General features: G+C 38.3%; 4 protein-coding genes and 1 long non-coding RNA gene across 6 annotated transcripts in view; 2 read left to right on the top strand and 3 right to left on the bottom strand.

Moving 5' to 3' along the window:
* The window catches only part of LOC105445063, a 1963-nt gene extending 1523 nt beyond the window's left edge, over positions 1-440 (bottom strand). The window contains exon 1 of the mRNA XM_011680089.2: positions 1-440. This exon is cut by the window's left edge and continues 294 nt beyond it. Within this exon, the coding sequence (XP_011678391.2) occupies positions 1-329 (329 nt within the window). The 5' untranslated portion in view covers positions 330-440.
* An 18159-nt stretch (positions 441-18599) lies between these two features.
* LOC115923643 lies at positions 18600-25276 on the bottom strand. Its single transcript, XM_030984754.1, has 4 exons — positions 22345-25276; positions 21533-21847; positions 20296-20385; positions 18600-19251 (listed from the first exon to the last, which is right to left on the bottom strand). Exons 1-4 carry the CDS (start codon positions 25214-25216, stop codon positions 19115-19117), a joined length of 3414 nt encoding a protein of 1137 aa, XP_030840614.1. The 5' UTR covers positions 25217-25276; the 3' UTR covers positions 18600-19114.
* Positions 25277-45853: 20577 nt separating this feature from the next.
* LOC593529 lies at positions 45854-58759 on the top strand. Its single transcript, XM_030984753.1, has 11 exons — positions 45854-46186; positions 46868-46959; positions 47859-47968; positions 48519-48641; positions 50053-50222; positions 51339-51499; positions 52164-52341; positions 53415-53602; positions 54491-54688; positions 55642-55720; positions 56183-58759. Exons 1-11 carry the CDS (start codon positions 46099-46101, stop codon positions 56338-56340), a joined length of 1545 nt encoding a protein of 514 aa, XP_030840613.1. The 5' UTR covers positions 45854-46098; the 3' UTR covers positions 56341-58759.
* Positions 58760-59747: 988 nt separating this feature from the next.
* Positions 59748-131234, bottom strand: LOC762517 (deleted in malignant brain tumors 1 protein-like). Of its 2 annotated transcripts, XM_030984751.1 has the most exons (36): positions 130848-131234; positions 115504-115647; positions 114474-114665; positions 112695-112835; positions 108025-108333; positions 106543-106863; positions 105267-105388; positions 103892-104093; positions 102917-103225; positions 101631-101933; positions 100366-100472; positions 98920-99124; positions 97507-97830; positions 96766-97140; positions 95984-96132; positions 89543-89756; positions 88708-89043; positions 85787-86131; positions 84859-85179; positions 83795-84142; positions 82155-82472; positions 80521-80838; positions 79875-80011; positions 77826-78027; positions 76667-76996; positions 76043-76167; positions 73870-74071; positions 72954-73277; positions 71905-72228; positions 68990-69286; positions 67623-67949; positions 66636-66935; positions 65599-65787; positions 64809-65000; positions 62243-62354; positions 59748-61619 (listed from the first exon to the last, which is right to left on the bottom strand). In XM_030984751.1, exons 2-36 carry the CDS (start codon positions 115625-115627, stop codon positions 61406-61408), a joined length of 8658 nt encoding a protein of 2885 aa, XP_030840611.1. In that variant the 5' UTR covers positions 115628-115647; positions 130848-131234; the 3' UTR covers positions 59748-61405. The 2 variants fall into 2 exon arrangements, with proteins under 2 accessions (XP_030840611.1, XP_030840612.1); XM_030984752.1 differs by lacking the exon at positions 85787-86131.
* Positions 90321-92974, top strand: LOC115923642. Its single transcript, XR_004064030.1, has 2 exons — positions 90321-90912; positions 92387-92974. It is a non-coding gene; the product is annotated as an uncharacterized LOC115923642 (long non-coding RNA).
* Positions 131235-132500: the final 1266 nt, after the last annotated feature.

The raw sequence follows: 132500 nt of genomic DNA, 5'->3' as shown, positions 1-132500 counted from the left end.
CTCAAAATGGTGGCGAGCCCCGCGACAAGCACGAATATTTTGCCGATGATGGCCCCCATGGTCAGAAGGATCACGCCGATGAGGACGATGGGCGGACTGAGAATGAGCAGGGTTACGACGACCGTGCTCCCGGTGACGTCGTACACTGAGTCTCGGTCAGCTTCGCTGACACATCGATGGACACTAGGATGCCGAGCGGTAGCTTTCGAGTTGCTCATCGAGCTAGATTGACGTGTTAACGTCCTTGTTGTGTTGAGGATTCCCCGCACTGAACCCTCGCGTTGGGCCAAAGCTTTGCTTTGATCTATGTGACGTGGCTCAGTCGACATCGTAGCAGATAGTAATACTATAATATTGCCATATAAATTGTGTTTGGTTGAAATTCACGTTCGAGTAGTACAACAAACTACCATGGTCGATTATTATTCTCTTATTTACATGATATGATGATAAATTATTGAAAGGGGAAAGGCACGAAGATATTAAATGTGCATTCTTTGGAAGGTGAATATCCGGTTTTCACTCTGTTAAATGTCTTGCCCCTCTAAGAGACGCTGGATTTTAATATAATTATTGATTGTCCCACTGCAGGTCCTGAGCTCGTTATGAATTGCAATTACGGATCCAAATCACTAGGCATGATAAGCGTGTCCCTCAAAAGGCGACATCATTACTGACGAGTTCATGAGCTGGATGCTAGCTTCTGGTAAAGACATGGCACCTGCATCCTGAATATAATTCAGACGTAATTGTTGGCCTTGTCGCCGTATGCTAAAACTCTCATCCTAAAATAACTCAAAGTTTCGCTGGGTGTCCATGTGATTATAGTTTTTCCTTCTGGCTAGTATGAGGCACGGCCATTGGTCAGATTGTTGTCACGTGATGATATCGGTAAGTCTTTAGTGGCACACTATGCCATCATTACAGCGATGACAGACGTCGATGTAACTGTAAGATATCAAAAGAAAGAAGATCAGACTGACATTAAAATACGAGATCCAAAAAGGACCTCTAAATAAAACAGTCTTTCAATATAGGGAATGAGCTTCGTTACATGAAGGTTTCAATAACTAAACGTAAGTTACTTCGCTTCCGTAAGCAGTATGATAGTGAATGAGAAATACTGTATGGATACTAAAGCTACCTTATTCGCTCATGGCAAAAGAGTTTCGATGGATAATTGAACACAATTGAAACGCAATTAATTTTCCAATTCGACCATAAGCTTTTTCATGTGAACATCATAACAACAATCTCAAAATTTCAGACATGCTGCTTGTACCATAATGGGGGAGTATTCAAAATAAGTTTCAAAAGATATGTTACCCCTTTTTGTGTTAATATTTCGTCCTGAATTAATGATTTACGGCTTTTGATTGTACCCTTCTAAAGTTTTATCATAATCCCCGTAATGTATAATGAAAGCTTATCATAATCTACTAAATGAATACTGAAAGTTTTACATACTCTACTAAATTTTCACTGAAAGTTTATCATAATCTACTAAATGTATATTAAAGTTTTATCATAATATTGAGGTATATTTTTAAACAAATTAATTCATTGATTGGTGGATTGCTTATATTCATATTTCATGCACAACATAAAAAAGCATATTTAATTTTACAAAACATTAACTTGTCTTTAAGTAATATGGAAAAAATATTCCTGAATCATTGTAATTAAACACGAAAGAATGTCCTATAAATCCTTAAATGAGGAAATGAAAAGTGAATCTACTTTAAAGCTTATTGAATTAATTTGCTTTTTTTTGGTTGGAATTTGAATAAAAGAAACCATCAAATCAATCAATCAAATTATTAAAAAGTGACGTAAGATAGATTAATTCAGTGAACCGACATGCAACAAGCCTAGCTTTTAAGTAGGTTCACTTTTCATTTTCGTATTAATGATTTACAAAACATCCTTTCATGTTATTGATGATTATGGATCATGATTACATGTGTCTAAATGTCCCGCAAGCATGTCAGGCGGGGGGGGGGGGGATGAGATTCAGTAATTTAGTCCGATAGTCTTCCTCGAATGTACACTGCGTTTATATATACATGTATGTATAATAGTATCCTCCTCCGTGTCAAGTTGGAAAATTACTTGGGATTCTGGTCTAAAACCCAACTGCCATTCGTTATTCGTGACTTCCCATGATCATAATCTGATGATAGAATAAACGCCGAAAAAAACACTTTACCTACAATATTGTATCATTAATTATATCCACAGATGGGCTGTGTATATGATTAACAGAATCGTGTCAATCAGTAATCATACATATTCGGTTGGAGATGCTATATCCATTATTTCATAGGAAAGGTTACTTCGTACTGTTTGATGTCAAGCTTCTCTATCCATCTACTCATGCTAACATAACTAAGAAAAAATAGCTTTAAAACGTTATTATGAAATGGAAAAATATATATATATACCAAACAAAACTCAGAGAGAATAAATTGAAAAAGAAATGGTTGCACTTTAGAAAATATTTTGAGAGTGTTGGAAATGTGCTAACATAAACATAACTTTTTTTTTATGTTTGGTATTTTTTTAATTATATATTTAAAGTACTAATTTTGTCATAAATGTTTGTTTTTATCTGCCCTTTTCGGCCGTGGTGATTATTATCTGTGTTAAGCCATTATGTATGGACATTATTTCTTTAATTATTTGTATATAATATATGGATACACTGTATATGATGGAATTTGTTTTGAAAATAAAGAACCCTGTGGAAGGGTAAAAAAATAACTAAGAAAACCTCATACAATAGTCTGGCTCGTAAGAATCGAAACACATTTATCACAGGACATGAACATGACCACAATGTCTTCACACTTGAAAATAACCTCTATTTCAGCTACTTTAGAAATTAATCTTTTTTATTTTGCGTTTACAAAATTCATCTTTTTGTTCATAAAACAGTTTCTCTTCTATGTTTGCATGTTTCATTTGTTTGTCAAAGCCTCTGGGTTATTAAGTAATAATAAGTCTTAGGGACAGGCACTATAAAAACATCGCTATTTGTCATACCCCTCCATTTGGAAAATTTTGAAAACAAATCAAATCAATTAAAAATCAAACGAAATCATTTGAAATCAAATTAAATCATTAAATCAAACTACAAGGGATTGATAAATGATTGATATATAGATGAGCATCAGTTATGGACATGCTCAGTAGGGGCAATACACTGACTTCGAGGTAGATTACAAATTCAAAATAAACATCAAGAATCTCTTGGAGTATCTGAGGGAATGAACTTTCTGAGGGAAAGAGTTGGTGTTGATCATTCGCGCTCTATTATAATGTAATACAAGGCCAATCAAATTGACTGGCAAAACCAGCACTCTCGAGCGCGCACCTGTGTGTGTGTAGGGGGGGGGGGGTACACATTCTCCGACAACCAAAACAAAGGCGATTATGGGTTCTCCGATCCTACGAAACCGACCGAAGTGCATTTGAGACTCGCTATTTTGCTCTTTTCCAACGCAAAATGAGACGACATTGTGCTGAATTACTATTTTTTACAGAGAAAGTGTCATTTTTTTGTTAATATTATACTTTTTGAAAGGTTACCCAAGGTACTCCCGGGCATCCCAATGCTGGAAAGAAACGCACTTTTGAGAAAAATGTCACTTTTTCATGCAAAACTGCTCAGTCAATGCACGTCAGATTGAGCGGATGATACAACGTTTCCATTATGATTTAAGACGCTCTTTAAGCACGTCTCTCTCCCTCTCTCTCTCTCCCTCTCTCCTCTTTTAAAATTGTCTCCGTTCGTCTATCTCTCCACCTTGCTCTTTCTTACACTTCTCTCTCTCTCTCTCTCTCTCTCTCTCTCTTTCTCTCTTTCTTTGCCTCACTCTCCATCTTTTATGCTTACCCCTCTCAAGAAGTTACTTGCCCCTCTCTTCTTTCTTTTCTCCTTCTTTTCATGCCGCGCAATAAATCATCGCTCATCTTTTCCCTTCTCACACTCTTCACGCACGTTTTCATTTCCCTCTGTGTCGCTGATTTATTGATGTCATGGTACAATTACAAACAATTATTTTAGTTAAATCCGCTGAACCGCAGGCATTGATCAATACAACGGCGAGGACACGAGAGGCGGTTTATATCTATGTTTTTTCTATAAATTCAAGTGTTGCACAATATCAGTGGCTCACGAGGTTGAGAATGTTTTTTTTTTTACTTTATTTGTAAATGCCCATTTGAACGGAAGAGAGTTTTTCTATGTATATTACGAACTGATGATAAAGTATAAATGTTTATATATAGTTAAGGCCTACGTGTGCGTCTTTAAAAGAAATGGGTCAGAATTTTTCCATAAATCATTCCATTATATGACGGTTTTAACTGGTTCAAGTCCAAATTCTATTTCGTTCAGTGTTACGTTTCATTTTTTCAGCATTTTCGGAGTATGCAGTAAATTAGATCTCATTGTTTAAGCAGGGCTCCCACTTAGCCGAGTTGGAGCCTCGAGTTGTGGCGAGCTGGCGCGTGCTTATGGCAAGCCGTTTTCTTCATTAAAACATATCAAGAATTCAATTCTTGATATCACGAAATCGAATTCTTGATATCACGAATTCAATTCTTGATATCACGAAATCGAATTCTTGATATCACGAATTCAATTCTTGATATCAAGAAGTACCATCGCTTTACAACATAAAATTATTTCTTGATATCAAGAATTGAATTCTTGATATCAATAAATATGTGTCAATGATAAAACGGCTTGCCATAAGCTCGCGCCAGCTCACCGCAACTCGGCTAAGTGGGAGCCGAGTTGAATTAGCGAGTTATGGCGAGTTGTGGCGAGTTGCTACGAGTATATTACGAGTGTTAAAGGGATCCGGTAACTTTGTCTCAGATTCTGAAATAAAATTCTGGATTTAGCTCATGATGTAATTATAATTATAAACCTTTAGGTCAGTCAGGAACCCCATGACTTTTACAAGCCGATCGCCTGTCTGATTATCAACATATTTATGATTGAAATTACAAATTTGAAAACCGTTCGCCTGACGGTTTTCATAACACTACAGTCTATTGGGAAAAACGAGTATGGTAAAACTGGTCACTCAAAGATTTTTACTTTTTTGAGGCACTTCTTGATCATTTTGAAACGCAATTTTTTAGGGCTTCAATATTACACCATAATTATCACAGACACTGATAACACGTAGGGCCGTGTATCTCAGATTTAACATTGTTAAACGATCCCTTTATGCAAGTTCACCTCGAGCTACAACGAATCAGCGACAATTTTGAACAAGTTCTAAATTTTCACTGATTCGTTGTTATTCGAGGTGAGCTCCCTTACACTCGTAATATACTCGTATTACTCGTAACAAGCTCGCGCTGCACTCTTCATAAGGTGGCTAGTTGCTACGAGTTATGAATAGTGCAGCGCGAGCTTGTTACGGGTAATGCGAGAATATTACGAGTGTTCACCTCGAATTACAACGAGTCGGGAAAATTTTTTGAACAAGTTCAAAATTTTGGAACTGCTCGCGACTTCGAGTAGAGTCTTGGAATGTTATAAAGAGTTACGCTAAGCCATACCGAATTGTTCGCGAGTTATTGCGAGTGCCTCTTTGAGGCAACTCATCACAACTCGCCATATTCATTAACATAAATAGTGTGCACCATCTCCTCTTCCTGGAGAGTATTTCTACCATAAGGTCAATGAGCATATGGCAATTTCTATCACAAAGGCTTTCGTAAACCTACCAGGTCCACATTTCCCTCCTTTGTATACAGTATTGTATTGTATTGTATTGTATTTATTCAGACAAGCATGTCTAGGGATGCAGAAAAGGGTTTGAAAAACCCGTACAAGTCTGCATCCCTGATAAAAAGCAAAGTTCACAAATATTATTATTGCATAACATAGTTACAACAAAAAAATGATATCAAACACGATAATACATCAAATAATTATATACACAATGTAGTTTAGAGCGAAAATAAATACATAAAATATTATTGATTGCAAAACAGCATTATTGAATATACAAATGATTGGGTATTTCAGGGATCAAAATGCTATATAAAAAAAATTTGCAGCATGATCTAAGGTAAAAATTAAAATATAGTTGATATTGCGCGAATTTGGATGTAATTGTATAAAAATGTAAAGACAAATTGTTATTGCGGAGTTTAAAAAGTTAAATATGTAAGCAACTTTTTAATGATATTTTGAAAGTTGAAAGAGATGGACTATTAATAACATTACTTGGGAGCATGTTCCACTCATTGGCAGTTCTTATATAAAAAGAGTTTTTGAAATAATCTGTTTTTGCAAATGGTACGTACATTTTCATATTATGATCATTACGCCCAATTCTGTGAGCACGTATAATTTTTTCAATCGGACCAACATTTACCATATTATTTATTATTTTATAAAACATGACTAATCTGTGGTACTTGCGTCTTTCTTCTAATTTTGCAAAACTTGATTTTTCTAATAGTTCATGGTAACTTGTTTCCCAGTCTCTAAACATCATTCTTAAATATCGTTTTTGGACACGTTCAATAATATTTATATGTGAAACTCTATAGGGGTCCCATGCAATACAACAATATTCTAGACATGGACGTATAAGAGAGTCATATAAGGTTTTAAACACAGAACGTGGGCAATTAATAAAATTTCTTTTGATTATAGCTACAATCTTACTACACTTTGCGTATGTTTCGTTACAATGAGAATTAAAATTAAGGGTATCATTTATAGTAATGCCCAAATACTTTTCTGACTTAGTGTTAATTAATTTATGTCCACCCAATTTATATTCATACTGTGGTTTAGAGGACTTTCTTGACATTTGCATTATCTTACATTTGTTTACATTGAAATCAAGTAGCCATGAATTTGCCCACTTATCTAAATTTTCTAAATCCTTTTGTAAAAGTTTGCAATCTTCAATAGAGTGGATAGGCCTATATAAAATACAATCATCTGCGTAAAGTCTTATAGTTGAATCAATATTATAGGAAATGTCGTTTATGAAACATAAAAATATGATTGGACCTAAAATTGTCCCTTGTGGTACACCTGATTTTACGTCTACCCAATTAGAGTATTCACCATTGAGGACGACTCGTTGTGAACGATTTTTCAAAAAATTCATGATCCATTTTAAATTTGAATTTTGAATACCATACATTTTTAACTTTCGTTCTAATAAATTGTGCGACACGCTATCGAACGCTTTAGCGAAGTCTAAATATGCTATGTCAACACTATAGCCGGAGTTCATCCAACTACTCCAGTCGTGAATAACTTCAATCAATTGAGTCTCGCATGACCGCTTTTCGCGAAAACCATGCTGGTTATCACATAAGACATTGTGTAGATTAAAATGATCAACAAGATGTTTACAAACAAGTTTTTCGAGTAGTTTACAAGTAATTGAAGTAAGTGATATTGGGCGATAATTACCCGGGTCTTCTTTGTTACCTTTCTTAAGAAGGGGAGACACGTTTGCTCTTCGCCAGTCAATTGGTAACTCTCCTTTAGAAAGTGACATATTGAACAATTGACAAAGCGAGGGTGCAAGCTGCTCCGCCCCTTCTTTCAATACACGGGGAGATAATCCATCAGGACCTTGAGCCTTATTAACGTCAATGCTTTTGAGCAACTTACATACGTCAGCGACACAACAATGAATATCACTCATGGCAGGAACATCATTTCTTTCTTCACATGGTGGAAAAGGACCATCATTAGTGTCTTTAAATACAGACTCAAATTGTTTGTTTAGAGTATCTACTTTTTCTTTATCGTCAGTAAAAGTAATTCCATTTACCTTCAGGCACGGAATCGGGTTTTGCACTTTTTTCTTTGATTTAACAAAATTCCAAAATCTTTTGGGGTTACTTTTGATGTCCTCACAGAGGTTGTTTTGCAAATAATCTTTATATTTTAGCTTAATAAGTCTTTTGGTGTCTCGTCTTATTTTACGAAATTTATTCCAGTCGGATTGTAAATTCGATTTTTTAGCTTTTTCGAAAAATTTCCTTCGTTTCCGAAACAGTCTCTTAACGTCTTTATCTCTTACAGTAGAGTGGCAATAGAGTGGCAAATGCAAATAAATGGCTTGCAAATAGACACTAGGACCATGTAAGGGTTCGAACCCACGACCTTTACAATTCAAGGCAAGTCCTTAAACCTCTCGACTACAACATTTCTACAAACCAAAAAGCAGGCCTCAAATGACGTATTATTGACAATAGGCGATTTTTGTAATCTAACCCACATTTAATACAAACGTCTTTGTCAAGCGCCTTGATACGAATTATTTCATTCGTTGGTTACAAATAATTGTTATGTAGGGCAAGTAATTTTGTTTGCCCTACAACTAATGTATGCAATTCGCATTCTGACTATTGAAATACAATTATTTTATAACAGGTGAATGAAATAACTTGCATCAAGACACTTCATAGAGACATATGCATCAAATTTGGTTACATTCTGAAAATAGAATATTGCATAAATATCAAATTATCTCAGAAGTGATGTAAGGCTATGGATACAACAAAATAAACATTGGACATTGCACCGCATTTTACAACTCTGGAAATTGAATTGAGAACTGCAACGAAATAATGCAATAGACGAAATGAACAGAATGCCGCATTATTTATCTCACGAACGATGACTTCGCAAATTTCAAATTGAGAGTGCGTCGCACTTAAATGCGCCGATAGATAATTATTCTGGTCAGGAAATTTAAGTGACGATGCACATCTGAATTTTAGTTAAGAAAATAAACAAAATTATAGAAACTAAACTGTAACGAAACATTTGTAATGGCGTTTTTTTTAAAAGAAATAGACGATACAGATTTGTATTTTTGCTTTTATATTGCAACATAGTTTGCTTACAAAACGTTTGTTCTCCAACGACACTCACACTTGCTATTACCAGCTTAACGAAACGACAACTTTTGACTTAATGTTCAATGAAAATAACGACGAAAGTCCGTGAAACCCTTACAAACAACAGGAACCAGTAAATATGTGGCATGTATCTGTTAGCACTAGTAGATCAGAGAAATGTCATGAACACGTTCCTGGTGGTTAGGTAATGATTATGATCATGATAATAATGGTGGCTTCTTATATAGTCCATATGTCATGTTTGTCACGCCATGACGCTCCTGGCGCTCCAACATTATTACCCAGTCACAACTCTGGCATATCATCTACTCATATACACCTGGGTGTAGAGTGGCAAATGTGGATTAACGTCTCGCCAAAGGACGTTAGTTCCATGGTGGGATTTTAATAAGTGTCAAGTTAATGAAACACTATACCTTTATCTTGTTTTTTCCTTCTCGTTAAGCTTGTTTTCTCTTTAAATGTATATATACCATTTGGGTTTTATTTCTTTTGCAATTTAATTCAAAATCGTGTTTACCTAAAATGGAAGGGCCTCACTTATGAGCACAGGTTGCTTTTAGAGGACCTAGCCTATTATGAATTCTGTATTTATGATTTGTAATTTTGTTATGATGCCAAATTGAATTGATTTGAATATCCCTGTACTACAATAAAGAAAGAACGAACAACTGGAAAATTATTGTAAAATCATGATATCGAAATGAAGTGCCAAGTCACTAAAAATAAACTGCTAAAAGTTAAATGTAGATCGGTAAAAAGTATTCACTGAATGCTTATGCGCTTTCATTAGGGCAGTTAGGCGGGTGATAATGGTTGGTTAATAATCATAAGCTGCCTGGAAACGTATTTAGATGATATTATCATATGTGATTTGTGCTATGCGAGAACTGTTTTGCGAACTTTATTACTAACCAATGTTCGTATTACTATGCATGGTCAGATAGTGCTGACTGTGGATATTCTCGTTACATTAGGTACAATCTGCCGAGCATAGTATGTTCGGAGGAACTCTGATATTTTCCCTCATCTCGCAAACAACCCAAGGATATTTATTCAGATTTCGAGACTCCGACTGGGACTAACGAGGCAAGATATCTTCCAAGGTATTTCCAATTGTGCAACACAAATTTCAAAGTGAAGGAGATCATCTTCAAACCCCACGAGCGATGGATCCACCTTTGATATTAAATAGAGTCTCTTGAGAAATTGCCTTTCCCACCACGAGAAAGGCATTTATCCTCTCTTTTTTTTTATAAATTGGATGAGACACGTATACTTAAAACACCTTTCCTTTAGGTTTATTCCGCTTGTCACATTTTCACTTTAGATGGGAATAGGATGAGACGAAGATGATCAAAGGTGAATTACGAGAATGTCGTTATCGCTTTCCTATTTATATTTCCTGACGGATTTACCATCATGACGTCTTAGCCTGGTACTCAAGAAGCTGGCCTCGTGAAACCATAAGTGCAAGATCTCCAAAAACCCATTAAAACGAGCCTACTAATTCTAACACGCGTTTCAAAGGGATGTCGGTGAACTTGTATGCTTACTTTCTTTAGTGAAATGCTGCCCTGTATTTTTGTAAATTCCATACCCCCTAGATTTAATCAATTTCTCTTTCTGTCTCCGGTTCTTTCTTTCCCTCTCTTTCCCTTTCTCTCTCTCTCTCTCTCTCTCTCTCGCTCTGCAAGTGAGTAGGGCGTGTCCAATAAACAGAAAAACTAATGATTTTTGTTAGTTGACCTCTTTATCGTAAATTTTTATTGCTATGAAAATATTTGTTATTTGAATATTCCTTTTTATCAAAATTGGCTCAATCACTTTTGCTTTGTCTTTCTCTTACCTCCGTTTGCTTTTCTCGCTCTCCGCCGTATCAGCATCTCTCTCTCTCTCTCTCTCCTCCCTTTTGATTATGATATATTTCTATATCACTAGCTCCCTCTTTCTTTTTCTCCCTTTCTTACTCTCTGTCTCGTTCTCTCTGTGTATATCCTTTCCTCCCACAATCTCCCTTCACTCTTCTTCCCATTCTCACTTCCCTGCCTCTCATTTTCCTTCTATTTGTCATACGACTTATTCAATCATGAACTGACGGGAAATATTTTCGTAGCAATCAGAAAGATGATTAATACTTATTGAAGCCGTTTCAATTTCACATATGCCGATCTGCTGGCAAGCCCTCCTGGGCTTTCCGGTACCACGTGATCAAATTCTAGGTATTTTTAGACACTGCTCCGAGTACTTTTAGAAGAGTGATAGAGAGGAGGGGACCGAGGAAGCAAGGGAGAGAGATAGAGAGAGGGAGAGAGGGGAAGAGAGAGAGAGAGGGGATAGAAAGAAAGGAAGGAAGAAAGAGAGAGTGGAGAGAGAGAGGGAATAGAAAGAAAGGAAGGAAGAGAAAGAGAGAGGAATGGGTTAGCCGAAGAAATGAAGTGCACGAGTGTGTGTGTGTGGAGAGTGTGGTGTGTTTTTGTTTGTATTCGTGTGCGTTGTGTATAACTATATTTGAGAGGGACAGAGAGAAGGAGGACCGGGAGTAAGAGAGGGAGTGAAATAGAGAGAGAGAGAGAGAGAGAGAGGGGAAATGTTGAGAGAGATGGAGAGACAGATAGGGAGAGAGGAGGATACGAAGAGAAAAAGGAAACTCTAGGCATGATCACAAACGGAATTATTTATTTCATCATTTAATGAGAAAGCCCACGGGGAAAATAAGACGTTTAGATCTACACAAGATATTAGCAGAAGCGGACATGTGCAGGCACTTGTGCGTAAATAATTCCATTAGGCAAAAACATAATCATGTTGTGCGCCAGAACTAAGTTTCCACTATTTCATTTAGTAATATCACTTGTGCGCTTTCGAGAGCTTGCCTGGGGTACCTTCAGTTTATCTTGCTCTGTATTTCTTTTTCTCTTTTCATCGACATGCAGTTGGCTTTCAAAATGTTACACTGTGTTAGATAAGAACTTAGCATAGAACAAAAAAAGGATCGAAATGTTGTTGTATTACGTTACTGAAATAAAAACGTACATATTGACATGGAAAACTCAATATTACTGAGTTCTTGCAAATAACAAAGGTAAAATCTTAGAACTTTTCTATATTTCTTATTCTTGCTTTGAACTACATTTTTCTTTCTTTTTTTTCTTCCATATTTTTCCCTCCACAGGGATTTTATTGACTTTCATTTAAAACGCATACAAAAAATATATATTCAAGGTAATTTACATTTATAACATAAATAAAATTGGCTTTTCAAGATACAAATATTGTTGAACTGTTGAGTTAACAGAAGACTAACAAATCAATAATTCATTTCTGACACTCATGGAAAGAAAAACAAGTACAGACAAAATATTATTTTAAGTAAACAAATTCCTGAATTGAAACCATTTTCTTGTGAATTTATTATTTCTACAATTCGAATTTGCATTTTTCATTTTTTATACTACATTTTACATACTATAATCATTTAGAGTTGTGCAGTTGTTTAGTTCCATACTCAGGCAAACATTGACTTTAATTTACTAAGGGCGTTTCGGATTCACTTTGGGTGGAAAGTGATGTCCATATATTGTCCATATATTGTACAGACTGAACTGCAGTTGAAAGAGCTGAAGTTGAAGTATATTATTGTATGCAAAGCACTAGTTAATACTCCATTCTTGCACAGTCAGTGCACGTCACCTTCTGATACAAGTACCAGAATGCGCTATCGCAGAGCTGTATAAATTAATGTTATTACCCCGATTTTAGCTCTGGCAACTCTTCCTAGTGCAATTCAACGCATAACCCTACAATCTATAATACTTGACTCTAAACCTGTGTACATCATGGCAAATGTAAATTAATACCCAGCAAATAGACATTAGTGAAATGACAGGGTCTAGAACCGTGGACCATGTGAACGATATCATGACTTCTTATCGACTAGACCACCACACTTCTGCATACACACACGTACACACGCACACTCTTACACGCACACACGCTTAATAATGAAAATAATAACGTTCATTTACATAGCGCACAGAGCTTTACATGGTATGAAGGTGGAAAAGTCAGTTAAATAACTACGTCTTCAAGTGCTTCTTAAAGGTGTCTATTGTGGGTGATGTACAGCTGATGTGCTCCGGACAGTTGGTTCCACATACACACATAAACACACCCACATACACACACAAACACACTCACACGAACGCACGCACAAAAAATCGTGCTAGACGTTCCACATGATATGAAATGAAAGCTGAAGTAAAAAGGCCCTAGGTTTTGTATCAATCTACCTTTAAAAACAGTCAAACCTGAACATTATATTTAAAGAAATATTTAATCACCCTTGTATACCTTCATTCAAAAAATTGCTCAACGCTATGGATATTATAAAACTAATATATTTCCTCTAGTTTATCTGAAATCGAGCGTAAATTCTGGCCCTAATATATTGCATTGACCTCAATTCCTATCGCTGCATAACGCTAAGACAGATACCTGATCAGACTTTGAATATTCATGACTATCTTCGGCTTCGATTTTTGTTTTAAACTTGATGCGATTTGCCAGCAGACCATGAAAATCAAAATCGATGAATCACACGTTTGAAGTGAACACTCTGTCCCCGTGTTATTTTAAGTATGACATAGTGCTCGTCTAAACGTATTTGTTCGCGTTATTTCGTTTGCATAGTCTTTGAATTTAAAAGATTAATGCCCACCGCACACTATACGTCGAAAGTTTGGCCATAATCAGCTTCAAATCATAGACAATCCTGCTACTGGTAAGATTCGATGGTCATTTGGCTCTTAATAATTTGTTTCTACTCCATTGAGGAAGCTTTCAATACCCCGAAACTCAGTTTTAATTCCATTATATATGACTTTTCAGAAAGCTAAGTTTTAACACGTTCCATGTCTAAAAATTACATTAAATGTGATAGCAAGTTCTTTCATTACCAGAAATCAAGCTTATCTTTTTGGATGTGGCTTTTATTCTTATAAACTGTTTTTTCTATTAACTAAATATCATTCATAACAAATCTTTTGAGAGTCAGATACATACACCATCGTGCATAAAACTGCACAAAAAATGAAATGCTATGTTATTTGTTACTTAATGAGAAGTTGGATAGAAAGGTTTTAACATATTTTAGACAAACCCACGTTTTCAGAAAAAATCCGAAAAAGTCTTCGAAAAACTGGTACTACCTCCATTAGTGATATATGAGAAGGAAATCATGAGCATGCTTTCAAAGAATTCCCTCAAGGCAACATCGAGATTTTAAAAAGGTTTATGAAATAAATAAGCCCGATGGATTATGAAAGAGGCTTAAAGGTACTATGTCCCATTTGCAGGCCAAAAAAATGAAAAAGTTAAATTCCAACTGCATTTGAAAGAAAATACTTATTTAGAACTTCCCTAAAAAAGGTGGAGCTTGAAAATGTCTTCAAGTGGGAAAATAATGACTATTAGTTGTCAAATGGACTTTAGGGCTATAGAGCCCAAAAGTAATAGTCTTGATTTTCAGACAATTGTACCGAATGGTCATACGTTTTATGGTGCGCAAAGATTCAATCAGTTTAATCTTGGCCATCACAAGAAGTGGGTTATTGATGTAGACAAATGCTCATGTACCCTTTACAACTCTTTTCATGTATGTTATTACCGAAGAAAAAAAAAGCCAGTCTGTCACTCAATAGTGTCTGACAGTGAAGTCTAGCAAGTAAAAGGGTTTTCTTGCATAATTTTAATATGAGGACACTGCTAACGTTTAAATTTCACAAATAGGACATACATGACATATTCATAATTCCTGCAAAGTTCTACAGAATTTGAGGTTGGCTGCAAAAGGGACATAGTACCTTTAAGGGATGGGTATCAATCTCCCTACCCATAACAACAAAAGAAATCGTAGAAACTGGATAACACTGTGACAGCTTTTCGGATGAATATGAAAGAAATGAAAGCCTGGTATATTGAACGTGAGACGTAGCTATACTTTACAATTGTATTACGAGCTTTCGGCTTGTGAGGCCTTCTTCAGGTTCTGAAGTGCAAACACACACAGAAACGAATACATTGTTTGAACAAATATACATGGCATACAAACTTAATATCACTCATTCATAGTCAAGCATCATGAATATAGCAAATATTAGTACGAGAAATACTTCGGAATAAACTTAGAAATGATTATGCAATTTCAAAGTGTTTTACCTTGCTTGTGTGTATAATATATATATATATATATATATATATATATATATATATATATACATATATATATAACTATGGATTGCACATACGGAAGACATGTGATAAAAATCAATATTTTGGAGACAGTAGCAAAATGGTACCATAAAGTTAAAACAAGCATACAAACTTTCGTTTTTATTTCGCAGAAAAGATCTTCAAACCAGAGTCTTTCAATTACTTAATTACTTTTTACCCTCAAAGACACACTTTTTCGGTAAAAGATATACCGTCGTAATTTATGTCTCCTTTACGTTTCATTACTATCTGAGCAACAAAAGGGAGACATTTTGTCTTTCTCATACTATTGGGAGACATGTCTCCTAATGATAGTGATACTGAGCATGCACACATATATGTATATATATATATAAATGTAACATAATTAAATGTTTTGCTTTATAGATTTTTGAACATACTATTAGTCTTCATACAAGCCTAAAGGGTTATAAGGATTGCACATAGGCTTAGTCTATATTAAATTACTATTATCGTTATAATTATAATAACTATTATCATTATTATCATTTCTATTAACATTGTTATAAATTCTTGTTTATTAACACGAAAATGTCTCCTTCATGTGGGTGTCTCCTATAAGTAGGTATAATAACACCAAAATGTCTCCCAAATGTCAGATCTATAGAAATATTATCATCATCATTATTATTATTGTTATTTGATTTAATTCCACAAACTGGAAACTTCCTGGGTCTTTGAAGACATGCATTACTTCTAGGAAACACCCACTCAATGGAGACATATTTGTGTCTCCTTGAAGTACAAGTTTATCGATTATTTTGTCTATGTTATTATTAATGTTTTTTTTATCATTTTTTTCTTGTGTGGAGGTATATTCGCACATGTCCTTTGTTTTTGTTAATACTCGATATGACATGCAGTGGCGGATCCAGGGCGCAACAGGTGCACAACAGTTTTTACCATCTTCATCCCATTATCATAATTATAACTATCCTCTTTATAAATCATAATATCATTATCAATGTCATATGAATGGATTTGTATACTATAAGAAAAATATGAAAAGGAAAAAGAATCTTGCATGTGAAGACACCATATGCTAACTTTCAAAAAGGAACCCGAACGCGACCCGACCGTTTAGCACAAGCCAAACAAAACGAACCAGACACAACGAATCTCACAGACATGTGTATATGGACACAAACTCAATCAAAATATGCATTCACATCTTCAACTGGTCATCCACAAAAGGTCACATTCAAAAGCAAAAACAAAACGCGGGAACTATTTAGTTATTTTATTAGCAAGGAATTTATTACAAAGGTAAACCATGGATTAATTGAGCAAGTCTAAAATCAAGCAATAAAAATTGGGCACATGCTCAAAATTATAAATAAGCATGAAGTAGAATACATATATTATATAAATGGGAGAGATCTCAATGCAAAATATTAAATTAATAGTCACATTGAATATTAAAGAAACAATTTAAATTGCACAGACAATACAAGAAAATATTTCAGTGTATCACATCATCAGGCAAGAAAATAAAGAAATGGCAAGAAAGAGACAGAAAATTGGAAATAGGGAAAGGGAGGGAGGAAGGGGAGAGAGACAGAACAAAGTAGTGTGGTGGTGGTTTTGGTAGTAAACCTCCTTGGTAGTGGTAGTAGTAGTAGTAGTAGTAGTAGTAGTAGTAGTGGTAGTAGTAGTAGCAGTAGTAGCAGTAGTAGTAGTAGTACAGTGGAACCTCGTTATAACGATATCGGATATAACAAAATCCTCTTATAACGAGGTAATTTTGCTGGTCCCAGCTCTTTATATTTCTTTGGTTTTTTACACTGATATAATGAGAAACCTGATATAACATTAGGTAATTTTCATGGTCCCAAGGACCTCGTTATAAAGAGGTTCCAATGTAGTAGTAGTAGTAGTAGTAGTAGTAGTAGTAGTAGTAGCAGTAGTAGCAGCAGTGGCAGCAGCAGTAGTAGTACTGTAGTACTACTAGTAGTAGTTGTAGTAATACAAGACTAGTAGTAGTAGTAGTAGTAGTAGTAGTAGTAGTAGTAGTAGTAGTAGAAGTAGTAGTAGTAGTAGCAGTAGTAGTTTTATATTTCTAAAATATTTATAAAACTAATAATGCTTAACCTTGAAATTCTACATATAATTGGAACATACATACTCTACCCAACCATGACTAACTTGACATGAACCAATGAATAACCACTCGTGCATGAACGAAAACAGAGCTTCTCAAAAAAGGTGTAAAATTAAGATGTGGTCAAAACTTTGCCTGTATCTTTTGAATCTAGTAAAGGAAGTCATCTCATTTTTGGTCTGGGTCCTCACAAATGAAAGCAAAAGAAAGAACATACATGTGGAGATCTTCGGTTCTGAAATTAATCCCGATGTAGTCATTTTCATATTTCGATGTCTATTCTGGGATGAATAGGGACAGTGCCCAATGTTATGCAACACTACAACCTAGTGGGTCAGAATGTAATCGTTATACTTTTCCTACATTTCTCATGAATAAAAACATTAACACATGTAATTATTATAGCACTAAATGAGCAAATTAGCATTATTTACTCTTGTCACAAAGAACACTGATGTAGCCAAATATGTACACCATATAAAAGGCAATGCTGTAAAATATTCCAATAACAGGAATAACAATAACAAAAGTTCAACTAGATGCAAACGTGCAATCCATATATATGCAAGATTAGATAGTAAAATGACATCTAAGTGTCTTTGTAATATCTGTGCTTGTGGAATCAAGTTGATGCTCTTCAAAAACACTTCGAAAAGGGATTGTGCTCAAACTGACATCATTATCAAGTACTATAAATACCCTTTGTCTAATAATATGTAGTTCACTCTAATAAACTTGAATTGAACTTGAAGTTTGACTGCATAACTACACTTCACTGTACAGTGTGCAACCAATCATTTCTAATGTCCAAACCTTCATCATGCACTGAAAGCAGTATTCATCATTACATCATTAATTAGATACATGTCATCTTCATTTGATCCTGAATTAAATTTAAAGGTAATACAAAGTTTTGGTATGGGGTCATGAATTTTGTTCAAATGTACATATTGGAAGCATATATACGATCCAACAAAACACAATGATCGTTGTCGCTGTTGTAATCGAGTCTAAAGTGATGAAATTGTAGATAATAAACTCTTTATGTTGTATAGCGCCCTCTCCGGATTGATATTACTTTAGCTTTAAAGCAATGTTTCTTGACTATTCTTTTGGAAACCTAATATCAGAACTGCATATTCCGAGATTTTCATGGTCGCAGCTACCGTTATATGACCGTAGGCGCTATTTGAAATTTATCGGGAGCACCGATAAATTTCATATTAGAATATCTCGAAATCCAAAGCGTTTTAGAGCCCAATTTATTCAGAGGCGGTTTTTCGTACACAAGGTTTTACAATGATAATGAAAATTTAAACGTTATTCTCCGACCCTAGTGAAATATTCCCAAAACTTTGTATTACCTTTAATATTCATTTAACTTGCATACATCCAGGTTACAAAATGTCCACTATATAACCATTTAGCACTTTCTTTAATACATACACTAAGTCAATGGCAGGGAAAACCGAAATAAACTAACTTCATTCAGGCTCATTAATCATCATTACACCAATGTTTCAACTGACCTCTTTGCCCACCATATTAGACTTTCATCAATTCAGCTCTATCACAAATTAGAGCAAGTTACAGGTTGCGCATGTGCAGATAAAGGACCAGGCTTGACACTGAAACAAAACGAGGATGAGTCCTTGTGCAAGCTCTTTCATGAATATTCATTTAGAAGCCACATACCTACTGAATATACAGGTGAAGGTACATGTATTGTGCCAAAAAAGGCAACAAAAGATGTTAATCAGACCATATGATCTGACCCAACTAATATTATTAGTTTAGGAAGCTCCTCTCTCTGTCATCAAAGTTTTTCTTTGCTTTATTCCTTTCGTTCATCACCTTATTTCTTACCGCCTGCCATTCCATGGTGATTTGATGTCTTTGCAGGAAAGTGGTGCAGGCCTTCCTCCCTGGGTATGAAATAAGAACAATACATTCTAAATCCTTTGTCATCATCGATACTATCTTAGGTTATTAAATAGGAACTAGTCGACTGGTATGCCTCTGCCCTCTCACGCACTGCATTATATTGAACAAATTTGCATATTTGCACTATCAACTCATATGAAATTTCAATACTTATTATTAATTTGACTAAGCTATCTTTCAGAGTACATGAAAAGCCAATTAATGTCAATTAAGTGCACTTTCTCCATAAATGCTGGAAACTGAAGAAAAAAAGTAGAACTCCTGGAAAAAAAGTTGCATATGTGCATAATCAAATAGGAATAACAATAAATTTGACTATGCATTTTTGTAAAACAAATAATCCATGTATACACACATGCCACACATTGATATATGGCCGAGGTCCGAGATGGGGGTGGGGAAATCAAATGAGTCCTGAGTTACTTGTCATGTCCTACATGACCGTCTCACCAAGTTTAATGACATCAATCAAGTCATACTCAAATTATCGCGTAAACGAAGAACATCTGATGGATGGGGGAATAACCCCCTCCCCCCCCCCCCCCCCCCAGCTATTGCAGTGTCACTCAAAATCAAATTTATTAATTGCCAAGTCCTACTCAAAGTTTGATGATATTCCATCAAGTCATACTTGAGTTATCACGTAATTGTTCAAAACTGAAGGAGTAGTTCGCGACGCAAGATCCCCCCCTTTGTTTGTCATAATATGCCATTACCATGGCAATGCACTTTCTGCCACTGTCATCAACTTCTGCCAACACGCTGATTCCTATATACTTCGTTTGGCAGGGGTATAATAATGACTAGACCTTGAAACTAGTAAATGGAAGCTACCAAAACTGAAAGCTGGGGATCCCTGGAACTTAGTTTCTTGGAACACAATATTCTGATTTTTATATAAATTATATGCACACTTCTAATACATGCTATACCAGTTTCCTGCCCTTTAAAATGACAACAAAATTACAACTTTTCTCAACCCTTTGCCTAAAGATGCACTTAAACATAAACACAAAGAAGCTTACCTGGTAATGGTTCCCCTTGTTTGATTGCTGCAGAGAAATACTGCTTGCACTGCTTGCTTCCCTGCTTTGACCAGCGGTTGTACCTTCGGGCTGTAATGACATAACATATAAGCCTTATATACTTCTACGCTTCAGACATGTTTCACAGTTTGTCACATGTTGTGCCTACATCTATGAAAGATGTTTGAAAAGAAGAAAAATACTTTAAAACGCACAACACTCCGGTTGCAGCTTGCATGACTACCCTCCCCTGAATTTGCTTTATCTCATGAAACATAACCACAGCATCGGGACACCTACATGTACCAATTTATTTATGGGCAAAAGATACTGTAATTTAAACAGGGTGATTAATGTTTTGCAAACCTCAAATCCCCATCTCATATGATGTGGCAAAAATAAAATAAAAAATACTCAAAAAGAGCCCAGTAGACTAGATGCTCACCTGAATTTCGCAACCTCCCCATAGTGCCCCAAGGGGGAAAAAAAAGTTTATAAATTTGCTCAGGGGCCTATAGTGTGTCTGCTCATCAACACCCCAAGGCAAACATTTGTGCCAAATTTCACTAGAATTGTTCAAAAACTGAGGAAGTAGTTCACGACACAAGATTCGACTGACCGCGCGACCGCCCAACCGACTGCACGCTGATTCCAGTATACCCCCTTCAAACAAAACGGATGGCAAAATCTCACTTGAGCATTCTGCTCACATGGGCTAAAAAATATGGAATAAATCAATCAACAAGCTGTATGCATGCGCACAGGTAGTTAGAGCCCATGTGTCCCTCCAACTTTTAAATGTCTAGGCCAAATACACCTTTACCATTACTCTCGCAGTTGCTAGATTCAAATTGTATCCATATCACACAATCTTTCAGTATTTACAATGGTTGCTGGGAAAACTTCTCATTATGGTCAGCTATAAACTTTTCCCATACAGTGTTGCGTTCCTGAGCAGATCCAATTAGTTTTACACCAATATTTGTCATATAAATGCATGAATCTACTACTTTTTTTTTTCTTCATGAATCTCCATTGTATCATATGCTGAAACCTTTATGAACTGATTCATTCTACAAGAACCAAGTTTTGAACTCATGCCTATGATTCTCAACAATACAATACAACTATGAATTCAGCACATGTGATAGTTGAACTGCAGAGTTAATGGGAACAACTCCCTGTTTAATATCAAAGCAACAATGTGCAAAAAAAAAACACTTCGCTTTCATATTACCTGAAGACCTATCCCCAGAGGTCAATGTTGCAGTAGAGCAGCCATCCTTTGAGGTCGCTGGTGTAGTTGAGCTGCCATCCTCAGAGGTCACTGTTAGAGTTGAGTTGCCATGCTCAGAGTTCACCCGTGCTGTAGAGCAGCCATCCTTTGAGGTCGCTGGTGTAGTTGAGCTGCCATCCTCAGAGGTCACCGTTAGAGTTGAGTCGTCATGTTTAGAGTTCACCCGTGCTGTAGAGCAGCCATCCTTTGAGGTCGCTGGTGCACTTGAGCAGCCATCGTCATCAGACGCTTCAGATTCTTTGCGTGCCCTCATTCCTATGGGAAGGGAAAGACATATAAAATGCGAACATCAATAATTTGCATACACGATATAACAACAGTCAATATAAGAGAGAGAGAGCATAAACAAATTAACAAATTTGTAATAGTGCAATCAAACAAATACAAAATAAATATATACCAAACACAAAGAGTTTATGAAATAAATAAATAGTAAATATCACTTGATGAACATTTTTGTTTTCTGCGTTAGGTTTGCTTCAGATTTGGGAATATGAAATGGTGCAAGTTTTTTCCATCAATATTTTGCAATTGTTTTCATATAAATGTACAATTGGGTGTATCATTTACTGGTTGTTTTGTTGCTCGATGTTATTATCCTATATGCTATCCCAATTCAAAATTATATCAGCTCTTATTTCTATTACTACTGCCTCGCTGTTATAAATCTGAACTCGAGATAATCATAAATTTGCTGTACATATAATATGGTACATTGAACCAATGCAAAATTTGTATAAATGTTTACCTACCTCCTATATCTATATGATGGAGATGACTCCCTACTCGGGTGATTTCTTGGATGGCAAGTGGGGTCTGGTAGATTGTTTGATTGATTGTAGAGGAGTGTCCCATATGCCGGTAAAATAGTTCCAAGTCAGCATCAGGCAAGTCGAGGGATGCGTAAATTGTAGACACTCTGTGCCTGTTCTTGGTGGCATTCACCGTAACGTTGGACGAAAGGCTGATGTTGTCTGAGACATTCTTTAGAGCATGCCACCCTCCAACATGGTCATGAGACATTTGAGTACAAGCGAATATGTACTTATTATCAGGTCTTATTCCTGCTGTATGCCGGATTTCCTGATCACATAGAAGTTGCACAGGTTTCACAGTGTCTCTTGGGAACAGGACTGGAACCAAGCGATTAGTGCCCTTCCCAGTCTGGTAGCATATCTTGAGCTGAGATAAAAGTTCCTGATGGGCTGGATTTTTAACTTCATGAATCTTGTCTTTCTGCATCCATACACCCTCTTCTGCATCTCTCCATTCTTCGGTTGTAAGCCTGCTGGGTTCTCCACCACGCCTTGCATTCCACAATGTCAATCGCGAGCAAGTCAGATCTCGTAACTCTACAAATGTGTGAGAATCCCAAACCAGGAACTCATCAGAGATGATTTCTGTGACTTTCTTTTGAGTGTATGTCTTCAATGCTTCAATGTCAGCCTCAAGCGGGAGCTCTGCAGGCTTCCTCAAACGCACTTGGCGATTCTTTTGGATTTCGTAGTGTGCATCCCCAAAAATCAAATTCTGGTTCAAGTCAAGAATCTCTACGAACTTGTCAATCTCAGATGCATCTTCATCTAGCCTGGATACAAGAAAACTAGCTTTAGTGATTTTGCTAGCTTTTTTCAGCACAAAGTACAAGCAGAGTTTCAGTCCTGGCTTTAGTTTGCCTTCAGTTTCATCATAAGTGAGCGTCTGGATTGCCTCTGTCAAAGATTCGAAGTGCTCTCTACTGAACATGTCTCCAGCATGTCCCATTGTGAGATCTGCAGTCCCATGAACCTCGTGTTTCTTCTTAAACTCAGTGTATAAGGTGGCAAGTCTTCTCATATCAGCCATAACTGATTTTCTTACTTCAAGTTTCTTGTCTTTTTTGGATCTGTGTTTAGTCCACAGTCGATGTCCAACATTAACTATCACTTTGTCCGTTCTACACGTATTCCCAACGTCATCATTCTGGAATCTACTAAGTATGTCAGTGACAAAGTCTGGGTGTTTTTGATACACTGGATCTTTCCCTTCCATGAGGTTTACTGGTACTCCTTCAGATGGAGTGCATATATCACCTTGGCAAACTTTCCTGTGATGCCAGAAGAAATGTGAGCTGTAAAAGCCCTTGCAGTTACTGCACATTTTAAGGTTGTCATCATTCCCTGATTTTGGTAACTTTTCTCTTTCATAAATGGGGTTGTCATCTTTCATACGTTCTCTATTTACTTGGTATATGCCTTCCTTCCTGAACTTTGAGAACACCTTGTCTCTCTCCCGCTTTGGCAGCTGCATGGCAGATTTCACCTGCTCCTTATCCTTATGTACCAAACAAATGTGTCTCGAGAGCTTTTCACCACAAGCTTTGTTGCAGAAAGGGCATGGCCTTGATGGCTTCTTGTACCTTGTTTTCTTGTCCTCGTGTTTGTGTGTCGTTTCCATATTATCATTGGTTTTCTGATGTGGCAATTCTGGCCCTGAAAATGATCCTGGAAGGCACTGTTTATAAATCTTTGTAGGTTTTTCATCTGGTGTAGATATAACAGAAGATGGTCTCTTGCGCACTTGAACATTTCTTGGATGAATCTCAAGAGTTGCCTCATCATCACTGCTGTATTCCTCGTTGCTACCCTCCTCTGGTCGATATGTTGGATCAAGGTCAGATTCATCACTGTCAAAATGATTTTGGAGTTCACTTGATGATTTAGATAGGTTAGGGTAGATGAACCTTCTTGGGCGTGTGTACTGCTCTTCCTCATCTGAGGAACAACTTGATGGAGATACACAGTTTTGTGGATGCTCAGATTGTTCTAATCCTTTGAACTCTCCTTCGACTGGTTGGTGTCCTTGTGTCTCTCCTTGTTGGAGTCCTGGAGTCCCTCTTTCTTGTTGGTGGACCTGTGTCTCTCCTTCTTGTTGGTGGAAATGTATGTCTCCTCCTTGTTGGTGTCCTATAGTCCCTCTTTCTTGTTCGTGTCCTTGTGTCTGTCCTTCTTGCTGATTAATCTGCATCTCTCCTTCTTGTTGGTGTCCTAGAGTCCCTCTTTCTTGTTGTGTCTCCCTGTGCTGGTGGATTTGTGTTCCTCTTTCTTGTTGATGCCCTAGAGTCCCTATCTCTTGTTGGTTGACTTGTGTCTCTCTTTCATGTTGGTGGCCCTCTGTCTCTCCTTCTTGCTGGTGGACATGTGTATCTCCTCCTTGTTGGTGGACATGTGTCTCTCCTTGTTGGTGGACATGTGTATCTCCTCCTTGTTGGTGTCCTAGAGTCTCTCTTTCTTGTTGATGGACTTGTGTCTCCCCTTGTTGGTGGATTTGTGTTCCTCTTTCTTGTTGGTGGTCCTCTGTCACTCCTTTTTGGTGGACTTGTGTCTCTCCTTGTTGATGGATTTGTGTTCCTCTTTCTTGTTGGTGGTCCTCTGTCACTCCTTTTTGGTGGACATGTGTATCTCCTCCTTGTTGGTGTCCTAGAGTCTCTCCTTCTTGTTGCTGGACCTGTGTCTTTCCTCGTTGGTATATATGTATGTCTTCTCCTTGTTGGTGTCCTAGAGTCCTTCTTTCTTGTTCATGTCCTTGTGTCTGTCCTTCTTGCTGGTGGCCCTCTGTCTCTCCTTCTTGTTGGTGGACCTCCATCTCTCCTTCTTGTTGGTGTCCTAGAATCTCTCTTTCATGTAGGTGGCCCTCTGTCTCTCCTTCTTGTTGGTGGACCTCCATCTCTCCTTCTTGTTGGTGTCCTAGAGTCTCTCTTTCATGTAGGTGGCCCTCTGTCTCTCCTTCTTGTTGGTGGACCTCCATCTCTCCTTCTTGTTGGTGTCCTAGAGTTTCTCTTTCATGTAGGTGGCCCTCTGTCTCTCCTTCTTGTTGGTGGACCTCCATCTCTCCTCCTTGTTGGTGTCCTAGAGTCTCTCTTTCATGTAGGTGGCCCTCTGTCTCTCCTTCTTGTTGGTGGACCTCCATCTCTCCTCCTTGTTGGTGTCCTAGAGTCTCTCTTTCATGTAGGTGGCCCTCTGTCTCTCCTTCTTGTTGGTGGACCTCCATCTCTCCTCCTTGTTGGTGTCCTAGAGTCTCTCTTTCATGTAGGTGGCCCTCTGTCTCTCCTTCTTGTTGGTGGACCTCCATCTCTCCTTCTTGTTGGTGTCCTAGAGTCTCTCTTTCATGTAGGTGGCCCTCTGTCTCTCCTTCTTGTTGGTGGACCTCCATCTCTCCTCCTTGTTGGTGTCCTAGAGTCTCTCTTTCATGTAGGTGGCCCTCTGTCTCTCCTTCTTGTTGGTGGACCTCCATCTCTCCTCCTTGTTGGTGTCCTAGAGTCTCTCTTTCATGTAGGTGGCCCTCTGTCTCTCCTTCTTGTTGGTGGACCTCCATCTCTCCTCCTTGTTGGTGTCCTAGAGTCTCTCTTTCATGTAGGTGGCCCTCTGTCTCTCCTTCTTGTTGGTGGACATGTGTATCTCCTCCTTGTTGGTGGATTTGTGTTCCTCGTTCTTGTTGGTGGTCCTCTGTCTCTCCTTGTTGGTGGACCTGTGTCTCTCCTTGTTGGTGGACATGTATGTCTTCTCCTTGTTGGTGCCCTAGAGTCCCTCTTTCTTGTTCATGTCCTTGTGTCTGTCCTTCTTGCTGGTGAACCTGCATCTCTCCTTCTTGTTGTTGTCCTAGAGTCCCTCTTTCCTGTTGGTGGACTTGTGTCTCTCCTTCTTCTTCTTCCCTTTGAACTTGTCCTCTGAAATGCTGAGGGGAAAAATAATTAGAAATTAGATGAATAAAGCCAAATAATGAGTAGAAACTTGTCCAAAATGTAATCAGTTTAGCTATATCACATGGGGCAATTTTTAGTATTATGGGTAATGTACAGAGGTAAAGAATTGAATCTCACATACATGACTTGTATTGCTTTGTCTATCATGGGTTACAAGCAAAAACATGAAAAGGTAAAATTTGACTTTTATCACATCTGATAATAATCTTGTAATTTCCATCATACTCTAAATTTATCAAAATTAATTTTACCTTTTTCTTCCACGGCAGTTCTCGAACTCCATAATTGTACAGAACTTCGGTCCCTTTAGATATGTTCTTTGTAGCAATTATCCACATGTGTGGATGTGACTTCATATCTAGTATCTTCATTCGGGCGTTCTCCTCCCTCCCTTGTCCATGATTCACGAGGCGGCCGAGTCTATCCCCAAAAGCACACTCATCAGTTGCATCAAGACTGTATTCCAAAGAAAAGTGTACAATATTGTATGTCATTCAACTAGATGGATGTTCGACTGCGCGCAGTCGAAAATGATGCCTCCACTATTGCGCGATTTACATATTAAGCCCAATTACATAACGTGATCACAAGCTCTTATTGCATATATAATGAGCCCTGTGACCTTTGACCTCATAACCCAAAAATCGAATTAGTTCATCATTGGCCCCTTAAGGTACATACATGGGCCAAGTTTGGTGAGAATCCGTCAATCGGTTCTTGAGATAACACGACCACAAGCTATTTATTGCCCTATGACCTTTGACCGCATGACCCCCAAATCCAGCTTTAGTGAGGATGGGATGAACCATCCAAAAGTAATATGTAGATTTAACATCTTATGTACAAATTTAACATTTTGTACACAAAGTCTGAGTGACCTTTGACCACACTAAAATGTATAGGCCTCCCTAGCTAATGCATCTACCATTCAAATTTGGTAATGATAGGACGAACCATCCAAAAGTAATAGGTAGTACACATACGGATGGACAGTGCCCGTTTCATAATCTCCTAATAGGAATAAAACGTGCAAACTTACCAGTAGCTTTGTCCTTGATGCTTAAAAAAAAAACGAAAACCAGATGATTCCTCCTCCTCACGTTGGTTGCCTTCTTGGGCAGATATAAGTTGGCCTGGGTACTCCAACAAAAACTCCCCTTTTGAGATGTCTCTTTGTGCCACTATCCCTCTTCCTGTAAGAAAAATTACAGTAAGACATCATTACACCAACATTATGGTACCTCTAAACAACGATAGTTGATTGTTGACGTCACAGCTGAAAGTCATCTTCAACAAAATATTGATTTGCAATTTATTTCGTGCAATTTACTTTCAGGCGCACATCTAGACATTGTCCCTATATACTCTATATGTAGTAAATAAGGATGTCCAGCTCAACTCAATTTGTTTTGTTTCTCACTGTTTTCATTTTGGACACCCTCCAAGAGTTGGGTTTGCAGGTTCTGTACATTGTAGAGTTTGAGGAAGTAAGGATTACAAAAAGTATCCAGGAAGTGTGTCTGATTTTCTTATGCCAGATTCACCATTCTATTTCTTTTATGTTGAGATGGAAATGGCAGGAATTTATATGTTTCCAAAAATCACAGTGCCAATTTGATCAGTACAATTAATTTTGTCAGAATATCTTGACAATGTGTACTCGGACAGACGGTGTGAGTTGCCATTGACACCAATATATGTTATTCGATCATACCGGTGTTTACACAATGCCATGTTCCAAACAGTAAAAAAATGATGTATGTAAATATGCCTGGTCAATCTTCGGGATAAAATTGGCGGCGCACAACATGCCATCGAACAGCGCCTTCTAGAACACCAGGTATACATGTACATCCCTTTATGTTATCGTGGTAAGAAGAAATATGGACGGACAGACGGATAACCTAAAAACAGAATGCCTCCGGCACCACTTCATGTCGGAGGCATAAAACAAAAGAACTTGAGTTGAAATGAATGTGCAAAATATGCAAATTATGTTGTTAAGTTATGTTTCTGCTGTGACATCAATCAAATATTGTTGGACAGTATACGACCTAAACTTGTAGCAGCCCCATGAAACTTAATTATGAATTAAAAAATGATGTTGCTTACCTTTGTTCTCAAACAGCTTGACAATGAAGTGAGGAGGGTCCTTTTCTTTCTCTGTGTATTGTGCTGCTACCTCAAGGGGGTTGGGTTTTCCAACACCACAATGTCTTCTTCTGGTCAGCATGTCTAAAAGGGTTAGAGAAAAATAGAAAATGAAGACAAGGCCTATATAAACCAAGAATTATAACAGCATTTAATAGGAAAAACTACAGATGGTATTCATCAAATTTAGTAGGGTTACACCGCTATGGAAGAAGGGATTACATTCCAGTAAGGGAAGTATCAAGTTCCAAAAGGGGTCCATTATCTATTTTAGTGTATGTCACCATCACCACAAGTGGCCTAATTGGGAATGATGAAATTGGGGGATTGACAATAACTATTTGGCCGCTAGAGGGCGTTAAATTAAATGAATTAAATGCTTGTTTCTGATTGGTTGACGTGCGCTGTTGGCTCAGCGGGTCCAGCTTCAGGTTGTGCTACCTACTTCCGGTCTTTTACGCCGAAATCCTACAGAATTCAATTTTTGCCGGCTAATTTGATCATTTCATCCGCAACGGAACCCCATACTCACAAAAACACTTATTTAAACTGATTTAAATCAATGTTTAAATCACTTTTCGATAGCGTTTTAGAACCGTTCGTTATAATGACGCATCATGATTTTGGCTGATTTCAATAGGAAAGCTATTCACTCGTGCCTGTCCTGGAAGTAGGCAGCACAACCAAAGTAATATAGCGCCGCTATCGGAGAATATCTTACAGCTCTTGTCGATCTCTCGAATTGGTCTTGGATACAAAATTTTGAATACCCAGTGAAACTTACCAGTGACTCTTTCCTTGATCTTGATGCTTGAAAAAAAAAGCCCTAGCCCTGCAACCGCGACTCCTCACATCGCTCGTCTTCTTGGGCAAGTAGTTGCTGCAGGAAAATAAAAACATGTACATATTTTTCATATTGTGTCAGAAAAATTGTGTTAAAAAAGACTGTTTGACCCTACAATGTAGATACACGCACCCGCTATCTCTTGCGATAGCGGTGCACCTACAAAGCTTCCTCTAGAACTTAATTTCCCTGTCTTATTTTTGTTTCTCAATGGAATTGTCATAGATCCAGTCTTGCATGGTCTACAATCCAATGAAAAAATCAGGAAAATTATTTTGACAACCCAAAAAGCATGCAAAGTTTCTGCAGATACTGCATGTTCATCGTTGGGTGTTTCGCGAGCAGTTCAACGCAGAACCCTATGCCAACAACACAAATAAACAGAAATTTGTTTTGTTATAGAGGTCTAGGGTAAATCGTTGTAATCAGCATTTTTTGACATATGGTTCTATATTCGCTGTCGAAGTTGGAATGCGCAGTGCGTGGCCACGCACGCGCACAGTACACATTCGCATATAATCCAACAGCACTTGATTGCCCTGCGTTAAGCATTTGTTTGAGCGGTTGCTATCGAAATGTACAAGCCGGGACCGGGGTCGTTACATAGGCTTCGACAGTGAATAGGAATTAAGCTTCATGCTTTGTACATGTAGGTGCAAGCAATAGCGGGTGCGTGTATCTAGGTTGACCCACAACAATGCAAAACAAAAAAGTTTGACCTTGCAATGATTCCAATGTCAAAATTACCGCTAAGACCAGAAAGATGCACAAGATATTATATTAAATATCGAAGCAAGACTGATCATATCAATCATCCACTTTGACTATTCTATTTTGACACACAGTGACAATTAATAATTTTGACATGGATTTTTACATTTCATTCAAATTGGCAACAATTTTTTTTTTTACCGCGCCTGGCATATTGGCATTCAAAATCCATGAATGTCACCCATTACTATATGATACAAAATCCCCCAAAATGAACAAATGATAATTTATATGGGTTTGAACTCAATTATTACCTTTATGTAATACCTAATTTCAAATTCTTTGACGTCAATTGAAAGTTTTCCACCTCCAAAATACATGATTCGATTGATAAATCCCAATGTACTCGCATATATTGGTGACACGGGTATGTGCCGCTACAAAGACCCCCTTTTTCAGAGCCAATTTTTTAATGAGGGCCGCTCGGCCAGGCCGGGCCGGTTGCCGCTCTCAAGGGTTACAAAATTATTTCCCCCTTCTCTCTTGCCGCTATGCGGCAAACTCCCAGTTCCCAAACCATATGGCATCCGAACAGTGCGGGCCGGATTTTTGCCCAGAACAGCCAATGCATGAGCGCTGTACATAGCCGCTGAGCGGCGCTCATAGACACATACATGTACACACGCAACAAGCGCGGTCAATTCATGACATGATGGTCGAATTCTGACCCAGACAAGAGTTCCATATTTATACCCCCTACTAAAACATGAGAAAAGAACTTGATAATAATTTATTTGATTTTTTTGGATGTTGAACTTGAAGAATAACACAATGTGTTATGTAATATTTAATGTTGTATCCATTAATGTTAAAGCTATTTCGTCCAGTATTTCTGTCCTAGCGTTAGGGTTAGGGCAACGCGGACTCAGGTGGACTTCCAGTAATTTAAAATTCTATCATAGTCTAGACATAGGTCTAGTCTAACTAAGTAGATTCTATCAGTCGTTAATTTTTTTCAGCGGGGGGGGGGGGGGGGGGGGGGGGGGGGGGGTGGGAGATCTAGATCTAGGAGTAGGCCTACTAGGACTAGACTCTATATGGAACTCTTGCCATGACCCGTTCTCAAGACCCTATTTTTCACTCAACTTGTTGCCCCCTAGGCTATAGCAAGGCTAAGCCCTATCCTTTACTCAGGGGAGGGCCAATTAGCCCTAGACTCTACTAAACTAGCTGAGTAGACCCTACTAGCTTAATTTGAGCTGACTGCGGCCAGGGGCGTCGCCAAAGGGGGGGGGGGTGGGTGTGGGGGGTGCGAAATTGCGCTGCCGTCGGGAAAACAAAGAAAAGGGGGAGGGGAAAAAAGAGAGGGAAAGGGAAAGAAAAGAAAGAAAGAAAAGGAAAAGAAAGGAAAGAAAGGAAAAGAAAGGAAAAAAGGAGAGGAAAGGAAAGAGAAGAGAAAAAAGAAAAAGAGGGAAGAGAGGAAAGAAAAGAAAAGAGAAAAGAAAGAAAGGAGAAAAGGAAGAAAAAAAGAGAAAAAGGAAAAAAGGGGGAGGTAAGAGCCTGAGAGAGGGGGAGGGGGGTTGTTGGGTGGAGTCGTCTCGTCGAGGGAGCAAGAAAGACACGCATAAATAAATTGCTGTGTCGGGTCAGCCGTGTCGGTATTCTTGCTCGATCCTCGGGTACTATATAAATGCAGGAATTTGAAGTCGGCGAGATGTATAATGTCGGTTGGCCGACAATTTTTTTTCCCCCTACTAACTGTGACGACATCGAGAGAGACTACAACTATAATACTTGTACTTTCTAGAAGTTTGACTTTCCTATAATATCAGCTAAAGAAATCAGAGGTTTAAAAGTTTCGGGTAAACTAAATTCAAACAAGGATTAGAGTCAAGAACGGTACAACGAATCGTCCTTTTTCTCTAAAATGTTAATGAAACGTCAAAGCTTTCGCGCTTCGCGCGGAACATTATTTAGATAAGAATTAAGAGTCGAGAACGGTACGACGAATCGTCTACTTTCTCTATATTGTGATGAAACGCCAAAAAGAAAACGTCAAAACTTCCGCAAGCGCGGGCGGGGGAAAAACTGAATTCAGACAAGGATTAGGAGTCAAGAACGGTACAACGAATCGTCCTTTTTTTCTAATATGTTAATGAAACGCTAAAGCTTTCGCGCTACGCGCGGGAGGGGGAAACTTCATTCAGACAAGGATTAAGAGTCGAGAACGTTACGACGAATCGTCTTCTATCTCTAATAGTTTAATAAAACGTCAAAGCTTCCGCGCTTTGCGCGATTGGGGGAAACTGAATTCAGACAATTAAGGATTAAGAGTCAAGAATACTACACTGAATCGTCTGCTTTCTATAATAATTTAATGAAACGTGAAATTTTCCACGCTTTGCGTGGAAGGGTGGAATCTTCATTCAGACAAGGATTAAGAGTCGAGAACGTTACGACGAATCGTCTTCTATCTCTAATAGTTTAATAAAACGTCAAAACTTCCGCGCGGGAGGGGGTAAACTGAATTCAGAAAAGATTAGGAGTCAAGAACGGTACAACGAATCGTCCTTTTTCTCTAATATGTTAATGAAACTCCAAAGCTTTCGCGCGAAGCGCGATAGAGGAAATCTGGATGCGGACAATTAGGGCTGATTAAGAATCGAAAACGGTACAACGAATTGTCTTCATTGTCTAATAATAAATACTACAAATTTAATGAAACGTCTAAGCTTCCGCGCTTCGCGGGAGGGGGGAAACTTCATTCAGACAAGGATTAAGAGTCGAGAACAGTAGAACAGATCGTCTGCTTTTTCTAATAATTTAAGGAAACGTCAAAGCTTCCGCGTTTCGCGCGATTGGGGGAAACTGAATTCAGACAATTAAGGATTAAGAGTCAAGAATACTACACTGAATCGTCTGCTTTCTATAATAATTTAATGAAACATGAAATTTTCCGCGCTTCGCGTGGAAGGGTGGAATCTTCATTCAGATAAGGATTAAGAGACGAGAACAGTACCAAGAATCGCTTTCTCTCATAATTTAATGAAACGTCAGAGCTTCCGCGCTTCGCGCGATTGGGGGAAACTGAATTCATACAAGGGTTTAGAGTCGAGAGCAGTACAACGAATCGTCTTCTTTCTCTCATAATTTAATAAAACGTCAAAGCTTCCACGCTTCGCGCGATTGGGGGAAACCGATTTCAGACAATTAAGGATTAAGATTCGAGAATACTACACAGAAGCGTCTGCTTTCTATAATAATTCAATGAAACGTCAAAGCTTCCGCGCTTCGCGCGGAAGGGTGGAATCTATAAAGTCAGATAAGGATTAAGAGTCGAGAACACTACAACTAATCGTCTGCTTCTCTCATAATTCAATGAAACGTCAAAGCTTCGCGCGGGAGGGCCCTTTGCGCGCTCTTTAATTGATTCGCTTCTCACTACCCCCTCCCCCTAAAATAGGATCCAAACTAGATCTACGCGCCTGCATTTAAATATATAGTCTAGATCTAGCTATGATACTGACTAAGTTAACGAAATAATTCTTATATTTATGTCAAGGAAAATGACAATTTGCGCATACGCAAGTAGATCTAGATCTACTATAGATCTAGATTCTAGATAGACTAGATCTAGATCTAGATCTAGATCTAGTTCATAGAAAAAATAATTTAGCCTTCGGCCCCGGGTTGATAGTCTACTAGTATTGATAGGGTTAAATTTGTAGACACAGGGACATTATTACATTTTGTCGGTAATTGGTGGCTAGTTTTGTCGGTAATCGGTGGTCTCTAACTTACAACCCCCCCCCCCCCCCCCCACTGAAAAAGGTCTAGCGACGCCCCTGACTGCGGCACACCCCCAACAACAAATAATTTGAGTAGACTCTACCCACCCCCGCCCCGGATAGATCTAGGCGGTACTACTACTAGCCTAGATCTAGTAGTAGATCTAACTTAGATCTAGACCTAGGTCTAGATGATACTTGATAGATCTATCTAGGTGATCTAGACTAGATCTAGAGGTAGTAGGGTTTATAGTAGAGTCTAGATCAGCTAGATCTAGATATTATAGAGTCTAGACCCCTACTAGATCTAGATTTTACTAGTACTAGACTCTTCTACTTCTAGATTCTAACTGTTAGACCTCTAAATTGGAGAATTTTTTTTTGCCAAGCCAAGGCCCAAGACGTACTAGATCTAGTATGAGAATCACACAGGGTCGACTCTCGCTTTGCTGGAGTGGATCTAGTCTAGACTTTTCTACTCTAAAGTCAATTGGCTACCACTCTCATGAGTGTCTCAGCCCCATATATGCAGGACTAGTAGTACGGTAATAGAAGTAGTCTATGAATATGATTAACAGAAAAGAATAAAATATCCACATATAGACCCTATAGGCCTACCTGAAGTTCAGACAACCGTCCCGACTTGCATGCTGCTATAGCCTGCATACCGTACCGTACCGGCGCGGGAAGCTTGGGCGGCAACGCCTGGGCTACATTCGTGGAGGTCCTAGTAGTAGTAACATCTTGATCTGCTGTGTAGCGGTGTAGTTAGGAGACACCTTTTGCTATATATTACGGTGCAAGGGAGACAATTTTATCGGCAAATATATTACTGCGCATGTGCGAAGATCGCGATATCGCATTGGAATAAACTACCTTAAAAAGAGGGTGCTTTTCACACCATAACGGATATATATTTTTCTTTAAAAAAATAATGAGCAAGATGCACATTATTACGTTGTTAGAATCACATCTGATCTTAGAAATGAATATCCCACACATATACGATTGAGAAAGCGAGATATATCCCATAAACTTTGTGTCTCTCAAATGCACTGTTATATCAACGCCGAGTATACACCCCCATATTTGAAAGGGTTTCTATTTTAAGTTGATGTACCCTTGTATCAAATGGACGGTGCGAACATTGAGCTACAATGTTAACATGAATATTCATGAAGCATTTTGGACACCGTTCCTTGTAAAACTGCATGTATGGGGTGTTGAAACGTAAAGGAGACACGAAAATGTCTCCCTAATCTGGGTGTCTCCTATAAGTAGGTATAATAACACCGGAATGTCTCCCAAATGTCAGATCTTTATATATATATATATATATATATATATATATATATATATTATGTATGTACATTACAGACATGCAGAAATGACTGAAATATGAGGAACTAATTTTGAAATCGAGTGGAGCAAATACTGCAAAATGTAAAAATTCTAGAAAAGGAAACAAGAATTTAACGACCGGTAAAAAGCACTATATAAAGAAATAAGTAAGTAAAAAAAAATGAAATGAGTCTTTACCGGAAAGAATGATGAAGATCTGTGTAGATTTCACTGTAATGAGATTTGTTTGATGATCTGTGAAATCCTTTATTTCATAAGATGGTGATATTCATCTATCAGGCGATAATATAATATAATAATATTTAATTTTTATATAGCGCTTAATACAAATGTCTCTAAGCACTTTACAAATATACTATTACCCCGATCATTGGATTCAGTGCTTGCCCGCACACACTGTGAGCACAATCTCCACTCCCTGGGGAGCATTCCAGCCGGGCGTTACTTGACGCTCACAAGCTGTTTGACCAACAATGACGGCTGCATCCTACCGGGTACCCATTTGACACCTGGGTGGAGAGTAGCAAGTGCAGGTTAATATCTTGCCGAAGGATATAGTGCTGTGTCGGGATTCGAACCCATGGCTGTTCGTTGGTTAAAGCAGAACATCAACATAACGATTTTGAAGGAAAAGGGAGAAAAAGAAATAAGGTTTCGGGGAAAAGGGGGACAAAACACGGATACCATGATTGCATGTGATGAATAGGCATGTGGCCTCCGAATGACCGGTGAAAAGTTTTCACGTATCTGCTCCATCTGAGATCGAATCGGGAAAAGGAGCATAAAACTAGATGATAGAAAAGGTCACATTTATTCCCTCGATTTTCTTCTTTATTGATTTCCACTTGCTTTTCTCTAGTCGAGACATCGACCGATGTTTAATTCTCTGTAAAAACGAAGATTCCACTCCTAACCGAGATGCGTGTCTTCGACAGATGGGGCCTCTGTAAATTGATAAATTAACAGGGTAATTGTCCTTTCCTTTCATAGAAAGTGTTAGTAAAAATATATCCTTCCAATGACGTATGCTCATATATATACAGCAGACATCGTATTTAAATGATGTCGCCTGCACACTTTTTACAATATTTGGAGTTGTATGCCAGCAGGCTCAATTTTGCCGTACGTTATGTTGAGGATTGTACGACGTAAGGCCTAAACTATTTTCACAATTGCACATCTGGGTTTTACCAATATTTGGGACAATCAAGCAGAAAATCATATAACAAGGTCCAATTTCAAGGAAATAATGAAGCAGAGTTTGTTGGATATGAGTAGTCAAGATTGCTACAACGGGGTGAATTCTAACTCACAGTGCATAGTTTACTATATCTAAATATAAACTGAACTTTCGAGCAGTATACTTGATTAACTTAAGTCCTACTGAAAGAAGATTCTTTTGTTGATTTAGGTGCTTGAAAAGCAAAGTACCTGTAGTCACAGGATAGTACTGTAACGTGCCCAGAGCTAGATAAAAAGGATCTGTGAATATTGCTCTTTAGCTCGGGTGGGTGTGGGATGAGTTCTATTACTCATTTTATTGTCCGCTCTTTGAGGATTTTTGTAAACATGCAATTAAAAAGTATTTTTGGAGATACCCAAAGGGTTCAAAATGGGTTTACTCTTTAACTAGATTACTTTAGCGAAATTTGTAAGGTTGTTAAAATTATGCAAAGTCATTAATTGTTTTATATTTCGATAAATAGCACAAATCAATCTTGCCTTGGTATACTCTACAGGGATAAACAAGGACGAATTTCATTATATATTATTCATCTTTGTATATCTGATTTGAACTTATTGTATATGTTACTCCAACTTTAATATTGTATCAATATCTATAGTTATTTATGAAATACTACACAAACTCAATGCAGTCGGTGCCTGTTACCTATCTGCACGTTTATATTTTACCTATATTATTACAGCACAAGATCATATTTTTCATGTATAAATGTTTGTCTTTTTTAAAGAATTGTTTTTGTTTTACGTTTATATGTCAGTTAATTTTTCATTGCTTTTTTGTTCTTTGTAGATAATATTTTTAATAATTTTTTAATATGAACTCACATACCCCAATGGGGTGATTACTTTAATAATTAACTAGACTCACCTAAACATGATTTATATGTTTTCAATCAAATTATGTGAGCCATTGTTTGAGCGATAGAATTCAAAATTCTCTCAATTGGATTTTGATCCTATGTGTGCAGGGTGTGTTTTTCCTTTCTTAAAATTAAGACTGGCAAAGACTTCGAAGAAATCAACTAAAGCAGGACGATTTCATTACCCGATTATCATTTATTATATTGACTATAGCAATCATGCTCATGGATTATCCAATGTTGATGTCATAAGTGCTGCACGGGGCTATTAAAACTACCACAACCCAGTAGTTTTCCGTGTATTATTGGTCACGGGTATAGAACTCCTTCACATTTTGTGTTTTTACTTTGAAAAATACCCTTTCCGTCCCCCATCCTCCTGAAGCAATTTGAGTAGTGGTCCGAAAGAAGAGCTTGATCCAGCGGTGTTGAGTTAACCGCGGATTTACACTTTCTCATAAGGAAGACTAGTGTCAAATTCAGTAAACAGTGACAGAGGGTACAATTTGGTTCATTACCCAATGTCACTTTTATTTTAAAACAAAAGGTCAATTCCAAGAGTTAAGGAATGACATGTCCAGACAATTTTCCTTTTTGAATCAGGAAAATCTTAAATTTTAAATTAAAAAATCTATAAATTAGTGATATTATAATTTATTTGAGGTACTTTCATAACTTTGGGTTTCCTACGAATCATTTATAACATGATTTATGAAGTACTGAATTTGAAATAGTTTTGTTACGGAACAACATAGATAATGATGATCTGGTGCATTCCGTAATTATTTAAAATTCAATAATCATCCAATTTAACAAATGGTTGAAAAGAAACTCAAATGTTGTGAAAGTACCTATATTTTTTATCTATCATTAATTGCTAGATTATATTGAAATGTTAGTGATATTTCTTTCTTTTTTCAAAATATAAAAATTCCCTGAAAATGTCATTCCGTAAAAAAACGCTTGAATTTGATTGAGAGAAAGAAACAAAAAAGAAAACAAATATTATTGATTGATAGCTCTGTTATGCGAAGGGCACACTTATTCTTATACTCTTTCCCTTGAGAATAAACATCAATCAAGCGATCGGTCAGTCACATTGTTTCGTTTTTTAAAAAGAGAGAGAAACCATTATGTGTGCGAGGGGAGGCCTGGGAGCTTCACCCCCTAAAATTTAAAAATACCAATATTCGGGCAGTGACATGTCACCATACACATAATCAGGACAGCGAGGTACCCAAAAATCTAGCGTATAAATTATCATTACATTTTACCATAGGACGGTTTACCTTTTCTTCATTCGTTTTGCTCATTATCAAAATTTAGAAACTATAAGGTTTACATTTTGCACGAGATGGAGTGGGCATTCTGTCTAAAATGTGCTCATACGCTTTATGTGCTTCATACGTCTCGTAAGAGACTCTTACGATATGTAAGAAAGAAAACAGTAATGGTTAATGTTATCATGGGTATACATTCGAGCATGGATAACGCGTTAAGCCATTATTTGAGTATGTGCAAAGAATTTCTCAGAATTGGAGAAAAAATTCCAGCCATGAATGACGTCATGCATAATGCAGCTTTTGGCTCGTTCAAGGCAGAAAGTTTTAAAGGGCTACATAGATTCGCTTTTCCTCTTCGAAGTAATATAGCAACGCGCTTTACCTCTTCGAAATGATAACACCGGTATGTGAACATTTGTCCTGAACAATATGACAATATCAAATAAGGCAACGATTGTGAATAAGAGACGAAATATTGAGGGACGGAATATAGCAAAGAGGGATACATGACAATGATTCAACTTTTTTCATTCCCATTTTTAAATAAAGGCGTTTGAAATATGAATTTATTTTATTTCGTTATGTTTTGTTTCTCATTTATTGTTAAATGTTTATTTTTGTGTAAAGCAGATGGAGCCATTGGATTTGGCGCCATGTAGGATATATTGTACGTCTGTCTGCAAATGAACGTATAAAGGTATGTACACACATACAGGGTGTGCGTGTGTGTACTTATAAGTTTAATACGATGTCCTAACGTTTAAATTATAGGACATACGTGACATATTCACAATTCCTGCAAAGTTCTACAGAATTTGATGTTGGCTGCAAATAGGATATACATATATGTAGTACCTTTAATATAAACCTCTGTCTATAGCTCTCCGCCCCCCCCCCCCCCCCATCCCACACCCCTCCCCTCCCGCTCCCTTTTTCTCTCTCTCTCTCTCTCTGTCCTTCTCTCTCTCTCTCTCTCTCTCTCTCTATTATTTTCTTATTTACGTGGATGTTATGATCAATTTAAAGTGATTTAGTCTGCATGTTTGGCATATGAAAAGATACAGTACATTCTCCTTAATGTATATTATGCCACATTGGTGAATCCAGTGTACATAGGGAGCACGTGCCCCCCCCCCCCCCAACAAATATAGGGTGGGAAAGGTGACGAAAAGAAGAATCATGAGCTAATGAACTTTATAGTTCTATTCATCTAATTATTTATGTTGTTGTTTGTCACTTATTTACACCCTTTTATTTAATTTTTAATTTCATTTATCAATTTTTTTTTTATTCATTTACGTGTTCATTTGTTTTTACTTTCCATCTATTTGCTTGTCCAAGAAGTTGTTGTGCCACCCGCACCCCTGCTATAGAATCCTAGATCCGACAATGTGATATATCAACTCATCCTGCTAGGCCTACCTAGTTTTTGTGTGACCTCATTACAGTAAGAAGGTTGCGTTTATCTAGCAAATTTTTGGCTAGAATCAGGTTTCTCAAACGTCTTTCAGGCAAATTTAGAAGGACGAGTGCATATCCTCGCTTCCTGTACTATCATGACTATTTGTGTTAATTCAAGGACGGGTTCATGCTATTGCGGAGGAGACTGAGGTTGAGGGAGGGAATAGAGGTAAACGAACAGGAGAGATACAGATAGGGAGTGATGTGAATTATTAGCGAGAGAAACAGGGAAGAATGAAGGAGATATTAAGATGTGAGAGAGGAGAGAGAAGAGAACTATCGAGAGGGGTAGAGGGAAAGAGGAGCAAAAGAGAGAAAGGGGGAGAGAAGGAGAGAGATGGAGAGATTATTTGTGCTATAGTACGTAGAAGTAGTAGAAGTAGAAGTAGTAGAAGTAGTAGTAGTAGTAAAATATTAGTAGTAGTAGTAGTAGTAGTAGTAGTAGTAGTAGTAGTAGTAGTAATAGTAGTAGTAGTAGTAGTAGTAGTAGTAGTAGTAGTAGTAGTAGTAGTAGTAGTAGTAGTAGTAGTAGTAGTAGTAGAAGTAGTAGTAGTAGTAGTAGTAGTAGTAGTAGTAGTGGTAGTAGTAATATTAACATCATTATAATCATCATTATCATATTTAATTCTAATCATATAATTATCACCATCATCCTTACGAAATACCGTTTATTGATTTATAAAAACAGTACAATAATTATGTTAGGGCTAGTGTTCTTTTCAAAAAGAGTATACTGGCAACTTTGAAATAATTATAAGCAACTCATCTAAAGCGATCATGGAAATAAAATAGAGCAAGGGTGTGTTTTCCAGAAAGTTATAAACACATGATCAGTTGGTGTTGATTCATGGACTAAGGTGAGTGACCTTTAAGAAAGAATCCAGGCCGAGGTCACGGTAGAGTAGGCCGAGGTGTATCAGAAATATTAGGCATGTTTGGTGGAATTGAAAGTACAAGATTCTAAGACCAGGCAAAAAAGAAAGAGAAACCGATCAATAAAACAGAAAACATAACGTCCTTGAAAACAAGGATATTACGGGATGCACTGCGTGAAATGTTTAACTTTGGAAGGTCAAAGTATTAGTGAAAAATAAAAGGTATTCTTTTGATTGTTTATTAGAAGACAGCAAAAATGTTCATCATCTGGTGATGCGTGCGAAAAATAATCTATATCACGTTCGTTACCATCATAACTATTTCAGAAAAATAAACATTTCTTCAGGTGCTATATTACTCGCCTACCCCTTTTTTGAAGTATTTAGTTTTGTCACAAAGCTACACCTACTGACTAATAAAAATATCTTCATCAGACATGCAACAAAGAGTTGGTGATTATACGATGTCAGTGAATTTCGCCATTGCTAAGGAAATGTTGACCTGTTCAAAATCTAGCAGCGCATGTAATGAGTTGTCAATTCCAGCCTTTGGTTTAGACGGTTCAGGAAACTATCACGAGAGAACGAGCTAGCTCAGGGTTATATAAAAAAAAATGTCTTAAACTTCAGACATACGACAGTTTACGGACCGAGGGTACCATGATTTCATTAAATCTCCACGAGCGCATTTTGTGTGTTAATTGTTGTGGGTTTGCTTTGGGAAGGGGAAGAGGAAGAGCACCTTAATAATACATGGCCCTGTCAAACCATTGTAGGCCTATACAAGCAATCGTATGGTGAAATGAAAATTCACCTCACTGGGGAAATCTAAAAGATGAGGACTGGTCAAAATCCAAACGAAGAAAGCAATCAATTATTAATAATCTGCGGGCAAAACCGCGAAAGTAATTCTAATTTGGGAACTTTATCCTGAGCATTGCCAACACACTGTGCTTCGACTCATGAAGCTTTTTAAAGCAGTTTTTCGCTAGGGGTTAATGGGGTGAGGTGAGGGATTGGTGTGACCCTCACGCAGTGGCAGATCTAGAGGGGCCTGGAGGTCCTGGCCCCCTCCCCTGTCCAAATAAAAAGAGGTCAATTTAAACCTTTTTTTAATAAAAAAAAAAGAAGACGGGCCCCCTCCCCTTGGCGCTAAGGGGAGGGGGAGGGGTGGTGGGCGTGATTCGCCGTTAAACATTTTCTCACGAATGGGGCCCCCTATTTGGCCACCTCCCTTGCCGCCGGCTGGATCCGCCCCTGTCCTCACCTTACATGTTACCCCCCCCCCCCCTTCCCCATACAACAACATATTATTTGGGGAAATGCAGTAGATGTATTGCGCTGGTATAAACCAGTCCTCTTTATACAAAGTACCACGCCCATTGGTTATTGACCCTCTCCCCCCCCCCCCCCACCCCCAGCAAGATGTGCAAACCTATCCGACGTAAAGGGGTATCCAGGAGCTCAAATTATCATGAGTGCTTTGAATGAACCCACCTGTAATTCAAATATAGAACAATCTTCAACGGTACCACAGAATCACAAGTTTTTTATTTGCAGTTGATAGCGAGGTACGTGGTATGTTGGCTATAATACTATTTATAACAAATCGATAACATTAAAGATTTGCATTCCCAAAATTGATCATATTTCAATGATTTGAGATAACATGAGCACTATTTCTTCTGTTCATGATAACATTTTCATCTAAGGAGGAATGATATGCAACTGAATTCTGTATTGTTTTTATATTGTATATGAAAAGAGAAAATCATTGAGGAGTGTATACTTGCGCCTTATGTATAATTTTCACTTAATTTTCATGAATAATGTTAATCCGACATTCACTTTTTAAATTTAATTAATGCATTGATCTCGAGGAGCTTGAAATGTAATTCAAATGTATCAATTCAAGCTCAAACAAGGTAAATATATGTGTATAAGTATAATCATGGTTATGCTACGTAATTTCAACAAAGGCATATTTATTTGACTTTGTTAATCTTCATGTATATCTTATTTTGTAGTGAAATCATTTACGCGGTTATAAGTGCTTTCGACGTGATTATGACAAGTTTAACCCTCATCATAACATCATGCTGCAGTAATGTTGACTACATCATGACGCTGTAAATATGCCTTTGTTTCCTTTGTTTGTTTTTCTGCTTAACTATGTTATTACGTTTATGATTAGATAGTAATGAAAATAATAATAATGATAATAATAATAACGGTGGTTTATAAAGCGTTTCAGCAAATACAGTGTAACCGACCAAAAGCGCTTACAATATGATCCCGGTCACTGGATTCTTTTACGATCTTGCACTTTACAGCGCACATTCTCCACTCCCCATCCACCTCTACAACACATTATTACAACGATGATATTGGGTTGACTGTCCTGACGAATATTCAAGAATATAGGATCAAAGAACAATAGATAATAGTGTCCTTACCCGTATGGTTGTGGTCCGACACATCAGAAAGTTCTTCAAATCTCGTATTTTCCCGTCGCATCCCGTTCTTTAAAGCCCGCCGATGCGCTGCGGTGCAATGATATACTGGATGCAGGCAGCTAAGTGCTCAATCACATCTCGGATGCAAGTAAATGAATGAGCATTTCCTGCTGAACGCAGACGTATGTCGTGGAGGAGGAGGAGAGGGGTGGAGGGAGGAGGAGATGGAAGAGGAGAGCACGAAGAATGAAGTGATGGTGAAGCGGATTTTCGCGATGATGCGGCTATACGTGCTCGATGCGCAAGACGCAGCACGACCCACAAGTGTTTTTCTTCTCACGGATTCGTCTACAAAATTTGGGTGCACTTTTACCCCCTCCCCCCCTCCCCCCCCCCCCCCTCCGTTTTTCTGTCTGCCTAAATACAATTTGCAATTTAAAGGGGGATTCAATATTTTCCATGGATAGGGAGGGGGGCTCAGCACGATTTTTGAGTGGTTTATTCACAAGGATGCATTTACAAATTTTGGCGCGCTCCTTGATCCCCCAAATCTGTCTTCAGATATTTGTTTCCGTTTAGCTGAAATCCTATCTACATCAGGCGAACCAGGATTTTTCGAAAGTGGAGAGGAGTAATGGCATTACTCTTTTTCAGCGTAATTTGATTCACGATAATTTTGGAGGGGTATATGTGTCCTTTCTCATATTTTTATCCATTTACAGGTTTGTTTTCATGTTTTGTTTTTTCAGCTTGGGTTCCGGTCATTTTTACCAGTCCCCCCCCCCTTCCACTCCCCATCTGCCTTTGAATATCATTGAAATTGTCATTTTCTAGTTTTTCAAAATAATTTCTTCTTGAGCTTTTCCTCGTGATAAACAACCGAGTAAAAGTTAAAACAATATCGATCATTACAAGGGGTAATTCTACCTGTGATTTTTACTGTCCGTATATAAATAAAAAGACCCGAATTAACTTTTCTGACGGTTCCTTTGGTCAGTACCATATTACTCTACGGCTTCAGTCATCCGCTTTCAAAAGTGTCATACTGCACATGCATGTATTTGATAATAATGTTTCTGTTCTGATTTTACCTCTCTCTGCAAATTTTAAGTTTGTGACGCGAGCGACATGACTACGAATTTGGAAAATATAATTAAACATCCTCAGTTGCGATAAATAATTGTACAGTACGTGTAGGGGAAAATAAAAATGAGAGAGAGAGAGAAAGAGAGAGGGGGGAGGGAGAGACAAAGACAGAGACAGACATAAACAGAGAGACAGACATATATAAATACAGAAACAAAGACGGACAGACATTGACAGGTATAGAGAGGCAGATAGAGAGACAGACCGGTTTTCTTTTTTTAGAAATCATTTATTTACATCTCGATCAGCGCCATTCAACCTCTCATGGATTAGGAGGCTATATACCTGAAAATATAGGCTTTGAGCGGGATCTGGTATCATTAGGGTGACTATGGTGATTGAATTTACAGCTGATTTATTTGTATTTCAGTTATTATGAATCGTTAACTATACTCAATGACGTCATACAGTAACCCTATAGGTCCGAACTATATAAGTCCGAACTAGGATGAAGCCGGGCTTCAGTACCTCCCCATTGAAATTTAACGAAAATTTGACGGAGAGAGAGAGAGAGAGAGAGAGAGAGAGAATGAAAGAGGGAGAAAATGAGAGAGAGAGAGGGAGAGAGAGAGAATGAAAGAGAGAGAAAATGAGAGAGACAGAGAGAGAGAGAGAGAGAGAGAGAGAGAGAGAGAGGCGGTGAAAGATGATAGGACCGGCTATCATCCTTTCCCTATAATCAATGACCATTTATTCGAATTTCAATCTACAGTGTATTCTACCCGCCCCACCCCCTCCCCCAGACTAAAAAGGAGAAAATAACAAATAATTTAACAAAATTTATAAAATTGATAAATAAAATAAGTAAATAAATAAGTAAATGAAAAGGTGAATTAATGAATAAATAGTTGTATAGATCTAAATAAATTAAATCTAACAAAATTGGCCTACTTAAACCTATGATTGTTATAAGTTCGCCTCTCCGGCTCATGCAGCATCAAGCCTATGATTCGTTGAATTAAGTATACATTATCTTCTAGCTCCATGCATCTTCTTCTTCGTCTTCTTCTTTTTATTATTTTTCTTAATCTTCTTCTTAATCTTCTTCTTCCTTATTATTCTCTTCTTTATTTTAATTTACATTCCCCCTTTCCCACTTTCTCCCTCTTCTTTACTTTTCCCTCCCCATCCTCCTCCCCCCCCCCCCCCCCCCCCCTCCCCCCTAGTCCTCCTCCTCAGGAGGTTGGCGCTATTTAAAAGCAATCATTTGTGATGCAATCAAAATGATGCGGCACATTTTGAACGGGAATGGTAGCTGAGTCTCGAACTCTCCAAATTAAATACATGTGTTTATGCAAAATTTACAAACATAAACACAAATGCCGCGTAAGTCTGCATGAAAAGATTCATTTTCTCCCGAATCTGAAATCCGTGCGTGAAAAGTGCTCTGCCGTCGTACACGAAATGCCAAATTGCAGTGACCTGAGCGGTTGTTGAAAGTGAGTCGACAATTTTCCCCCTTTTTGGGCATAGTCTCGCACGTCATACTTCGGAATGTGAGTGACAGTGATTCATTCTTCACTGAGGCGTCGACAGAACTAAACTTATTTTCCCATTGCTTTCGTTTGTCAATTTCTGGAAAAATGGATCAACCAGAGCCAAAAGACGTACATCTTTACATTTATGATTTAACGAAAGGCCTTGCTCGTCAGCTATCCCTAGCATTACTGAGTAAGTTTCATCTTTCTTTTGCGATTTTTCTCAGACTCGGTCCCATACGCTCATAATTTTGTTAGTAAAATGTGTACTTTGCAATTATATTGTTGACATCATGTTGTCACTAGAAATGTCATGTTGTAGGTATAATTTAGCATGAATAGATGTTTCCAGTGTTGAGTAAATCAAGGCTAGACGGCGTTGTTGTACTTTCGCAATTCCGTTCATTCATTCAGTAAATATGGAAAGCCAAAGCAAAGGCTAAGCAGTAGACTCTAAGTGTAAGCAAAGAAAAGACCACTCGATATGCGCTCTTATCATGCTTAAAGTCACTCCAGCAAAGCATAGAGAGTCTTACATCTACAGTTACAATGCATGAAGTCTCTGCTTTGCATGATTCTTATTTCCTCCAAAATCAGGATTTGGGTATCGAAATAGATCTTTCCTTTGCATTTTATTTAATTTAATGAAATCATCATTTTTTTTAATGAAATCATCATGCTAAGTACATTAGCACAAGCCTAGCAATACAGGCCTCGGTATAGCCTAGGTGTTGATTTTTATAGTACTGCTGGCCTTTGAGCTTTGGTCTTGGCCTCAAGCGAAGCCTGGGCTGAGTTAGACAGAAAGAAATGTCTCTTTCTTCCATTACAACTTTTGCTATCATATCTTCTCTTTGTGTGATATCCTTTTCAGATAAACAAATTGATGGAATATGGCATACAGGGATTGTGGTCTACGGCAGAGAGTATTTCTTTGGCGGTGGAGGAATAGAAAGTTGCAGGCCGGTAAGTAGTTCAGGAGTTTAAAGAAAGATGTTGGAATATTACCCCAGTCAGTCCAGCAAGTACTGACATAGACCAAACAAGAAGTGGAGGTGTTGTGGTATAGTGATTCATTCACTTCACTCTCAATCTGAGGGTTGAGTGTTTGAATCTCAGACTAGCACACATGCCTTTTGGCAAGACATTAATCCACATTTGTCACTCTCCACCCAGGTGTTAACTGGGTACAGTGTACCTTGCAGGAGTCATCCCTTGAAATGCACTGTGTGTTGATTATGGCTGCCAGAGCAAAACTAGGGTAATAATATCCATCCTCTTTGGAAGCACATAAGGATATTATATAATAAAGTAATATGCGCTATACAAAAATGTGGTTTTATCATTATTATTATTATTATTAAGAAATTGGATTTGCTCAAATATTTAAGAATCTTCTAATATCATATAAAGTGAAACCTGTATATAAAGACTGCTCAAGGGATGCAAGAAAAGTAGTCTTTATAGGCAGGTGGTCTTTGTGTACATGTACAGGTTCCTGTGATACAGATTTCAATGATCAAATATCAAGGGTTATATTCATATACCCACTAAGTCTAGTTGTCAACTATAAACAAGTACTATAGACTATGTCATTAGTTAACATCTAGCCTAGTATTAAGTTTTATGAATAGGGGCCCTTGGACCCGTTTCACAAAGCCTCTTTGCAATGACAAATGGCAAAAATCAGCGACAAATCTGTCGATAACCAATCAGAAGCAAGGATTGATTTCAGTAGCTTATAACAAAAACTGTCATTTGTCACTGAAGACAAGTTTTGTGAAATGGGGCTCTGGGCTTTTTAGATAGGTAGTCGCCAATGCACATTTTGACTGTAATTATCTTTCTTGCTGTCAATGTTTTAGTGTGGAACCATCCTAGGACAGCCGACACAGGTGCACAAGATTGGATCCACACAAGTCTCCTACTCGCTCTTCTTGGAATATCTCGGAGAGATGGGCATGTCTGCATTCAGGTATACCAACAAATCAATTACAGATTTATGATGATGATGATAATGAAAGCAGTTACAGTGATAACAACGACAAAAATAGATAAATACTCTACTAATACTACTACATCTACTACTTTTACTAGTTACTACCATGACTACTAATTGTAGTTATGATTGATAATGATACTGATAGAAATAATATTACTACAAATAATTACAAAAAAATTTACAATATTAGTTATGATTTATTATGATAGAAATAATGTTTTATCGGTATTAATAATACTACTACTGATAATAATGAATATATTAGTTATGATTGATGACAGTGATAATGAATAATTATGATAATAGAAGAAAAAGACGATGGTGACAACGACGATGGTGATGATGGCAAGTTCAATTGCTTTATAAATATTGTTTGTCACACTCTTGCCCATTATAGGGGTTTGATTGTTGATGCTATGCCAGGGCAATTTTTTTCATGCTACGCTATCTCTCTCTTCAAAATCTTTCAAAAACATTTCTTTTTTTAAAATTTTGTTTTCTGCCATATTTCACCTACTTTTAGTGGAGATACATACAACCTGATTAACCACAATTGCAATAACTTCAGCAACGAGGTGGCCCAGTTCCTAACAGGCAACTCTATCCCAGCACACATCACCGATTTACCACAGGAAGTACTCAACACGTAAGTCTGCATACCGGTTTATATACCTCACTTAAGAAATCCAGCCATCTGATTGGTCGAATTGCATTCATAAACTTCAACTGTTCCTGTAAAATTCCCGGTAACCATGCATAAAACATTTCAATATTTTTAATAACCATGGTTATTAAAAAAAATAGGTCAGTCTCCATGGTTACCCCATAGGTTTACATGTTAAAAAATGGTTTGAGCGATGGAGGATACCATACGTGTGCGAAAAATTGGTCGGCAATTTCAATACAATTGAATCTCGATCGATCTTACCGACAATTTTATCTTGCATTGTTGACATGAAGACGAAAATTAACTCTCAAAAACAAAAAAACAACATCTGCCGATAGATCTTGATCTAAGTTCGTGCCAATATGCATTGCAAAAGTAAAAGAAGGGTCCATTTCATGGAGCTTTTGCGAAGCATTCATCACACGCGAAGCCGGTTTCAATCCATTTTAATGTATATATCGTACAAAACTGCCAAGCATGTTAATAACGCGCGATGGCCGAGAGGTCTAAGGCGCTGACTTTAGATATATCACCTTTTGTACGCAAGAGTTCGAATCTCATCTTCGACCAAAAAAAAATATTTTTTATTTTTTATTTTTTAGTCTATTTTTTTCGGCATATAAAAGTATTAATGACTGCTTTAATATTCGAGAAATAGTTGTTTTCATACGCTCTCGGGAAGGTTACAATTGGGCTATTCCCCTCGGCAAGCCTCGGGGAATAGCACAATTCTAACCTTCCCTTGAGCGTAATAAAACAACTATTTCTCTCAAAGCAGTCATTAATACTATAATATATGTAGTGTGAATCATTTCAAGTATTTCTCTCCGATTTAAAATGTACCAATTACCTAAAATTACAAATTTGTGTGCTGCTAGAAATATATCAAATTAACTTTAAATACTTTACCCGACATTATATCAGTTAACGGTAAAGGAGTATTTATGAAATAAAGAATTTCATAAAACAGTACACACAGATTCCATTTCGGACTATTTTGTGTGAGCGCATCAGGGTACATCAAGCAGTCTATTCACAGGCAGCCTTCCTGTTAATTGTGTACCGGTATTTAGACTTGCAGTTTATCTTAACAGAAAGAGAAATATGCCCCCTTGCCCTTGCTTTCAATGTCTGTCTCTCCCCTCTCTCTCTCTCTCTCTCTCTCTTTCTCCCTCTATCTCTCTCTCTCTCTCTCTCCCTTTCTCCCCCTATCTCTCCCTTTCTCCCTATCTCTCTCTCTCTCTCTTTCTCCCTCTATCTTCCTCTCTCTCTCTCCATCTCTCTCTTTCTCTCTCTTTCTCCCTCTTTCTCTCTACCCCCCCCCCCCTCTCTCTCTCTCTCTCTCTCTACCTCTGTATGATTCTCCCAACTCTCCCTTTACCTCCTACAGACCCATAGGTCAAGCGATGAAGCCTCTCATCGATGCTCTCGCCTACAATCCTACGGGCAACCGCCCTGACTCAGAGGGGGGTCCATCTGTCTACGATGCCCAAGCCAGCGGGGCAGGTGGCAAACCGCTGCCGGCCACTCAAACTGCTTCAACTTCTACTAGCACTAAAGGTATAGATTTGTTGTATGGATATTGCCTTTATGCTATGTTCCGATGGCATCAGCAGAGCTATGGAAACAAAATATCAGAATATACATGTATATTTAAAAATTGTGATACTGTTGACAGCTTTAAAATGTGTCTTAAAACGTTTCTATTTAGAAACAATTTCCATTGTTAACAATTGACTTAAGGAAGTATTCTGTTTGTATATCACCCTTCTCTATTATTTCATTTTTCTTTCCTTCTGTCCATTACAGCGCATTAGTTTGTGTGCTTCACTATGCTGTTGTTCTTCAAAGAATAAGGAATTTCATGAAGCTTGTAAAGCTATCTAGGGTGCCACTATAGTGTAACTGGGTTCTTAATTTGAACATCATGTATCAAAGCTATCTATAGAATTTACAGAACTTTCTAAACACTAAAAACTAAAAAGCAATGATTTGAGTGCAAGGTTTCTTTACCTTTTAAGGATAATTGGAGATCTTTGAGGGGGTAATGAATGTGTCATTAGTAAAAGAATGCCATTTGAAACTATGCACAATTAAATTTCAGAGAATAACTATCATTATTATCATCAACATCATCATCGTTGTTATCTGGAAACGAGGAGAGGTAGATCCTGTAATCCTTGGTCACTTCTTCAAGTATCTGAGGCATTGAACTACATATAGCTGGGGAGGGACAGTAAAAGCACAGACCAGTTTCATCAGGAAGGGTCGCAAGGCCAAAGCATCACTGATCGTGGTACAAAGACACTTCAATGGAATATTATTCAACATATGTTTGAGGAATAACCGAAAAAGAAAGATTTTCAAGATATTTTTAAATGCTTCAGTTCATTATTTTGGTAGCTTTACCAGGGGGCTGTTTCTTGAAACCGTCATAAGTTTAACTTTGTAGACATCCCATGAAACGTGTGTTATATAATTATAGAATTAACATGCATTTCTATGGGATATCCACAAACTTAGACTTATGACGGTTTCAAAAAACTGGCCCAAAGATGCCAGGATGGCATTGATATTCAGTGATATGTTAATAGTGAAATATCATAATTGATAATTAATTTCAAAACTACCCAATCCCTTTAATAGTGAAATATCATTGTTGATACTGAATTTCAGAATCGACAGAAAAGTCTGAAGAAGCCAGTAAACCCAAAAAAGCACCTGAAGCGACCTATAACGAGGAAGAGGAAGAAGACAACGACCTCTTCCTAAAGAAGTTGAGGGAGCGAAGGCAATCAAGATCAATCACAAGGCTTTGCCTCTTCAGAGATGGTGATGTAAGTTGTTTCATCATATATTCATCATACAGAAAATCAGAAATAGGTAGCATGTACATGCAGTAGCACAGACAGCAATTAGGTGTGTCTTTGTGCAGTGGTGCATTCACCTTACTTTTAGAAGTTTCAGAGATTTGGGGTTCAGTTCCAGCCTAGCACTAGTGCCAGTCGACAAGAATAAATATAATCCCTTGCTGGGTGCATTTTAAATGGTTGCCTGGCAAGAAGTTATTACTTCAGAGAGATTTATTAGCCTGTTCGAAAACTAAGTTAGTAATACTAGAGCACCTCTTCCTTTTTCTTCCACATTTTACTCCACTGCCACTTCTTCTTCTTCTTCTCCTTCTTCTTCTTCTTCTTCTTCTTCTTCTTCTTCTTCTTCTTCTTCTTCTTCTTCTTCTTCTTCTTCTTCTCCTTCTCCTCCTCCTCCTCCTTCTTCTTCCTCTTTTTTTTCTTTGTCTTCATATTCCCCATCCTCATCTTCTCCCACTCAATTTTCTTATACTTATGCACAAGTGAAGAGAATTTCCTTTTTGTATGTTTCATCTTCTCTTCTTCTCTTCTTCTCTTCTTCTTTTCTTCTTTTTCTTCTTTTTGTAGGAGTAAAGGAGCAGTGCTATTGATATTATTTTTACAATTTTTCATATTTCTGTCCATTTTGCAGCCAGCAGCATTCACAGACAGCATCAAACAGCACCTTCCTCAGAGCCTCCTTACTGCGGATGAGATGATGATCTTAGACCAGATGAAAGATGCCTTCCAAGCGCCTAGCGACAGTCTCCTAGACGATGACTGGGATAAAACTCTACCTCCTGTCAAACCAGACTACTTCCTGGTCATAGGTCAGTGATTTAACCCAGGGTGTCCAACAGTGCTTTGACGGGCATGTGCATATTCTTGATCCCCTCCTCCTTCTTCCTTCTTTCCCCTCCCCCCCCCCCCCCCCCTCCCTCCTCCACAAAACAAAAAAAGGTCAATGTATGATGTCTCTTATAAACACTTTTAAACAATGACTAAAACTTGCTATTTCCATCTCAGATTTCCCTACTCTCCATAACATAATATGGTAATGCACTGGTTCTTAATCTGGGGGGGGGGGTATAACATCCCAAGGGGGTCATTTTGCTTTTTGGGGTTTTCAACGAAGAAATAAATGGGTCATAAATGGAGCATCCTTCTGAATATACACCTGTATCTGACCATGGAGTTAATTAAGGTGGGGGGGGGGGGGGTACAGCAATAACAGCATGTGTCAGATGGGGATTTAGGTGAAGGATGAGTGAAAAGGTTAAGAACCACTGCTGTAATCCATACATAAAGAGTTTGGCTCCAAAGTTCTTGATAGAATTACAAGGATTTTTCTCTCATTTGGTATTATTGATTTGGAATCAACTTGGTCGGCTGTACTATTTTTTTTAATTTTTGAAATTTATAAATGGGACTATAAAATCACTCTTTAAAAAATTCCAAGGGGGTGTTTCACAAAGATTCAAAGTCAAACTTAACTCTTAAGTTGGACTTAAATATTATGGAGAGCCATATGTAGCCTTATTTTGAAATATATTCAAAAGCAAAAATTATTCTAGACTTTTCATAAATTTCACATCAAGAACATTCCCATGATTTCCCATGATTTCCCATGATAATATGAATGATTTGAATTAACATTTTATGCCTTTTAAAATAACTTTTACAAAAATATTTTCAAGGATTCCAAATGGCTTTCCATTATTGTTAAGTCCAACTTAGAGATAAGTTCAACTTGTGAAACACCCCCCTGGTGCCATAACTTTTTGGAAATGTATACCGGTAAGTTATTCTTAAAATCTGTGAAGGTAGCATTATAACCATCTTACCAAGTGCACCATCATGGAACAACATCCAAGATCTCCTACCATATCCTCTTATTCTCCAGGAAAGCTACTTGGTAGGACGGACCTACCCCCTGTGGTGCTGGTCCCACTACTCCAGCTCCTCCAGCTGGCCTTCCTCAGGGAGGACGTCATTGGTCTCCTCTGCACCAACGAGGACAGGACCATCATAGACTTTGTGAGCAGGGCAGAGGGGCAGCCGCAGAAGGTCCAGGTCGAGATCATTCACTTGGTGAGTAGGTTGTACAAGACACATGCTTCAGCCACTACTGCTCTGACAATAGTTGAAGTTTAAAGTTTGAAGTTTATTTATTCAAAAAAACAATTTTTTTTTATTTTTTTTTTTATACAAGCATTTAAGAGTAGATTACACACAACAACAAAAAATTAAGATTCCAAATCAAGTATAATGTACACAAAAAAGGTAAAAAGTTTCGTAATATATAGATATGACAGGCAAGGTAAAACAATGTAAAATGTGGGGAGCCTAAATAAAAAGCATAGCTTGTATGTGAATAGGCTCCCGTACTGAGTAACACAATATAGTAGGTTGGAATCTAAAAGGTATTATAAGAGGCAAAAACGAAGTAGTATAGTATGAGATTCTAGAGCTGTACAAGGAGAGTGAATTTGAGAAGAAAAGAAAAATAGAATAAAGAGTAAAGAAAATAGTATAATAGTGATAAGCAGGAGAAGGTGAATAAGGGAAGGAAGAGGAAGAAGAGGAAGACGAAAAAGAATTGGAAGACGAAGAGGCAGAAGAAGAAGAAGAAGAGAAAGCAAATTGATGAAATCAATGGCATTGTAAAATAACAAAAACAAAAGTCTGTATAACTTGTAGTTGGAGGTCTTGTGGTGTGTAGTGGTCCATTCACTTGACTCTCAATCCAAAACCGAAGGAACTTGGTGTTAAGATTTAACTGCAGAATATATGATTAATGGTGTGATTAATACTTTAATTACAGGATATGGATTCCTTGGCCCCTGTATTGTGTAATTACCATTTGGAATTAATGTGTTATTGAAACAAATGAAATATGAAAAATGACAAAATGGGCAGTAAAAACAAAAAAACATATGAATGAAAATTATAATTAAAATTGAATTTGCGTCATTTCAGCTTTGTAACATGTGTGCCAGCAGTCAAGGATACGCCTGGGTCATCTCGGAGAAAGAATGGAAAGCGCCCTCTGCCAACGGTTCCTCTACGTCTAATATGAAGATTATCAAGGCCATCGTTATAGCCATGCTGTTGAGTGGATCTGATCAGCTGTGCGAGGCAGCCGCTTCTCTCGTCTTCAACTTCACAAGACACAAGGTACATTGGAAAGCCAATCATGCAGAAGAAGGGGTTCAATCATTTGTAGTTTGCTAACTTCAATTTTAGTCAGCTTGGGTCTGTATGAAGGGTTTAAGATTTGTTTTCTATTTAGGTTTAGGGTAAGTACAGGTTAGTACTCAATCAAGCGAACTAAAATTAAAGTTAGCAACCTACAAATGATATGGCCATCGAAAGTGCGTTTCTCCCGGATTTGAAAGAATATTGATATATTAATAGAGATTTTGTTCAAATGAGTAACCTAACTATGATTTAGCTTTCAAGAGTTCATTTCTGTGGATGAGAAATGATGATGACGTATAAATTGAGCTTTTGTAGTGTGATAAGCACATTGAATGCTAAGCCTTGGCTATCTGAGCTGGAATGATGCCATGGAGCCCTTTACATGTAGTTAGTTAGCTTCAGCAAAATACGTATGGTACATTCATATTGCATGTAAGCACAGCTGCACGGCAAGAAAAAAAATGCAAGTGGTTTCAAAGAGGAAGTCCACCCTAATATTTACTTGGTGGCAATAAGAGTAGTAAATTAAGGGAAACAGATAAGTAAAACTTCAACTAAATCTGATCAAAGTTGTAATCTTTGAAACTCAAATTGACAACGATGTGACATATCTTTTGAGGTCCTTTCCTATTTAATCTGCACTGAAGAGTTTATTAAATTTCCATTCCCTTATTGAAAGGATAGATTTATTTGATATACAATTTATATTTAGAGGCCGAGTAAAAACATACTTGCAAAGATGATATCAAGGATTTGCTGAGTAGAAACTCTTGTTATTCTCTGTCTCCTCTCTATAAATATTGTAGGAAAAATCTTCTGGCTTCAGAAAGTCCACAGGAGTGGAGGAAAGCTTGCCTACTGAATCTTAAGGATGGTAGAAGCATAAATTACAAATCACATACATATATGTTCTCTGTTTATTTTTGCAGCTTGTAGATGACAACGCAGTTGATTTCGGAAGTGCTTTGCTGCAGGTACTATCCACAGGGGAGTTTTCAGAGCCAACAGGTAAGTAGTAGTCAATTCAAAGCATTAGATAATGACATTTCCAGATAATTTTCCATTTTTTTTACTAAAGAATGTCATTAACATTTTAATACAAGTTCAATGATATGATATATTAGCTAATATGAGGTACTTTCATAAACATTTATGTTTCTTATCAACCATTCATCAACTATCTGAAATATTGAATTTTATATACTTTGTTATGGAATGTCAATTTTGAGTTGGTTTTATGGTGGTGTTGATTTTTTTCTTTTTTTCACTCTTTTAATGTTGTTTGGCAGTAATGTTCTTACGTACCTTAGCTGCGCAGAGCTGGCTGATAATGCACATGTATTTACTATATGCACAATACCATGAACATGGGGAATACATTAAACCAGCCGGCCCTGCACAGCATTACTGTGCAATGTCCTTCAAGCTAAACTGGCTTTGTAATCCCTACCTCTTATACTCCCCTTCCAGTTTACTACGGCATAGGCTCCCTCTATGGTTTGATGGGGAACGTGGAGGTGCTTTGTCTTGCCAACGTGATGGGGTTCAACACGGACAAGTGGGTGGGGCTCTCGGACAGGATCAATCAGATTATCTATGACATGTGTCTTCTCCTAGAAGAAAAGTAGTCAGGTACATTACTCATGTCCCTTTAACCTGAAGTCAAACCTGTCTTTTAAAGGCATCGTTTAACAATGTTAAATCTGAGATGCACGGCCCTAAGTGTTATCAGTGTCTGTGATATGGTGTAATATTGAAGCCCTAAAAATTGCGCTTCAAATAATCATGAAGTGCCTCAAAACGTTAAAATCTTTGAGTTACCGGTTTTACCATACTCATTTTTCCCAAAAGACGGTTAGTGTTTTAAAAACTGTTAGAAAAACGAATGCTGAAATTTTTAATTCCAATCATAGATATCTTGATAATCAGACAGGCGATGGGCTTGTAAAAGTCAGTGGATTCATGTATGACCTAAAGGTTAATAATTATGACTGCAGCATGAGCTAAATCCAGGATTTTGTTTTAGAATCTGAGGCAAAGTTACCCAGTCCATTTAATAGCTGCCACCTGTCAATAATGGTCACCCATACTGCATCCCTCTCAAAAAAAATGTGTGCTGTAAAACCTGATAACAAAATTAAACTGATTGACTCTTTGTGTAGCACAAAACGTACAACCATTCGGTAAAAGGGTCTGAAAATCAGACTTTTACTTAGGTGATTGCAATCACTTACATGAAAGTTGATTCAACAACTAATGGTCGTTATTTTCCCACTTAAAGTCGTTTGCAAGCCCTTTCGTTTTGAGAGAAGTTGTAAATTGGTATTGTCTTTCAAATGCCGTTAGAATTTAACCTTTTCATTTTCTGGGCCTGCAAATGGGACATAGTACCTTTAATTAAGAGGAGCTTTCAGTTGGTATTATCTTTTGTTTACCATAGGATTTACATAATTTTTGTATTTTTAGCCTGCAAAAGGGACAGACTACCTTTAATAGACAGGTTTGACTGTATTTACACATACTGTACATGATGAATGTCAAAGCTGTATCCCTCCTTAAAGCATATGTTATAATATACATTAATATGTGATATACTATCTTCAGGGGGGGGGTCCATTTATCTGTGAAGCAGGGGGGAGCAAAATTGTTAATCAAAGGTTTACGCTGCATAGGATAAATAATTATTAATTCCAAAATTAAATTGTGTGTGTGTTTGGGGGGGGGGGGGGGCAAGTGTTCATTTGGAATAAGAATAAGCCCAGTTTAGGGGTACTGGAACAGATGATTACCTTATACATTTTTTCACAAGGAATATGCTTCAATGCTGAATTATCATAGTGAACACACAAATTGTAAGTTTTACTCATGAAAATCATGTAAACTGGATGTGTGTTTTTTTTATTTTAATGTTGCACTGTAGAACCCATTTTGTATTTCTAACTGGTTACCGGTAATGATAAAACATCAATTTTTCCATAGATTAAAATGAAATGTATTTGTAAAACTTTCAATGTAAAACAGACAATGTATGAAAACTGCTGAATTGATTTTAAAGGAAATCAACAATACACTGTATTCATGCATGTCTTTGAGCAATACTAGTACAGTTTGTATTTACAGAAATGTGAGGATATTTGGGTGGCACAGGCCAACACCAAGTTTTCCACTTAATAATAATAATAATAATAGTGGATTCTTATAAAGCGCTCATATCTGTCAGACTTGACAATCCTGATGCTCCGCAATCATTACCCCAGCCTTAGCATGGCTGCTATTACGGCTCTCTAGTATTTCAAGAAATAAATTCCTGCCAGGTACCCATTTACCTCACCTGGGTCAAGTGTGGCAAATGTACATGTAGATTGATGTCTTGCCAAACGTCAGCTTCTACTTGTACATGGCTCGATGCTTTTCAGTATGTGTACCGCAGATAGCTACAGTGTATCAGGAAGCTTTTTGAATAATATTTAAACTTTTTGCTGCTTTCGATAATCCATCGTAAGCATGTGTCAGGATTTTTTTGTCTACAGCATAGGAAGAAGGAAAGAGGAAGAACCCATGCAAATGGAATGGAATATGTTATTTATTTTCTTGAAAATGGGTACAATTATGGGAAGAAAGAGTTACCAGTAGACAAAGTTTTTCTGAAGATAAAGAAAGACTACTGTAACTAAAGCTAACATTTCTGAACATATTCATATGACAGACAGTTGGTTTTAAACAGGATTATAATTCTCCTATTTTCTATTTCCAGAAGTATTATTATGAAGACTGCTGTATTCATGGTGAACGTTTTTTATTTTTTCCCTGATTTGGTTTATGAACCAAGAAAATCTTGCAGATTGCGATTTTGTATTGTGTTTCTGTTACAATTATGTCATAAATCGATGATCTACGCATAGATAGAGATTTGGGAATGACTCTAAAGGGACGGTGCATCATGATTTTCTAAATGTGTTTGAATTTGTTTTGCCTACATTCTAGCAATACTTAAGCAATTCAAGCTATAAGCAATTTTTTATGTGCATGAATTTTTAAGTTCATGCATGAAATAATAGTTATGCCAAACAGATCTTAATTGTATATTGATCATCAAAATACTTTTTTTCCCTCCAAATTATGGACGTACATGTATGTTCATGACCTAGCTCAAGTAGCAAAACCTAGTACGTGAAGAAAAAAAGCCCATCAACTTCAGGTGATCTAATATTCATATTCCGTGATTTCATTTCACTTTACTTACATATTGTGTTTATTCTAATATTCAGGATTACTATAAGACTCTTTCTTAATCAAGGCATGAGAAGTATTTCTCTCAATTCCTTTTTTTAAACAAAATCAACAAGTCATTGTTTGGAGAAAAAAAGTCATAAATCCTTTCCTGTAAAGCAGTTTTTTTTTTGAGACAGGCATTTTGTTTAAACGAGCTAATACATTGATTAATGTTTTATTCAAATACAACTTTGCTACGTAAAGGGCAATTTTATATTTCTATTGCAATTCAAATGTCTACATTTTTAATTTGAACAATGAAATGCTATACTTATTTAAGAATTCTAAAAAAAAAGTTTATACGTTATTTTGTAAAACATTATTTATAATGAAAGAATGTGAATAAATTGTATTTATTGCTATCAGTTTCGACAAAATCTTGTATTTCTGGTACATGTTTATTTGCTTCTTCTAAAGAACTAGATATTGTACGAGAGACCGACTATCGTCGGCTCTCAAATGGCTAGAAAAATAAGAATCAAGGATTTTGTATTCTTGAAATGGGCATTTGAACGCAATGTACACATATGTACCCTAAATGTACCTGTTATCATGAGTAAGTTTTCTTTTGATGTTTATTTTGGATTTTACTTATCATTAGCAAGGACGCTGAGTGTTGTAAAAGATTATAACCACTACATTTAGCTTAAAGTTTTGAAATGACCGTCATTCAAATCACTTCCAACAGAACAAAACAGCGTCACTACATTCTAGGAAAGTTAAAAGAGGAAATTTATTTTCAGTCACCAAATTGGAAGACCAATTTTTTTTTTTAAATCTTATATTTATAATCTAGCTGTCACATTATCCACATATCCTTGTCAAACATAGATGTACAGTTGTTTTTAATTCAGATGTGGATTTAAGAATATCTAACACATATCAATTTCTATACAGAGAAAAGCTGACAAAATTAGTACCAACGTAAAACGTAATTTAATAACAATTTGGAATGTATAATAAGGAATGTCTTTTCCCCAGCCACATACTAACAAGAACACCAGTACTTTGGCTCACTTTGTTGGCCTCCTTGCAGTCTTATACTGAGACAATCAGCCCATTAAGTATTAAGTATATGGGAATAGGAAAATTCAGTACTCAGCAGGTTAACTTTGACTTTGGTCCTGATTGATGCAAAGCCAAAATTCTAAAGTGTACCAATCACCTTTAAATATCGGTAAAATACCATTTGTCTGGAATCTATCAAATCAACCTCGAAACAATTTACCTGGCATTCTATAGGTAAGCATTCAAGGAGTATGAAGTATACAAAAGATAACATGAAACCCTGCGTATAGCGCTTGCATGGAACCCAAGTTGGACCTATTCTGTAGAGTGCGTGCACATGCATTAACCAGTCTACTGAACAAGCATTTTACTGTTCACTTAGAATGTACATAATTGCAATATCTCTTTGAAGAAGTAATGTTTCAAGCTGATATTTCGAATATGCCGTTATAGCCAAATGGAACCCCTTACATCAAAAGAAAAACATGTTTTTTTGATTGGTACATTTTAAATATTCTCTTCAGAACTTTTAGATGAAAGACGCTAGCTTATAAAGTCCTTCCGGCATTCTTACTGCATCCTACCATGACAGTGAAATTGATCAATAACTATAACTAAATTTATTCTGCAAAAAAGATTCTGTCAGATACAGCACTAATATATACATATCTATACATCTTCTTGTAAAATTGTACTTTTTTCTCTTGTATACCGACAGATTTTACTTTAATAAGCTATCCTCTTTTTCTGTACATGTAAGCTCCTACATGTATCTCTTTTAATACTCACTTTTGTATTCTTCATTTTTATTTTTACTGAACTCTTTAACTGTCATGAATGTTGGAACATCAAACACAGCTATTGCAGAACTTCTGAGTAATGAGAGACTGAAGCAGTACCCAGTATTGCTGTAACATTTACAAAACATCCTAGCAAATCCAGTGCTATACAGTGTATATAGAATCACCAAAGATACGTCCAATTAACCTTTACTACAAACATACAATCACGACTAACGAAACCTGGAATTTTCAAATTAAAATGAATCGTAACAAGATTTATGGAAGATTTCTCTGTGTAACTTCATAATTTCAACAATCATTATTCCTGTTAAAATCTATCAGTCAAGTCTACAGCCTTGTATGTGCATGTAGACAAACTATCCAAGTATCACCATGCATAAACTTCTACATCATTATCATTTTTACCACTATCTAGTACAAAGAAAGTTCACCAAATATTCCACTCCCCTCTTTAACTCTTTATCTGCTTTCGTTGACTAATGAAACATAAAGACGACTGCCATAGTCAACTTTTTTGTCACATGTATGATGTGTATGTACAATATACTTCAAAACAATGTAGCAGTCCGTTGCAGATAAAGAGTCGATATCCTACACCTGAAAGTAACTATTATGTAATGAGGGGTTTGACGTCACTGAAAGACTGCATCTCGGCCGGTGAAGGCGGGGGAAGCCCGGTGGCCTCCGAGCCCCCTTGGATGGGAGGGTCGTCACCAGAAGGGTCGTAGCTGGGATTGGCATAGTTGACGTTGGAGAACTTGCTGTTGACGTTCTCCATGTCGATTCCCTGCGGCTGCAAGGCCAGGAGTCGCCGACGTCGATGTCTGTAGAACAATAATGGATGCAAAAAGGAATGGATTTGAATTTTGTAGATATTCTGTTCTAGTCTTTGTGCTCAAGCTTAAGGTCTAAAAAAAAGATGTTGTACTGCCCTTTAGGTGCCAAAACATAGGTCGGTCGGTCAGAATTTTTTTTTTGGTTTTTTTTTGTTGGTTTTACTCCCTCTTTGGGCTGTTATTTCTAAGTAAAAATGTTAAAAGCCGACCATAGATTTCAAGATTTTTGGGTCGGTCGCAAAGGGTATAACAACATCTTTTTTTTTTAGGCCTTATGTGTAATTTCAGTATGCTAGGTCGAAATACGATGCAATATCAACACTCGAAAGGTAACACTTTGCACCAATGGTTTGATTAAAATCATAGCATCAAGATTCAAAAGTCCTTTTACATAACTATTTCACAACAAAATTTCATCATCCAATAATTCAACATATAGATGATTACACTATACCGTGCCATGTAACTCCCAATCTACAATGTACAAAATTATTCACCATATTTTCAAGATTTTTTTTTGCTCCAACTTCCATTTTTCAATTATTTATGTACCGGTATTCACTCTATGTTGCTTAGCAAGGTTGCAGCTGTTCAGAATTTGAGATACTCACCTTTGAATTAAAACGACGGCCACGATTATGATAACGACGATGATTATTGCAAGTAAGATACAGATGAGAAGAATGATGTTGAAACTCCTTGGTCTTGAACCTGCTCTTGTACCTTCAACAACAACAAAAACAATCAAAGATAATCAGAATCCTTCGCATGTAATAACTGGCATTATATACCTCACTTAAGAAATCCAGCCATCTGATTGGTTGAAATTGCATTCATAAACTTTAACTAATTCTGTAAAATTCCCAGTAACCATAGTTAAAACAGTTCTAAAATCCCAGTAACTATGGTTACCGGGAAAATAGTTCAGTCTCCATGGTTACCCCATAGGTTTACATGTTAAACTAGATGGAACTTCGACTGCGCGCAGTCGAAAATGATGCCTCCGTCATAGAGCAATTTTACAAACCAAAACAGAAGAAATTTTTCAAATTCAAGTTCAATTGTAATCCATTAACAGGTTTTCAGAATATTGTGATTACAAGCTATTTTTGCATACATAATGAGCCCATGACCTTTGACCTTATGAACCAAGAATCTACTCAGTTCATTGGCTCTGCAAGAAACATACATGACCTAAGTTGGCAGGAATCCATCAATCGGTTCTTGAGATAACGCGATCACGAGCTGTTTTTGCATACATAATGTGCCCTGTGATCTTTGAACTTTGACCTTGTGACCCCTACATCTAATCAGTTCATCGGCTCTGCAAGTAACATACATGACCTAAGTTTGGCAGCAATCCATCAATCGGTTCTTCAGATAACGCGATCACAAGCTCGTTTTGCATACATAATGAGCCCTGTGGCCTTTGACCTTTGACCTCGTGACCTCAAAATCTAATCAGTTTTTTGGCTTTGCAAGTAACATACATGACCTAAGTTTGGCAGCAATCCATCGATCGGTTCTTCAGATAATGCGATCACGAGCTCGTTTTGCATACATAATGAGCCCTGTGACCTTTGACCTTTGACCTCGTGACCCCAAAATCTAATCAGTTCATCGGCTCTACAAGATACATACATGACCAAAGTTTGGCAGGAATCCATCAACCAGTTCTTCAGATAACGCGATCACGAGCTCGTTTTGCATACATAATGAGCCCTGTGACCTTTGACCTTTGACCTCGTAACCCCAAAATCTAATCAGTTCATCGGCTCTACAAGATACATACATGACCAAAGTTTGGCAGGAATCCATCAACCAGTTCTTCAGATAACGCGATCACGAGAACGGGACGTACGTACGTACAGACGTACGTACGTACGTACGTACGGACGTACGGACGGACGTACGGACGGACGGACAACCCGAAAACATAATGCCTCCGGCTACTTCGTAACGGAGGCATAAAAATGGTTTGAGCGATCGAGGATACCGTACGTGTGCGAAGAATTGGTCGGTATTTTCATACAAGACAAGACAATTCCAAACAAGACAAAAATGGCTAAAGAAACTGTCCCAAGATTTCAACTTATCAAATGCAAGACTCGCTGACAGCAAGAACAACAAAAAGGGTACATGAAATTATCCATAAACATGTTAGTTTAGTTGCTGAAAATGGAGTACCAGCATAGACGTACACCAAAATAGATCTAGTTGTCAGGGTGTCTGATCGCGCACCCGATGTTGTGTGCTATATTCTTCCCATAGAGATTACACGCAATGCAGTCTCTATGCAGTCTACGTGCATTGCGTGACCATGCAAAAAAAGTCAAGTTTTTTTTTCAATTCGAGATTCAAACCTTTATCTGTTGTGATCCTGAAGGTGATACTCTATAAGTGAGGTGTCATATGAAAGCGCAGGTTCTTCTCTCTATTCCCCACAGGGCCGGTCCACCCCCAAAATTGTAAAAATATCTTGCTTAGACTAGAATCTAGATCTAGTCTACTCTCAAAGATACACTCATAAAAAACAACCATGCAGATAAACTAGAGAAAGGCCAAGGTGGTCATTAGTTGCCTCTTTTGTTTTTGGCATATAAAAGTATTAATGACTGCTTTAATATTCGAGAAATAGTTGTTTTTATACGCTCAAGGGAAGGTTAGAATTGTGCTATTGCCCCGAGGCGTAAGCAGTCATTAATACTATAATCTTGCCCTAGAATGTAGATTTTCCACTATGATTTTGGCCTTGAAAATATACATATTTTTCATTGTAAAAGAAAAATGGTTGCATGCATTGTCCCCACCCCCCCCCCCCTGCTCACTTCCTGGGCTGTTCCTTCCCACCCCTCCTGCTCTCCCTCCCATTCCTCCTTCTCCCTCTTTCCCTCCTCCCTCCCCTACTCTCCCTCCCCCCCCCCCCCCCCCCCTCTAATCTCTCTCCTCCTCTCTCTTTCTCTCTCTCTCTCTCTCTCTCCTCTCCCTCTCTCTCCTCTCTCTCTCCCTCTCTATCCCTCTCTCTCCCTCTCTCTCTCCACATCCCTTCCTCCCCCTCAAATCTCTCCCCTCTCTATCCCTCTCTATCCCTCTCTCTCTCTCTCTCCATCTCTCTCTCTCTACACTGGTGTACCCAATACAACTGCCACCTCCAATATGATCCCTCGATGCACTCACCTGCTGTCCGAGCACAATCTACGTCTCTCATGAACCAGGAGCCATCCTCCAAACATTTCCAAAGAACCACCGTCTCCGACACGGGTCTATTATCATCACAGTATACCATGATGGTCTCGGTGGGTTTGAAAAGGGTTTTAGCTGTGTTGAAGATAGCCCCTGAGGGCGGGCTGGGCAAAGGACACATTTGTCCTAGAAACGAAAAAACAGGAAAGAAATATTGAAATAGTTTGAAGTGGACATAAAAGAGTAGGACTGAATGAATACCCTTTTTTCTTCTAAAATGGCTTTGCTTTTACATTTCATTTGATTGCATAGTAGGTAGTTGAACAGTTCTAATGAAGACTTTCCTACGGATCATGCAGTATTTTACCTCCATTGCTGTTAATGTCATTTTCACCATAATCAGCAACATTTTAATTTTCATCCATGTACATGTGGGCAATATTTTAAAGAATTCTTTTTTTTTTTTTTAATATTTATACATCTTGATTCTACATGCATGGAGTCTTGAGGCTCGTTAGATGGTCACATTAAATTCAATCGGCATTTCAAACAATTCACATGCAAGAGTTCATAAACATTTAAGAGACTACATGTATGTTGTCAGTTTGGAAAATTCCTCCTTCCTTCCCTCCTTCCCTCTCAACCCTTAAACTTTGAGCTTGTTTATCTGGCCACATTTAATTCAAGCAGCAAATTGAACAATGAAGCAACATGCAAGTGACGTTCATGAATATGTCAGAAAAACTAAATATAACCAGAGGCAACAGCATATTTGTCAACTTACTATCTATCACAGCGGGAGGAAGGCAGGTTATTGAAGGTCCTTCCCAATGTCCTCCGGGCCCACAGATAAGGGTGATAGATGCTGAGCCATCGATGCAGCTGATATCCAGCCCCTCTCCTTGCGCGTAGTTCACCTGCGTCACGCTGATGTAGGACCAGCGAGATATGTGAGGAAGATCGCACTTCAAGTCTGTCCAAAGATAATTAACAATCATGGTACTTACAGGTGTATATCTGGAAATTTGTTAATTTCATCCATATAAATTGTATTTGTTATCTACATCTGGAATGTGCTATCTACATTCTGTGAATGTGCTATCTACATTCTGTGAATGTGCTATCTACATCTGAAATGTGCTATCTACATTCTGTAAATGTGTTATCTACATCTGGAATGTGCTATCTACATTCTGTGAATGTTTTATCCACTAGTATTAAGTCTGTTTCTTCGATGCTAGTTTATCTTGCTCACACAGACGTTGATATTAAGTCTGTTCAAAGATGAGAAACAAATGTCATTTCACATATTACAATCAAACCTGGTTTTGTGACCACCTGTCTACAAAGATCACATGTTTTGTTTCCCTTGAAAATGGTTTCTCATTGAAACATGAACTAAAGGGGGCCTGTCTACAAATACCACCTGTCTGCAAAGACCACTTTTTGTGCTTCCCTTGGGCAGTTGCTATATACAGCAGGTTTGACTGTATTAGTATTAATTTGGAGGAAATATTTGCTTTTTAACAGAGAGAGGGGAAATGCATGGAAATGGGTGGGACCCCACATGATATACTCACTGAAGATGAATTTCTATTTAAGCGGGACTGTATAACTTGTATCTACTTGCGCCCTCTATATAGCAAACAATGCCTAAGCGAAACCCGTTGATCCCCCATGATCCCCTTTTTTGTATGTTAATTGAGAGCTGATTTGATGAGATAACCACCTGCCAGTGACCATGCAGAGAGGTCTAATCCCTCCTGGCCAAACTAGTGCAGATAGGTTTTAAGACAGATAAATCTACTGAAAGCTACTGACCTAATTCCCAGCATTCAACGCCTGCATCCTCGGCATGGGTGCAATCGTGAATCTTGTTGTGAGGGCAGTTAAACAGCGATGTCTCATTGCCAAGGCAACCAACCTCATCCAGGTAGATGGTGCTGTAGGTCTGACGCATTCCTGACGTGTCGATGACCCTGCGGGCCGGGCCAAAGCCCAGCATCCGGCAGACGACCTTGGCATCTTGGATGTCCCAATTGTCGTCACAGACGGTGCCCCACCCCCCTCTGTACACCTCCACGCGACCGTTGTAAGGGCTGCTCCCACTAACCAGACGAACTGACATAGAGTGGATGAATAGAGATATATTAGGTTCATTTAGTATTTTCCTCATGGATACTTATTAGGCTCCTCTCCAATAATTGCAGTAAGCTGAAAACTCAGGATTTTTATTGTACTTCATTTCTCAGCTTTCTACATCAGTATAAATGCAACATACAACTTTACACTAGCTGTACAAATGACTGTTTTGTTGCTGTTTCATAGTCATTCCTAAACAGTTATAATAAATTGTACTTGCCATTTTAAAGCACATAACAGCAGGTAGAACAAAATTAAAACGTCTACAAATACTTCATATCATATATCAGGTGATATTTAGCATAGTAGTACAATATGTACGAGGAGGCATTTAATTATTAATATAGACGGATAATGTTTTAAAGCGGGAAGGCACTACTTGTATCTACGTGCGCCCTCTATATAGCCAACAATGCCTTAGCGGTACCCATTGGTCCCCCATGAACCCCTTGTTTTTATGTTAATTTGGAGCTGATTTGATGAGATAACTACCTGCCAGTGACCACACAGGAAGGTCTGATCCCTCCTGGCCAAACTAATGCAGATAGGCTTTAAATACTTTTTCTCTATAGGTGGGAGGTCAATAATATTTTCAGGAAGTGACTAATATTAATCTTACTGCTCATAAAAAAATGGCTACTCCAAGATTTCAACAATTAAACTCACTTGGAGGAGAGCAGATGATGCCAGCATCGTTCTTATGGCTGCAGTTGTGGACCTCCACCCCACTGCTAGGGCAAAGGGCTATGTTAGCCTCCAAGCCTGTACATCCAACATTGTCCAGGTAAATTGGACCCGTCCCAGTCCCATAGCGTGACGTCCCCTGGATGGCCGAAGTCGCCGTGGCGTAGCCCAGCTGCCGACAGATCACGTTGGCGTCCGTCTTGTCCCAGCTGTTGGAGCAGATCGTACCCCAGTTGCCACCCAGGCCGATCTCCACACGACCCTCGTAGGGGTTAGCCCCGCCCACCAGCCTGATCTCCGTCCCCTCCTCTGTATATTTAATCATATTTGATTTGAAATATCACTTGATTTTGTTCATTTTCAATAGATATCTTTAAGATGTTAAATTCGTTTATAAAGACCCAATAACTTACAAAACATACACACACACATAAAAAAAAGAGGTAAATCCATTAGAAATATTTCTAGTATGTTTTTCAGGAATTTATAGGATTGATTTAAAATCAACAAATAGTACTTCAATTTCACTTGAGGTGTTACATGCTCCCTTTAAAATGGTCTACAGCAAGAAATTGTCCACCCTCCTCAATGAATGAGACGTACATTGCAGCTACCTGGTTTTTTCAGCACCTTAGGATAGATTGATCAACTACTACGGGTAACTCTTTTTTTTAATTTTTACTTGAGGTATAAATGTTACCATTTATTACCAGAAAATTGACACTGTAACTGATACAAAAGATGAACATTGCAGACAAGGTAGATGTGCCGTGGTCTAGATCAGAGGCGATGTGGTTGAGTAGATATATCACCGGACTATGGATCACGAGATTCAGGGTTCAAGTCCAGTCCAGCTAGGGCACCAATGTCCTGTGGCATGACATTGATCTACACTTGCCACTCTCCACCCAGGTTTAGTAAATGGGTATCTGATAGGAATTTATTTCTTGAATGTTTTTAGCACTTTAACTAGGCTTACGCTAGGGTGATGATTTTACTTTGTAGTTTCCTTGATAGATACATGTGCAATATACATGTAGCTATTAATAATAACAATAATAATTTGGTGGCTTCTTTATAGCGCACATGTCCTTCAGTTTGTGACGCTCCTGGCGCTGCCCAAATTATTACCCTAGCTTAAGCAAGGCGCTCTAGCATTTCAAGGAACTAATTCCTAATTAACATCACATGGGTTGAGTGTGGCACATGTAGATCAATGTATTGCCAAAGGACATTAATGCCGTGGCGGGACTCAAACTGCAGACCTTTTGATCGACAGTCCGGTGACATACTCACTCGACCCCGACATAACACCTTACTGTTATTATTATTATTATTATAAGACCTACCTGGTAAAGAGCACACAGCCCCTGCATAACCAGTCGTGCAGTTATCGATAGCCTCCATGAAGCAGATTCCAAGGGATCTCTCATAGCCCCCGCACGACGGCCGATGGTAGTACAGTCCTTCGGGCACCCCAAACATATGTCCGGTGGGCGCCTGGCCCACTAGGCCGAGCTTCAGCTGGCTGCAGACAACCCGGGCGTTGGACAGGGACCAGCCGTCCCCGCAGAAGCCCTTCCATTGGTTGTTGACTCGGATCTCGACACGCCCTTTGTAGATATTGCTGCCACCCACCAGCCTCACTGTCAATGTAGTGAACGGGAAAACAGAAAATTCAGGCACGATGCTTTTTGTTAATAATAATAATAATAATAGTGGCTACTTGTATAGCGCACAGGTCCACCTTTCGGTGCTCATGGCGCTTAGAAAAGAGTACATGTAACAGGCATAAGAAAGACAAAACAATAAACCGAAAAACAAATTCAGAATTCTCCTAGACATAGTAAATTAAAATATTGCAATAATTACAACGAAAGAAACAAATAGGTTTTTAGTTGTAATTTGAATGTTTCTGTCGATGACAGTTGACGTAATTTTAGAGGGAGCTTATTCCACAGTTTTGGACCCATGGCTGAGAAAGCCCGTTCACCCCAAGCATGTTTTATTCTGGGTGTATTAAGTAATAGTGTGTCTGATGAGGAGCGAAGACTTCGTGTGGGGTTGTATTTTGAAACAGAGTTGCTCAGGTATGCAGGGGAAGAAAGAGAGTAAACTGAATGATGTACAAGTAACATAATTTTAAAAATAATCCTTTTTTCAACTGGCAACCAATGGAGAGAACGGAGAATTGGTGATATGGAATCAGATTTCTTAGTGAATGTTAATAAGCGGGCTGCAGAATTTTGAAGTCGTTGCAGTTTTGTGACATCTTTTTTTGGAAGGTTACAGAACAATGAATTTGCAAAATCTAAACGAGAAGAAATTAAAGCATGAATTAAGATCTCAGCCGCAGGTTTAGATAAACACTTTCTTATGAAACTTAGATTACGTAATTGGTACCTTACACTCTGTTGAACATGTGTTATGTGACTACGAAAGGACATTTCCTGATCAAATATTACACCCAAATTACGAGCTGTTTTTGATGGAGTGATGCACGTTTTTCCAATATGGAGATGACACGATTGATAGTCAACCTTCCCTAACATGTGCTTGGAACCTAATAATAAAAACACAGATTTATCATCATTCAGCTTAAGGCCATTAGATACTAACCAGGATTTCAGTTCTTCTAGACATTTTTCAAGTTTTGAAACGGCTGAGGACAGTGAAGACATTGTAGGTTTAAAAGAAAGATAAATTTGGATGTCATCTGCGTAGCAATGGTAACTAATACAATGTTTGTGAAATATCTTGCTGATTGGTTGCATATAAAGAGAAAAGAGCAGTGGTCCTCCTACCGAACCTTGGGGTACACCATACTTCATAGTAGTTTTACTAGAGGTAGAATTATCAATTTTTACATACTGAGATCGTTCAGAGAGATATGATATAAACCAATTAAGGACGGTACCCTTGATACCTAATGATTTCAGCCTTCGAGTCAGGATAGAGTAATCTACTGTATCGAAAGCTGAGCTCATATCTAACATAACAAGAGCAGTAATATTACCGCAATCCAGTTCTCTAAAAATAGTATCAGTTAAGTTGACAAGTAATGTTTCCACACTATGACCAGGCCTGTAGGCGGATTGACATGGGTCAAACCATTTATTCCATCCATTGTTGTTGATATTGGTTTGCCCCTCTGCACTAGTTTGGCCAGAGGGGATTAGACCTCCCTGCATGGGCACTGGCAGGTGGTTATCTCATCAAATCAGTTCTCAATTAACATACGAAAAAGGGGATCATGGGGGACCAACAGGCACCGATTAGGCATTGTTTGCTTTATAGAGGGTGCAAGTAGCTATAAGTAGTGCAGTGGGGCTTTAAAGGCGCTTGTCATTCAATGTTGACTATTTATGCCTTTATTTCAAAAAATTAAAATATCTATCTTTGTATTTATAATCTGGTTCACCAGTCCTTCTCAGGTCTTCTCTCGCGAAAAAATACCTCTTTCTCACTTTCTTCTCTGTCCCCTTTAAAACCCAACAGTCCTTTGCAAGACTACCTTCGATCATGGTGAAACCGCAAAGTAATGGATGACATAAATACTGTATTTAAAATATCACATATTAAACTACCTTCCTGTCAGATAGGGTTTTTCATAATCATTTCTACAGTATTTGACAAACAATCACACTCACACATAGCAACTAAAAACAAGACAAATGGGACTGCATGATTTAACTTCTAGAGAGTCTTTGTATTTTAATATTTCTCTTCAATTTTGTGATTTTGTAAACACTATCATGGTTATTCCTATTTTTAGCACTCCTCAATAATCAATATTCTAACATATTCTAAATAGTGTAAATAGTTCCCTACAAAACTTTAGGAATTTTATTTGTCATATATTATATATTTGAAAGATGTTGTAACAATTCAAGCTCTATTTGCTTATGTTTCATCACCTTTGTGTGTTCATTCTTTAAACTGTATATTAGTTGCAACTTGTCTTTGATAAAACATTGTTATATTCTTTTTCACATGAAGTCAATTCAAATGGATTGTAAAATTGAAAATGATTTGGTATATTATATTCTTTTTCATGTGATGTTAACTTCAATGAATTGTGAAATTGGAACATGCATAAATAAATAAATTAATAAATTAATAAATAAATAAATAAATAAATAAATAAATAAATAAATAAATAAATAAATAAATAAATAAATAAATAAATAAATAAATAAATAAATAAATAAGTAAATAAATAAATAAATAAACGTTATTATAAAAAACAAGTCAGCTAGGTTACCTTCTGGAGTGCAGCTGGCTCCGGCGTCCTCACGATGGGTGCAGGTGACCTCTGAAGTGGACCTTGGGCAATCCAGGATGTCTGTCTCGTTACCAGTACATTGGACGTCATCAAGATGTATGGGACCGAAGCCCCGCCCAAACTGGGCGTAACGGGGTGCGTCCGTAGCCCCTATGTAGCCGAGCTGGCGACAGAAGACATCAGCATCGGAGGTATCCCATAGGTCGTCACAGATCGTACCCCAACTGTTGTCCATGAATACCTCGGTACGCCCCTTGAAGGGGGTAGCACCGCCTACTAAACGCACGTGCTGCTCTGGTGCAGCTGAAATGGATGATAAATAAGAAAGATTCTGATCAGTAAATGTATTCTAATTTGATACATCTTGTACATTCTTTCACACTGCAAAACAATTCAATTGACATCACGTCTCTGAGAATCAACAGGAAGTTATTCAAATAACAATAAGTTTAATTCTCATACCAAACATCCTTTTTGACTCCTCAGTTAACCTTTAACAAAATTTATAAGCACTCCTTTCTATTCTATGAAATCTTTGAGAAAAATACTTTGTGTCCTTTCATAGAATCACATATATATATATATATATTTATACTACTATACTACATCATTACATGTATGTGCAGAGAAAACAAATGTCCATAAAGAACCTTTGTTCAATTTTTTCAGTACATTTAAATCAAATTAGCCAATTACAATCACAATGGATTAATGAAAAACCATGAAAATCAGGTAACTTAATTGAAAATGCTGAACAGATCCCCGACACTTTTTGCCGAAAATTGATGTTTTACCAATCTTAATATAATTTGTCTGGTGATAACATCTCAGTGATCTGAATATTCAACAGTACCCATGTTTTATCTGTCATGCAGGGCCATCCCAGATCAAAATTCAACCCTGTGCAACATACTATACCTAACACTACACCCTAAACCTAAACCAAACATTTGAGGGAAGAAAAAAACTCTGACAATTGTGGCTAGAACAAATATGGGTGCACCTCATCTTCATTAAAACACACTTACTTCTTTGAGTGCAAATCACACTAACATCCCGAGAGTGGTCACAGGACGGGTCATTTCCCATGGTCAAGAGGGCAGCACACTCAAACAGGTAAGCGTTATGGGCGCCACAGTCCACTCCCGTCAGGTGGACAGGGCCTACGCCGGGTCCGAAACGGGCCCCTCCGAGGTTGGCGGAGGAGTTGTCCATCATGCCGAAGCCAAGGTGGCTGCAGACGGTGTGGCCGTCGTTAATGTCCCAGCCCTCCTCACAGATGGTGCCCCACTGTCCCCCTATCATGATCTCAACACGCCCTTCCTGAGGGTGGGAGCCATTGACCAGGCGAACTAGAAAAATCAATATACACACTTACAATCATAATGATGATGATAATGATGATGATAATGATGATGAAAAATAATGGCAACAAAAGAATAGGAAATCAATGATATTTCAGAGCATGCCTACAAATACAAGGCTGTCTGTACTAGTGTGGACAGGAGGGATTAGACCACCTAGCGAGGTCACTGATCTCATCAACTCAGCTCTCAATTAACATACGAAAAAGAGGATCATGGGGACCAACAGGCACAGATTATAGGCATTGTTTTCTACATAGAGGGAACAAGTAGCCGCAAGTAGTACAGCGGGGCTTTAAGACTTTAGGGTGTTAGGCCTTCTTCCTTTGACTGGTCCTATCAGGATAGGTTGTGGCAATCCTGTGGCATCATCTATACTTCAACGGATACCTGAAATAGGCAGTTATGGAATCTACATGAACATCTTATTTTTTAAATTAGAAAAATAGTTCTGTCTTTTTTTTTTAAACAGGACCCAGCTACAGAAACATGAACTGTGCTATACGTGTGTGTCATTTATATTGCTGTTTTTCAAAAAGCGGTTTTAACATGTGGAAAAGTCTTGACAGCTAGGGTCTACCTTCTGGCATGCAGATGACGCCGGCATCCTCGGAATGTCCGCAATTGTGGCTTCCGACTCCACGGTTGCTGCATTCCAGGAGGGTTTCTTCGTTTCCAGTACATCCCACATCATCCAGAAGAATGCTGCCTGTCCCACGTCCAAACTGAGCAGAAGAAACATAGTCGACGGCATTGCTATAGCCCAGCTGCCTGCAGACCACCTGTACATGTCAAAAAAGTAGTTTTCTTGTCTAAGTTCTAAGTCAAATTTTGTAATCTACATGCATATGTATGTTGTATCTAAAGAGAAGGTTGAGTTCGGGTAAAATTAAAGGCATTCTTTTTTCTTTTTTTTCATTTTTGTAAAACTCTGAATATGCTTAGTTATAAGTTTATGAACAGTCATGAATGTATGATGAGTGTAATGTTACTATAAATTCCTTCAAGATTACAGAAAACTGGGGGGTGTTTCACAAAGACTGAGATCAACTTTAAATAGGACTTAACTATGGCAGGCCATTCATGCCACTGGTTGCTCTCACCATTGGACTCTCAAGGGACGTCACAAATCTACAGATTTCACATTCGTTATACTTTATTATTGAAGGAAACTAGATGGAATTCGACTGCGCGCAGTCGAAAATGATGCCTCCGTCATAGAGCAATTTTACAAACCGAAACGGAAGAAATTTTTCAAATTCAAGTTCAATTGTAATCCATTAACATGTTCTCAGAATATCGTGATTACAAGCAATTTCTCATATACATATATGACCCTTTGATCTTTGACCTCATGACCCTAAAATCTACTCAGTTCATTGGCTCTGCAAGATTTCCTGAGTTAAATAGTAATCCATCTGTCAGTTCTAATGAGAATGCGTCCACAAGCTATTTTTGCATACATAATGAGCCCATGACCTTTGATCTTACGAACCATTCATTGGCTCTGCAAGATACATAAATGATCTAAGTTTGGCAGGAATCCATCAATCTGTTCTAATGATAATACGATCACAAGCTATTTTTGCATAATGAGCCGCATGACCTTGACCTTTACCTCATGACCCCAAAATCTAATCAGTTCATCAGCTCTGCAAGTAACATACATGTACATGACCTAAGTTTGGCAGGAATCCATCAATCGGTTCTTGAGATAAGGCGATCACGAGCTGTTTTTGCATACACAATGTGCGCTGTGACCTTTGACCTCGTGACCCCAAAATCTAATCAGTTCATTGGCTTTGCAAGATACATACATGTACTTGACCAAAGTTTGGCAGGAATCCATCAATCGGTTGTTCAGATAACGCGATCACAAGCTGTTTTTGCATACATAATGAGCCCTGTGACCTTTGACCTTTGACCTACGTGCTCCAAAATCTAATCAGATTGTTTTCCTATAGTGATACACACTATCACTAAGTTTGAAGTTTAAATCTCCAGTGGTTCTTGAGATATCATGATAACAATCTCAATGTATGGAATTTCATAAGTTGACCTCTGTGACCCTTGACCTTTGACATACGTGCTCCAAAATCTAATCAGATTGTTTTCCTATAGTGATACACACTATCACTAAGTTTGAAGTTTAAATCTCCAGTGGTTCTTGAGATATCATGATAACAATCTCAATGTATGGAATTTCATAAGTTGACCTCTGTGACCCTTGACCTTTGACATACGTGCTCCAAAATCTAATCAGATCGTCTTCCTATGGTGATACATACTATCCTTAAGTTTGAAGTTTAAATCTCAAATGGTTCTTGAGATATCGCGCTAACAAACTCAATACAAGGAATTTCATAAGTTGACCTCTGTGACCTGTGACCTTTGACCTACGTACTCCAAAATCTAATCAGATCGTCTTCCTATGGTGATAAATACTATTCCCGAGTCTTAAGTTTAAATCTTAAATGGTTCTTGAGATATTGTGATAACGGTCAAACGGGACGGACGGACGGACGTACGGACGGACAACCCGAAAACATGATGCCTCCGGCACCACCTTCGGTGGCGGAGGCATAAAAACATTATCTAAAGAACATAATTTCTAAGCTTTTTTCCCACTAATTTTAAATCTGGTTCACAACTTTTTAGGGGCATAAATTGCCTGCCATATTTCTAGTCCAACTCAAAGTCGATTTTAGTCTTTGTGAAACACCCCCCTGGAAAATGGTCCTAAACTGACTGACCTGTGCATCATTCAGGTCCCATCCATCGTCACACACTGTTCCCCACTGATTGTTATGATGAACCTCCACCCGACCTTTAAAAGGACTGTCGGTTCCAACAAGTCGAATGTTTGCCATCGTGTTCACTGTCGAAACAAAGGGAAACAACAAAGTTGCAAACATGTAGTGTAGTGAAAGTCGCTAAAGGTCAGGAAAATGTTCATGTACAATGTGAATTCCGCTCATTGAAATATTAAAAATGGCAACAGAAATAAGCAAATTATAATTTCTGAAGACAAGAAAAATGAAGAAACATGCATGCATGGACACGCATGAATGTACATTTCAAAAACAAAATGCCACAAGTACAACACGGCAATCACATTTGTAAAAGCTCATTTTATCTACATTCAGACATAGACATACATGAAGCTTGCTTTAAATTGTCCTCAACATTGTTCTCTATCAGAACTCAAGAATAATTCAGTTTACTGAAATGGGCGAGGAAGGTTTCCTTTAAATCATAAATAAAAGCAAAATATGGTTGCTTTTAATAATATAATAATAGGAAATTTTCTTTTTGAATCATAAATCAAGCAAAATATTGTTGCTTTTTATAATGGACCATGTACACTAAAACCATACCACTGAATCCACAAACGACCCCAGCATCCTCTATGTGATCGCAGTTATGGACGCTCAGTCCTCCGTGACTGCACTCGAAGAGGGTCTCCTCAGACCCGACGCAATTGAGGTTATCCAGGTAGATGGGCGTGGTGCTGGAAGCGGTCCCAAAGCGACCTCCTGCCTCCGTGGCGGCGTTGAATCCCAGCGCCCTGCAGACCACGCCCGCATCGTTGAGATCCCACGAGTCATCGCAGACCGTCCCCCACCTGCCCTCGGTGTAGACCTCGACCCGGCCCTCACTGGGGACGCTCCCGTCCACAAGGCGAACCCAGGTGCCGACAGCCGGACCTATATTCAATTCAATTCAATCAAATTATTTTGCAAAATAAAAATCAAAGTATACAAAGTAACAGTATATTTTAACAATATTTACAAAGATTATATGCTGGGCTTTCCATGAAGGTTGCGAAAACCTGTGGACTTGGATCGCCCATTACAGAATGAAAAACAAACAAAAAGAAAAACAAAATATTATATGGCACAAAGGTACATGTATACGTCACATATAAGTACAATTTCTCTATTAATAAGTCACTGCCTACGTGCACCTCACAGCTACATGTATACTGTCATAGTGACTCAACTATAAAACTTTGCATTACTTTTGTATCACCACTACTTGGAATTACTAAATGAAAGATTTTAAAAATGAGTAGTTGCTAAAAAAAACTTATTCTCATATAATGAGGTAAACAATATCAAGGCATCATAAAATGAGAGAAGCAACGCATTTCACAGTTCACCGAAAGAGGCTTGGTAAATAGGGACTACATGCATACCAGGGGGGCCTAGGGCAGCCTCTCTCCCCTGATCCTTTTTAAAGTTGAGATACATTCGGGGAACAGTTTCCTCTCCTCATTTCGAGGGTTCAGTGACACAAAGACGTAACTCCATATTTTTCCAAAATGAGTACTTGATATCAAAATGTTCAGAAAAATGTGGGCTTTCCAGGAAACACAAAGACTTAACTCCACCCAACACCCCATTGAAGTCAATGGCTAGTGAAACATAGACCTAACTCCTTAAGGCCCAAGTGCTCAGTCACACATAAACCACTTTTTCTAAAAATCGCCAAAATGGAGTTACGTCTTTGTGTCACTGACACCTCGATACATACCTTCTTCTGAGCACGATGCTCCTGCATCTTCAGAATGTCCGCAGTTGTGAACCTTGATGCCGTTGTTCAAGCACTGGAGCAACGAGGGCTCTGTGCCCACACAGCGGACATTGTCCAGGATGATTGAACCTGTGCCCTGCGGGTAGACACTACCACTGTGGGCCATCTGGGCGTTAGTGTAACCAAGCTCCCTGCACACAACCTGAAAGAATCGTTCAGATTGATATTTACTCCATAACTTCGCAAAACATTATTGTCATATTCTCAATTAGTTCAACATACTGGTAAGCTAGCAACAGTTTTTCCTTCTCTGCTGTGAGCAGTGTAGCCCATGATTTAAGTAACAGGGGAGAAATGTTTTGTTTTTATATTTAAGAACGAATATTCAAATTTTGATAAATTACATCTTTTTTCAGACACAATTCCCAAATTTGCTTATTCTTAAATTTGTATGTTCCGCAAGTATTGTTTTACAAACAAAGGCAGCAGAATTAGTAAACCGGTACACAAATCCAAATCAGCAAGAATAGACTGAAATAATTTAAACTCTGCCTTGAAATTCACAGATAATTGCTCTCATGAATAGTGGCACAAATATTGCTGCATTATTCTTTATTTCTACATTTCAACTAAAGGAAAAGACTGGTAAAGACGTTGGCATTAATTTGTCTGTACTTACTTTTCAATATATTAGCATATGACATTTTTAAATAAACTAACTATTAATTTCATCAGAAGAAATACGTAAGATAATAACAAATGTTTCTTAATGCAAGTCATGCTGACAAGTGATCTCTGAATGCCGGTAGTAACAGAGCAAATTTCTCTCTTGTACAATGCCTTTTTTTTTTTTTTTTAACATATTATTGCCAATTTGAGCTGAATCAAAAGCTCTTCGGGATCACTTCTATCAATGAGTTTTTTAAATTTGAGCTAAATCAATGAACCCTCAGGAATCTAATACCCTCATAAGTGTGAATAATTCACCTAGTTATCGACCTGTTACATGACATACCACTGCATCTTCTCTTCCCCATTCATTGAAAAACAAATTTTAAAATATTACTGTTGCCACTTGGAGCTAATTCATTAAAGGGATAGTTGAGTTCTGTTTTCAGACCGCAAATGCCTTCAAAGTGCATGGTTATTGCTCTTATTCTTATTTATGACATTTCTACTGCCCTTTTAGGACCTAAAATTGCTATGAAGGAAATTTTAGATGCCAAAATGTGTGAAATCTGGCCAATACCATCATACCAATACAACTCCACTTTTAAAAAAAAAGCGGTGACCGTTAATTAATTAATAATAACAAAACATGGGCCGGCTAGTCGTGCGTAATATAACCAACACAAAAAAGCCAGCAAAGAAAGCCAACATCGGCATTGGCTGAAATACAACGTAATAGGCACTATTTCGTTTTTTCAACGGCTTTTTCAAATTATTGAATACATGTATTTGTGGAGATATACACAAATATTAGAAATTGTTATATTTATGGATATTTCAGCCGTCTCTGAACCGATTTTGATCAAACAAAGATTATTTTGTCATTCAAATTGTATCTTCTTTCAAATTTGACACTCAGTCTTTCAATATCTCACCAAAAAATTATTTTGTGAAGCGCCCTCTGCAACAGAACTCAACTATCCCTTTAAGCCCTTCAGGAAGCTTTTCACATGTCTAATTGGTTAACAAAGCTTCTAACCTGATATACCCTTGCACCCTTCATTCCCCATTGGTCATCAAAGAAATTTTGAAAATATAATTGTTGTCAATTTGAGCTGAATCATCATATCCTTCTGAAACTGGATATTCTAATAATTGGTTCACAACGTTATCTTTTCATTCTTCTAATCCCCATTTGTTGTCACATGAAATCTCCATTCATCGTCACACAAATTAACTGTTTTGAATATTTCATCATTTTGAAAATAGTATTGTTGCCAATTTGATCTGATGTTCATCATCATGCTCTTCATGAATTGGATGTCTCCATACATCGATATGTAATTGATTCCAGAGTTATCAAAAGTTGATGTGACATACCCTAGCATCCTCTATTCCCCATTCATCATCACAGACAGTCCCCCATTCTCCATCCCACAGCACCTCCACACGACCTTCGAGGGGGCTACCCCCATCAACCAGCCGAACGTTGACCTGAGGTGATGAAGTGGCGGGCACTAAAAAGAGAAAACAGAACATTCCAGAAGTCATAAATGTAGTTCTTTGTGACAGAGAATATCATGATGATATTGATGATATAGTTGTACAACACGTCCTAGCAACAACTGCCTGGGTTCCTTCACTACTAAAATTCACTCCAAATTACGCCTATGGCTGCCCCTGAACACTGCAATAAACCAAATCATAATTTTTGCCCTAACCATGCTTGTTTGACAAAATAAAGCCAAGAGAAAATTCCTCACGAGCAAACATTGGACACTTACAAATTTAGTTATTTCCCCAGGACACTTAAGGACTGGGACGAGCTACCTCAGATCATCGTCGAACTGCCTTCTTTGGAGCAGTTCAAGGTGGCTCTTGAAACAATTTAGTTCCCTTTTGAGGAACTGTACCGCATAGAGCTGTATATAACAACTCTATGCTTTACCCTCATCTAGATGCTGAACAGGCGTTGATAAGTATTGCCATAGAAGTAGAAGTAGACCAGTAATTTGTCTTTACTCACCACTACATCTGATGCCTGCATCCTCTCCGTGGTTGCAGTTGTGCACTCCCACCCCGTTGTGGGAACACGACTGAATGGTCAGCTCTGGACCGAGACACGACACGCTGTCCAGGTGGATGGGGCCGGAACCCTGGCCAAACCCTGCTGACTGGACAGCGTCCAAGGCAGGGCCGAACCCAAGCTGAGTGCAGGCCACCGTGGCATCGGCCAGGTCCCAGGAATCGTCGCAGATGGTGCCCCAGATGCCGTTGTAGATGACCTCCACACGTCCCTCATAGTCCGTTGACCCCTCCACAAGCCGTATCAAGGTCGCCGCTTCTGTGGTTGGAGACAGATGCAAGCAACAATGATAATCACACTTTATATTCTGTTCAAATCCTAAAAACAGACAGAGAATTAATGCCAAGATCTAAAGCCAGAACGGCATCAAAATAGCTTTACAAATTTAGGAAACTGCAAATTTCAAGACCAAAAAGCGCCTACTTTAGCTATACTTCGAAGACTTTTTGAATGTGGAATTCATTACCAGTATTATTTATTCAGTAGCCTTAGACCAGCATTTTTCAGCAAGGGTGCCGTGAGACATCTCTAGAGGCTTAGCTATATCAAAAAATTACTTTGGAATAATGTCGATTTCGTGAAAACCAAATATAAGAAACTGCTAGACCATGTGATTTTATGAGGAAATAGCATTCTAATATAATACAGTGTCTTTATTTGTATTATTACGCACCGTACAAATGTGACTATTATTTTAATATTAGTATTAAGAAATGGGATAATTTCAGGCAGTGAAAGTTCCTAAGGCGAGGCGTCAAAAATAAATATACCAGCCAGCGGCAGCTAACAGCACTTGTGCGTCCTGGCTGCATTTTTTAAATTAGCTCAGCCGGCTACCGCTGGCGGTAGGCAATGGCATTCAAAAGCATGCGCCGGCTGCTGCTTTTCGAATGGAAACCGAGCCTCAGATCCCAGTCTGGCGCAAGCCGGCTGGGCTAATAAGTGAAAAATAATTGTCTCAGCCAGGCTTCGGCCGTAATTGCAGCCTCGATGCGCCAATACGTGAGGCGGCAGCCTGCTGGTATCGATATTTTTGACGCCTCGCCTAAATGACTTCATATTAGGACAATGAGGTGCCCGAATATCCTTCTATTTCACAGCAACTTGCCCAAATGTATTTATATTCAAAATTATATTATTACTGTGCTTGTTCACTTCACTTTCTTGCAAATTTGAGCAACAAGATGCTCAGTCAGTAGAGCGTCCGCCTCACAACCGGAAGGTCAAGGATTCGCACTCCGGCCGCATCATACCAAAAGACGTTAAAAGACAGGAGTTGATGCTACCTTGTTTGGCTGCCGGACTCAAGATCAATTGGGCAAAAAGAATGTACACTTTCGGTTTAACTTAATAAAATTTGGAGTGGACTTTAAAGATTATTATTGTTATTATTATTATTATTATTATTGTTATCAATTGGCAGAGTAGATCTGGCGCTGCTCAATGGCTGCCGGGCTCACGATCAATCGGGCAAAAAGAATTTACATTTTCGGTTTAACTTAATAAAATTTGGAGTGGACTTTAAAGATTATTATTATTATTATTATCATTATCAATTGGCAGAGTAGACTTACCCTCTTGATTACACACCACTCCAGCATCTTCAACATGAGCACAGTTATGGGTCGATGAGAACCTACACTCAAACAGCGATTGCTCTGTTCCTGTACAAGCAATGTCATCCACATGGATAGGACCGGTTCCAGGACCAAAGCGACTGGATCCGGAAGCTTCCAGTGCGTGGGGATAGCCCAGCTGGCGGCAGGCGACCCTAGCGCTCTGCAGGTTCCAGCTGTCATCGCAGACGGTGCCCCACGTGCCGTTCATGTAGATCTCAACGCGTCCTTCCAGGGCGTTGGATCCGCCCACTAAACGGATCTCCAAATGTACACCTGTGCAAAATAATGTACATGTAGATAAACGTCATGTTGTCATTCCACACACCAACTTCTATCCCACCAATTTCAAAGTATCGTGATGATAAAAACGTGACAACTGAACCACTAGTGGTAGGGGTGGAATACAAGTCAAATGCCAAATGTTGCCTAATTATGATCCATGCAATCAATATAACATGACAAGCTGTGGACCAATCACATCCTTGTATCTGTTTAGATCTATCGAATATTGATGCCTATGTCTTGCTCCACTACGCAAGCGAGAGAAAGATTTTGTGAATGATTTTTAGGGTCAAATCATACTTGTACATGTGTGTACAAATTTAAATATTTGGCACAAAGGAGTCATTGCTTAACTTTAGATAGTACCGTAAATCTTGGTGTATAAGGCGCACCTGTGTATAAGGCGCACCCCTATTTTGAAGACAAAAAAAAAAATAGAGAAAAAAAAATTCTGAAAAAAAAAATTCTGTCATTTATAGTTTTAAAAAAAGCATTATTACTAGGTCTAACTTAGTAGTTCACCAGCACTTCAACTGTACCTCTTGATAAAATGAAAGTATTTTCGAACACTGAAATAAGAGCTGATCTGATCTGGTTAACAAAAAGCAAAAAAAGCCGATTAAAAAGCCACACAAAAGCTATTTGGGCTTTTTTGGCTTGTTGTTAACCAGATCAGATTGACTCTCATTTCAGTGTTTGAAAATACTTTCATTTTATTACGAGGCACAGTTGAAGTGCTTGTCAACTAAGTTAGACCTAGTAACAATGTTGTTTTTAAAACTAAAGATGACAGAAAATTTTTAATCCGAGTCCAAACAGAAATTTTGACAAGCTAGTTTTCGTGAGTGAGTGAGCTGCATGATACAGGTGAGTGAGCTGAGGACACGGGAGAGCTTCGGCCGGCAAAGTGCTTTGTAAAGGGGCATAATTTATCGTGACTGAAAAAAAAAAACTCTCTTCCCTTCAAAGTAGGAACGTAGTTTAACTTCAAATAGTAGATCCTATTCTTTATTTGCATTATGTGATTCATGTTGAGATACAGAGATTTTTGAAAACCACTAAAGAGTAGCATTTTGAGGACTAAAAACATCCTGTACCTGTGTATAAGATGCACCCCCGACTTTTGATTTTTGCCGACGGAAAAAAAGTGCGCCTTATACACGGAGATTTACGGTAATGTTAATTTATGCAGATACACTGTATGTCACACACACAAAATCTACAATGCTGTTAGTACAAAAAACAAAGAGTTACTACAAATTTTCCTCAAAATAACAAAGAAAGGTGAAAGTAAATGAGGAAGCATTATATACCTGTATCTTGTGGTTGGCAAACCACCTCCGCCGTTGCACACGTTTCCATGGGTGTCTGAAGAACCTGGTAGTTGCACTGCAACAGGTTGATGCTGCTAGCGTTGCATCTGACACCAGTCACCAGCATAGGAGCTGGTCCAACGCTCAGACCAGACCCTGGCCTCAGGAGCCCTGGGGCTCTGTTGAGGGCTGGACCGAAACCAAGTTGGTGGCAGACCACGTCGGATTCGTTGAGGGTCCAGCCCCTTCCACAGACTGACATCCAGGTGTTGTTGAAGAAAGCTTCCACTCGCCCTTCCAACGGGTTTGCTTCTGCACTACCAAAGAGGCGGACCCCAACATTGGCCTCTGGGGTGGTGTAATAAAGAAAGGATAACATGTAAAAGTCAACTTTGACCCCAGACAAAAAAATTAAATCCTTAAAGCTTATCTGCCATAGTTTACAGGAGGGATTATACAGTCCTGCAAGGTCACTGGACAGGTGGTTATCTCATCAACTCAGCTCTCAGTTAACATAAGAAAAAGAGGATCATGGGGGACCAATGGTCACCGATTAGGTATTGTTTGTTATATAGAGGGCGCAAGTAGCTACAAGTAGTGCAGTGGGCCTTTAAATGAATAGCTCCTTATGTGTCATTCTGCATATAGCAATGCCAACCTCTAACCCAGGGATCCATTCAAAATGAAAATACTGCTAAGTATAAAAAGTAAGGCTAATTGAAAGTCTAATAGCTGGGCAGGGGAGCTATGCTCCATGACCTTGGATATGGGGTGACCAAAATAAAGAACTTGGCAATAAGATAGAGCATCTATCAAATCAGATCTTAATATCTTTTAAGAAACTGTATGCACCTGATTTCTCTTATAAAAATATGCAAGATTTTGTATTATATTCTTCAATGCTGTGATGGTAAAATACAAAGAATCAATAAGACGTCCCTCATTTACATCTTTTTTCTATTCTCAGACTGTTCTGTTGCAGTCTTTTGGCCTTTTGGTTTTACAATGAAAAAGACAGGAAATAGGTCGACTCCTGTTCTCTTTCATCTCCTTATATTCCTCACCGGTTGTAGAACACTCCACTCCACCGACGTTCGTTGACTGGCAGGCGCCCAGCATGGCTCCTCTGCACTCCAGCAGGTTCAGCTCGCTGCCATTGCACTGTACACCACCAACACCTGCAATCACCGGGGCAATCACCTCGGCGGTGTAGACACGGGTTGCATAGCCAAGGCCCATCTGACGGCACACCACCATACCATCTTCGATGGACCATTCGTCTGAGCAGATATATCCCCACCGGTCATTGACAGAGATGTTGACAAGGCCAGACCCCTGGTTGGCTGACTCAGAGATGAAGGACACGGAGCCGTTGGTACCTAGACCTGCATGGGCAGGCAACAAGAAATGCTTGAGGATTAGGGGAGGAAATCAGGTATTTGAGACAAAAAAACAAGAGTTATCATCATATGCTATTTATTTTATTTTCAGGCAGAGGCATCAGGGCTCAGACATCATGGCCTGAATTCACAAAGGACGTTTGTTGACAAACCTAGGTTTATGTGCGTCATATTAGGCGTTTCAACGCGTTTCAAGCCAAGGTTTGTAATGACGTTAGTTTTAGTGATTTACAGTTTGGCAGGTCAGAGGGTACAAAGGTCAAAATTACAATTGACCTCAAGTGGATGTGGCTTACGTGGTCTTTCCTTTTGTCAATATTACAGGGCTATTTCCAACCCTGAAAGGGGCGTGGGGGCATCATGGTAAATGCCTTGTGTATTTTGAGCCATGATTTCAACTTGGATAATCAATCTGGGACCCGTTTAACAAAGCCTTTTTTCAATGACAAATAACAAAAATCAGTGACAAATCTGCTAAAAAACAATCAGAAGCAAGGATTTCAGTAGCTTATAACACAAGTTGTCATTTATCACTAATGACAAGTTTTGTGAAACGCCCCCCAGAAATATTGCATTGCCTAGGAAGCCCAACCTGCTGTATAGCAGACGACTGCTGCGTCTTCAGAATGCTGGCAATTATGGTTCCCTGGTGGATTAGCCGGACAATCCATGATGTTGGTTTCCGAACCAGAACAATCGACATTGTCCAGCAGGATCGGACCCGCCCCGGAGCCAAATCGGAAGGAGGAGGTCATCGCCTCGGTGGCATTGAAGAAGCCTAAATTACGACAGACAACGTTTCCGTCCCTCAGGTCCCACATGTCGTCGCAGATTGTGCCCCATTGAGTGACGTAGACCTCCACACGGCCTTCGTGTGGGCCTGATCCGCCTACAAGACGGACGCTACCTCGCCCTATAACTCCGGTCTGGTTGGTACCTATGGTCACAAAGGGTATCAATAAGGTCATGGCCTCAAAGCTTTACAAATAAGTCCAAGATGCTGCTTGTAAGTATCAGCTTGCATGGTGATGTAGATATACAGTAGGCTTGAGGATGCACCATGTGAGAGAGAGGGAGGATTGAGGAGTCCTGAAAAGGACTCTCTGTAATCTTTATTGAGAGTGTGTAGTCCTGAAAAGGACTGTTTGTGTAGTCCCTCAAGAAAGATTACCGAGAGTTCTTTTCAGTACTCCTCAATCCTCCCTCTCTCTCATATGGTGCATCCGCAAGCCTACTGTATAAGTCCAAGATATTATGAAATAAAGCATAAAGCAACAATGAACATAACTTTGAAGAACCATTTTCCTTGATAGTTGGGCATATCCACATTGTAAGGGAGCTACATGTATCACCTTAAAACAGTCATTAGATTAACAATGAGCTTTGCATTGGTTTTTGACGAAAAGGTTATGAACTTGCTCAAATGCTCAAAGTCAATCGTCTCTTCCTCATATTTCAAATCTTTTGATTCTGTCTTTATTTTAAATAAAGAACCCAACATACTGTGAATAAAGAAGTAAGAATATGCTCTAAATAATACATGCATCTCACAAAGTGCTGTTTCAATTTCAGAATTTAAGACCGCTTTAACCATTACCATAAATGGCTTACTCCGCAAAATACTTAAAAATTTGATTCATGAATATTAGCAGAATAGATCAATTCAATTAAATTGTTACGCATACATGTACTTCTTGGACAAAATTTGGATTTTGAAATCCGAAGTACTGCAAGAACCCTATCAAACATAGGAAAAAACTGAAGCAAGGTGGATTCAATCTACACAACTATCATTTAAAACAGAATAAATGAACAGCTTATCTTTATAAGAAACATCACTAATTTTGAAGTAAGAAGGTCCATTGCACTAGAAATGCAGGGTGGTATTCTCGAAAGCAGACTAACCATGGTTTAATCCACCGACTAAATATGGAATGCCAAGTGTCTGTATGAATATATTTTTGAATAATGTAATCTGTCACTAAATTAAAATAAAATATAATATCATTGTAACCCGTGGCATAGTAGCAGGGGAAACCACTTTTAAATTATTATGTCAGGGTTCAGATAATAATAATTATCAAAGGATTGACTGGCTTTTCTCACATAGACCACCACACATTCTCACGTCTTATGTTGAGGTAAGTAGACTTTTAAATAATGGTCGATAGGAAGTATAATTATATTTACTTAATACATGGTCCTTTAATTAATATATAAGTATAACATTCATCATCATCAACAACAAATCGAACAGCAAAATATCAATCTCATTTTAAATCTACTCACGGTACCGCTACTTAAATCAAGCGAGGGGGTGCGCGCGAGAGCTCTCTAAAAGTTCAACAACGAACTGGATCCAATTCGAAGTGCGATCGTCATTGTCGTCCTCTGGATGTCCAGTTGCAACTCCCTAGCTACGTCAGTCATGCTTCGGATGATTAGGCAATCACCACGAACACCATCACTGCAACTTGTTGAATCAATGAAGTTCTGTCATTGACTTATAAAGTTTCGTTCAGCATTCTGGGGCCGTCAATACCCCTTTATCGACTAGCGAAGAACGATGCTCTGTAGTTGTATTCTGATTTAGAGTCTTAGTGTTGCTCAGTAATCACAATGTTCCCATTCTGATTCGGCTTCGGAATCTGAGTTCTTAGTTCTGGGCTCTGTCACTATTCTCGGTGTTGATTCTCAATCTGACTGATATAGTTCTTCTCAATTCTTCTAAGAGTCTGAGTTCTACATTTCGATTCTCAACCCGACTCTAACAATTCTTGTCAACTCTTCTCCGTTGATTATTCTTCGCCGATCATTCTTCTCAGGAGCTCTCCTCCTTACACGCACTTATATACCACATTTACAATACATGGACCAGTGCAGGACTTTCCTAAAATGTTATTGGACAACAGTTTGAGAAAGTGGGAAGGGTCATACAATATTCAATTCCCATTGGTCAACAGGTCCACTTCCTTTCATGTTCCCCCAAACTTGAATTCAGGGAAATCCTACCAGTCATACAGTATAGCCCGAAACATGACTCATAACTTTGATGGATTAGGCCATTTGACCAGTCTGTATTCCTGGCCGAAACCAAAACAATAATAAAATGGTCAAGGGTGGGTTTATGTTAACCCTGGGGGCAATATGTCTTTCTACACAGCCATTCTCAATGTTTTCAAAGTAGTAGTGGGCGTCATGATTCTCAGTATCATTATATGGCTGTATTCCTCTTTTGTTATGTACTAAATGTGAACAGAGTGAACTTTCCTTTAGGGTCATACCCTTATGGCCGTTACATCATTATTAATAAACAACAATATACAGGGTGTATCTAGGATATAATTATGTTATCATGGTAATTTAGGGACATATGAAATTATTCAAAAATATATTCAAATGGACATTTGGCATTCCATACTTAGTCAGAGGATTAAACCATGGACTAAAGTTAGTCTGCTTTTGAGAATACCACCTGCAATGTTTAAGAGGGGATGTGATTTGTCAACTCACCCGAGTCTGCTGGTTCACTGCACCTGACACCTGCATCCTCTCCATGATTGCAGTTCATCTGGGTTGCACGCTCGCACATTTCTAGACGGTCCTCGTCTCCCGTACAGGCTAGGTTGTCAAAATGGATACTTCCTGATCCTGCCCCAAAGTGAGCTGAAGAGTAAGCGGAGATGGCTGGCCCAAAACCCAGCTGTTTGCAGACCACTCCGGCTTCAGTCATGTCCCACATGTCATCGCACACTGTTCCCCAGAGGCTGTTGTGGAAGACCTCCACACGCCCCTCGTACATGTTCTCCCCATTCCTGAGACGCAGATCGCCTGCTTCTGGTAGTTCTCCTGGCATTCAATGATAGGTAAGGGATTGCTTTATACAAACATTTTTTTATAGATTCCATACCTGCCAATATTTGAAAATAAGAATTAGGAATTTTTAACACAGTATGCCTTCGAAAATAAGAAATCGCACTTGCAGCCGCAGTGTAACTGGCAATACGCAGTAATTCTGTACCAAAAAGCTAATACAAATTTGCTACTCGATAATGCAGCCATTCAACGCACACAATAAGTGAACTCTTTTTTTTTTTTTCTTTTTTTTTTTAATTGAAAAATCTGAATATTTCAGATTTTCAGGTCCTAGAAATCCAGAATCCAGAGAAACAGAATCATTCTGGATTATTTGTTAGGGTTGGGAGGTATGATATTCATGTACATAAATTTACATAACCAGTAATACACAATCATGATCACAAGTGATTATTGTCAGTGCTTTCAAGAAAAATTGGCTTACAATTATTCCCCTTGACATTTGTTTCTAATTGCTCCAACATACGCTTACCGGCTGAAGTGGTATTGAAGGAGCACCTCACCCCGGCATCTTCCGAATGACCACAGTTGTGGACGGTTACTCCACTATGGGTGCACTGCATCAGCATCTCTTCGCTCCCTTGACACGCCACATTGTCCAACATGATGGCTCCAGTGCCACGGCCAAACTGGGCCATAGGGGTCGCGTCCATAGCAGGGCCGAAGCCAAGCTGCCGGCAGACGACCTGGAGGTTAAATTGTCCATGTAAACAGGGAAGGTTAATCAAAACAGAAGCAAAGTTCTGCCTCCATGGTTAAGAGTTTAAGATGTCCATGTAAATGGGTAGGTTAATTAAAACAGAAAAAAGGGTCTGCATTTATGGCAGACGACCTGGAGGTTAAGATGTCCATGTAAACGGGTAGGTTAAAGGGATCATTTAACAATGTTAAATCTGAGATAAACGGCCCTACGTGTTATCAGTGTCTGTGATGTGGTGTAATTTTGAAGCCCTAAAAAATTGTGCTTCGAAATGATCAAGAAATGCCTCAAAAAAGCTAAAAAATTTGAGTGACTGGTTTTACCATACTTGTTTTCCCCAATAGACTGTAGTGTTATGAAAACCATTTGGCAAACGGTTTTCAAAATTTGTAATTTCAATCATAAATATCGTGATAATCAGACAGGCGATCAGCTTGTAAAAGTCATGGGGTTCCTGACTGACCTTAAGGTTTATAATTATCATTGCAGCATGAGCTAAATCCAGGATTTTGTTTCAGAATCTGAGACAAAGTTACCGGATCCCTTTAAAGGACAAGTCCACTCGAATTTTCAAAAATCATAGCATGTTGTAAATAAATCAAAGGTTAAAACTGCCAAATATCACTGCTGTACTTCAATCGGTTGATTTTTAAGAGCGATTTCTATTTTGGTTATTTCTAGCAAAACATTTAAATTTGCCGCACCGATGTCAGATTGTTGATCACGTGATGTGACGTATGGTCCTCACAACTAAGCGCATATCTTACATTCTGACTAGTCAAGATGCCGCTGTGCCAGGCGTACGGGTGTTCCAATCGGCCAGGGTATGGGAGTAAAAAAAGTTTCTTTAGCATCCCAAACCCATTGCAAGACAGGGAGAGATGTTCTCAGTGGTTGAACAATATTGGGACGAACAAGTTTAATATACGGACATATCAATTTAGCAAAAATAGAGTCGTTTGCGAGGACCACTTCGAGGCTGATTGTTTTCAGGAATTCGGGCGAAGGTGATGAAGTACGAGGCCCGAATGAAACTACTACTAAAACCCGATGCCATTCCTACCATCTTCTTCCACCGTCCTCAACCACCATCCAAGAGGAAATCAACAACACGACGTCGGGAAGAGTCTGAGCGTCAAAAGGTAATGTTCTTACAAAAATATGATGAAGTAAACAATGAAAAAGTACATCCACAAACGTAGATCTTGGCTTCATTCAGTAACCGTATCGTACGCGATGCCTGCGTGCCCGGGCCGCTCAGGCGTAGATCTACAGCGTCGTAGGTCTATGCGTGCAGCCGTGCCTTGTGCATGTTGCTGCTAGTAACCTACCGGTACAAACAATGCGCCAGAAATGATCATTTACACTCGTCTAAATTATAGGTTGACCTTAGTAGCGCTGTGGTAAATATGACAAAACAGATGACAGATGACAAAATACTAGCTTTCCTGAGATACATTGTAGATGTTTTCCAGACTAAAGCGCAAATTATTTGTGAGGGTGTACTTACTTCTGTGGAATACTGTCTGTAGATGTAATAATAACCTGAAACATTAATGATATTATTAGTAATAAATAAGGACCGTGTTAATGATGACAAAGATGATGAAAATATTTGGTTTGGATGTATGTCTGATCTTTGGAAGACAAGCTTTAAGTCAACTGTCAATTAGTCATCTATTTTTGGCGACGAGTGTTTATTTTATTTGCATGCATTATTAATTATTTCACCTTATGAACTTATTTGAAAAACATTAAACACAAATAATGTCTTTCAGAATCTATATTTAAAAATAATAATGTACTTCATAGACATTTTGCCCAAATTATTGGGCTATATTTTGGAAATCTACCGGAACTAGACGGAAAATGATTCGAAACCGCAGGAAATTGCTATGGCTACGGCCTTTTAGTCAGAAATGGCGGGGTTTCTTGTGTGTCGCTGTTCCATTTTGTGGTGCATACAGTAGTCCCAAGTGTATTTATTTGTGTCAGCTTTTTAGTTTTTGTTGTCGCAAATCGACAGCAATGTAAATAAATCGACTGCTGACACTGACTGCTCATTAGTCATTGCTATTTATTATAAATCTAGAATAAATGATATGTTTTAAATGTATATTTACAAGGGTTTAAACATGTTAAGACAAGTAATGAAGGGGTTTGATAACTGTGGTCGAATTGTAAAGAACTGGAATCCTTAGCTGAGCTGAGCTGGATATTAGAATGACAAATTACAGGATAATTAATTTTATTATTTTGGTATTCTCAAACTTTGGTTCTGCCTTCTGGTCAACTCAAACCTTACAGCCAGCCACAGAAATAAGCAACAATTCCTTGTGCGAGTTGTATATATTATGATTATGAACAGAGCAGAATTAAAACAAAAAGCCGAAGTTAAACACTTACATTTTAGAACTTGTGCACATCTTGAAAAATGAAGGGAAAACTTCATGAATCTGACACCTGTAACTTGTTTTCATTTAAAAATAAATTTGAAAGCAAGCCAGTTTTGGCTACCATAAATGGCTAGCTACTTTGATAAGTTCTTTTCAAATCCCCATACATTGAACTAAGCCATTTTATTCTTCTTATCATTTGTTGTTGTTTTTCTGACAGACGCACTTGACCATCGAAGCTTGCGGGACTTTGACAGACATCACACATCAGTCTCTATTGCATTCCTGGATCAACATTTGCTGGACTGAGTGGACTCCAGGCCTTTGTTCGTTTTAATGGTTATTAATTTGAAGACTCATCAGCAGTTATGCTTCACGTTGCAACAAACAATCTTGAACGGGGAGTTTGGGAGAAGGACGAGAAGGATTTTGTTCAGCTTAATCCTTTCAATAAAACAAAAATCTCTGATACTCCCAAAGTTCCAAGGTGGGATTCCAGAGCTTCACACGAACAAAGCATTTATTATATTAATAGAAACATGACTGAACAACAATCATTTGTTGTTGTTTTTCTGACAGACGCACTCAACCATCGAAGCTTGCGTTACATTGACAGACATCAATCTTCGTTGAATGAAGTAGCATTTACCGAGGAAGAAGAAAGAAGAACTGTCACCTTTATACAATTTAACAATATTGAACTCTAATAATACTTTTATTCTCAGCGACACATTTTATGCGTGTGATGGTCTCAATATAAATGTCAAAGTCAGTTCATAAATAAAATATAAATATTAGAAAATGCAAATTTTATTCCTAGTCCTATCGCATTTATTATTAGAAGTAGTGTTAAATAATACATTTTTTGTTTAACCGTTGTCTGTTTACTAGGCTATTCAGAAGAAACCAGAGCTGGTTTTCTTCTGGGTTAGTTAGCATGAATTTTGATTAAAGAATGTAAATTACACAGACCTGTTAAATAATAGCCCCCCACAAAAGAAAAACAATTTTTTTTTTAAAGATATTTTTTGCAGATTTGTATTTCATCCAGAAATAGTACCTACACAGGGTAAACATAATATAAATAGTCAAGCATTGACATTTTTTGATACGTTGGTGATGGTGATTGTGATGGTGGTGATGGAGACGGTGGAGATGATGGTGATGATGTCAGTGGTGAAGGTGATTGATCATGATGGCTATGGTGATGATGATAATGATGACGGTGATTATGATGATGGCAACGGTGATGATGTCAGTGGTAATGGCGATCATGATGACGATGATTATAGTGATGATGGCGAAGATGATCTTGATGGCAATGCTGATGGTGGTGATGATGAGGGTGATTATGATGGCAATGCTGGTCGTTAACGGTTGGTGGTGATGATGGCAATTAATGGTGATGTCGGTGGTGGTGATGATCGTGATTCGTGATGGCAATGATGACGGTGATTATTATGGCGATAATGATCATGGTTATGATAATGGCGATGATGATGACGGTGATTATGATGATGGAGATGATGATCATGATGATGACGATGATGGTTGTGATTGCAATGCTTATGGTGGTGATGATGATGTAGGTGGTGACGGCGATGATGGCTATGGTGATGATGATAATGATTGTGATGGCGATGACGATTGTGATAATGATGTTGAAGATGAAAATTAGAATTCTTCAAGTTATATTTGAGCCCTTCAGCCCACCGCACACTAATATTTCTATCCGAGGGTCAAACAAACCCTGAAAATAAATTTTCAGATATATATATTCCGCGGGTCACTTTAAAACAAAATCAAACAGAAAAAAGAATAAGGGAAAGAATTTTGTAATATTTTATTTCCAGGAATACACATGAACTGGAGTAACACAATTGACAAAAGAACTATGAAATAAAATATTACCATCCTCAAATGTCTGGGAATTACCAAAAGAAATTCCTGTTTAAGGCTCTTCTCATTAGCTCATGGTTTACAAATATAAAAACACATTTCAGAACTTTAACAACCATGAAATTATTAGCAGGGATGGGAACAATCATATTTTCAATTTTAAATCACATTGCCCCCCCCCCCCAAAAAAAAAAAGAAAGAAGTTTGTATTTACACAAACATACATTTCATACAAATAATGTGTCTTCTTTGTTAAAATGATATCAAAGCCTGGCCAAAAATAGCCTATATAGACACTTAAATCCCCTCTTCTGTCCCTAGAGCTGGTATTCTATATTGTACTTGATTGTACTTGTGTGCGTATCTGTGTCCATTTTGTACTTTCCGTTCACTTCTACAAGTATGTAGCGCATGAATATCGTACACAATCATAAGTATGTGGGGCAATGCAAAGCCTCTACGACCGGGGGTTACGCACACGAGAGTAATTCATGAATATCCTTAATCTTCGTCTATCTTCCGTGCGTGATCACGTATAGCGCGCAGACTGGTTGGACCGCGAATCGACGCAGAGTTATATATAACGTGGTATCCCCCGGTTGATCTCGATGCGAAACGCTCGTCGATCGGCCATGTCGTATTTTCCGCCGAAGTCTATTATGCATCAGCTACTACTTTGCTAGTTCCTGACTGGTATTGAGACAAACATTGACAGGAAGTATAATATTATGTTAGGAAAATATCTACATTATGTGGTAAGCCAAAATTCAGCGAGATGCACCCCCAATAAAAATGGTTATTTAACATGTATATCCGACTCTTCAAATATTTTTTTTTGCAAGTTTTATTTGGTGTTTTTTTCACATTTTCAAACTTCACTCACTATTTATTGAATAGTACATTATAATGTTTATAGTTCTGGCTCAGTATTCATGACGAATTCAATGTCATTAAATGAATCCTGAGCATAGCAGAAAGATGAGAACTGTGCCATGTTTTTGCTTATTACGTATTCATGAGGAGCAAAAACGTGCATACGACTTGAGTAAATACGTGCGATTTAACGAGCGCTGCGGTCTGACTGGTTCGCGTTCGCGAATGGGCATCGTCTCTAGCTCTAGCTCTAGCTAGCTCTGTGTTGTGAGGACCCTACGTCACAAAAAATGTTGCGCGATGCATTGTGGGGGAGAACCGGCTCGATCACTAACTTGTTCTTTGCTCATTAAAACAATTAATTAAAAATAAGTCCGAGCTCCATTTTCCAAGACCAAGTTATATTTGGGCTTTTTAGATTTTTGTCTATCTAATCATTACACCTTTTTAGCCGAGTGGACTTGTCCTTTAATCAAAACAGAAACAGAGGTCTGCTTCAACATAGGAGTGGATTACACATGCCGCATCGGAGGTGTCAAGTGGATATGTCACTAGACTGTGGATCACAAGGTCCGCGGTTCAGTCCCACGCGGCACTAATGTCCTTTGGCGAGACATTGATCTACATTTGCCACTCTCCACCCAGGTGTTAAATGGGAACCCGGTAGGATGCAAAAGTTAATGTGGTTGGATTAGCAAGTAGTGCTTGTAAAATGACGACTGGCTGGAATTAAAGTCCCTCTTAATATATGAATTAAAATTATAACTGAACATTCAATAAAGCTTTATAAAAGTAATATTTGGAGCTCATGTCTTGAATTTAGTATAGCAACATAGAACCCCGACAAACAGAACAAAATATTTGTTGGTGATTAGTACACTTTACAAAAATGCGGCCATTTGACTGAGCGTTTACCTGGCAAGCTTTACAGATAGGAGCATATTCCTGGGGCAGAGGTTAGCATGGCTCAATGCAAAATGGCACAGAGTGACATATTTAAAGATTATATTTTTGGGTTACTGGTAATCATTAAGAAAGCATTTACCTGGGCATCCTGGATATCCCACATGTCATCACAGACTGTCCCCCAAGCATCATCGAAGTATATCTCTACCCTTCCCTCGTAAATGCTCTCCCCCTGGACCAAGCGGACCTCTCCATCAGTAGCATTCCCTGGGGTAGAGGTTGGCATTGCTATATGCAGAATGACACATCAAGAGTTATTCATTTATTAAAGGCAAGCTTTACAGATGGGAGCATTTCCTGGGGCAGAGGTTAACAGGGCCCAATGCAGAATGGCACAGAGTGACATATTTTTGGATTATTAATTAAGAAAGCTTTTTATTCTCACAAAGAAAATGCACTATTGCTCTTTCCATTTATATGACCATGCATTCGGGACATCAATCCATATTTTCGGGGTCATAGGCATTTTAAAACTTGCAGTCGCAGTAAGGGTTAAACTGGTAGGTAAGTTCAAGGTAATTGGTCATTATCGGTCCCACATGTTATCAAATGAGAATGACGAAAAATTACAAAAGATGAGCACCACAAGTGCCATTTTCCTTGCTATTTAGCCTGATCAAGGCTCTATTAGGGGTGTCAACTTGATAGAATCATCTGACATAGTAAAAATGCCGAGATTGTGGGTAACCAGGGATGCCAGTTAGAATTGATCAGAGGGCCTGAAAATCACCTAGAATGAGCTAGTTTGTACACAAAAAAAGCTGAAGCATGGTATGAAAAGAACTTGCATCCCTGGGGTAACGTACATGTATGGAACAAAATATCTTGGAATTGCCCAACATTGGAAGAAAGATTAAAGACCTGGATCTGTGCAGACAACTCCGGCGTCCTCAGAGTGGCCACAGTTGTGAGTTCCGACACCGCTGTGACGGCACTGAAAGAGGGAGAATTCTGTGCCGTCACACGCAAGGTTGTCCAGGTAGATGGGTCCAGACCCCGCCCCAAAGTTAGCCCCCTGGGGGGCGCGGATGGCAGGGCCAAACCCTAACTGCCGGCAGATGATGTTCCCCTCCTGGGTGTCCCAGAGGTCATCGCAAACTGTACCCCATTCTCCATTCAGGAAAATTTCCACTCTGCCCTCGAAAGGAAACAGCCCCCCAACCAACCGTACGTCACCGGAGGTGCTTCCGTTTGCATTTGTTGTCATTGTTGGTGTAAGAATGGTGGTGGTATTGTCTGTGCAGTTATAGGAAAGATTTGAATGTCATTTATATCCAGTAATAGTACTAAGGGTCATTGTTTATTAAAGAATTCAAGTGCATTCAATTACCAACTCTATCAAACTAAAAATAAGAGTTAAAAACTAGATATACATGTAGTACACCATGATTAAATATTTCCTGAATGAATTCATGATGCATACGGCTTAGGGGATTGTTGTCCTTCTGGTTGACATGTATGACATTGCTAGTCACTTTGTTTCTACATCCACACCTTAGGTTTTTACGCCTACAGTTCTATCTTATTTTGGTTTGCATATGAAGTTTATACTGATAACATTATCTTTAAAAGGAGGCATCAAAAACCTGACACAAAACATACCTGGAGGGATACAGGAAACACCTGCGTCCTCCGAGTGTCCGCAATTATGAACGCCGAAGCCGCCATGTTGACAGTTGAAGACGGTCACCTCAATTCCTCCACATTGGACATTGTCTAAGATGATGGGGCCGGTGCCTAGTCCGTAAGCTGCCCGAACCTTGGCTTCGAGGGCGCCGCTGAAACCGAGCTCGTGGCAGACCACCTCGGCATCAGACAGGTCCCAGCTGTCATCACAGATGGTTCCCCAGCTACCCTGCCAGAAGATCTCCACCCGTCCTTCGTACTCTGTTTTGCCACCCACTAGACGCACACTCTCCTCCGACTCTGGAAAACAAAAACATGGCAGATTTCATGATTATCAAGATATTTTGACGTCTGGCTAGAATGCTCCCCAGGGAGTGGAGAATGTGCATACATTGTGTGCGGGTAAGCCTGAATCCGATGGCTGAGGTAATAATATATATATATCTGTAAAGCGCTTTGAGAGGGCCTTTAATCCTGAAAAGCGCTATACATGTATAAGAACTAGCTATTATTATTATTCTGCACACCTAATGTACTGTTTGCTCTCTAATAATGTGGCCTTCATGCATAGTCAACAAGGAGATAACTGTACCCACTACAATAGCATATGTACCGCACTAAGACAAAAAAATTACTTACGGTATGCTAGGTACTCTCTGGATATCTATACCCTTGTACAAATCTAGTGATCTGGGGGTGCTTCACAAAACTTGTCATCAGTGACAAATGACAGTTTTTGTTATAAGCTACTGAAATCCTTGCTTCTGATTGGTTGTCAGCAGATTTGTCACTGATTTTTGGCATTTTTCATTGAAAAAAGGCTTAGTGAAACGGGTCCCAGGCCTTGAAGCATCCCAGGGAATAGATTTTCCATCATCATTTATTAAAGTTAGCATTTTCCCTTTTACAAGGGGTTATACAGACTTTCGCGCCACGACAACACTCCCTCCCTCGATTTCAATGTAGGATCAGGTTCAGGTATAGTGTTTGGTCCATGCAGGCTGGAAGTTGGGTATAATATGGTTAGTGAAGGAAATTGACCAGGACGTTATAGAGTACTGAAGCTGTGACGTCATCAAAATCTATTTTTATAGTTTCTCAAATATATTTCAGTGTTATTTGCTCTGGCTCCTAACCATTACAAGCCAGAGCAAATAACACTGAGTTCCTATAGGAAATATATTAATTCAGATGGTCATATCTCAGCCAATACTTAACATATTCAATTGGTTTTCGACATTTGGACATTATTTTTGATGCTCTTTTGGGAAATGAAGAAAAAATTGAGAAATTCTAAAAATATATTTTTGATGACGTCACACTTCACCACTCTATTGACCCCGAGCATGTGTCGTACAACTGACATAATACCATTAAGCAGATAGATACCTGCTGTTAAAGCGCACGATACGCCTGCATCTTCCCCATGGTTGCAGTTGTGATTGTTGAGTCCCCCGTTTGAACATTGAGACAGGAGCATCTCTTGGCCCGTGCACTGGACATTGTCGTAGACGATCGGTCCCGTTCCTGGACCAAATCTTGAGCTAGAGTAGAAGTACCTGGCGTAGCCATAACCCAGTTGTCTACACACAACCTGCGCACATAGTAAAGGATTGATTCATTGATTGATTGATTTATAAGTTTACTCTGATGCTATGAAATCAAGTAATTGCTTGTACATAAGGCCTACAAAAAAAGATGTTGTATTGCCTTAAGGTGCCATAACATTTGTCGGTCTGTCGGAAATCTTTTCGTCTTTTTTTCTCCTTCTTTGGGCTGATATTTCTCAGTTTTGAATGCTTCAATACATTTTTTTTGTAAAAACCAGTAAAAAAAATTAATTAAAAGCCGACCGTAGATTTCAAGATTTTGGGGTCGGTCACAAAGGTCAATACAACATCTTTTTTGTTACGCCTAAGTACTGGTAGTAATCCATGATCCTTGAGTTTTTCAGTCCTATACAAAGGACTTGGTAATTATAAAGAATTAACACCTCATTGAGGGGTACTATCACACTGACTTGGTTTCAAAGCCTGCATGGATCTCAGTTCTGAGGTCATTGTGCCTCCTCTCAAAATTTGCATCAAAAATGATATTCAATATACATGTACATGAACAACAATGAATATTATTATTTGGGGGTAAAGCACACTTCTGATAAGAGCCCAGGAGCTAAAAACAAAAGTGGAAAGAATCACGTACAACACGTACAGGAATATTTAAAAAAAGTGAAAGATGGCTCAGAATTATCTCCAAACGATCTCAGGAACTCAGGTTCATAACATTTCCCATCAAATTAGTTTGACAGATACAAGTTTCAATTACATTGCATGTTTTAAGTCTTAAAGCCCCTCTACAGTGTTGGGAGCCCCAGATTCGCCCAAAACGTGATGGCAAAATTCACTTAAATAATATCATGTGAAAGAGGATGTGATTTAAGACACACTTCTGCAAAGATTTCCACATAAAAAATGTGTTTGAAGACAAATATTGATAAAAGAATACCTAATTTGGGTTTTTTGTTATACTCAGAAAACCCAACTTTAAAGGGGCTTTAAACATCTACCGGTATTGGAAAGTTTGCAGGATTCTATGAGCATTCTGATTTCCAAACAATTATTTCAATGTAGAGACGATTTTGAAGTTTAATGACGTTTATATTGAAAAATATATTTGTTAAACAAATTCTACTTCACGCGATATTACAACCCTAAAGACTACATGTATATTTAATAAACCTGTTCACTACCAGATTCTGTAAAACCTCATAGACTTTAAACAGGGTACCGGATGGCCATCCGGTTCCCTTGATCAACGGGTTAACCAAAATATTACCTGAGCATCAGTAAGATCCCATAGGTCATCACAGATAGTTCCCCAAGTTCCATTTACCAAGACCTCAACTCTGCCTTCATACGGATTGCTTCCATTGATCAATCGGACTGCAGGAAAAAGGAGAAATCATTCGACACAGTCCTTAAAGCCCCACCGCACTAGTTTGGCCAAGGAGGGATTAGACCTCCCTGCATGGTCACTGACTGGTTATCTCATAAGAAAAAGAGGATCATGGGGGACCATGGTCACCGATAAGGCATTGTTTGCTACATAGAGGGCGCAAGTAGCTATAAGTAGTGCAGTGGGGCTTTAAAGTTCACTTGAAACTTTGAAAACTTTAAGGTGTACCGATCAACAAAACATATTCTGCTCTTGATGTAAATTAGGGTTTGATGTTGCTAAGGTGTGGTCAAGCTATGAGCTTCAAATGTTTCTTCTACAAAGAGATGTTGAAGTTTGCACTCCTCGTAAAACATCTTCTTGAGTACCGGTATACTACTTATGTGCTTACATACAGCTGATGCTTCTTATTTCTATACAACTTTCATCTCATGCAATCAAGATCAATTTGGTTTCATCAAATCTCTTCTTACATTGCGTTTATCCTTGATTTGCAAAAAATAATTCATAATTATACAACACAAATGGGCACAACATACAATGCACATTGTTACACATTTAACCATGACTGGCTTGTGTACAACTACTCCATTGTTGACTCAACTTTCACAGTCATTATCGCAAAGCTGATTTTGGGTTTAGAGATAAGGAGTTGCAACTGACCACTTGGTATGCAAGTGATGCTCCCCCTTCTCGAGAGTCTCATCTCAATCAGTGGAGATAAATTTGCTAAATAGCCCCCTTCTCAAAATTACATATTTATATTTGATATCACAAAAGTTATACATTAGGCTTGCGGTTGCACCATGTGAGAGAGGGGGAGGATTGTTACAATCACAAAAGTTATTTTTGGTTTCAAAGAAAACAGATGCAACTCTCCAGCTGGGGTACAAGTGACACGCAGCTATCCTCCTCATAATTCCCATCCAAGCTAGTCAGGATAGATTAATTTCCTTCTCAGAATTACTCTTTAATCTTCAAAACTGATTTTGAAACAAACAGGGACCCGTTTCACAAAGTATTTTTTCAATGACAAATGACAAAAATCAGTGACAAATCAAAAGCAAGGACTTCAGTAGCTTATAACAAAGACTGTCCTTTGTCACTGATGACGTTTTGTGAAACGGGCCTCAGGTGCGACTTACCGGTTGGCGCACAAGTCACACTGACCGGTTGCGTACAGCTGTCTCTCTCAGGACTCCCGTTGCATACAGTCAGGGTGGACTCGGTCCCGTCGCATCGGTAACTCCTTGGGGTGGTGATCGCAATGTCCTCCGTGCCATTTGTAAGGGTTGCGTTGGCAGACATGGCATTGGCCATTCCAAGCTGCCTGCACACCACGTTGGCGTCGGCCATGGTCCAGTTGGAATCACAGATGCCGCCCCACACCCCGTCTCTCAGCACCTGGACGAATCCTCCGTAGGCGCTGGTCCCGTTCACGAGTCTCACTATTGATAATAGTAATTTATGATGATAATTCAGTCAAAACTGCTTTAGTGACCACCTTTCTACAAAGACCACCTGTCTACAAAGGCCACATTTGTTGTTTCCCTTGAAAATGGTTTCTCATTGAATCATGTACTAAAGGAACCTGTCTACAAAGACCACCTGTATACAAAGGCCACTTCTTGTGTTTCCCTTGGGCAATCGCTATAGACAGGTTTGACTGTAATATTAATAATACAACTACTAAGAATAACAGCAACGATGTTCATAATATTAAGGTCATACATGTACCACCAAATTGAATAGGTCTACTGTCTGTGAGTACATCTAAGGTAGTGTACGAGTTTAATTATCTAGCCTGTAGTTACAGCATTTAAAGTAAAAATGCATTTAAAGTAAAAACGCTGGCTCATGATTAGGTCTGTCTTTATAAGGATTGGGTTATTTTTCTCTACCAAGGTACACCTGGGTAGAGAGAGAACTTTAAATAAAATACCTTGACATAGGACATGCCGTGGCCACGTTCAAGCAGTTTAATGTCCAATTATCCACATCAAAATATTCACTAGGAAGAGGACAGGGTATTGAAGGCAGTTAACACCCACATTTCCCCCTAATTGCTTTTCATATTACTCCCTACAGACCAGTCCTGTCCTTAGAACTTATCCAGGGGAGTGTTTCACAAAGACTAAGATCAACTTTAAGTTGGACTTAACTATGGCACGCCTTTCATGCCACTGGTTGCTCTCACCATTGGTCTCTCAATTATGATCTTTAGATAATAATTTTTTCTTCAATAATGAACTATCAAAACAGGTAAATTCTGTAGATTTGTGGCCACGATTTGTACGTCCCTTGAGAAACCAATGCCAGGAATGGTTAGAGGAACTTGTGGCATGAAAGGCCTGCCATAGTAAAGTTACACTTAAAAAGGATCTCAGTCTTTGTGAAACACTTCCCTTTTATATCTCCTCATACTACTCACAGGGTAAGGCACACTTAACGGCTGCTTGCTCTGGACATCCATCTCCAGTCAGGGGTGAGGTCTGGCACTGACCGAGGAAGGCTTCGTCCGACAAGCACTCGACGCCGGACAGGAAGATCATCTCGTTGAGGGTCACGTTGCTGTAGCGGGATGCGGGAGAGACGCTGACCGCGGGTCCAAGCCCGAGCTGACGACACGCTACGTGACCGTTGGCTATGTTGAAGTCTTGGAAGCACACGGCACCCCACTGGCCCTTGACGCTGATCTCAAGCCTGCCCTCGTTGGCAACTCCTCCGTCAATCAAGCGAACTTACATGGAACAGGAATGATGGAAGAAAACTTAGAGTCACCTTTATGTCAATATTTCATTTAAAGGAACGAACTAAAGTGGCTATCAGACAAGCGTTTGCATGCACACATGTCATAGAGCAAACTTCTACTAACTCATTTCTACAGACGGTTTTGATTGCTGTTTACATGTTATACCATTTTTCAAATGCAGGGATTTCTCTCTTCATCGACTAACAAAAAAATTGTTGCTTTTAAAGGAGATTGACAGCTACAAAGAACAGCAAAAAATTGTCTTTCACTGGAAGACATACTTGCGTTCAGGTTTAGAGCAAATCAGCTGTACATCAACAAGTTTACTCACATGTTGTTTTCATATATACACTTGAAATATCTCTTGCCAGAAGAAGAATTGAAAACTCATATTGTGAACAAAAGACTACTGCATAACCAAAAACAGTACAGAGCTAAACAATTTGGGGTGATTTGTCCACTTGAAAACAGAAAATAAAACTTTGATAATACTGGTCCCTGTTTCATAAAACTTGTTATCTATAACAAATGCTAAATTTGTATGACAAATTTGCTCTCAGCCAATCAGATGCCATGATTTCAGTAGCTCATAACAGTTATTGCAAGTTGTTATTGGTAGCATGTCTTATGAAACGGGGCCATGCATGGTCTTACTTGGTGGTCGACAAACAACGCCGGCATCCTCGTTGTGGTGGCAGTTGTGGGTATGGATGCCGTTGCTCGCACAGTCCAGCAGGGAGGGCTCCGTGCCGTTACACTGCACATCATCCAGGAAGATCGGCAGGAAACCTGGACCAAAGATGGCGTTCCTGGCCGCAGCTGCAGCCGTTCCAAGTCCAAGCTGGCTACATATTACCTACAAATTTGTATTTTGTTTACAATGTAAAACATTAATCATTGTGTCCGTCACATTTGTGGCTAATTACTGTTAATACATGTACAGTCAAACCTGCTTTAGTGACCACCTGTCTATAAAGGCCACTTATTGTCTTTCCCTTGGGCGGTGGCTGTAGACAGGTTTGACTGTATATGGAAAAGGGCCATTTTGTATCCATTTTCCATATAAGCAGCCAGTTTGTAGCCATTTGCTTGACAGTACCCACTTTGAGAGGCAACACAAAAGACAAGAACAAATCTTCTTGTCTAGTGGTATGGGATACACTACAAAATAGTGAAAATGGATAGAAAAAGATGGAAAAAATCAGAATACACAGAACAAAGGGAGAGTCCATAACAATAGAGACATTGGCTATATTTCACTGTGATAAAGAAATTAGTTCAAACATACATTACCTGTAGATGGACAAGTAAATGGACAAATTATTAACCCCCCCCCCCCCCCCAAAAAAAAAAAAAAAAAAAAAAAAAAAAAAATCATTTCCAAAGCAAAAACTCCATTCCTCTAAATCGGTCATCGATTGACGACACTGCAGAACTTCTCATGAAATTAAATGTGGTCAGTGGTGCAGGAATCAAGACTCTCAGGCTGGAGGGAAGCACAGGGGTTTGGGGTTTTCAAAGACAGTGACAAGCCACGCAACAAGGGTATCGCAGTTTAAGTGGGGGGCACAAGTGCTAACTAAAATTCTCAGACGAGCAATAAATAAGGGGGAGAGTATGGGAGTTCTGTTGAAAAATGGGGAGGCATTGAGGGAATATAATAATATTCTGTGTTTAAATAGCGCTCAATACATCGATCCAACGATGTGCCAAAGTGCTTTACAGATATATTATTACCCCGGTCATCAGATTCAGGCTTACCCGCAAACAATGTATGCACATTTAACACTCCCTGGGGAGCATTCCAGCCAGTCAAGCGCACACTTGCTCGTCAAACCATATGAACTTTCGCATCTTACCGGGTACCCATTTAACACCTTGGTGGAGAGTAGCAAGTGCAGGTAAATATCTTGCCAAAGGATATTAGTGCCGTGTTGGGAATCGAACCCTCGACCATCGCATCTCCAGTCAAGTGCCTTAAACCATCGACCACGACACTCCCACATAAATATATAATACGAAGCCATACCTGAGCTTCCTCCAAATCCCAACTGTCGTCGCAAACTGTTCCCCATTGTCCGTTATACTGGATTTCAACACGTCCTTCAAAGATGTGGTTACCGTTGACTAGTCGAGCAGCTTTGCTGATGTCTAGATAAGGATGACCAAGAGATAGCTAGTTTGTTAGTGTCCGTATCATTCACTTAACTCCTTCTATACCATGAATTAAGTTTCTAGAGTAAACATTTGATTGTTTCAATTCGTTGCTAAATTAGGCTTCAAACATTTTTTGTGAGAGTTGATTTTAAATTCTGTTTTGGGAAGAATTTAAAATGACTTGCTTAGACGATCAAAGTGTTCAACACTCAAGTTGTTTGGCAGTATTAGGCGTGCATAGCATGGGAGGGGTTGAGCAATTAGAACATTTGCTAGAGTTGTTTTTGACATCACTATATAGACTAGGTGATGTGGATCATTCACTTTACTCCTTCCATACCATGAATTAACTTTATACAGTAAATTTTTATTTCTTTGTTTCGTTGCTAAATTGGGCTTCAAACATTTTTTGTGAGTTGATTTTAAATTCTGTTTTGGGAAGAATTTAAATAGACATGCTTAGACGATCAAAGTGTTCCAACACTCGAGTTGTTTAGCAGTATTTGCCGTACATAGCATGGGAGGGGTTGAGCAATTAGAGCATTTGCTAGAGTTGTTTTTGACATCACTATATAGACAAGGTGACGTGGATCATTCACTTAACTCCTTCCATACCATGAATTAACTTGATACTGTAAATTTTTATTTCTTCGTTTCGGTGCTAAATTGGGCTTCAAACATTTGTCATGAGAGTTAATTTTAAATTCTGTTTTGGGAAGAATTTAAAATGACTTGCTTAGAAGATCAAAGTGTTTAACACTCGAGTTGTTTGGCAGTATTAGGCATGCATAGCATAGGAGGGGTTGAGCAATTAGAATATTTGCTGGAGTCATTTCTGGCATCACTATATAGACTAGTTGACGTGGATTTGACTCAAGAACGTTTCCTTGCTCGAGGAAGAGAGATACTAAACTTAAGCAAGATAGATACACCTACTTCTTTTTCCTTGATAGAATTCAAAGTATCATACCATAAATCTGGGCTCCACAAAATCAATATTAAATATTTAGTTGCCTAGTTGGTAGAATTTCTTTCCAGGCAAAGACATCGGACTTGTAAAAGTCAGAAGTACTTTCCATTAATAGGACGATATGCTAGTCCATGTGGAAAGGGCCCAAGTGTCCTACAAATTCCCTAGGGATACGTACCTGGAGGACCGCAGGAAACACCAACTACACCAAGGTTGCCATCACAGTTCACTTGGTTCATGATCCCAAAGCTGCAGTCGCTAAGTGTCCTCTCCTCTCCAGTACACTGTGGGTGCGCCATGAAGTCCTCATCCCCAGACAGAGGACCAAACCTGTCCAGATTATTGGTCATGACCTCAACGACCTCCCCAAACCCAAGGGTCCTGCAGATGACTGTGGCGTCCTCCTCCGTCCAGTCATCATCGCAGATCGGCCGGGATTTACCACCGATCACTACCTCCACCCTGCCTTCCAAGGGGGTCGTCCCGTTCCTGAGAACCACTAAAGAAAAAGAGAAACATGTTGCTCAAACTTCTCACGCAATCGAAGGATAGGGAGAAGGTTGAGTTCAGGGGGGTGTTTCACAAAGATCCTAAGTTGAATTTATCTCAAAGTTGGACTTAATAATTATGGAAAGCCATAAGCATCTTTGAAAATATTTTGTAAAAGTTATTTTAAAAGGCATAAAATGTTGATTCAAATCATTCATATTTTCTATTATCATGGTAGATTTCATGTTCTCGATGTGGAATTTATTAAAAATCTAAAATACTTGAATTTTTGCTTTTGAATGTAGTTCATTATAAGGCTACAAATGGCTCTCCATAACATCTTAGTCCAACTTAGAGTTAAGTTTGACTTAAAATCTTTGTGGAACACCCCCCTTGTATAGATGAAAGATAATTTGTGAGCTTTCTCTTTCCTTCTATGTCACTTGGGAGATTACAATAGTAGAAATGTTCCCTAGTTGTAAAGGACTGATCTTCAAATACCCTCATACATTGGGGTTGTAATTATTTGATATGATGAAATATAGCTGAGAAACTCGGACCAAACTTTCTTGCCACATGCATGTGTAGTCCCATTTCTGTACAAACTGCATGTTGATTACGGCATGCTGAGTAAATTTCCTATCCTTCTGATGATTCCAAAATCTCACATTATATGTGTCCGGACATCTAACTTTTGGAGCACTGTGTTCTTTGTCATTGGATTTAAGGCAAAATATGCATTAAGCCGCGATGAAACCTGGGGGTATTATAAGATAGACAATTATATCTTGCGAATGGATTCATGAAAATTTACATACCTGTACCAAAATCGTTCTACATACAGTTTTGGTACGCATCCGGGTAACCAACCTGTCCGGACACACATCATATGGGTATACCACACGATTAACCTTTCAAATAACTTCTAGTCAGTTTCCTCACCAATACTTTCTTTCATGATATAATTAGGAAACCACTGCTGAAGTTAGGGATTTGATTAGTTTTACAGATGAGGTGTGGCTAGATCATAATATTGCCTGTTTAAAAAGGGCATTAACTCATAAACAAGGTTATCTATATTAGGTTTTAATTAAAGTTCTTATTTACGGAGTGCAGTGCAAGTCAAAATTGTCTTTACAAACTAAGTACATTAGTACATCCTCAAACTTACCTGGCAGGGAGCAGGAGGTACTAGCCCTGCCGCTATCACATGCATATGCACCAACGCCATCAGCTATGGTTGAATTAATCTGGCATCTGAACAGCTTGGACTCCCCTCCGGTGCAGTTGACATTGCCGTACGAGAAGGTGAAGCCTTCCTCCTCTATGACAACGCTGGTGGCCCCCAAACTATTGCCATAGCCCAGCGTCTGACACACTACCTCCGCGTCCCTTATGGCCCAGTTATCGCTGCAAAGAGGGGTCCAGGTCTTGTTGATTGCAATCTGAACCTCTCCTTCGTACTTATTGCTGAGTCGGACTGTGGGAGAAATATGAGAAATATAAAGATGACCATGAAGAGTTAGAATGGTTGCCATTGTTTTCATTCCACTAAGTTGTCATAACACATAATCAACCAAGCAAGAATCAACTCTGGTAAAGAAACAGTTGGAGAGCGCAACAAAATATTCAATGAAGAACCTGGGAAAATAATGTACGTAGCTGAACAGAGGTACTCAATATAAAAGAAAACAACTCAGGGAAGTCCATTGTGCTCTCATCTATTGGCCTGCAGCAGACCTCACTTGATCGGAAAATATCTGAAAGAGGGACTGAGAATGTAAGAATCCAGAAAGAAGAAGAACCATAGCTCAAAGGTGAACCAATAGGAATGATATGGGATGAGGATGATCGAGTCAGGTGCAATGTCCTGAATAATAAGGAAGGGTGGACAAGAGAGACATGAGCTGGGTGGAGCTGATGAAGAGAAAACTGAAATCAAATAGAAATTCTGCTGTAAGTGACGGGAAAAAGCTTGAAAAATCTTGAAGAAAGAAGAACATGAAAGTTAAACTTTAATTACAACCTCCCCATTTTAGGAAAGCAATTTTTTTTTTTCCTGAATAATAATGAAGGATAGATGATGAAAAGAAAAAGGCAATGAGATAGAGGATGGACCCCTGTAAGGAAAACAGCAGACCTGTTTACTAATTTTATGCAAAGATTTCTCTCAAAGACTGAACAGCTTGCTAGAGGCTTGCCTGACATAGCAAATGATTAAATGCAAAGTGAATTCTTCTACATTCATTCCTCCTTTTTACATGTTATACCACCTCCTCCTGCACTTCCATCCTCCCGCTGCCCTTCTCCCATCCTCTTCATTCTCCTTTTTTCCAATCGCTTATTCGATCCCCTTCTAAATTTTCACTCCTTTCTCTTCTCCCCTCCCTCCCATTCATCTACTATAGCTGATCTCCTCTTCTCCCCTCTCCTCCTCTTCTATCCTCCTACTCCTCCTCCTCCTCCTCCTCCTCCTCCTCCTCCTCCTCCTCTTCTTCTAATCTTCTTCTTCTTCTGTCTTTCCATCAGCAAAACAAGATCAAATTAAAGGTTACTCACATTTTAAGTCATACAGGTGTGCGCCTCTCTAATGGGTAACTTTTTCACAAAAAATCCCTAAAAATGGGTCACATGGGTCCCATATTTAACAAAAATAACCCTAAATATGGCTCCGCTTTTTCAAATTTTTGAAAATCGTCAGGGTTTTTGCCATGAAAACACCTGAAAATTTTGAAAAATGGGCTTTACTTTGAAAAAAATCCACCAAAATGACCCTTAAAAAGGGGTAGGGGTTTCAACGCTTCAGCGGCACACCCCCGTAGAAACTAAGAAAACTAATCTGAGTACGTACCCCCCCCCCCCCTCCTCCCACTTGGATTAAATCTAGTAAAAGACTGTTGTGATTCTGATATAACATATTAAACCCCCAAAACTACACAAGCAAATCAACAGCACAAAATGAAGCGGCTGGAGTTAGCCTCATCCCTGGAGTTAGCTGACCCTAGCAGTCAGACCGCAGCCGGTGCGAAAACCCTCTATTTTATTCAGCACGTATGCAAGAATTTACGTGTCTTGCATACGTAATGAGTAGTGCAGACGGTCTTCCCGATCGGCAGTTTTTGCCTTTATAATTGTTCATTTCTCATGAAATGGGTCTTATTTTAAAGATAAGAAGTTGCACTCTCTATATACTTATATGACAATCATGTTAAATATATTTTGGAAACAGATATTTCGCCTTGAAAATGGGGTTTTTCGACGATAAATCTATCTAACATGTAGGGCTGATTTTCACATAGAAATCATTCTTGCGTCAAGAAGATGTTATAATCAGCATAAAGCATAAATATTTTTCTTTACAATGATATCAAAATTATTATATTTTACGCTGTACCAAAGTCAGGAACCAAGAAAAATCACGCGAATGTTCATGAATAATTTTAAAAAAGTAGTCAACTTTGCCGATGTGATAATAGAGCATTCTGATTGGCCAAAAACGTCAACTACGTCACATATGTTACGCTTTGGTTTATTAACATTCTGAATACCATATTTGAATAAGCATTCCTTGTGGCGTGCGCCTGTAATGCACGTGCGCGCAAGCAGTCATGACAACAATCTGAGGACCCTGGATCAATTACGTCATCTGCCTTTCAGATAATATTTTTCTACATTATTTCTTTTTTAATCATTTTTCTTAATTTTTTCGGCCAGTCGGTGGCGCGGCAGAGCTCCCTGGAGTTTAATAATCAGTTATGCATTGCCATTGCTCAAACGGCGAGCGTGCACGAGTATGAAATCACACAATTTCGCGCCATCTTATAGAAAGAACAAATTGGTAATTTCCGGGTTTTTAGGGTCTTAATTACTATGATTATAAAGAGAACAAGATTTTGCGTCAATTAGGTTTTGACATTATTTTGATCAGTGACTTTTCATCTTTCCAACGAATCTCAAAGTAAACAAATTAATTATGTACCAAAGTCAGGAACCAAAAGCGAAATTTAGGGTACAAAATACCTGTTGAAATGTTACAAAAATAACGACAATAAAAGGGGTGAAAAAAGGATTGTTTCAAAATTGTGAAAGATGGCAAGTTTCATATCAAACTGAAGCTGAGAATCTCGAGAGTAATTACCGTTGCGTGCTGCCATGTTGACAGAAGTTATCGACCACAAAAGCAGCTCCATGTACACCCTTACAAATCTCACGGAAAATCTCGTGAATTTCAGCACACGTGAATGTACGAGATAACCAAAGAGACGCTGAATAAAAATCAGCGTATAGCCTCATTATCGCGCACGCTGCGGTCTGACTGCTAGTGTGACTTTGTACAGGCAATGCTGACTGCGCCCCGAGCGTAGGGCGACAAGCCAGGCAGCAACAGCCTACCACACGATCAGCAGCCGCGGGCCAATATACCACAAAGCTAGGCTTAGTGAAATCAACATTAATACATTGTTATTCTCTTTCACCCCTTGTTGAAACATAAGCATCATAAAATAAACTACATTCTCAACCACTCATGCAATCTAAATGACAAGAGAGAAAAAAGTAGATGTTATAACGTCACCCAAAGTTTTTCAATTCGCCGATCGCGAAGAGCTGATGAATCTCGGATGAAAACTAGTTTGGGCCGCGGCTAGCTAGCTGGGTGCAGTGCGTGGTTAAGGGGGTCTGAGGGGGAGGGGTGCACGGCCGGATGTATGCATTTGAGGAATCTAGGGGGTGCTTGCGTGTTCAAACCCCACCCCTCTTGGCAAACAGGGGGTTTCTTTTAGAATTTTAAAGACACCCTTTATCTGTGTTTTATCTATGACCCCCCCCCCCCCGGCAAAAAGAAGTTTAAGTGTGTTGTTTTTTTCCCTCTTAGGGGGGGGGGGGGGGGAGGGGGGTAGATGTTGAAGAAAAAAAGAGTTATGTTACCTTCGATAAAGTGGAAATAAATAAACTTGTAACTTGAAACTTGAAATAATTTCTCACGAATCGGGCAAAAAAAAATTTTAAAAGTGACAACTAGTTGCCCGAATATCGGAATCTGCATAAATTACTGGTAAGGTGGGGCGGCACACCCGGCCCCTCTTCATCCCCCTCCCTTATGTGTTTATCCTCCCCCACCACAAGGCCTCCGGCCTCCTCCTCCCAAGCCCCCCCCCCCCTCCACCGTCCTCCTCCTCCTCCCAAGCCCCCCCCCCTCCACCCTCCTCCTCCTCCTCCCGTCCCCACACCCCGACCCGGCCCCATACCCTTCCGTAAATTGGCCAAGGCCTATAACAATGACGTGTTACGATAATTATATAATAATTATGTTAACAATAATGATAATAATAATAAAGATGATGATGATGATAATAATAATAATAATAATAATAATAATAATAATAATAACAATAAAAAATAACAATAATGATAACAATATTGACAATGAAAGTGATAATAACAATAATAACTATTTATATTAATCAATATTGGGTTCTTGTATAATGCTAATGTCTGTCAGATTTGACACTCCTAGCTGGCGTTCCACAATTTTGATTGAAAGTCACTATGAACATAACGGACAAAGAAAGAGGACAAAATATACAGTTCCTCATTCTACTCTCAACAATTGCTGTGGTAGAAAAAGTAACACCCCTTCACTGCTATTATGTAAAAATGTGTAGAACTGGTGTCACATAAATATTCACCTGTTCTACACATTTTTTCATAAGTGAAGGGATGTTCCTTTGTCTGCCACAGCAATTATTGAGGGTAGAATGAGGAACTGTATATTTTGTCCTCTTTCTTTGTCCGTCATGTTCATAGTGAGTATATATATTTATTTTTTTTTGTCATACTCACTTGGCGCCTCGCATATAACTCCTGCATCTTCAATGTGGCCACAGTTTTGGATCCCTAATCCATTATGATCACAGTCCAGGATCGTCGTCTCGGTCCCGTTACAGGCCACATTATCCAAATATATGGGACTCAACAGGTTACCTGCCAAATAATTAAACGTAAACAGCAATAAAAATCTACAAAATAGTTGGGTTTTTTTAATCTTTATACGTGTACAATGTTATTTCTAATCTTCTTTTGCTTTACTAATGGCACGATCAAAAATTATGTAGAAGTTAATTCATGTCATAATGCATAAGTAAAACCATTAATATTGTTATTAATCTACGATTATTTGTTGTATCTATTAAAGAAAATGGAGCTTATCGAACAAGCTACCAGCCAATTTCATACACAACCAAAATGGAGTCAGCTGTTTGATGCTAAGTTTTAAATCTTACATGTTTTTTGTAGGTTTTCATAATGAGTGAGTATTCAGAAATAGAGGATTTCGGTAGCACCATGTTATAGCTTTACTGAAAAGAGTAGTTTTGTTTTATATCGTCCATAAACAAAATTATAGAAGGTACTGAAAAAGTAGCACCCTTAAAAATATCAGTTTCATCTAAGAATATCACACTGAAAAAGCTGCCTACCAATTAAAAATACGTACCCACCCCCCCCCCCCAAAAAAAATATAGGGGAGTCATAGCATTATACAAAAACGAAACACGAATTATGAACTAACTACAGTACATAAAACAAAACTGAAAATAACCCTTGAAAAAAAATTGAAGTTCTAAAAGTATGATCAGTTCTAGGGACAACGGAAATTATTTATTATTTGAATTATTATCTTTGTCATTATCATTTTGTTTATATTATAAAGTATCTATCTGAACCTAATAAATACCGTCATCCTAGTTTTTTTATTCTCATATGACAATCCTTTATCATCTTCATCATCAGTATCCTCACCGGTTGAGTCGCAAGTGTCATTATCATCATCATCATCATCATCATCATCATCATTATCATCATACTCATGATAATTGACGTCATCTTTGTTGCAACCAGCTCCATTATTACAGTAAATATCGTCATCACCGTCATTCTCATCCTAGTTTTCAAAACCATCATCTTCTTCACGATCACACATTATTATGAATATCATTGACATCGGTATGGTCATCTTTTGACCATTACCATAAAGAGACATCTTTATCAGGTGACTATTTATCGCGATCACCTTCTTCACTATTTACTTTATCATAAATCTGATTGTCATCATCGTATCATATCGGTAATGCCGATGGTTACTGTAATGACTGCGACGAAGTTTTGAATTGGATTGAATTGAAGAAAATAAATTCAATTCAATTCAATTCAATTCAAACTATCGTCAAAGTCATTACAGTAACCATCGGCATCACCGATACGCTCGTCACCATTCTCATAATAATATATCTATAATCTATGTCATCATTTTTATATAATTACTATCCACATCACCATTAACGTCTTCAACGTCACCAGCATTGTCGCATCCTCTTTCTCATCAAGAAACATCCTCATCATCGCCACAATAATAAACACCATGCACCATAAGTATCGTGATCACTGAAATCGCCATCGGTTTATGGCTATAATTTTCAGTCTTCATCACCATCATGAGTTCAATCATCATCATTATCGTCACCCTGATCGACAACGGCATCGTAGCCATAGTCTTAACCCTCCCTTTGTCGTCATCATCATCATAATATCGTCATCATCACCCGCATCATCATCGACGCTTACCATCGGGTATAGTCATGCTGCCTCCCGATACTGCTTGCCCCGCCGCGAAGCCGAACTCCCGACAGACCACGCTAGCATCGACATCATCCCAGTCATCGTCGCACACGGTCCCCCACCGTCCTTCGCTCAGGATCTCGACCCTGCCCATGAACGGGCTATTGATGTCGACGAGACGGACCGTCCCCGCTGGGTCTGTGATTGGTTAATGAACATGTTAGTATCTGCTTTGGTCTCTTTTTCTCCATGTTTTATTACGTATGTCGAAAATCACCTATATTCAAACTAAGCAAAATGAACATTTTGAAGATCATGTACCGGTTCTATATATTTTTTTTTCAGTTTTCTGTACTAAAATACCTCAGCTAGTACATATGTTAGTGCACAAGCAATACAAAATATTATTTGCTAACCAAGTCGAAGAATAGCATACTGAAGAAAATATTCCGGGTAATTAAATATGCTTGATTTGTGTATGCATGTACACCCGTAGTAAATAGTTTTGTATTGTTTGTTTGATTCTATTTTTTTAAATATATAAACAAAAGGTATAATACAAAATATTCAAACAATAATAACTTCATGCCAAAATGTTATTTACATATATAACGAACTTAATATTTCTTCCACAGATAGTTCGGATTATACTTTAAATTTATAATGATATGTTATATAAATATTAAGTTCGCCTATGTAAATAACATTTCTATAACATATCATTATAAATCTAATGTATTATCCGAACTATCTGTGGAAAAAGTGCAGGAGACCGCAATCATAAGCGATACTTGACTAGGATGGCGGCCTCAAAAGAAAATTTTTGTTGTGAATATAATGCTTGCCATTCCGTCATATCTTTTATGCTAGCAACACCTTTTATTTGGAAGCTATTCATCGTGAATCACAAACATTAAAAATAAAAAACATGTATGGTTTTTTTTATCTGCTATCAAATATTATATTCTTATCTTTCATAGAACCTTCCATATCTTATTAAATTGCCACCTTTCTTTCCTTTTCCTTTGCAACTTACTAATAGCTTCTCCTTGACATGAATGAACGAAAGCGACGATGGCTAACGATACGACCACGATTACGGACGTCATTTTCTCGTAATCGTTCCCTGACGAGCAAAACGTTGACGGGTACTTTACCATAAAGTTCCGACCGGGAATATCTGCCATACAAGAAAAAAGGATGTATCTTTATTATCACAAATATTATTAACTGTATAATACGTCCGAGAAAGAAAAAACTCCGAAAGCATACGATTACTGTTAACAAACTGAGCTGTGTGAATAAACCTGATCGTCGATTGCATATACACGTTTCGCCATGCAACATTGTTTTTTGAAATTGGCATTTTGAAATTCATTTGTGCCCGAATTTGATGAAACTGTTTGAACCAAAAAATTGAAATATGAAAACTTCAATAACGCATCAGATTTGATTGATGTACAGTTTAGATATGGTAAACTAAACAGACGAGCATAATCTTTAAAAGCGTAGCAGTCTTCAAACGAGTTATCAATACAGGTTCTTAAATCTGTATACAGTCTAATAAGTAATAAATGCAAACAGATTATAGGGGAAAAAAATTCTTCTTACAACCCCTCGTCTTTGACGCTCCTGTATACCAATGAGCACCACTAAGCTTTCATGAGACACAAGGTTTTAGAAGTAAAAGCAAATGAACTTTCAGTGCTTAGTAACAGTGTATTTAGTAATGTGGTCCATTAGAAGAACAGTGTCATCAAGTTTTGAGGCTTCCAAGTGCTTTTTTATTATTTGACGGTCTCTTCGTTCCTTTCCAAAGTAAAAATATATAATTTAGAACTTCACACGAAAAATATGGTTGGCCCCTTCCCCGCCCATCTATGTGCCCCCTCCATGAAAAAAAATCTTGACTTGTATAAGCAGTACCACGAATAACACTGGATCGGTAAACCCAGGTTAAATAAAGACAAAAAATGGAAAGAATAAGTAAAGACAGATCTTGATATAATCGGCAATGGCCTATATACTCGTACTGGTGATAACTTGATTCAATGGTAAGAGGTCATTGAAGTAGTTCAGGAAGTGGCATGCCCCAATTCCAACAAGAGGAAAACTACGAAAGGAAAAGGGAGGAGAATGAGTTTGTAGCTTGCACAAAAACCTTGGGCACTTGCATGAACCCGAAATACAAAGTTGGTCACTTTCTTTCTTTTAAAATGTTTGGTCACACCAAAAGAATCAAATACTTCAATCAGCACACCCATGCTACCCACTATCCGGTACCTAGCCTTTGCTTTAACTTGATTATATTATGTCCCGTATCTATTCTACAAAAATCGCTCTCCTTGCAGACTTTTTCCCGTAAAGCAAAAATGTATTTAATTGCTCGATATTGATACCCTCTCTTGTATTTATGTGTGAAATGAGCTCTTGTGGAATTCAATTCAATGACATGTTTGTATTTTGATCACTTACGTACATGCCTCAGCTGTTGCGAGTACCATATATGTATATTCCCAGGACAATGCTGTCGGATAAAGCTGTTGTTTGTTTGATGATTTTGCTTGTTTGTAATGATATGTACCCGCTGTCTATTTTAAAATTGTAGTACTTCGGTATTTTTATTATGTAACACAGACACATGCACAGCCCAGCTGAGGTAACTTTCTCTTTATAAGTGAACATGCCTTCCTATACTTAATTCTCTCCTCATTTTTTTTTTCTTCTCTCTGTTCCATTTACTATTTTTGTTCTTTCCTATCAACTTTCTGTTATATAAAATGTAATTTTCATAATAATATCTATAATGTTCTTTCGGTAACTGTGTTAATTTATTATGGGCGTTCCCAACTCAAGCTATGCTTTCCGGGTTTTCGCCTCCTTCCGTATCTGAATTATTTACTGTATACTCTATGTCGAAATAATTGTTACATATATCATGTACATAAACATTGTGTTTCATATTGAACTGTTGAGAAGGAAATAAATTTTAATAAATACAAAATACAAATAAGAATACTTAGTGTTCTTTTGGCTTAAAGATAAAGACCGGTAGTGATAACATTGCGGTTCACTGGTTTTGGGTGCAACATATCCATTCAATATTGTTTAAATATTGCCTTCACGGGTTTAGATGACAGTACTTCAACCTTAATTCGCAAAAAAGCAGCAATAAATGCCCAAATGTTCAATGTTGAAGTGCATTCGCCATATCTATCCAGGCCGGATCGATATGATGACTTACCAAATACACGTATATCAATTAGTAAGCGGTTTCCCGGCAAAATTTGAATCATCACGTATTAGTCAAAACATATTCTTTCACATGATTGGTAACAAGAGCTTCCATTACACTTTTTGAGAGGTGGGCGTTTCCAATACTGGTCTATACCTTTAAATCTTGCCAGTTTATTGGCTTATATTATATATATATAATTTATATAGCACCTTTTATATAGTCCATCGTGTAATTTGTTGCAGTAAGTTTCCAACCTCTTTTCTCCAATCTCATTTTCTCTCATATTTAATTTTCTTTCCCTTTCCTGGTCTATTTTTGGTTATCGTTCATATATTTCGAGAGTATAGTTGTAAGGTCTTTCCGATCCAACCCTTGTGCTTTAAGGATTGATGCCTTCTTTCATATAACTGTCAATGTGCTCATTAAACGTGCTTATGTTTTTTATGTATACACGAATGTATTAAATAAATGTTAGAATATTGTTGATATGAAAAAAGAGATGGACAAAATAAATGTTACTGTGAATTGAACTTTCTTAGTTGATATATAAAGCTCGGGTTTACAATGTGTACCTTCCCATTCCTCCATCACATAGGCCTAGTCTTTGCAATCCTTTCAACCCAATTTAAGTCGGTTAATTCATACAAATTTCAAAAGTTGTCTGATGAAAACGTCCCGTCTTATTATGCAGCCTATTACCGATTTTGACACTTTACTGTGGTAAAACTGACCTTTTTTGTTATAAAAATATACTTGTTAACGGCAATTAACAGCCCGAATCTAAAATAGTAGGTGCCGACAATTTCTACATTAGTTTATGATTCGCGTTTATATCTATGTAGTATAACGATATTTCCGCGTAGCATAAGCTTAAGTAGTTAAACCGTACGATTATCTGTTCATGGGGATTAAGATAATGCTATAAGGAAATACTGGGGGAAATTAGACTGACTGTGAATTTACATGTGGTGTTAACGTTCAAAGCCTGGAGTGAGCTCGTCGGACACCATCCCCCCCCCCCCTCGTTTTTTTTTTAATATCCAGGATAGTTTCAATACATGCAAAGGGTCTACGTACGATACGAGAAAAGGTCACAGTACCCATCCTGGCTCTTGCGATCACTAAAGTAATAGTCTGATTTTCAGACCCTTGTACCGAATGGTCGTACGTTTTGTAATGCGCAAAGATTCAATCAGTTTTATTTGGGCCATTACAAGAATTGGGGTATCGATTGTTATTACCAAAGAAGAAGAAAAAAGTCAGCCAGTCTCTCAATAGTGTCTGACAGCTAATGAAGTCTAGAAGGTATACGGGTTTTCTTGCATAATTTGAACATTAGGAAACTGCTAGCATTTACATTTCACAGATACATGTAGGACATACGTGACATTATTCGTAATTCCTGCAAAGTTCTACATAAACTGATGTTGTCTGCAATTGGGACATAGTACCTTTAAATTGCAAAATGATTATTCCATTATGCCCGCCTCTATCACCAAAAGCAGCCATGTTGGATGACTAAGCCCATTATCTCCTTCATAATCCCGCATTGAATGATGTACATTGTACAGCGGATTTCCTACCACTTCCTTGCATTTCGGAAGTGCTTTGCCTATCTTGGCTTTCCATTGTTAAACCTCACATTTGACCATCTGATTGCTATCTTCATGTTAGCTTGAATTTATCACAGGTAAATTGCATATAGAAGTATGATTGCGAAAAGGGGAATGGTTTCCAAACTGAATCGTTTTGCAATACCGGTGGCAATCAAGAGATATTCCAAGAATTAGAGTGATAACGATAGCCAGAGCGGTTGCAAATGTTAGTGTCGATGCGTGATTGTATCTACCGTCCTCGTTCACGGGAGAGACAGAGATACGGATAGAGAGAGAGAGAGAGAGAGAGAGAGAAAGAAGGTGAGAGAAAGAAAAAGAGACAGACACAGAAACCGAGAGATAGACCTGCCAATATTGTCAATTAAAATGAAGGTGCTCAAATATTGAGGAACTCAGCAAGAGAACTATCCACACAAAAACTCATAATAGCTCTGTTTTACAAAAGTAACAATAATACCGTGTGAGTCAAAAAAAAGTTTACACCTAGAAAATTTCTAATTATTTTAAAAATCATCTATGAACAGTAAAGTATTATACATCTTATGAAAGGGTGTTTTATCCCAAATCATTCGGTATCATTTTTGTGTGGTATGTGTTCACGCTTGGATGAACATGAAGCATTGTTTGCGAGAGTGCAAAAATCGACTTGCGCCAAAGTGATGCCTACAGCATGTATTATGTTGGGATTAGCGGAGTGAGAGAATAAATTGAATGTATCAAATGAAATGCATTGGGTATGCTTTTTGCAGAAGCAAATTCACACACACACGCACAAATGTATGTTGATATTTGATATGTGTGGCATGATTAATTTTGTTAGGGATGTTATTTGGATCTGCAAAGACCGAATTAATACCCAAATCCCAATTTTTTTATTCAAACATCACATAAGCAACTTTGGCGCAAATCGATTTTTGCACTCTCGCAAACAATGCCTCCTGTTCATCCAAGCGTAAACACATACCACACAAAAATGATACCAAATGATTTGGGATAAAACACTCTTTCATAAGATGTATAATCATTTACTGTTCATAGATGATATTTAAAATAATTAGCAATTTTCTAGGTGTAAACTTTTTTTTGACTCACACTGTAGTAAGATTCGCATACAACTTTTGAGAAAGAGAAAGAAAAGGAGACAGACACAGAAACCGAGAGATAGACCTGTCAATATTGTCAATTAAAATGAAGGTGCATAAATAGTGCGGCGGAATTCTGTAAGAGAACTATCCAACAAAAAACGCATAAAAGCTCTGTTTTACAAAAGTAGCAATAATAGTAACATCCGCATACAGCCTTTTGATATCACCTTTCAAAGCACGTTATATCAGGGCCTATTTTACCCCAGTCATGGACATGACTTAGGAATAGCCATGCCGGGGAACGAATCCAAGACCTTCGCATAGCTTGTCAAGTGTTTAAACCAACCGACCACGACACCTCAACATTATGCGTACTTTATTTACAGTCAGTTATAAATGGGAATTCAATTCAGTACTATTCAATTCAATTTTTGGGGTTAATTAGACAATTTATATCATCACAACCAAATGTCTGCATTTTGACAGACTGTCACATGAAAACATGGTGAGATTGCAACATGTATATGTCCAAGTAATACAAAAATATTATAATCTGGCATAAGTACACATGAACTCCAGATAATATTGTGTATGAAGAGTTTGTCATTAACCCTGTTCAGGTATAATTTATATCGCGAAAAAATAACTAACTAACTTTGTGTGATGTCATTTTTTGTAAATTGATTTTGAAAGAATGAAACTGAATAAGAATATTTTGAATGACAAAATGTCTGGTAACTTAGTCAAATTCGTCTTTGAGTTACATTACATACTGATTACTCACATATTTACTTAGGTTGTTTAGTTATGACTATTTCAGATTTCATATATTCTAACTCGACCACTCCCTCTCCTGTATAGTAAGTAAAGGTGGTTTACCACACACAAACTCGCACTTGATAATGATAGTATGGATCAGAAGTTATCAAATATAATCGACGAACAGGCCTTGTTCTACAAACATCGTTGGATTAAAGTAAAGTAAAGTAAGTAATAAGGTCAGATACCATTTGGAAACTGATACAAATTTGTGACTGCACTAAAGAAAGTAATTTTCAATAATATGAAGTTATTTTTTCATTACAAATTGATTGACCAAAATTGAAAATGTATTATACAAGTAACGAATACTGAAAAGGATCTACGAAACAAAAGTTTACAGAGTAGACCTACATTTAAGTTTGAGAATAAGACAACAAATTTATAGTGCTTGATTTAACTGAGAGGGAAAAAAGGAAATCTCAGAAAAACTAGGCTTGTTGAGCGAGATTCCCAGTAATAGACCTTCGTCTGTCCCCTGAATGCTTAAAGGTAAATACCAGTTCTGGTGAAAGAAACGATGTGGAATCGATCAGAAAGGGTTGATCATTTAGCATACATGTATTGGTGTGTACTGCAAGGTTCTGGAATCATCAAATGATAAGAAATCTGGCCCAGTCTTGGTAAAGTTACAAGCACTGTACGCAGAAAGATGTGTAGGACTACGCGACACGTGCGCGATATACAGTGTATATCCGGTCCGGATAAATATAATAATTTACCAAATATATCAATTAGTAGGCGGTTTCCTGGCAAAATATGAGGGCGTATCACTTATGAAAATAGAATGTAAAAACAGTATCTGGAAAATTCATTTCCAGTATTTCCTTTTTAAATTTGATACCAATCTAAAATGAATACAAAACATGAACCAGGATATGATATTGGTTTGGGTTTTTTTCCTCTCAGAAGTACATTCCACTCGTGATCGTGGATTTCCAGGGCATTTCATCATTTAAAAAATCAAAAAAAAATCATCAAAAGTAACTTCAGATAATATTTCGTGTAAGTACATTCATTTTAAGAATAAATGGCTTCAGAGGATTAAATTTCAGTAAAAGAAACAAACATATGTCTACAAATACACAACGCACACCCTTACGCACGCACAAACACGCACCCTTACATACATGCAGGCGCGTACGCAAGGGGGGGGGGGGTTGGGGGTCGACCCCCCCTCATTTTTTTGTATGTGTATGTTTTGGAGGAACCCCCCCCCCCCCTCCCCTCAATGTTTTTCTTGAATTTAAAGGTTACCGAAAAAAGGTGACCTTACCCCCCCCCCCCCCAACTGAACGAAATATCGGTCAGCCAAATGTCCGGAACCCCCCCCCCCCCCAAAAAAAAAAGTGCTTTTAAATGGTAGACACCAATCAAGTTGAATCTTGTATCAGAAATTTGTGGATATCATAAGCATTGGTGAAGTTGCATTAAAGGGATCCGGTAACTGAAATAATCCTTGATTTAGCTCACGCTGCAAAGATAATTATAAACCTTTAAGTCAGTCAGGAACTCCATAATTTTTTCAAGCCGATCGCCTGTCTGATTATCAAGATATTAATGATTGGAATTACAAATTTTGAAAACCGTTTACCTAACGGTTTTCATAACACTACAGTCTTTTGGGGAAAACGAGTATGGTAAAACCGGTCACTCAAAGATTTTTACTTTTTTGAGGCACTTCTTGATCATTTTGAAGCGCGATTTTTTTAGGGCTTCAATATTACACCATATGACAGACACTGGTAACATGTAAGACCATGTATCTCAGATTTAACATTGTTAAACGATCCCTTTAACACTGTTTTATTTTCTTCGATCACATAAACTATGATATGTAATGCATAAGACGAGCATGAGTATTGCACATTGCGCAATGAGATGCTTCATTTTCCTGACGTAGCAGGCGCGGATCCAGGATTTCTTAGGGGGGGGGGGGGCCCAAATTTGAAATTATGCGAGCCAAATATTGGTACGTAATGGTGACCAGCAGTGACGTAATGCAGGGGGATGTAGGGAGGGGCGAGTTTTCCCCCTCCCTCCTCTGCAAAGCGCGGAAGCTATATATGACGTTTCATTAAAGTATTAGAGAAAGAAGACAATTCGTTGTACCGTTCTCGACTCTTAATCCTTCTCTTAATTCAGCCCCCCTCCTCCGCGTAGCGCGGAAGCTTTGACGTTTCATTAAACTATTATTGAAAGAAGACGATTCGTTATAGCGTTCTCGAAAATTATCCTCGTTTGAATGCAATTTCATAACCTGCACGAGTCTACAAGGTGTGAGAAAACTCTGATTCAGGAAAGAATGCAAGGGTGAAAGTAAAAGCGAAAAAAGTGGACACTCTCACATGGCTTCCATGGATGCCGTCTTTGTTCTCTTTTTGCCTTCTTCTTACTCCTTGACCGTTCGCGCATATTTTTTTTTACAAAACTGTTTAGCCATATATAGTTCATGTGCAAGCACGTATACCCAGGGAAGAGAAGGTAATAGAAAAGGGAAAACAAAAAATACATAAGGAGAGTGCAGAGGATATGGAGAAAGAAAGAAAGACAAAGAAATACATAAGAAATACATAACGGAAGGGCTTTTAAGCACCAAATTACGCATCTAGGGACCCGCCTTAGGCCCCTTGGTGGGTTCCAGGGGGTAGAGCCCCCGGGAGCTCATGGAAAAATACTGCCATTTTAGCAATACTTGTAAATCACTGGTATCAAATTAAAAATAACCCATGTTTAAATTGTATTGGGGGGGGGGGGGTTACTGCCCCCCCCCCATCAGTACGCCAGTAAAAGAGGCGGAGCTGACGGAAGGGACTACCCCCATAAAGCTGGATGATAAGTCTTATATGTAAACCCCTCACAGGTTTTTGAAGTTTTTTTGTGTTACAAAATTACATTCTTTAGCAAAACTACAGCATAAAAACAAGCAATATACTTTTTTCACGCTTCACTTTTACTTTGCCGATATCTAGTGTGCAGTCCGAAGGGTTGTAAATATTTACTAGGTACATTTTAGTTTGACTGAGCAGGAAGGGACTTCTTAAAAGAGCAAGCTGAATATTCATTTTTGGAACACTGATCTATTTCTATAACTTTTAATCTTGTTAACATACAGTGTAACTTGTACATACGTGATACCAACAGAATACATATTTTATTCAATATTAATGTTCACATATCAGTCCCTTTTTGGATTGCCCTCCTCCCGTCCCCCCCCCCCCCAAAGAAAAAATATTATCACATTGTGCACAATATATATTGATGTGTCAACCGTACGAAAGTGGTGTTTTCATAATGATTATTGACCTCCTTTAAATTTATATTTATATGGAAGACTTAAGAAGACTTAATATAATCATTTTGTTATATTATGAAACAATATGTCTTTTATGTATATTTTGTTATCTGTATTATTTCTGCATGTGAAATGTGAAATCAATAAACTCAATAAACTCAAACTCAAAGACAACTGTTTACAGTCCAACTAAGGGTGTAGAGCATGCCGTGTAGACTAAAATGTGCAATGTTGTTCAATTTCTGAATTCTTTGTTTAAAAAACTTGCTTGCTGTCAATAGTGTATACATTTTTTATACGTTTCAAATGTCTAGTCCGGTTAAAAATAGCACGTAATGATTTCATTATTTGACACGTACTTCACATTGATTTACCTTATCGATAAGCGAAACGATTTGCTTTAGTATCATAACAAATATAACAGTAATGACAAGTATGGTTTTCCTGAAAATTGCATTATACAATGTATATTCATCGTTATGGAAAATGTTGTATAATATACAACAATTGGCATTAACATTTTCCAGACCATTGATTTAATTACGTTTAATATTGAAGCTGTTGCCCTTTGTATATACATGAACTTGAAATAATAAGTAGCCTTGAAAGTGTCGCATTAAATCATGTGTGAGTGAGCTTGAAGTTTAATGGTGTAGGTTTGTTTGAAACTGTATAGCCTTTACTATGTTTTTAATGAGATATATCTCCAATCAAATCAAATCAAACTGAGTGATGTTATCGTACAACTAAACAATATCAATCTTCTGTTCTCCTAAATAAGCCTGGGAAACTTGAAAATTGCATTACAATGTGAATTCATTGTCAGTGAAAATGTAATACAATACACAACAATGGGCAAATAATTGTTTCCAGACCAATGATTTAAGTAAGAAGAACTTACATTTTATATTGAAACTGTTGCCGTTGTATATACATCAGGCGCGGATCCAGGATTTCTTAGGGGGGGGGGCAAAATTAAAAATTATGCGAGCCAAATATTGGTTCGTAATGGTGACCAGCAGTGACGTAATTGGGGGTGGGTGGGTGCAGGGAGGGGCGAGTTTCCCCCTCCCTCCTCCGCGAAACGCGGAAGCTTTGACATTTCAATAAATTATTAGAGAAAGAAGACGATTTGTTGTACCGTTCCCAAAAAATAATCCTCGTCTGAATTGAGTTTTCCCCCTCCCGCGCTAAGCGGAAGCTTACGTTTCATTAAATCATTAGAGAAAGAAGACGATTTGTTGTGTCGTTATCCCCTTTTTTTTCTTTTCTTCTTCCTCTTTTTTCCTTTCTTGTATCTCCTCTTTTCCTTTTTTCTTTCCCTTTCCTTCCTTCTCTTTTATTTTTTGATTGGGGGGGGGGGGCAACAGCCTGGGAGGCAAGTCCTTTTGCCCCCCCTCCCCCCGATCTACTTCTGCTCTCTTTTCTTTTCTTCTTCCTCTTCTTTTTTCCCTTTCTCTCCTCTTTCCCTTTCCCTTCTTTCCTTCTCTCTCTCTCCTTTTTTTTTTGCGGGGGGTGGGGGGGGGGGGGGGGGCCAAGGCCCGCTCGGCCCCCCCCCTGGATCCGCGCCTGCGTAGGACAGGCGCCAGTGACAGGTGCGGCTTTCGACACATCGTGTATGTATGACGTCATAGAAAAGTGATCGCAAAGTGAATAGTGCAACATTTTGTTGATTGGCGATTGGTATACAGAAATAACGCAATGCAAATTATGTCTCATGTACAAGGCATAATGTATAGTAATGCGAAATGCCCTTTGCCCACGATGAGTCACATTTTTTGCTGCGTCAACGACTTTTTTAGTCTTTGACGCAAGAAAGCGACATCGTATAAGAAGTGAATGAAAATGAATTTTGCAAACATTGCATTAAGGTAGTGGCTCATGGGCTACATTAGCGCAGTCAACAACGCAATCAGATTAACGCTTCGTGTGCAACGGGCATATTAACTGCTTTTTAATCCGACTATATTGACCTTTCTTTTCAAACTTTCACATTACCTTGCTCTGTCCCACCCTCAAATAGCTGACCTCGAATTTTTTCGGTGATGATCAAATCGGAAATGAGATAAGATTTCGATTTCCCGACTAAAGTTTCACCCAAGTTACATATTGGTGTTGGGTAACTGTTGATTTTTGGAACATGCAGTGGCCATGCAATTGAAAGATGTTACCAAACGATCTTAAACAAAGTGATTATTGTGAAGTTCTAGCGATTCAACTGTTTGTCTATAGAATTTCGAAACTACAATTGCTTTACAAGGAGAATAGACTTCAAGGCTACGCAAATATTCATTAAAATTATATAATAAAAATCACTACAGGCATGTGTCAATCAGGGAATTACATGCTCAATTAGGCCGGAAATCTTTAACAATTAGACGTTATTGTCATCTGAAAACCATGGTTTATAAGGCTTTAAATAATGACCTTGCTCCTCCGTATTTAAAAGTCTGCTTCCAATATTATCAATACAACTACTCACTTAGGTCTCATAGAAATTCATTGTTAGCAAAACCCGGAACAGAATATTGTAAACGTACGTTCTCTTACAGAAGTGCTATTCAATTCAACAATCTCCCCGCAAATCTAAAACTCCCATGGAGTCTTAAAGTATTTTCAAAAAAGCAAATTGCCTTCGTCCCCGATCTCATGTAGCTATCAATTGGATTTAGGATATATATATATAAAACATTTTAAAGGATATAATTTTTTGTTCTAGTCACGTGTTCCTCACTACACAATATATATTTACTATTATAACAATCACTTTGGACCCCATGGAAGAACAGTCTTGTCTCTATGGCTTGACTGAACTGGGTGTCCTTCCGACTTCATTGTTGTCTTCTTCTTTTCTATTTTACATTGTATATTATGTTTGTTTAAATGTCTATTTATATTATGTTGTAAATGTTCTGTATATGTATCATGGTTTTATTGTGCATTCGGAGACTAAATAAATCAAATCAAATGTAAAACGATGCCCAGTATCATAATTTTATCGAGAAACCCAATTGAAAGAATCGTCGCATGTATGTAAGTGATTATCGTATCTTTTTGTGTTTGCGAAATACACTTAGCAAAGGGTGGATACAAAAGTAGCGATAGTATATTTATTCGTTCAAACAGTACACGATATTACTCCTGCAAATTCCAAATATACTTTTAAAAACAGTTTAAAATAGATCTATGTACCGTGTAACCACTTCAAGTTGCACTCAGAAGTTCATCACAAGTGCTTTTAAATAGAATATGAACAACAATTAAATATTCTATAGATTTCTTGACGGTTTCCATGGTGAGAAAGTAGGCGGCCTGCACGATCAAGACTGAAAGTTTGCCTGCGATATTGGGTGTAGCCCTTGTGACAAAGGCGGCACTGATACTCCTTTTTCTTTCATCCTTGTTTATTTGTTTGTTTGTTTGATATTATTTTTGCATTTCTCAAAATTGTACGAAGTAAAATACAAACATAAATCTTGAACAAAAGTTAAAGTACATATAATATCATAATATAAATCAATTAAGTTATACCTTTTTTTAAACACAGTTGACAAATCATTTGAAAATCGAAAACTGCAAGAGACCGCCATCTTAAGCTAGAGCTTTAACGTGACGGCGGCATGAGGAAAGGAACCTAGCCTATTATGTGGCCAAAACTATAATATATATATATATAACTTTTGGAATACAGTAATTTACTTTTTTTTAAAGCTTCGATTTCTGAACCTGTATTTGATAAGCTCAGTTTTTCTTTTCCCAATCACAACTCCTGCACTCCCTCTCTTTTATTTTCGCTTAAGGGCGGCTTTAATGATAGGGGCGTCCCCCAGCTCTGCCCCATGCCGGATACAATTTTACTTATGATAAATAGTAATGCATCTATGTCGAGAAGATGCATCGATGTGCATTTGATCTGGCGTCAAGTGGGGACTTCAAACGAGGTCTACGACACTATGATGGTGTAGAATGATGGATCTTAGAGCCTCTTGACATAGCATTCAGAATATTTTACTGGTACGAGTCTGAAGGCGTACTAGAGTAGAGGTTAAACTGGGTGTTTTTATCTTTCTCTGTGTGCTTAAAGGGGAAGTCCACCATAATATTTTGATTTTGATACGAGGAGGAAAATGTGAAGAAGAAATCAGTGAAGGTTTGAGAAAAATCGGACAATAAATAAGAAAGTTATGGACTTTTAAAATTCTTAACTTTTCATGAAATCTGTCGGTCAAATTGGTAATGCGGTCTCTAAATATGATGTCAGCCCCTAACATTTTATCTTTTGTCGAATGCAAGAAATGTCATTCTTTTATTTTCTTCATGCCTATCTCGATCATATTTCACGTTGGAACAAATATACATTATGCTACACTAATAGTATATATAGGATCGTAGACTTACACCCCACACACACACATTCACACACATACACACACACATACATATCTCATAACCCTTGATCTGCTTATTCATTTGACAATGATATATAGCATTCTAGACGAAACACTGCCTTGATTAGCATGATAACTATTGTGGCAAAGTGTATCTAAACATGGCGAAAAATCTAGGACTGCAAGATTTGCCTTTCTGGCATTCGCTATTTATACTCCAATTTTTAAATAAATAAATTGCCCCGCAAGTGGGTCTCGATATTTCTAAATCTGTAGTAACAAATTAAAAAGTTAAGACAATTTGCCTACCCCCGAAAAAAATATATAGGCCTATAAATATCTATAAATTGTATAATAATAATACATTAAAAAAAAAACGAATCAACATGATTAGAGCACATACACTGTCATTGCTAATTGAATAAACCCATGCACACGTTTCGTTTTCATATTACAAGTATGTAACACAATATCATTGAGATGTATTCCTATGGTTATCAAAGGAGGCACGATGGCTCAGTAGTAGGGCAGAGGTAATGTACCCGGAAGCTCTCGGTTTCCAAACCAAATCGATCCGCTAGTGCCCTTTGGTAAGGCAATAATTCCCATCACCAACTCCCTCGGAGAGGACTTAAAGCTGTAAGTTCCCTAGTTGCTTACTTACAAGCAAACACATGTGTTCTTAGCAGTCAGGTAAACACAAACTATCAACCCCAAAACAAAGCAATAACATAAACTCATGGTTAAATATAACTATGGGTGTAAAGGCCAATAGAATTTGGCAGTTAGGTAGTAGTTGCTGGATCCTAGGTTTCTGTTTCTTGTGTAAATTCAGGAAAAGCCGATGGCACCATGCTTCATTAAGTTCTTTCGACTTCTTCCTCCTGGGCCGACACCACTTCCTATCACTTTTTGAGACGATTCTAGAGGCGGCAATGGTGGAGAGCGTTCGGAGCCTCCTCCCCCGTCAGTTAAATAACATCATGGGGTGCCGACTGACCACTTTGAGCAATTCCCCACCACCCTCCCCCCCCAAAAAAATAAAAATAAAATAAAATAAATAAATAAATAAATAAATAAAAAAATTCCATTCTTTTGTTTATTTTCACATTTTATTTCTCCTACCCCCCCCCCCTCTCTCTCTCTCTCTCTCTCTCTCTCTCTCTCTCTCTTTCTGTCTGTCTCTCTCTCTCTCTCTCTTTCTTTCTGTCTGTCTCTCTTTCTCTCTCTCTCTCTCTCTTTCTCTCTCTCTTTCTCTCTCTCCTTCTCAGGGAAACTGAAAGTAAATAATGGAAATGCAAAGACGTATTATTAGGAATCTAAACAACATCTAATCGATATTCAGTTTTACTTGTGTTTGCCATGCGTTTCCAAACGGACGACGAAAAAAGAATATAAAAGGGCCAATACTATTAACCTTTAAAATGTTTCCTTGAAAACTTCTAAGAAATTCCTTTCCCAATTCATTTAAAAGAAAACTTAAAGGTCATCTCATACTTGAATATTAATAAATTCCATCAGTCGTATTATTCTGTTGATTATTTTTGTTCTATGATATATATCTGATACTGTACTTGTTTAGGTCTTTTCTTTTGTGGTTATTATATGTTTAAAGTGAAAATGTAAATATTTCTGCAAACTATTAACATTTTTCTATGAGGAAATTTTTCCCCACAAGGCCTCTCAGGCTTTACTCTTATTCTCTCCTTTCATTTTTAAATATAATTTGCAGGTTATTCAACATTTCAATGTCACTTTTATGTGTGAATTGAATTCTTTATGTTTATATTTATATTTTGAGATTTTTATATGAGAATAAAATAAACATGAATGTTACAAATCATTAGAGAGGTATTTCAAGTATGCATGCAAAGGAAATGTTTATAGTATAGGAGGTATACTTCTTAAATCGACAAATTATATCTATTTTACGACTTACCTTAGCACCTGTCCAAAGGAAATGAAAAGAGATGTCCTGGCGAACAGTTGCAAGTGACTGGAGGAATATTATACCTTCCAAAAGTGATATTGTGTTTGAAAGCCCACACAGAGTTCAGCGGTGTAAAAATGGAGTCACCACACGATTCGGGCTTAAATCCAAAATGATCAATATACTTTCTCTATCTCTCATGAGCAGCCGATAACGTTATCAGGTTCCATGGCAACGACGAATATTAAAGATGAAGAGAATGATGAGATCTTTGAAAGTTGGTCCTCGAAGGAATGGTCGAGGTAATGCAAACGTTGATCTGCGATTGACTCAACGTGCTAAATTCAGTCAACCGAGTCGCTTAATCGACAGCCTAGACTTGACTGAACAATTTTGTCCCTCACTTTTCCGCTCTAACTTCCTGAGTATACCAACCCGGCTATGTAGGATTTGTTAGATCTTTAGCTACAAATAGTGTGTATAGGCCAGAGTACCCCCCCCCCCCCGCACTGTGTTTATAGTTGCGAATTGAGGGGGTACTCATCTGTTTTATTCTTTTGCCTTTTGGAGGTCGGACAAATGTAATGATCATGATAAATTTTCTGTTGGTCTTAAAGATCGATTGATCGATCTGTAATTGAAAAACAAGTCAGAAAAAATCTTGGAACCAGCGGGATTTGAACCTGCCATCTACTGCTTGCTTTCAATTACAGATCGACCAATCCATGATCAATCGATCTTATTTACTGGGTGTAAACCACAAATATGTTTAAACTATTACATTTATAAACGTTTCATTTGATATAAAAAGCATTGATGTAGGCCAAATAATATCGTATTGCAAGTGCAATAAAGAGACCCTACTTCGCCATATACAGTATACGATGTCGTCTGCTCCCCAAGGAAGCTGCCATTTTGTCGAAATTCCCTTCAAAACTTCCAGGTTGTGACGTATCGCAAGGAGGACTGGTGTACCGCGCGGCACACGCGTCATAATTTATGCAGTACACGTTAAACATGGTGTACTGTTGTAATAATTGTTCCTCGAAAACCAAGTGGAAATCGTTTCATCGGTTAACAGACCAACACAATCGGTGGAGAAAAAGGGGTGCCGGAATATGAGAATCGGGCAGGAGGATGCAGGGGGGACGGGGGTCGAACCCCCTCAATTTTTTTTTTAAATTAAAAAAACAAAAAACTAACGATATATCGGTCAGCCCAATTTTCAAATTTTCGGTACAAAAAAAAATGTGCTCTTACCCCCCCCCCCCCCCCCCCCCCCCCCCTCGCTTATTCAGCGGCTGGCTGAGTCGTTGCGAAATTTTCGGCGCGATTTTCAAATTTTAACTCCCCCCCCCCCCCCCCCCCCTCCCCTCGAATGTATAATTTTGTTTATATATTTCATGTAATGTATTCTCATTATTCAAAAGTTAGAAAGAGGATGGATTCGGGCGGCAAGATACTCGAATTATTCTTACTTTTCGGGAAGCAAACTGGTGCCCGAATATCCTTTTATTTGGCAGCAGGAAATACGAATATTATCATTCCTGCTTCTTATCTAGTGCATCAGGATGGAGTCCCAGGCAGAATGAAAAAGGTTGACATTTATTTCTTTTCCAGTTATGCTACGCTTTGTCCTCTGGATAATCTATGTTTTGTTTT

The sequence above is a fragment of the Strongylocentrotus purpuratus genome, unplaced genomic scaffold (assembly GCF_000002235.5).
Source record: "Strongylocentrotus purpuratus isolate Spur 01 unplaced genomic scaffold, Spur_5.0 spur5_scaffold_14, whole genome shotgun sequence".
Lineage (NCBI taxonomy): Eukaryota > Metazoa > Echinodermata > Echinoidea > Camarodonta > Strongylocentrotidae > Strongylocentrotus > Strongylocentrotus purpuratus.
The sequence above is the reverse complement of the archived record's forward strand: the minus strand, read 5'-3'. Positions and strand labels throughout refer to the sequence as shown.

Coding starts and splice junctions, on each gene's coding strand:
- LOC115923643 (XM_030984754.1), bottom strand. CDS start 25,216: ATGGAGGTCCACCAACAAGAAGGAGAGACAGAGGGCCACCAGCAAGAA. Junction 21,848..22,344: donor CCATCATATAGATATAGGAG/GTAGGTAAACAT, acceptor CCCTTCCCATAG/GAATGAGGGCACGCAAAGAA. Junction 19,252..20,295: donor ACAAGGGGAACCATTACCAG/GTAAGCTTCTTT, acceptor TTTCATACCCAG/GGAGGAAGGCCTGCACCACT.
- LOC593529 (XM_030984753.1), top strand. CDS start 46,099: ATGGATCAACCAGAGCCAAAAGACGTACATCTTTACATTTATGATTTA. Junction 47,969..48,518: donor ATGGGCATGTCTGCATTCAG/GTATACCAACAA, acceptor ACCTACTTTTAG/TGGAGATACATACAACCTGA. Junction 50,223..51,338: donor AACTTCTACTAGCACTAAAG/GTATAGATTTGT, acceptor ACTGAATTTCAG/AATCGACAGAAAAGTCTGAA.
- LOC762517 (XM_030984751.1), bottom strand. CDS start 115,627: ATGGTAAAGTACCCGTCAACGTTTTGCTCGTCAGGGAACGATTACGAG. Junction 85,180..85,786: donor AGTCGTCTGCTATACAGCAG/GTTGGGCTTCCT, acceptor CTGCCCATGCAG/GTCTAGGTACCAACGGCTCC. Junction 66,936..67,622: donor CATCATCTGCTCTCCTCCAA/GTGAGTTTAATT, acceptor ACTCTATGTCAG/TTCGTCTGGTTAGTGGGAGC.